Source organism: Oryx dammah, unplaced genomic scaffold (assembly GCF_014754425.2).
Source record: "Oryx dammah isolate SB20612 unplaced genomic scaffold, SCBI_Odam_1.1 HiC_scaffold_18, whole genome shotgun sequence".
Taxonomy (NCBI): Eukaryota; Metazoa; Chordata; class Mammalia; order Artiodactyla; family Bovidae; genus Oryx; species Oryx dammah.
Window position 1 is genome coordinate 102653547 of NW_024070202.1, and position 144179 is coordinate 102797725.

The following is a 144179-nucleotide window of genomic DNA, read 5'->3' on the forward strand; positions in this document are numbered from 1 at the left end:
AGGACAGCCTTCGGGGCTGCAGTGGGGACAAAACGAAGGAGAAATCGGCGGCCCCTTTCCAAGAGTCCGACGTGCAGTAGAGGAAAGCGCGCGCACAACCCTACCCATCCTGTCTCCCGCCTGTAGGTCTTGCCTCCGGAACAGGTGACTGGGAAAGGAACAGACAGGATGCTCTGCGCCCGGGAAGCCCGCAAATCGCGCACGTAGTAGGCCTGCAGGAGGGGCCTACAGAATCGAATTGAAGCAGAACGCCGAAGAATTGATGCTTTTGAACTGTGATGTTGGAGAAGACTCTTGAAAGTCCCTTCGACTGCAAGGAGATCCAACCAGTCCGTTCTAAAGGAGATCAGTCCTGAATATTCATTGGAAGGACTGGTGCTGAAGCTGAAACTCCAATACTTTGGCCACCTGATGCGAAGAGCTGACTCATTTGAAAAGACCCTCATGCTGGGAGGGCTTCCCTGGTGGCTCAGAGGTTAAAGCGTCTGCCCGCAATCTGGGAGACCCCGGTTCGATCCCTGGGTTGGGAATATCCCCTGGAGAAGGAAATGGCAACCCACTCCAGTATTCTTGCCTGGAGAATCCCATGGGGGAAGGAGCCTGGTAGGCTACAGTCCAGGGACTCGCGAAGAGTCGGACACGACTGAGCGACTTCACTTTCATGCTGGGAAAGATTGAAGGCAGGAGGAGAAGGGGACGACAGAGGATGAGATGGTTGGATAGCATCACTGATTCAATGGACATGAGTTATGGTAAACTCTGGGAGTTGGTGATGGACAGGGCAATTCGTGGGGTCACAAAGAGTCGCACACGACTGAGCGACTGAACTGAACTGACTGGAGAGAGAATCACGCACGCCCAGGTTCTCTTAGAGAAAGCAGTGGTCTTGGGAAGGGAAGAGAATGCCAGAGGATTGTTCGGACTGGTTGCGAGGATCAGGATAGCGAGGATATGAGTTAACATTTGTCTGGTACCTGCTGTGCGCGCGGAGTGTCTAACTCCGAGGACGCCCCATGCACTAAAGGTCTTGGAACGCGGAATTGACAGTTTTGGATCTTGGCGTCCTGTTGGAATGCTTGCACCAGTCAGATTGTGAAAGGTGTGAGTTGGGGACACTGTTGTACTGCCCCCAGGAAACTACAGTGGACTGTGGAGGATGTGAATCACCTGCAAAGTTGCAGGTTGCTCTCCAGTCCGCTTTCCCTGCTAGGCCAGCCTTGCAGCTCCAGCCCAGCTAGGCTTCCTGTCTGCGGTGGGAGTATTGGAGAATCAGCAATAGCCCTTGCTCAGAGTAAGGCTGAGGTACCTAGGCTTCCCTGGTCACTCAGAGGATAAAGCGTCTGCCTGCAAAGCAGGAGACCCGGGTTCAATCCCTGGGTCGGGAAGATCCCCTGGAGAAGGAAATGGCAACCCACTCCAGTATTCTTGCCTGGAGAATCCCATGGACAGAGGAGCCTGGCGGGCTACAGTCCACAGGGTCGCAAAGAGTCGGACACGACTGAGTGACTTCACACACACACACCTACCTATAAGTACCTACCTGTTAGTTTCAAGGAAGATATTTGAGTGCTTCGGCAGCACATATACTAAAAAGTGGTAGGAAGATAATTGAGAATAAAGGTTAAAGATAACTTTTGTTGATATTCCTATTTGGTTTTGTGCTTTTTAATCCCTCCTTATCATCAGTTCAGTTCAGTCGCTCAGTCGTGTCCGACTCTTTGCGATCCCATGAATCGCAGCACGCCAGGCCTCCCTGTCCATCACCAACTGCCGGAGTTCACTCAGACTCACATCCATCAAGTCGGTGATGCCATCCAGCCGTCTCATCCTCGGTCGTCCCCTTCTCCTCCTGCCCCCAATCCCTCCCAGCATCAGAGTCTTTTCCAATGAGTCAACTCTTCGCATGAGGTGGCCAAAGTACTGGAGTTTCAGCTTTAGCATCATTCCTTCCAAAGAAATCCCAGGGTTGATCTCCTTGCAGTCCAAGGGACTCTCAAGAGTCTTCTCCAACACCACAGTTCAAAAGCATCAATTCTTCGGCGATCAGACTTCTTCACAGTCCAACTCTCACATCCATACATGACCACAGGAAAAACCATAGCCTTGACTAGACGGACCTTAGTCGGCAGAGTAATGTCTCTGCTTTTGAATATACTATCTAGGTTGGTCATAACTTTTCTTCCAAGGAGTAAGCGTCTTTTAATTTCATGGCTACAGTCACCATCTGCAGTGATTTTGGAGCCCCAAAAAATAAAAAGTCTGACACTGTTTCCACTGTTTCCCCATCTATTTCCCACGAAGTGATGGGACCGGATGCCATGATCTTCGTTTTCTGAATGTTGAGCTTTAAGCCAACTTTTTCACTCTCCTCTTTCACTTTCATCAAGAGGCTTTTTAGCTCCTCTTCACTTTCTGCCATAAGGGTAGTGTCATCTGCATATCTGAGGTTATTGATATTGCTCCTGGCAATCTTGATTCCAGCTTGTATTTCTTCCAATCCAGCGTTTCTCATGATGTACTCTGCATATAAGTTAAAGAAGCAGGGTGACAATATACAGCCTTGACATACTCCTTTTCCTATTTGGAACCAGTCTGTTGTTCCATGTCCAGTTCTAACTGTTGCTTCCTGACCTGCATACAGATTTCTCAAGAGGCAAGTTGGGTGGTCTGGTATTCCCGTCTCTTTCAGAATTTTCCACAGTTTATTGTGATCCACATAAACAGTCCTTTTTCTTAGCACTTGATCACCTCCCTTCATAGATAAAGTGAAAGTGAAGTCGCTCAGTCATGTCTGACTCTTTGCGACCCCATAGATTGTAGCCTACCAGGCTCCTCTGTCCATGGGATTCTCCAGGCAAGAATAGGAGTGGATTGCCATTTCCTTCTGCAGGGGATCTTCCCAACCCAGGGCTCGAACCCAAGTCTCCCACATTGTAGACAGACGCTTTACCGTCTGAGCCACAACATCACCACTCTCCATAGATAAGGAGCTTTGCAAACCTTGCTTCCAGCTCATAATCTGCAGGTTAGTACTCAGATGGAGACACTGCCTATCCATGCATGTCTGGTCCTTGGATATCAGCCCTAGATCTTCATTTTCTGATTTCACCTCATTTGACCACAGACCTCTGCCTTGGGTGATTCTTAAATTGTCTTGTCCTGTTAATGTTATCTTTTATGAATTTATGCTTCATGTCTCCAGCCAAATTAATAGAAAGCTCAAAGATGATGTCATCCTGTTTAGCACTGCCCATAGCACCAGTCAGCCCTTGTTATCCATTGTTGATTTGAATCAGAGAATCCACCTGCCCGGTAAAGAGGTTCAACCTTTCAGATCTGGCCCTAGCCTCCAGGAGGCTTCCACCTACCCTAGAAGACAGGGTGTGAGAGAAAGGAGGTGCCCTCACAAATTGTAAGTCAGTTCAAGAAAAAGGAAATATTTGCCCAGCCATTAAGAAAGGATCAGCATCAATTGGCGATAGACATTGCAACTTCAATAGGAATGAGGCAAGGCCATCAGCTCTCTAAGGAAAATGAGATTCCTAGTGTCCCATAGTTTCCCAGCTCTGAAGGCATAAAACTCAATGTTCAGGGACTTCCCTGATGATTCAGGGGTTAAGAAACCACCTTCCAGGACTTCCCTGCTGGTCCAGTGGTTGAGAATCCACCTGCCAATGCTGGCAACACGGGTTCGATCCCTGGTCAGGGAAGATCCCACATGCCAAGGAGCAACTAAGCCCATTTGCCATGGCTACCAAGCTAGATAGAGCTTGTGAGCCACAACTTCTGAAGCCCTCAAGCCCTAGAGCCCGTGCTATCCAACAAGAGAAGCCACGGCACTGAGAAGCCCTTGCACCACAACTAAAGAGTAGCCCCTGCTTGCCCCAACTAGAGAAAACCGGAGCAGCAAGGAAGACTCAGTATAGCCAAATATTTTTAAAAATTTTTAAAAAGAATCCACCTTCAGTGCAGGGGATGTGGGTTCAATCCCTGGTTGGGGAATAAGACATCACATGCAATGGCTCAGCTAACCCTGCAAGACACAACTAGAGAGCCCACGTGTCAAAACTAAGACCCAACATGGAAGCCACCTAAGCACTCATCAACAGGTGAATGGTAAAGTAATCACACACACACACACGACTATTATTTAGCCATGAAAAAAAAGGAAATCCTGTTATTTGCAACAACATTGATAGATCTTACAGGCATTAGAGTGGTGATGTTGTGGCTCAGACAGTAAAGCATCTGTCTACAACGTGGGAGACCCGGGTTCGAGCCCTGGGTTGGGAAGATCCCCTGCAGAAGGAAATGGCAACCCACTCCAGTATTCTTTCCTGAAGAATCCCATGGACAGAGGAGCCTGGTAGGCTACAATCTATGGGGTCGCAAAGAGTCGGACATGACTGAGCGACTTCACTTTCACTTTCTACAGGCATTATGCTAAGTGCAATGAAGAAAGACAAATACTGTATGATCTCATTTATTTATGGAATCTAAAAACATGGAGCTCATAGAAACAGAGTAGAGTGGTCATTACCAAGGACCGAGGGAAATGAGGAGATGTTGGTCAGAGAGTACAGACTTTCAATTAAAAGATGAATAGTTCCAGGGATCTAATGTTTGGCAAAGTTATTGTAATCAATAATAGTTTAAAGTTGTGAGCACAGAGCTTTAATAGCCTTAACATAACAACCAAATAGTAATTATGTGAGGTGAAAGTTGTGTTAAGCTTATTGTAGTAAACATTTCACTATATAACTGAGTATCAAATTGTCACTTTGTGCACCTTCAACTTATACCTTGTTATATGTCAATTACACCTCAATAAAGTCGGAAGGGGTAAGAACCATTGAGCTAGAAGTTTGAGTCCAACTTTCTACTAAAAATAAGACAGAAACTTAGTAGAGAAGCTGGGATAGACTAAGGACTCAAACACCTGGCTAAAAGGTCTAGACTTAACTTTGTAAGCAAGTGGGGTATCATTAATGATTTTTTTGAGATAGTATTACAACTAAACACAAGAAGGATTACTCAACAATATATAAGATGATTTGGAGAGAGAAAAGACTGCAAGAGGAGAGACTGATTAGAAAAAGATCTTAACAGTGCATGAATGAAGTATAAAAGATCACAGGCTTTTCACCATCAAATAGACCTTTTTAAAAAATTGATTATGTCCATTCGTGCCAGAGTGTGGGGAAACAGGCACTCTCAGGTTCTAGTGGTGGAGGTGTAAATTGGCATATCCATTTTGGAGGATGATTAAACCTTATCTATCAAAATTTAAAATCAGTTCACCCTCTGGTACAGAAAATTCCATATATAAAGTGAAGTGAAGTCGCTCAGTTGTGTCTGACTCTTTGTGACCCCATAGGCTATAGCCTACCAGGCTCCTCTGTCCATGGAATTTTCCAGGCAAGAGTACTGGAGTGGGTTGCCATTTTCTTCTCCAGGGGATCTTCCTGACCTAGGGATCAAACCCAGGTCTCCTGCGTTGCAGGCAGACACTTTACCATCTGAGCCACCTGGGAATATACATGCTTTGGTTTCTGCTTCTTTTTCTTCCTTTCTTTTTCTTCATTGCTTTTCCTTTTTTAAATCAAGCTTAATTCAGACAGGTAAATTCAATCAAATAATTCAATCAGATAAAATTCACTTCTTTAGAGTATGCCTACAGCTCAGTGAATTTTGACGAACAAGTAACTGCCACCGCATTTAAGACACAGAGCATTTCTACTGCCCTACAAAGTTCCCTTGTGCCAGCCCACAGTCTATCCCGTGCCCCTCTCCCAGTCCCTAACAACCACCAATCTGATTTCTGTTTCTATAGCTTTGCCTCTCCCAGAATTCCATATATAAATGGAATAATACGATATGTAGCCTTTTGTGACTGGTTTCTTTTGCTTACTTTGAGATTCATTCAAGTTGTTGTGTATATCAGCAATTTGTCCCTTTCTGTTGCTAACTAGTATTCCGTTGAATGGCCATACCACAATTTGTTAATCCACTCACCAACTGATGGACATTTGGCTTGTTTTCAGTTTTATTTTGTTTTGGCTGTTATGAATACAGTTGCTATAAACATTTGCTTCCAAGTCTTTGTGTGACAATGTCTTCATTTCTCTTAGGTAAAAACCTTGGATTTGAGTTGGTAGGTCATGTGGCTAATAATATATTTAACTTTACACAAAACTGTCTTCCAAAGTGGATATGATATTTTACATTCTCACCAGTCAAGTAGGATAGTTTCAGTTGTTCCATGTCTACGTTGGCACTTGCTTTTATCAGTCATTTTAATTTGTACCATTCTAGAAGGCATGTGGGGCTTCCCAGGTGGCTCAGTGCTAAAGAATCCACCTGCCAGTGCAGGAGATGTGGGTTCGATCCCTGGGTCAGAAAGATCCCTGGAGTAGGAAATGGCAACCCACTCCAGTATTCTTGCCTGGAAAATTCCATGGATAGAGGGAATTGGTGGGCTATGGTCTACGGGGTCGCAAAAGAGTCAGACACAGCTGATCAACTGAGCACGCACACAGTAGGCATGTAGTGATATTTTGTTATGGTCTTTAATTTGCATTTTCCTGATGAGTGATGTTATTTAACACCTTTCGTGTGTTCATTTTCCATTAATATTTCTTTTTTGATGAAGTGCCTGTGTGAATCTTTTACTCATTCTATAACTGCACTGTTTTCTTATTATCAAGTTGTAAGTATCTTTATTTATCCTGGATACAAATTCTTTTTCAGACAACTATTTTGGCAAATATTTTGAGTCCATAACTTGTCTTTCTGTTCTCTTAACAATATCTTTTGAAAAGCAGACATTTTTAACTTTGATGAGGTCCAATTTGTAAATATTTTTGCTTTTGCTTTCTATGTCCTAAGAAAATTTTTGTCTAACCCAAGGTCACAAATATTTTCTCCTATGTTTTGTTTTAGAAATATACTGTTTAGCTTTTATGTTTAGCTCTTTCAATTCATCTGAGTCAACTTCTATATATTTTGCTAGACAGAAGTTGCCATTAACCCTTCACATACAATGTCCAGTTATTTTATAGCACCATTTATTTATACTTTAAAATTTTTTATTTTATTAATATAATAATATTAATTATAGTGTTAATTAATGTTTCTTTTTACTGCCCTGAGTCTTCACTGCCGCATGCTGGTTTTCTCCAGTTGCGGTGATGGAGGGCCACTCTCTGGTTGTGATGTATGGGCATCTCGTTGCAGTTGGTTTTTGTTGCAGAGCATGGGCTCGAGAGCACATGGGTTTCAGTAGCTGTGGTACATGGTGTTAGTTGCCCTGTGGCATGTGGAAATGTCCCAGAGCAAGGATGGAACCCACGTCCCCTGCATTGGCAGGTAGATTCTTAACCACTAGACCACAAGGGAAGTCCAATTTTATACCTTTTCAAAATCTATTACAATGTATATTTGGGTCTTTCCTTGGACCTTCTATTCTGTTCCATGTGAGATTTATATACCTCATAAGGGAGGAGAGAAAGCAAGACAGTATAGTGTAATCCCATTAATGGAAAACAGTGTGTTGATTGGAAATTATTTTTTTCCCCAGTTTTCCCACTGGGAAAAGAAATAATATTTGGAAAGGGATTGAGGAGTAAATATTTGAAGAGGAATGTTCACTTTTGCTGAGAGGAGCATTCATTTGTTACTGTATATGTTAATACATCTTATTACAGTATAATACTATTATATCATTTGCATTCTTAACACAAGCATAATGCTTTTGTATTTTAACTAAAATCTCTGTGTGTTTGAGTGGAAATTAGAAAACAGATGAGACACACACATCTCGGGGAGATAGTAAAGGATAGGGAAGCCTGGCATGCTGCAGTTCATGGGGTCGCAAAGAGTTGAACACGATTTAGTGACTGACCACCACCACCACCACTCTGGATGTTAAATCAGCTGATGAAATATGAGGAAAGAAAAGAATAAAAGATGATTCAGAGGTTTTGAGGTCATATGTGCAAGGGTAAGCCAAAGGAAGCTAGTGGAAAGACTGGGGTGGGGGAAGAAGGAGGTTGGGAGCTAAATTCGAGGAGCTGGGTTAGCACCCAGTGCTAACGGGGAATGATGTCAGCACAAGCAGTGGGTGGTGAAGGTGAGCCTCGGGTTTAGGGGATTAGGCCAGTAGGGTTAAAAGTACACATATGGAAATCATTTGCACAGAAGTATTAGCTAAAGATGTGAAAATAAATGACTATGCCTGAGAAGAGGGGAAAGCAGAGAAGAGGGCTGAAGATCTTCAGAAAGACCTTCATTTTGGAAAAACTAAAAAGGAGGTTACGATAAAAGCAGAGAAAGACTCTAGCAAAAGGTGAGAATGAAGGAAATGTGACATCACCAAGGGCTTGGAGGACTGTTTCAGAAGGGCATGGTCAATGTCAGGCATGATAAGAATTGAGATCTTTTTGGACTTGATCAGTCAGTTCAGTCGCTCAGTCGTGTCCGACTCTTTGCGACCCCATGAATCGCAGCACACCAGGCCTCCCTGTCCTCACTAACTCCCAGAGTTCACTCAGACTCACATCCATCGAGTCAGTGATGCCATCCAGCCATCTCATCTTCTGTCATCCCCTTCTTCTCCTGCCCCCAATCCCTCCCAGCATCAGAGTTTTTTCCAATGAGTCAACTCTTCGTATGAGGTGGCCAAAGTACTGGAGTTTCAGCTCTAGCATTATTCCTTCCAAAGAAATCCCAGGGCTGATCTCCTTCAGAATGGACTGATTGGATCTCCTTGCAGTCCAAGACACTCTCAAGAATCTTCTCCAACACCGCAGTTCAAAAGTATCAATGATGTGGTCATTAAAATGAGACTGATGAAATGGGGATGGAGGAGGGTAATAACAAGGGTAACTAAAAGAATGGACTGATTGGAAAACACTGGAGGCTACAGAGAATGGTATCAGCAGGGTTGAAATATGTTTTAGGTTAGATAAGCCTGAACATCTCTATAGATAGAAGAGAAGGTATCGAAAACAGCGAGAAAATAAAATGCAAGGGAAAATACTTTGAATGACATTATAATTATGGATATATGTTTTTATGGTGCTGTGTTGTGCTTAGTTGCTCAGTCGTGTCCGACTCTTTGCGACTCCATGGACTGTAGCCTGGCAGGCTCCTCGGTTCATGAGATCCTCCAGGTAAGAATACTGGAGTGGGTAGCCATGCCCTCCTCCAGGGGATCTTCCCAACGCAGGGATCAAACCCAGGTCTCCTGCAATACAGGTGGATTCTTTACCAGCTGAGCTACCGGGGAAGCTCATATGTTTTCATACTTTTGTCCAAATCCGTAGAATGTATAACACTACTCATTTTAAAGTGAACCCTAAGATGAACTAGGGGCCTTGGTTGATTATGATGTGTCAATACAGTTCATTCTTGATTTTTAAAAAAATGTACCATCTGGTTGATAATGGCTATGTGTTCCAGTGGAGGGGGTATATGAGGAATTTCTGTGCCTTCTTGACATTTTTGTTGTGAACCTAAAACTGCTTTTTTAAAAAGTCTCAAAATAACACTCAGAGTAGACATTTTTGGCAAAACTTTTGTTTCACTTTTACTTATGTATACACATTATATATGTGTGTGTGTGTGTGTGTGTGTGTGTTGGATTGTGATGTAAAATTGATCTCTTAGGTCAAAAATTTTTCAGGCCACTGTAGTTAAATTATACTGGCAAATAAAAGCACAAATTAACCTCAAAAAATACAAGGGAAGGATAATTGATATAAATTCTCAAAATTCAGAGGCGATGGAATTAAGAGAAACATGTAATTCTTTTGAAAAATAGAGCCAAAAATAGCACCCACTCCAGTATTCTGGCCTGGGAAATTCCATGGACAGAGGAGCCTGGAGTGCTACAGTCCATGGGGTCGCAAAAGAGTCAGACATGACTTAGTGACTAAACAACACAGATTTTTCAGTTTCTGTTATGTGAATACTGTAAGAAGCTAAATAATTAAAAGCATTATTTGTGATTTAAAAAAAAATGAAAGGAAGAGCCAGCAACCCCTGTCCAGTATCAGGAGAGTGGCTTGATATAATTACATTACAGGAACAAGAGGCAATGTTATCCTTCTCCTACAAGAACTGTGAGGAAACTAAAGGCGTGTTTGGGTTATGATGTTAAATGGAGAAAAACTAAATATAAAGTGGTTTATGAGATGATGTAAAACAATGAGTATGACTGGAAAGGAATGGTGTAATACTTAAAATTGTCGTATTAAGATGAAATTAAGAGTATTCTACGATCTGAGCCACCAGGGAAGTCCATTCTCTCTTTAGATGTTGTCATATTTGTGTTTTCAATAAAGAGGTGTTGAAAAGTGTCTTCCTCCAAGAGAGGAGAGGAAAGGACAGATAAAGATGAGTTCAGATGAAGGGTTTGGTGGTCTTTAACATGATTTCTCCCTTTCCAGCACTCTAAGTCTCAGTGTTACATGGCAGGTTTGGGACTATAAATTTGGGGTTTTTTTTGGAAAACCCAAATAACAGTTAAGACTCCACACTTGCACGGCAGGGGGTGAGAATTCGATCTCTGGTGGGGGTGGGGATGGGGCCACTAAGAAACCACATGCCTGAGCAGTGTAGCCAAAAAGTTTTTTTGAAAAAAAAGGAGAGAGGGTATTGCAGAGAAAGCAAGGGTAGGAAGACAAGGCAAAGAAAGGTAAGGTAGAAATTCTCAAGACAAGAAGGTAGAAATGAGTGGAATGTGGGCACAGGATGGGACACTTGCTAACTGGAGGAAGAGCTATTTAGAGGAATTTGGGGAGAAAAACAAATAGGTATGGTCAGACTGTAGCCAGCAAAGTTTAGACCTGCCATGGTCTAAACCAAACAACTACCTAAATTGACCTCAGTCTCTAGGAAAGACCTCCTGCCCATCAAAAGCGAAGCCAGTGGAGAAAGAGATCCTCCAAGTGCCAGTGACCAAGAGTACAAGGTTTAAAACCAGGATCCTGGTCTCAGATGGATTGAGCCAGGGACTTCTGTCTCTCTCGCACCGTTTGTTGGCCATAATGACAGCAAGAATGTTCCTGAAGCGAGCGTCCCAGCCTCACCTCCCTGTCTGTTGCAGTCTCCCATACCTCCTTCCCCAGTCCCCTCCCCACAGCACACAAATGGCCACAGATCAACCAGCTCAGTCCTCTGCCCACACCCTCCTCGGTCGTTTCCCGCTATAGCCCCAAACCCACAGGCAGCTCCCCTAAGATGTGCCAAAAAAAAAAAAACCCATAGGAGAACCGTGGCAGCAGTTGGTGAAAGCTGTTTTTAGAATCACCCTCTTTCTCTGGCATTCTACTAACTCCAACTCACATATGACTGGGTTCTAGAACTCATCGACTCTGGCTCCACTTCAGAGAAGGAGAATGATGACCACTCAGTTCCCTTCCTTGTTCTTCCATCTGGGCCTGAGTGAGAATCAATGACCTGAGTAAGGAAAGCCCAACCCACTCTGTCGACCTGTCTGAATCTCCCTGCTTTTCTAAAAAAACTCTTTGCTCATGCACATCCCTAGATGGATACCCTTCCTAGGAGAGATCTCTGCTCTTGAGCTGTATCCTTCACTTCTCCACTCATTGGTCCTTAATCTCCCCGACCCGGATCTGTTGCCCTCCTTCTATGTTCCCACAGCCCCTGGGATGCCTCGGTCAGGGCACTGACCACGTGGAGTAAATCTACACGTGTCTGCTAGTTCTTCGAGGACAGAGACCATCTCGTTTCCACCTCTTTCATTCCTGGATGCCTAGCATAGTGCTTGGCAGGTTGTAGGGCTCAGCTAGTACTTGGATGTACAAGAACTAAGCTCCAAGCTCACCCTTCCCTGCCCCCCGTGAACAATTAACCTAATAAATTAATTAGGAGAGCATGAGTTTGTCCATGGTCCCTGGGTACCAGAGCCAGAAAAATGTACCAGGACATCTTCTTATCCAACTTTACACAGACAAAGTAATTTCCCAGACTTCAAAGTATATTAAGAAATGCTGGGGACTTCCCTGGTGGTACAGTGGATGGAAACCCACCTGCCAATGAGGGGACACAGGTTTGATCCCTGGTCTGGGAAGATTCCACATGCCTCAGAGCAACTAAGCCCATGCAGCACAACTACTGAGCCCAAACTCTAGAGCAGACGAGCCACAGCTATGGAGTCTGCATGCTGCAACTACTGAAGCCCATAGGCCTAGAGCCTGTGCTTCACAACAAGAGAATCCATTGCTATAAGAAGCCCGTGCATTGCAACAAAGGGTAGTCCCCACTCGCTGCAACTAGAGGAAGCCCGTGCACAGCAATGAAGACCCAGCACAACCAAAAATAAATAAAATTTAAAAAAGGAAAGAAATGCTGGCTTCCTCTTCTCTACGCTATGAACCATCAACCAGTGATTGCTTAAAAAACAGAAAAGATCACTTCAGACATGACATTAGCTTGGCCTTGTGTAGAGTCTGGTAAGCTATAGTCATTGGCATCAGCAAAAGCTTATTAAATTTAGTGAATGACTTTAAAAGCTCTTCACAGAAAAAGAGAAAGAACACAATCTCTGCCCTTTAGGCGATGACAATCTCCAAACAATGAAATATGCTTACAAAATTTGAATTTCATAGGCTCTGGTGAAAATTGTGAGAAGCTGGATGATAAAATTATCCGCCCACAAACAGCTGTGTGTGGAACTCCTCCACCATTTAAAAGAGCAAATTAAGAAATTCCTAGGCCAGTGCTGTCAAGAAGAACTTTATGCGATGATGGAACTGTTCTATAAATCTGTTCTGTCCAGTAAAGTAGCTGCTATGAGCATCCAAAGTGTGACGAAGGAGCTGAATTTTTAATGTTATTTCAGTTTAATGAATTTAAAGTTGAATATCTATGTGGCCACCATATTGGATGGAACAGCTCCATCATGAAAACAAAGTACAATGACTGCTGTGTGATAAGTTGAGTATAGAAACTGCCAACTTATAACTCACTATTCAGATTCGCTAATAAGTCCTAGACTTGGTCCATGATGGGCTTTCCTGGTGACTCAGATGGTAGAGAATCTGCCTGCAATGCCAGAGACCTGGGTTCGATCCCTGAGTTGGGAAGACCGCTTGGAGGAGGGCATGGAAACCCACTCCAGTATTCTTGCCTGGAGAATCCCCATGGGCAGAGGAGCCTGATTGACTACAGTCCATGGGATCACAAAGAGTTGGACATGACTAAGCACAGCACAGCACATGATATACACTATTTTTTGTCTTCCCTGGTATCTCAGTTGGTAAAAAATTCACCTGCACTGCAGAAGACCCTGGTTCGATTCGTGGGTTGGGAAAATCTGCTGGAGAAGGGATAAGCCACACACTCCAGTATTCTTGGGTTTCCGTGGTGGCTCAGCTGGTAAAGAATCCATCTGCAATGTGGGAGACCTGGGTTCAATCCCTGGGTTGGGATGATTCCCTGGAGAAGGGAACAGCTACCCACTCTAGTATTCTGGCCTGGAGAATTCATCCATGGGTTCACAAAAAGTCAAACACAACTGAGTGACTTTCATTTTCACTGGTCCGTGATGGGTATTTGACATTTATGGCAAACACCACTTTCTGTACCTTAGTTTCTTCATCTGAAAAATGGGAATAATCATAAAAGTAAAGTGAAGAGGAACTAAAAAGCCTCTTGATGAAAGTGAAAGAGGAGAGTGAAAAAGTTGGCTTAAAGCTCAACATTCAGAAAACAAAGATATTGGCATCTGGTCCCATCACTTCATGGGAAATAGATGGGGAAACAGTGGAAACAGTGTCAGACTTTATTTTGGGGGGCTCCAAAATTACTGCAGATGGTAATTGCAGCCATGAAATTAAAAAACACTTACTCTTTGGAAGGAAAGTTATGACCAACCTAGATAGCATATTAAAAAGCAGAGACATTACTTTGCCAACAAAGGTCCGCCTAGTCAAGGCTATGGTTTTTCCAGTGGTCATGTATGGATATGAGTTGGACTGTGAAGAAAGCTGAGTGCCGAAGAATTGATGCTTTTGAACTGTGGTGTTGAAGAAGACTCTTGAGAGTCCCTTGGACAGCAAGGAGATCCAACCAGTCCATCCTTAAGGAGATCAGTCCTGGGTGTTCATTGGAAGGACTGATGCTAAAGCTGAAACTCCAGTACTTTGGCCACTTCATGCAACGAGTTGACTCATTGGGAAAGACCCTGATGCTGGGAGGGATTGGGGGCAAGAGGAAAAGGGGTGGACAGAGGATGAGATGGCTGGATGGCATCACCGACTCGATGGACGTGGGTTTGAGTGAACTTCGGGAGTTGATGATGGACAGGGAGGCCTGGCGTGCTGCCATTCATGGGGTTGCAAAGAGTCGGACACGACTGAGGGACTGAACTGAGCTGAACTACCTCATACCACCTTCACCACCTCTCTAACCTTCTAAGAATCAATTTGAAATTCTATGTTTGGGTGTGAGGGGCTGTGTGCCTGAGACTCAGCCAGAAAGGAACTCAGCCGCCGTCACCTGTGACCACAGAAGATGCTGGCATGAGTCCCATGGATAGAATGGCTTAGCCATCAGGTGAATAAAAAAATAAAAGACACCTGCAGATGAAGCATCTGTAGTGAACAAAAACACTCCATAAATAAAAAACCAAAACTTCGAAATCTCCCCATCACTCTTCAAATAAAACCAGTTGCTTGGCCTGACCAGCAAATGTTCACAGACTCCTTCAGGGATGAGCAGTGTCTGGGACTATTCTTCCGGGCACCGCCCCAGGGCCCCTTCACAAGCTTTCCCACTAGCCCCGGCCCTTCACCCACCCTTTCTCTGATGGGCTTCTGCTCACTCCAGCCTTCCCTGACTACCCTGTCCCCATCTAAGTAAGCCATTCCTGTTAGTCTCTTCTACCTTTTTTAGCATTTACTATTTGAAACCACATATTAATTTTGTGTTTGATTTTATGTCTGTGTTTGCCATTAAATCATAATCTTCCTGAGGACAGAGGGCATTGCTCCTTGTCTAGAGAGGGGAGTTTTACACAATGGCTATTTGCTCAAACTCTGAGGCCAGAGTTACCTATATTTGTGTCAGAGCCCCACCACTTAGTAACTATATGATGCATTAGCCCCTCTGTGCCTCAGTGTTCTCATCTATAAAATGGAAGAATAGTAATAGTCATTATCTCGTGGGGTTGTGTAAGAACTGAGTTGGTGTATCTAAAGCACTTAGAAAAGAGCCTAGTCTAGCATATAAACAAGCTCTACATTAATATCAACTGTTATTATCCTTTGACACTGTTTGGGCAATGCCTGACACATAGTATGTTCCCAGTAAACATTTACTGATTGAATTTCCGTACTATGAATGTTCTGAGTTTTTTCCTAACTACTCTTGCCATCTTGAAAGCAATGACAATAATCCCTAAAAATATTCTAAATAATTATGACATTGACCAGTTAATTTGTGGTTAATCCGATGTTGACCTTTTTTTTAACTGAAGTATAGTTGATGCACACATCTTAACTTGTTTTTATTTTTATTTTTTCAAACTTTAAACTCTTTATTTTGCATAGTTTCAGGTGAACAACAAAGGGACTCATGTATATGTATGGAACTCAGGCAAATATACACATGTAGCCATTCTTCCCCAAACACCCCTGCCATCCAGGCTGGCACATAACATTGAGTAGAGCTCCATATGCTATACAGTAGGTCTTTGTTGGTTATCTATTTTGAATATAACAGTGTGTACATGACCTTCCCAAACCCCCTAAGTATCCCTTCTCCCCCAGCAACCATAAGTTTGTTTTCTAAGTCTGTGAGTCTCTTTAGCTCGTTTTAAGGATATAGATGCCAAGTATCTACCTGGTTTTAGCTTCAGAGAGTCTTTTAAATATTATACAATGCCTGTGCAGTGTTTATAATCTTCTGATGTTCATTACTCATTCTGTTGTTGACATGAAGTAATGTATTCAGAGTTTTCTTTGCGATCTGCTCATCTTATACTTGGAGATAAGTTCTATTTAGTCATAGTGTAGTTCACAACACAGATTTTATTTTTTCATTTATTTTTTAATTGGTGGAAAATTGCTTTATGATTTTGTATTGGTTTCTGCTATACAATAATACAAATCAGTCATAAATAAATAAATATATATATGTATATATATCACTTCCCTCCTGAATCTCTGTCTCTTCCTCGCATCCCACCCCTGTAGGTCATCACAGAGTGCCAGGCTGGGCTCCCTGAAACACAGATTTTAGATGAAGACAGATCTGACTTTGAATACTGTTTTGTCATCTAATAACCACATGACTTTGAGCATGACTTTTCTGAGCCTTGGTTTCTCTGCCTAAAAATGAAAATGTTACTACCTACTTCATAGTGTTGGATGAAAAATATAGAGTTGGGTAAGTAACTCGGTATTGTTACCGGCATCTAATAATATATAGTAATTATTGTTGCTCAATTCTTTGCTAGAATTTCATTGAAGAACGTTGTAACCATGTTCAAAAGTGAAATTGGCTTCTAATAGAATTTTTAATGAATTTTCCTTATCATTTTTAAGAATAGCACCTATTTAACTCACAGAATTAATTTGGGATTATGGTATATTTCTCACTTTTCAAAAAAGAACTTTAATTTTTTGTTACACATTGCAGAAAAGGCAGAATATACCAAAAAGCAAAGTTATGCCCTGTAATCTCACCACTCCAAAAGAAGCACTGTTAACATTAGACCGAAGATTCTTCCAGACACTACAAATGCATATGTGTGCACACGTACATGTGCATGTGCGCACACGCACACACACACAATACTAATATAAAATTGGGTCACGCTGTAGATAAAATTGTGTTTCATTCAACACTATATTATGAATATCTTCCCATCTTAGTAAATACTTGCAGACGTCATTTTTAATGGTGGCACTGTATTCCCAGATATGAACCTAAGTTGTTCAGGAGTTCCCTAATGTTGAACATGTAGGTGGTTTCCAATATTTTACCATTCTAGGCAATGCTGCATCAGACACTGTGTTCGATGTTTTATTGGCCCGTGTCCATCCTTCCGTCTCCACCATGCTATTTGCTTCAGGAAGCTGACCTTTGCCAGACTGCATTGCTGACTTTCCTTTTTCTCTGGCCTCCTGTGGGTTCAATCAATGGGAGCAAGAAATTAGACAACAGAGAAAAGGGAGTCAAGGGTATTTATCCCCCAGGTCCTCCCTAAAGGGCTACTAGTTGTTGGTGTCCATGAGTGAAAGAACTTGACAGTACCCGGTGGGAGGTTCTCTCCTATGGCTACTCTCCCTGGGCTCCTATAACAGGCCCTCACGTTGCTCCTTCATGCTCAGGCTGGTACCCTCATCGCCGCTAGCCCATGTACTCCACCAACCCTGGTAGGTTTCCCTTCATCTGACCCATGTCTTTGTAAATAGTCCTTCATTAAATTTGCCCCACTTAATCCAGTTTAAGTGTGCCATGTCTTTCTCACCACTACCTAACAAACACAAACAGCTTTGTAAGTAAATCCCTCTACATGTTTTTTATTATTATCACATGATAAGTTTCTGATTATTTGATCAATGACATGTGTATTTTTAAGACCTTTTATGAGCTTGCCAACTTGTCTTCCAGTGGACCCTTTCCCCGCAAGGCCTAAGAGTGACAGCCTTCAAGCCCCTTGTCCAACTGGGTATTATAATTTCTTTATCTTTTGTTGCATTCATAAACATTTCTATAATCTGGAGGTCATCTTATCTTTGAAAGTTTTGGGGTTAGAGATTACCTATTAATCATTGCAGTCTGTTTGTTTTGGCTGTTCTTACATAACTTTCTGTGTTTTCCTCCGCTACACCTCTTATAAATTGACATGCTAGCCCACAATCGGCCTTTAAGAATTTGTTAAAATTTATGTGATTTCATCTTATCCATCTGTATGGGGGCCATTCCTTCCCTCATGCTCTTTCAAAAGTGACTTCGTTTTTGTGTCTCGTCTCTCTTTGCAGAATCTTGTCACTCTTTGGATTTCAGTGAAGTTGATTGACTTGTGACCACAGCCCTCTTCTGAGCTCAAGAAAGGTTATGGTGATTCCCTGGTGGTCCACTGGTTAAGACTCAGCGCTTTCACTGTCAGAGGCCCAGGTTCGATCCCTGGTTGGGGAAACAAGATCCTGCAAGCTGCGTGGAACAGCCAAAAAAGAAATGAAAACTTTTAAAGAGATAATGATTTTGTAGGTGATCTGGCTTTTTCTTGTGACTTTCTACATCATGAGGTGAAGTGCAATTCCCCATTCAATTTTTAGCTAAATTTAGTTAAATCTTAAGGATCCTTTAATAAAAATAAAACATCAAACTATTCAGTACCCAATTCAGTGTGCGTCTAATGCCTAAGGACTCAATATCTTGTCTCATATATTACCTGGAAAACTACTTTATAAATGTTGAAGAGTAGTATGGAATGTTTAATAATGAAAAATGTTCCCCAGCCTCTGTGTGCACTAGGAGCAAATACTATTTAATTTGTGTCTGCAGAACTGCTGATTGGAACACAAAGAGGAAGAGAAATGGACACTGGAAACTACTGGGAAATGTTATTTTATTTCGAAAGATTCTATTGCGTCCCCTCTGACAAGCAAGACTTGACAAGTTCGTTTGTTTTTGCTTACCTGCATATTTGCACCAGTGAAATCCTTTGCAAAGCCTAAAACCATACCTGTCTCCACTGTTGGCAGGGGTACAACCCACAGACCTGCACAATTTTCAGAAGCAATCACTTTGTTTTGGCTGCAACAAGTTAGTTGCTACATCCCAGAACTTTGTTGGGTCATGAGGGATCTTTCATTGCAGTGCAAGGATTCTCTAGTTGTGGCGTGTGGGCTCAATTGCTCCATCACATGTGGGATCTTAGTTCCCCAGTCAGGGATCAGACCCAAGTACCCTGCTTTACAAGGTGGCTTCTCAACCACTAGACCACCGGGGAAGTCCTTTGATCACCTTTTGTGTTGAGGACATAGTGGAAGAGATGTAGAGAAAGATTTTCCTGGGACCTGAAAAGATGTAAATTGTCAGCAGAGAGGAGCTTCTAAAGTCGAGGCCCAGTGCAGAGACGCCCTTGCCCAGTTCTAAGGGCAGTACTGATCTAACTCATCTCTGTTTGGATAATTAAATAAGGTAGCCTATTTAAAGGACTTAGGGAACTTCGCAGGCAGTCCAGTGGTTAAGACTCCACACTTCCAACACACGAGCATGTGAGCACGCTAAGTCACTTCAGTTGTATCTGATTCTCTGCGGCCCCATGGACTGCAGCCTGCCAGACTCCTCTGTCCAGGCAAGAATACTGAAGTGGGTTGCCATGCCCTCCTCCAGGGGATCTTGGTCAAGGGTTCAGTCCCTGGTCAGGGAACTAAGATCCCACAGGCTGTGCGGCCAAAAAATAAATCAATTAAAATTTTCTTAATTAATTAATTTATTTATTTTTAATTTTTACTTTACAATTCTGTATTGGTTTTGGCATAGATTGACATAGATTGGCATAAAAAGGACTTAGGACTTTCCTGTCACACAGGAAAGGTACAATGAAGGGAAGCTGTCATAATTATCACTATTTCTCATCACTGATGAGACCTATTAGCTCAGCATATCTTAAAGATCCTGATTTCAGTCCCTGTGGCCTTTTATTTGGATTTCAAGTCCCAAAATAATTGTATTGTGATATTTCTTTCAGTGTCATCTACCCCTTCTTGGTTGCTTAAAGCATTCTTTATAAGTTCAGCAAGTTAAAATATTTATTCAGGTTTCTTATTTTAAATGATAGTACTTGACAGGACCCCAGGTGTACTTTTGAACTTCAAGTACAACTTATTTCTGTTTCCAGTCCTAGGAAATACTCTTCTATTACAATGTTGTTTATGCAGCTAGACTAGCACTTTCTCAGAAATTCTTTTTAACCTTCAATTGTATTTCTGTGTCCTGTTGCCTAATTTTGCTAGTCATACTGTAACTCTTATTCAATCCCTCTGTGTCTTGAATTTAATTTTTAATTAATCTTTAGCATTGCACAAAACAATTCAGTATTATCTTAATTTTTATAGCACTTACAAATACATTAAAATATTTTTCATCCTAATCTGTTTTTCCTCTAGCATTTTCATGAGATCCCAAGTAGATCTAACATTCTGCTTACAATTTAATACTTCCACAGTTAGTTTGGGTATTGTTCTTTTTGTAAGATAACTTTTCCCCCTCAGGCTATTTTCTCCTTTCCCTCATTCTTTGAGTGTTTTTCTACTGCTTTTTGATGTTGAGGGTTTTGTTTCAAATGCTTTCACTGGTTTATTAGGAGATCTTGTCAGTTTTAGCAAATACTACAAAAAAAGTGTGCTTGCATTTTATCGGTAGGGCATCCACTGTATCTCAGAAACAAGCTAAAAAAATGTAAATTCACATTTAGGGCATCAACCATGTTAGAAACCTTCAGTTCACATGATCAACTTTGAGATTAAAAAAATAGTAACAAATGTAGAATCTTTACTGTATTGTTCTTCTTAATATTGACATAATTAATTCTATCAACATCTTTATAAAATATTTTAACTAAATGAATATGAACCAAGAAGCCCAGTTTATCAGTCAGCATCATTTTAATGAGGCAAATATTAAGGAAAATGTTTTCAGCTCTTTTCCTTTTAAGAATAGACTTAGTTCCAGAGAACTGGCTCTAGGGACTTCCGTGGTGGCTCAGACGGTAAAGCATCTGTCTACAATGTGGGAGACCCGGGTTCAAGCCCTGGGTTGGGAAGATCCCCTGCAGAAGGAAATGGCAATCCACTCCAGTACTATTGCCTGGAAAATCCCATGGACAGAGGAGCCTGGTAGGCTACAGTCTATGGGATCGCAAAGAGTCGGTCACGACTGAGCGACTTCACGACGACTTCACGACTTGCACAAGAGCCTTTCCTTACTGAGATGTTTCACCAGTAATTGGTCAAATATCAGACTGATCTTATTGAACTGTGGAAGGGTAATCACTGGAATAAATCTGTGTCCTGTTTGTGAACATCCTAGTTCATTATGCTCAGTAGACTGTGACCACCGGCATTGTTCTGGGTTTGGTTTCTTTTTTTCCAATTTCATGTCATTAAAAAAAAAAAAAAAAACCTTTTGTGTTTATCAAAGTAATCATTGTAATTATTTTTTAAAAATCATATAGACAATAAAGTAATTGAATCAATAATGAATAGTCCTCCAAAACAGAAAGCAAGAGACCCAGAAGGGTTCATTGGTGAATTATACCAAACATTTAAGAAAAAAATTACGCCAATTCTGTACAGGCTCTTTCAGAGAATAGAAGCAGAGGAAATAATTAGTAACTTATTCTATGAAGCCAACATTAGCCTAATACCAAAACCAGATAAAGATACTATAAGAAAGCTTCCCGAATAGCTCATTAGGTAAAGAATCTGCCTGCAATGCAAGAGACACAGGAGACTCAATCTCGATCCCTGGGTCGGGAAGATTCCCTGGAGAAGGAAATGGCACCCACTCCAGTATTCTTCCCTGGAGAATCCCATGGACAGAGGAGCCTGGCGGGCTACAGTCCAGTGGGTCGCAGAGTCGAACGTGACTGAGCAACTAAGCACAGACAGATCAATATCTCTTGAGAACGCAGATGCAAAAGTCCTCAACAAAATATTAACAAATTGAATCCAAAAAGTCCAAAAAAAATTATACACCATGCCCAAGTGCGATTTATCACAGATACACAAGATGACTGGTTCAACATTTGAAAATCAATTACTATAATCTATCACATTGACAGACTAAAAAAGAAAAATCACATGATTATATTGATAGATGCAGAAGAAACATTTGGCAAGATCCAACTCTCAGTAAACTGGAGTAGAAGGGAACTTTCTCAAGCTGATAAAGACTGTCTATAAAAAATCTACAGCTAACATCATACTAAATGGTGAGAAATTCAAAGTTTTAAGACAAGAATGTCCCTTTTCAACACTTCAATATAGAACTGAAGTCCTTGCTAATGTGGTAAGGCAAGAAAAGGGTGGTATAGTCACTTTGGAAGATGGTTTGGTGGTTTCTCATAAAACTAAATATTCTTTTATCATATGATCTAGCAATTATACTTCTTGGTATTTACCCAATGATGTTGAAAAAGTATGTCCACACAAAAACCTCAACATGGACATATTTAGCAGTTTTAGTCATAATTACAAAATTGGAAGCAACCAAGATGTCCTTCAGTAGGTGGATGGATAAACTGTGGTACATTCAGACGATGGAATATTATACAGCACTATAAAGAAACGAGCCCCTAGAGACATGGAGGAACCTAAATGCATATTACTAAGTGAAAGAAACCAATCTCAAAAAACTATGTACTGTACAATTCCAACTATATAACATCCAGGAGAAAGTAAAACCATGGAAACAATCAAAAGATCAGTGTTTGCCAAGTTGGGGAAGGGAGATGATAGGCAAAGTGCAGAGACTTTTTAAGGCAGTAAAAATATTCTGTATGACCCCTGGTGGCTCAGACGGTGAAGAACTCGGCTGCAATGCAGGGGCCGCAGGAGAGGCAGGTTCAATCCCTGGATCAGGAAGATCCCCTGGAGAAGAAAATGGCAACCCACTCCAGTATTCTTGCCTGGGAAATTCCACGGATGGAGCAGCCTGGCAGGCTACAGTCCATGGGGTTACAGAGTCCTACACACTGAAGAGACTGAACACACACACTTTATTAATATAATGATGGATATATGTTATTATACTTTTATCTAAACCTATAGAATATACAACACTAAGAGTGAACCCTAAGGTAAACAATGGACCTTAGATGATAATGATGTGTAAATTTTGTTGTTGTTCAGTCTCAAAGTTGTGTTCAACTCTTTGCGACCCCAAGGACTGTAGACTGACAGGCTCCTCTGTCCATGTGGTTTTCCAGGCAGGAATACTGGAATGGGTTCCATTTCCTTCTCCAGAAAGTAGATACATTCTTGCTAAAAAAATATACTATTCTGGTAAGTGATGTTCATAATGGGAGAGGCTATGCATGTATGGGAGCAGAGGGTATATGAGAAATCTCTACCTTCCTCTCATAAATGTAAAACTACTCTAAAAAAAATCGTGTACTAAAACATAATAATAAATGCCCAACCATAGAACTATGATTAAATAAATGATATCTTAAAATATAATGCAGCTATCAAATATGAGTGCTTTCAATTGTGTGGGGGAATGCTGACAAAATAATATCAATCCAGAAGTGCATAATATGAAGTTGCACTTTTAAAAAAATTTTTATTTTTACTTTATTTTACTTTACAATACTGTATTGGTTTTGCCATACATTGACATGAATCCACCACGGGTGTACATGAGTTCCCAATCCTGAACCCCCCTCCCACCTCCCACCCCATATCATCTCTCTGGATCATCCCCGTGCACCAGCCCCAAGCATCCTGTATCCTGCATCAAACATAGACTGGCGCTTCGTTTCTTACATGATAGTATACATGTTTCAATGCCATTCTCCCAAATCATCCCACCCTCTTCCTCTCCCTCAGAGTCCAAAAGTCCGCTCTACACATCTGTGTCTCTTTTGCTGTCTAGCATACAGGGTCATCATTACCATCTTTCTAAATTCCATATATATGTGTTAGTATACTGTATTGGTGTTTTTCTTTCTGGCTTATTTCACTCTGTATAACCGGCTCCAGTTTCATCCATCTCATTAGAACTGATTCAAATGTATTCTTTTTAATGGCTGAGTAATACTCCATTGTGTATATGTACCACAGCTTTCTTATCCATTCATCTGCTGATGGACATCTAGATTGTTTCCATGTCCTGGCTATTATAAACAGTGCTGCGATGAACATTGGGGTACATGTGTCTCTTTCTATTCTGGTTTCCTCAGTGTGTATGCCCAGCAGTGGGATTGCTGGGTCATAAGGCAGTTCTATTTGCAATTTTTTAAAGAATCTCCACACTGTTCTCCATAGTGGCTGTACTAGTTTACATTCCCACCAACAGTGCAAGAGGGTTCCCTTTTCTCCACACCCTCTCCAGCATTTATTGCTTGCAGACTTTTGGATCACAGCCATTTGACTGGTATGAAGTGGTACCTCATTGTGGTTTTGATTTGCATTTCTCTAATAATGAGTGATGTTGAGCATCTTTTCATGTGTTTGTTAGCCATCCATATGTCTTCTCTGGAGAAATGTCTATTTAGTTCTTTGGCCCATTTTATGATTGGGTCGTTTATTTTTCTGGAATTGAGCTGCATAAGTTGCTTGTATATTTTTGAGATTAGTTGTTTGTCAGTTGTTTCATTTGCTATTATTTTCTCCCATTTGGAAGGCTGTCTTTTCACCTTGCTTATATTTTCCTTTGCTGTGCAGAAGCTTTTAATTTTAATTAGATCCCATTACTTATGGTATACTCTCAGTGTTTAAGAATATATGCATAAGGGACTTCTCTGGTGGTCCAATGGTTAAGAATCCACCTTCCAAAGCAGGGGATGCAGGCTCAATCCCCGATCAAGGAACTGAGATCCCACATGCTGCAGGGCAACTAAGGCTGCAAGCTGCAACTACTGAGCCCACGTGCCACAACTAGACAGACGCCCCTGCTACACCACAAAGCGCCCCTGTCCCACAGCTAAGACCTGAGGCAGTCACACAAAGAGCCCCCATCCCACAGCTAAGACCTGAGGCAGTCAAACAAACACACACTTTAAAAAATGTTTATGAAAAAAGATTGAAAAAGTATCCTAAATATTAACAGTGATTGTCTCTACATAGTTGTATTATGGGTGTGTATGACCTCTCTTACGACTTAATTCCTGTACTCTCCAAAACGTCTACAATGATATATTTTTCTCCCCCAAAAATCTTTTGGAAAAATATTCCTAAATAATAATACAGTAATTCAATGATACAGTAATCCATTATTTTCCAGTTAATAATGAATGTGAGGGGATGGATGTGCTAACCAGCTTTATCGTGGTAAACAGTTTGAAATATGGATCAGATCATCCTGTACATCTTAAACTGACACAATGTTATATGTTATATGTCAGTTACATCTCAATAAAGCTGGACAAAAATTTTAATAAAAATTATAATAACATTACACATCAATTTACAAAAGGTCAAAACAGTACCTAGAATATTTTTTTCAGAATATAGCAATAAAAGGAACTTACTACACACACATAATATGTAAATGAACTTTATTTATGAATGTTTAGATGTGTATACTTGAAAATTACCAAATAAGATAAAAAAATACATTAAAAGAATATATACCATTATCAAGTGGAGCTTACTCAAGAATTTAAAGATGCCTTAATATCATGAAAACCATTAATATAATAATATTAGATGATTTAAATGATTAAAATTACAGTTATATCAAAAGATAACAATTCCTACCAAAAGCTTTCAATAAACAAGAATAAAAGATGCTATTTCACTTATTATAATAAAGAATATTTATTTAAAGCCAACAATTAACTTCATATTTAATGAAGAAATATCCAAAATGTTATTACAATTTTATTTAACCAAAGATATAACAGAAATACATAAGAAAAGATAAATACAAACCATCTAATACTGATAGGATGAAGACAATTCATCTAAAGACAAATATTTTGAAATTCAATAGCACTCTAATGATAGAGAGTCCCGTACTGAGTAGCAATACTGACATATTTAGCCAGGACAGAATTTATACAATAAGGTATATTCAAAATCTAGACAAAAACATGATTAAATTATATAGAAAGAAATCAAGAAATATGTCAATAATGTAGACTTTATTCCTTGATGGAAGGAATTAGCATCATAAACATAGGCCATAAAGAGGTAATTTTAGACCTAGACAATTCAAATTGAAGTATCAAAAGGGTGTTTACTTTATATGACATTCCTTATGGGAAAAATATTTTTTAATATTAAAAATATGTGAGGAGAAAGAGAATCAATGAAGAGCAATATGATACCGACTCAATAGATGAAAATGAAGAGTTTAATTCATTATACGGCAAAAAATATTTAACTACCAAGTGTATAATTTTGCAAGAAGAATAAATAATGTCTTTGCTCAAAGCCAGGGAATAAAAATACAAAGCATTGCAATGTAATGTAGTAAGTGCTAGAGCTTTGAGAACATGAGGAGAACTGCCTGTCTTGGGGTCAGGAAAGGCTAACCTGGAATCTTAAAGAACCTAATTTTGCCAGGTTTTGAGGCAGGAGGAAGGAAAGAGCGTTACTTAGAAGAAGCATCACTTACAAACAGAATCACAAGATAAAATGGCACATTCCAAAAACTGCAAGTAGGTCAATTCACAAAATATTGACCTGCATTTTAAAAACTCAACTAAAAGCCAATATTTAAAAATTAGCAAACAGCTCATAAAAATTTCTGGATTTTTGGCTTTTTTTAAGAGACTGGACGATATGTCAAATTGGGTCCCGCATTCCCATGTGGAAGCAGGTGGCAGGTGCCCCTTTCAGATGGGGCAATATGCCACAGCACCTCCTCTCTCCTCTCATTCCTCTCACATCCATCTCACTTTGTCCATTTACCTTAACTTTCTAGTCCCTGTAGGGATTTGAGTTTTATGACTTCTGCTCTCCATGATGGGGACCAATGAAGGTATGGCAATTCCATTAGGTCTGCATTTCAAAAGGTTAACCAGACAGCAAAGGGAGAGAAGGGTAGTAAGGAGATCAATGACCTCAGCAAAGGCCTTCTATATGAAAAATTACAATGGCGCTACCATCCTTGAAGTGCACATTACAAGGGGGCTACCAAGGCCTACCACAAAATTCTAACAAGACATGACTTAAAAACCACAGTTATCCATCTATAAAATAAATACAAGAAGTGATGAGGGCTTAGATAAAGGCAGTGGGTTGGGGATGCAAAGAAAGGGGTAGAGAAGGGCAAAAATGTGAGAAATTTTTAAGGTGGAAAATTCTCCAACATGGGGTAATCAATCTGACACGGAATAAGGAGAAAAGAAAAGTAGAGGACACTTTGCATGGTTTTCACCTAAGTCATTTGGTGGGGACACTTCAAAATTAAGAACAAAATGAGGAACAAGTTTGAAGGAAAGTCAGTCATTCAATTTAGGGTATTTGGAGTTGAGGGAGCTTATAGACGTGCAGCTTCATCTGATAAGCCCTGATGGATTGTCAAAGAAAACTCTAACCTGATAACTCTCCAACAGCTGACTCATCAATTAAAAATAAGAGAGACAGGTATGAGTACATAAAATGTTTATACAGAATGACTACTAATGGAACAAAGATTAAAATGGAATATTATAGAATTGAATAAAATATTGCAACAAAGATTAGAGAGTCAATAACTTCATATATAAAGGCATAATTATAAGATACACAAAAATAAAATTTAAAAAAGATATACAAAAAGGATACAATAATGTAAAAATCTACCAAAGATGTAAAGAATATGCTTTTATACGCTACACTGTTTCCATTAAGGATTTCACATGGCTTATAAAAGAAATATAATAGTAAAATAATAAAATGTAAGTGGTAATAAAATATGAAGATTTTTCTTACAAAGTTATCACCAGGAGCAATCATAACAAAGAAAAAAGAAACAAGATATGCAAAATCTAAGAGTTTTCAGAAATACTGTTGTTGGCAATCAAAGTGACGCGATTAGCATTAAGTTGCATGGCTCTCATTGTCCATCAGAAGAAAACACAGCACTTTCTCACTTTAAAATTGACATATTTACTCATCTCCCTCAACGGAAAAGAAAAATTTTCATGATTAAAAATTTTCTAAATTAAGTAAGTTTAGCTGGATGAAAAGCTCACCAATTTGGCCTATTCCTCAAATGTTATGTTATTGCCAGACAGTTAAATTTAAAAAAAAAAAGAAAAAACTTTACACACCAATATTTGGGCTATTACTACAACAAACACAGGAAAGAAATTCACAAAGCTGATCTCTGTGGTACCCCTTGATGAAAACAAAGAACTAAACTGGGGTATAACTCGACAGAGCCAGCTGGGTAGGCAGGGGCAGAGACAAAGGAGGAAGCAGGAAGTCAGTACAGAATGGGCAAGGTATTTAGATTTCTGATGGTTCATCTTAATCACAGAAAGAATGGACACAACTCGGTGGAATATATGAGCTACACTTCCTTCACACTATAGGAATCTGAGCTTTGGTAAAAGTTTAATAAGAAATGGAGATAGACAGAGTGAGGTAAAAATCTCTGGTGAGCACCCAAAAGTTAAATTCTCTGCGGAGTTGGCTGAGGGTGGATCCGCAAGGGCTGGATATCATATCAAATACAGTCATCATCCTTTTATAAAAACTTTAAGGAGCCTAATTAAAGGCCAACTCACATCAGCACAGAGGAGGGCTCCAGCAATTCAAGGGCACGTACAAACTGTACAAAATAAAGACATATAGAAAGAAGACACACAGAAAAGTATTTACTGGCATACAGATATGGATAATATATTTTTTGACTCGTGCCCCCTGCAGTGGAAATGCAGAGTCCTAACCACTGGACTGCCAGGGAATTCCTGCATATATTTTTAAAGAAATGAAAATCAAGAGTATCGTTCAGCAACTATATAAGTGAAGCAAAAGCAAAGAATAACTTAAAAGTTAATATTATGTGTATTTTAAGAAAAGCTGTATTCAAAATTTGTTGGAAAGACTCAAAATATCTCAGAATAATGGAACTAGTGAAGCAAAGGATGATATATGAGTGTATCTGTGCATAAAAAATGATGATGCTTTATAAATGTGAACACATATGGAGAAATGCTTATGGACTATAAAAAAAAAAAAGCATATAAAGTGTGTGTACTCTCTGAACACCACAAGGTGAACTCTATACGAACGTATAGATAGGCACTTGGCTGGGTTCCAGAAGAGGTCAGCAGGAGTCTGTGTCTTTAAGAGCTCTACCCAGCCAGCCTGGGAAGGCTCTCCAGAACTGCAGGATTTGCCCAGGACTGACCTCATCTCCCTCCAGGTTTTACACTCTCTTAGCCTGTTTAACATCCAACCTCACCCCCAACCACTCAGCCCCAATTTCATCCTCCCAATCTGACATTTTCTCCTTTCCCATCTTCTTTCATTCTTACCACAACCTGTGAGGTAGGTATTATTATGGCTATTATTAACAAACAATTAAGTGAATGAACAGTTACAAATCGAATCTCAACAGAAGCTTTGTTTTTAGCCCTTCCGATTGGACAATCTTCTTATCTTGCTGACTCCCTTAAGGTTTGCCTGCACGTGGCTTCTTGGCTGAGGCAGCAGGGCCAGAGACCAGAGGTCGGGCCTCTGCAGCCCCAGCTACGTGTCCTCCTCGTTTCTCAAGGTCCTGGGAACGCTCAGCAGGACCAGCTGAATTATCTAAAAAGAAGAAAGAGACGAGGTTTCCTAAGATACTCCTTTATCACTCAAAATTTCATTTTATGTTGGGAGCATCAGCCCAAGCTAGTCAGATCTCTGGTAAAACTCCCAACGCTCTGGATTTAGAGTTCATGTCTTCCGGATTAAAAAAATTACATATGTACTTATATACTGGACAGCAAGCAGAAAGTCACAATTCATAGTTAGGAGAGACCCATTAAACAAGACCAGATGAAGACAGGGACAGGCCCTACTCATCAAATAGGTTGGGAGGTCTCTGCCACCATTTAGGGACCCACCAACATAGCCTCTGACACTGATACATACAGAGTCCTCCCTACCTTCAAGCCTCCACTCATCAGGTCAGTCTCTACTATTCCAACATGAGGAACTTCCATGTTAAAGCTCAGAGGCTCTGATTTTGGATATCTGGTTTTTCCGTCAGCAATTCTTCCAAGCCTACTACCCTCTGATTTTCAGCTATAAACAAATCTCATGGAATAAATACCCTCACACTATAATTAAAAGAAGACCAAACCACACTTTGTTGTTGTTTAGTCACTAAGTTGTGTCCGACTCTTTTTCAACTTCATGAACTGAAGCCCGCCAGGCTCCTCTGTCCATGGGATTTCCCAGGCAAGAACACTGGAGTGGGTTGCCATTTCCTTCTCCTGGGGATCTTCCCGACCCAGGGATTGAACCCAAATCTCCTGCATTGGTAGGTGGATTCTTTACCGCTGAGCCACCAGGGAAGTTCACACTTTATAGACCTTAAAAAAAAGGATAGACTATGCAGCAATATGGAATGATATTTATGATGCTGTATAACATGAGAACAAAAGGTACGAAACTGCTGCAGACTCTGACCACCACTGGACTGGTATTTTCTAGTAATAGGACTGAAGGGCCTGTAATTAAATGGTACCAATTATTGTGGATTAGGGTGAGTCATATGTGATTTTTATTTTTACTCTCTATTTTCCAAATTCTTCTGTAATGTGCTTAAAATTTCCTAAAAATTTAAGAAAAAAAAATTTATTTCAATTTAATAAAAGAAAGCCATCTCTACATTATCCTTATGTTTCCAGTATGGATAACTATATATGTTTCTAGCCCACCTTCCTCCTCTTTTTCCCTGGTGGTTTAGTCGCTAAGGCATGTCCGACTCTTGCGACCCCACTGACTGTAGCCTGCTAGGCTCCTCTGTCCATGAGATTCTCCAGGCAAGAATACTGGAGTGGGTTGCCATTTCCTTCTCCAGGGGAGATTCCCGACCCAGAAATCGAACCCAGGTATCCTGCATTGCAGGTAGATTCTTTACTGACTGAGCTACGAGGGAAGCCCTCTTTTTTCCCAAAAAAGAGGTTAAGGCTGTCCTTCCTACTTCCTGATCCTCAGCTAACCAAGAAGCTACACTGTCCAAACACTTGGGGGCAGTGCTGAAAATAAACTCGAACCCGACCCTCCCTCCTTTGGTTAGAAGCACAGTTCAATATCATAGAACACTGACTGATGAAGCCTCCCAAGGACCCAGCAGCCATCAACCTACAACGTGCTTTTTCCCCAGACTCACTTCCAGCTCAGTGGATAGCGTTTTGTTCATCTCTGATAGTCTCACCTTTATTTTCCAGCATCTTGTGCAGCTTCATGTGCTTGTAGGTGGAAATGATCTGAAAATTAACGACACTTGAGATCTCCAGTTCTTGGTCCTGCAGCAGCTCCAGGGATGTAGCATGAATGAGTTGATGGGACCGCTTGCATTTCTGCAGCCTGCACTCTCCCCTGACGAAGGACTTGCACACGTGCAACTTGGTGCATTTATCCTTGAGGTTGCAGTAACCATAGAGGGCTTCACCTTTGTTGTAGAGCAAACAGACCTGGTACAGAAATGAAGCAACACTTAGGATGTTTGTGTTCACTGTATCTCAAGACAGTAAAGGACAGTATCTCTAAATGGCACCCTCAGATCACTGATGGCTGTTAAAGTCCCCAAGGGTGAAAGGCAGATGGGTATATAATAGTTCCTCCACTCACATCTCTCCTGTGTGTACTCAGTGGCTCAGTCATGTCTGACTTTTTGCTACCCCATGGACTGTAGCCCACCAGGCTCCTCTGTCCAAGGAGTTTTTCAGGCTGGAGCATGTTGCCATTTCCTACTTCAAGGGATCTTCCCGACCCAGGGATTGAACCCACGTCTCTTGCACTGGCAGGCAGATTCTTTACCACTGAACCACCTGGGAAGGCCCACATCTCTCCTAGCTGCAACTAACATTCAGCTGCCCCTCTCTGACCTTGACTCACAGTTGGCCTGCCCTCCTCTCCCAAAGCCGGTAGCCAATGAGTGACTTCTATGCAGGTACAAAAGGCTGGACCCCTGCCTCAAAGCTAGAACCTCAAAGTTAGTAATATTTGCTCCCAAGCCTCTGTGTGAATCAAGTCAAGGCCATTCCATCTTCCTTGTAGCTCTCCCCTCCCACTATTTTACCTTACATATTTTTCCCAAGGATCCCTTCTTCAATACATCACACATACCTCAATCCCTATGTCAGCCTCTGCCTCCAGGGAAACCAATCTGGACAGGCAGCGTGATCAGATAATTTATTATCCAGACAAGGGCATTTTAAAAGGAGCACTATTAATATTTGCATTGGGACCAGACACTGTGTACCTCCTGACAAGATGCAATAGGGAATATGACCTTTTAGCAGGAAAGTATGACAAGGTGGGAAACCCCTCAGTCCCAGGCAAATGGGGACCATTAGTCACCCTAACAATATACCACATGTACAAAAAATTCTTGCTACATAATTCAAGCCTAAATCCAATCAAAGCTCCAGATCAATCAATTTACAGTAAATTCAGGAACATGTTAAATGATACTAGAGGAACACATTAGTCAAACCTAAAATGTGGGCAATTCTACTGGACACAAATGACCAGATGACCAGGGACTGATACCACAAATGACATCAAAGAACAAGGGGGTGGTTGTCCAAGGACAGAGAGGTGGACAATGGGTGAAACAGTGGAAGGGAATTGAGAGGTACAAGCTTCCCATCTTGAAGGAAGTCACATAAATATAACATACAGCATAAAAATATGGTCAATACTGTATGGAGTGATGCCATCCAACACATCATTGATTCACTGGACATGCATGAACTTGGGCAAACTTGGGCTCACAAAGAGTCAGATACAACTTGGCGACTGAACAACAACAACAAAAACTGTATGGAGACAGATGGTTATTAGACTTATTTGGTGATCATTTCATCATGTATTTAAACATTATGCATGTGAAACTAACATACTATTTACTGTACATCAATTATATCTCAATCAATAAATTTTTTAAATGGCTTCCTACCTGCAATTGTGATGCCAATTTTCTGAAATGAACACACAATTTTAGTGCAATTCCTACTTCCCCCAAAGAATTCCTACAAACCAGTTTTAGGAATTTAAATGACTGTAAAAACTTATCTGAAAAAAGAAACAAGTGAGAATCGATTAAAGGGAAAACATTTGGAAAAGAGTTAAGGGCATAGAGACTAACAATATCATATCTTAAAATATAACATACTTTCATTAAACAGTATAATACTGGTTCCAGAATGTACAGGAGATCAAAGAAAATAGACCCCAGATCTAGCCCCCATATCAGAAAATCTATTCCTTCAAGATATGTTAAAGTTGAGCAATAGATCCATAAGGGCTTAATACTCTTTTGTGGAAGACTTACCAAACATTCTGATTTTGTGAGTTTTTTACATTTTTATTTGAATGCTTTTATTTTTTAAAAAAATGATTCTGGTTTCCTATTTCTTCTTGAATCAATATTGACATGCAATATTTTTCTAGAGATTTGCCCATTTCATGAAAGTTTTCAAATATATCAGCAAAGTATATTTTCATATTTCCAACGTGTGTGTTTTCCAACACCACCAAGCAATTCTCAGCGGACACTGACCAGGTATCCCACAAATTTAACTCAAGTCTGACATGATCTCCAGGAGACAGACTTGGAGTGGCATCAGATCACACAGGTTAAGGGCTAGGGCTTGGTCCCACAAGCCCAGGACTTCCCTGGTAGCTCAGTTGGTAAAAAAAAAAAATCTGCCTGCAGTGCAGGAGACCCGGGTTCGATCCCTGGATCGGAAAGATCCCCTGGAGAAGGAATAGCAAGCCACTCCAGTATTGTTGCCTGAAATATCCCATGGACAGAGGAGCCTAGCAGGCTACAGTCCATTGGATCACAAGGACACGACTTAGCAACTAAACCACCACTCACAAGCCTGCCTTCACTTCAGATACAAATCATAAGTCCAGGTTGACACCTGTGCTTCTGATCTTTCAGCTACAGATTAGAAGTTCCCACAACCCCTTCCCTGTGTTCAATTAATTTGCTAGAAAGGCTCACATAACTCAAAGACACATTTTACTTGCTAAATTTCCAGTTTATTATCCCTGCGGACTGCAGCCTACCAGGCTCCTCTGTCCATGGGATTTCCCAAGCAAAAATACTGGAGTGAATCACCGTTCCCTTCTCCAGGGGATCTTCCTGACCCAAGGATCGAACTGGCGTCTCCTAGACCTCCTCCTGCACTGGCAGGCCAGTTCTTTACCACTAGCACCACTGGGGAAGCATCAACGGATATAGCTCAGGAACAGCTGGATGGGAGAGACACAAAGGGCATGGGGGAAGGGTACAGTTTCCAGACTCTCTATGGCAACCACTCTCCCAGGACCTCCACGTGCTCACCAGCCTGAAAGCTCTCTAAAGCCCATCCTTTTGGGGTTTTACGGAGGCTTCCTTGATTAAACCACTGGCCACTGGTAACTGAACTCAACCTCAAGGCCCACTACCCTCCCAGGACTGGGGGTGGGACTGAAAGCTCCAACCTTCTAATCATGTAATTGGTTCTTAGGGAAACCAGTCCCCATGTCACCTAGGAACTTTTCAAAAGTCATCACATGAACATAACAAAAGTAATGTTTTATTGCTCTCAACATTCAGGAAATTTCAAGAGTTTTAGGAACTCTGTGCCAGAGACAGAGATGAAGAGCAAATATATATTTCTTATTATAAATCATAATATCACAATATTTGGGCTTCCCAGGTGGCACTAGTGGTAAAGAACCTGCCTGCCGATACAGGGAAGTAAGAGATGCAGGCTCCATCCCTGGGTCAGGAAGATACCCTGGAAGAGGGCATGGCAACACACTCCAGTACTCCTGCCTGGAGAATCCCACGGACAGAGGAGCCTAGTGGTCCATAGTCCATAGGGTCGTACAGAGTCAGACACGACTGAAGCAACTTAGCATGTCCATACACACTGCAATATGTGGCCCCGCTTTTTTTGGGGGGGGCACCACATGGCATGCAGGATCTTAGTTCCCCATTCAGGGATGGAACTTGCGCCCCTTGCAATGGAAGTGCAGGGTCCTAACCACTGAACCACAGGGGAAGTCCCAGCCCTTATTGATGTTTTACATATACTGGACCTGCACTGTGTACTGAATCTTTGGCAGAGAGGTAAAAAAGGGATCATCAGGTATTTTCACACATGAGACTCGAGGTACCATTTCTGCCTCACTCACCTGCTTGTCCATGGTCCCTGCTGTCTAAGGGGCCGTGTTTTGCGCCACATGACTGTGCTGTGTGCTAAGTCTCCTCAGTCGTGTCCAACTCTTTGCGACCCCATGGACTGTAGCCCACCAGGCTCCTCTGTCCATGAGATTCTCCAGGCAAGGATACTGGAGCGGGTTGCCATGCCCTCCTCCAGAGGATCTTCCCTACCCAGGGATCGAACCCGTGTCTCATTATGTCTCCTGCATTGGCAGGCGGGTTCTTTACCACTAGCGCCACCTGGGAAGCCCCCATGACACACACCACCAGCTTCAGATGATCAGCCTGAAGGCAGGCTCCTGTCATAAATGCAGCCAACCCCTCAGCTGCTCACAGAACACTGACATAGAGTAATACGACAAAATGAGGCTGGACCCAGGACACTCAGGGAGAAGCCATAAAGAAAAAAATTCAGTACGTTTAACAATATAAAAACGCTAAGTTTCTATTAGTCAAAAAAAAAATCCATAAACACTAAAGGTAAGTAGAACTGGCACTGTCCCATAGGTGCCGCATCCGCCTCTCCCTTCCTGCCAAGCACCTGCTCCAGCTGCTGCTGGGACTGCAGCAGGCAACATGGCTGGAATGAATCTGGCTCGTGACATACCAAACCTGGCTTCAGAACCTGAAATCAGAAAGCCCATGGACACCAAGCAGAAGCCTGTCAGCTCCTAAGGCTGACGCCAGACTTCTGAGTATAGACTGCTGCCTGGAGGGCAGCCTCTACCAACTACCAATTTCTGAGCTCTACCCATTTTTGAGCTACCAAAGATTGTAGCTCAAACCTCCTGCCTTCTGAATTTCTTCCCTGTAGACCCTGAAATTCCTCTGAGTTAAAGGGGGATCACAATCATGAGCTACTCTGTCTTCCTAACATCCTCCCTTCTTCCCATCCCCTTTCTGGCAAGGTGTGTGTGTGTGTGATAAGTCGTTTCAGTCACGTCTGACTCTTTGCAACCCTATGGACTATAGCCCATCGGGCTCCTCTGTCCATGGGATTCTCCAGGCAAGGGTACTGGAATGGGTTGCCATGCCCTCCTCCAGGGGGTCTTCCTGACCCAGGGATGGACCCTGTGTCTCCTTATGTCTCCTGAAGTGGCAAGCAGGTTCTTTACCACTAGTGTCACCAACATAGAAACTGTCTATGACAGAATCATTGTGCTAGATTAGAAAACTCTACTTTTAATTGGACACCTCTTGTAATATCTTCTTTAGTGATTCCAACTCTTTTGTTTGAAAAATTCTTTGTGTATAGCTAAACAGATACAAGTGTGCTAATTTTGCCATTATAGCAGTTATAATGAGTACTTTTTAAGCATTTGAAACTACATTATGGAGTTGTGAAGCAATTAAAGTTAATATCTAAAGCCCCCCAAAATAAATGGGGGTGAATACTTGTAACAAATGTGACCCAAAAAGCGATTTGTAGTTAAAGATATCTTATGAATTAACAGAAAAGGACAAATGCCTAGATAGAAAAACCAGCAAAAGTATAAACAGGTAATTTACAAAACCGAGGCTTCATAATCAGACAAAACTAAACTCAAATCTGCCATTTACTGTGACCTTGGACAAGTTATTTAATCAGACCTCAGTTGCCTCACCTATAAAATGGGGACAGGCATACTTCACTCATTAGTTACTAATAGCTTAAGATAATTGAACTATCAATACTTAGCATTCAGTAAGAACTAAAAAAAAAAAAAAATTCCATAAACCATTATTATTATTTCTGTCCCACACAGGTCCATCACTCCTTGTATGTCAAAGTGTATCAAAGCCCAATAAAACCAGAGTCCAGGAAGGTCACCACTGTACCACACCTGTCCCCTCCCCTCAGGCTGTCCTGGGTAAGCAAACATTTGATGTTCTTCCCCGACTTTTTTGCTTGGTGACTCACCTCTGGTAGAAGGCAGGGGTCATTCTGTAAAAGCAGGACCCGAAGCTGGGCCTCATTGAGACCAAACAGTCCCTGTTTTTTCAGAACCTGGATGTTGACAGGCGTGTGGATATCATGAGAAAGGGTGCAGGTGGACCTAGAACCACAAAGGTCTGGATCAGAGGCCCAGATGAGCATGGAGCCAGATCGCCAAATCCCTATCTTAGGGTGGCTTTCAACTCCAGTCTGGCGTGTATCCTGCGTGTTAGTCGCTCAGTCGTCTCCGACTCTGCGACGCTATGGACTGTAGCCCGTTGCCACTGCCTTCTCCAGGGGTCTTCCTGACCCTGGGATCGAATCCCTGTCTCCCGCATTGCAGGCAAATTCTGCATAGCAGGCAGATTCTTTACGGTCCAAGCCACCACGGAAACCCTGGACCCCCTTACGGTCTAGTAAGCTCTGATAATAAGAAAGCTGGGATAAAGTAACTCCCCTCCCAAAGCCATTTCACGCTGAACAAAGATACTTTACGGCCAAGGGGACCCTCTCCCCCAGTCACCTGCTTTGACGGAGGGTCCCAGCCGGTGGGGTCGGCAGACGTCTGCACTGGCCTTCTCCACCCCAAACGGCTGCCCAGCCCACCATCCCCCAACCTTAAAAAGAATGCATGCCTCCTCCCCCACCCACTTCGGGGCGCTCGAGTCTTCCCAGGAAGACTGGAGTCAGGAGGCAGAATCGAACGACCTTACACAAATCACCCCACCCTCCGTTTCCTGGCGGGGGTCGACCTAGATTGCGCGTTCTAAACCCACAGAGCACAGACCCTCTTCTGCTAAAACTGTGTTTAAGTGGGAAGAGCCGACCTCTTCGACAAAGGATCCGTGAATTCCACGGGGTCCGTAAATGGCTGCAAAAGGGCCCCTGGAGGAAAGGAACTCAAAAGCCCTGATTTATCCCGGCCCTGTTGTGGAGGACCGGGGGCGGGGAGGGAGAAGAAGCTGCAAATTTGGGGCGGGGGGAGGCGGAGAGAGGTGGTTGAGAAACCCAAATTGAGACGATCTTCCGTCTCGTTCCGCAGCTGGGAGCGCGGGGGAGGCCTCCAACCGAAGGACGTGGAGGGGCCCCTTCCCCGGGCTTCCCTTCTGCCCTTCCAGAAGGGGTCGTCCGGCCCGGATCGACGACCCCCGTTCTCGTTTCCTTCTGGGTCCCGCTCCCGGCTGGACGGGTCAGGCCCGCGGCCCCCGCGCGGAGTCCTTCGCGTCCCGCCCGCCGCCCCGCCCCGCCGCGCCCGGCCCGCAGCCTCACCAGCAGTCGCGGTTCGGGCACTTGCCCTGCATGTGGCGGCGGCAGAGGTGCAGCTGGTCGCAGCCCTGGCACTCGCCGCGCTGGTAACGGGCGCAGAGGCGCGCGGAGGACACGGCCACCACCCGCCAGGCCGCCGGGCCGCCGCCGCCGCCGCCGCCCGCGCCGGCCGCCACCTCGGCCTCGGCGTCCCACGGGCCCTCCCGCACCTCCACCTCCTGCAGCAGGAAGCGGTCGGGCCCGGCCTGGCGCAGCACATCCCGCAGCCGGGCCTCGGAGAGCTCCACGTGGCCGCGCAGGTCCTGCAGGAACATGCGGCCGCCGTGGGCGCACAGCACTTTGGTGAGGAAGGAGCACACGGTGGGCTCCGCCATGGTCGCGGCCCGGCTCCCTTTGCGGAAATCCGAGGCGGGCAGACTCCTCCCAGTCACGTCCACGACTTCAAACCCGGTTCCCGGGAAGGGCCTGGGAAAGGGCGGGCGAGGGGAGGCCGTGCGAGAGAACAGCCCTGGGGCCCTGGGCCATCAGGGGCTCAGATCAGGCGAGCACAATCCTGATCCGGCGCCTGCTCTGCGTCAGGCACCCTTCAAGGTTAAGTCCTCACCTCGAGGGACTTGTATAGTCGGAGGGAATTGGGAGATACTAATAAGGGCTGCCTGGTGGGCTGCAGTCCATGGGGTCGCTAAGAGTCACACATGACTGAGCGACTTCACTTTCTCTTTTCACCTTCATGCATTGGAGAAGGAAATGGCAACCCACTCCAGTGTTCTTGCCTGGAGAATCCCAGGGACGGGGGAGCCTGGTGGGCTGTCGTCTCTGGGGTCGCACAGAGTCGGACACGACTGAAGCGACTTAGCAGCAGCAGCAGTAAGGGCTGCAAAGAAAATGGAACAGGTAATGTGGTAGAAGGTGAATAGCTGGGCAGCCTTAGGGAGGCAATCTCAGAACTTAGCCACTAGCCACAGGTGGCTTTTGGATGCTTGAAATGTGACCAGTTTGAAGTGGGATGTGTGAAATATACGTACACTGGATTTGGAAGCTTTAGAATGCAGAAACTGTAAAATTTTATATTAACGATGTTAAATTGATAATATTTAAATAAAATGTTATAATTTCATCTGTTTCTTTCACTTCTAAGGCAGCTATGAGAAAATGTAAAATTACACACGAGGCTCACTTAATGTTTCTGTTAGACAGCACTGGTTTAGACCTGTAGGTTTGTTAAATGTTGGTGGCTTAGTCCTCTCTGTCTCTTTGTAACCCCATGGACTGTAGCCTGCCAGGAATACAGTCTGTTCATGGAATTCTCCAGGCAAGAATGCTGGAGTGGGTTGCCATTCCCTTCTCTAGGGGATCTTCCCACCCAGGGATTGAACTCAGGTCTCCTGCATTATAGGCAGATTCTATACCGTCTGAGCCACCAGGGAAGGTTTGTTAAAGAGCTTTTTGCCCAAGGCCATGCTGATTTAATGAGCATTTTTTGAACCAACTCTTAATGCAGCCATGGAGTACTGAGATGGATAAAACATGATTGAGGAACTCACCTGACTGAGTTGCTGTCTTGCAAGGTGGTTGTGAAGATTAAATAAGTTAATGGGACGTGAAGAAGCTAAAGAGAAAGTCCACTGGCCAGAAGCTCAAAGATCTTTTCTGCCATGTTAAGAAAGTTGGACTTTCAGAAGACTTTGGGAAGCAACTGAAGGAATCTCAGCTGGAGAGTGATCCCTCTGGCTAGAATGCTCCCCGGCATCATTGCCTCACACTCTAGAAGTCTTTTGGTCATTCAAAACTGAGCTTAAATGTCTTCTCTTTGGTAAGGCCTTCCTAACCTCCCACTCTAAATTAGCACCCTGGTCTCTGGATGGAACTTATCACTCATGTTTTTCTTCTTATTTATTTATATATTTGTAGAATTCAAGCTTATGAGAGCAGGAATTTTGTGTTCCTTGCTGTATCCCCAGCACTTAAAAACAGTGCCTGGCTAGGGGCTTCCCTCGCGGCTCAGTGGTAAAGAATCCACCTGCCAGTGCTGGGGACACGGGTTCTCTCCCTGGTCCAGGAAGATCCCATGTGCCAAGAAGCAACTAAGCCATGCGCCACAACTATTGAGCCCACATGTGGCAACTACTGAATCCCATACACCTAGAGCCTGTGCTCCAAAACAAGAGAAACCACTCCAATGAGAAGTCTGCACACTGCAACTGAAGGCCTTCACGCAGCAATGAAGACCCAGCACAGCCAAAAATAAATAAAAAAATAAACCCTAAAAGAAAGAAACAACAGTGCTTGGCTATATTGTAGGATAAGTGTTTATTATGATTATTTAATATTCTATTATAAAATTATATATAATATTACATATAAATGTTATTTAAGACTTATTTTTGGCTGTGCTGGGTCTCCATTGCTACTCGAAGGTTTTTTCTAGTTGTAGCTAGCAGGGGCTCCTCTACGTTGCAGTGCACAGACTTCTCACTGCAGCGGCTTCTCTTGTTGTGGAGCACAGGCGTCAATAATTGCAGCACACAGGCTCAGTAGTTGTGGCACACGGGCTTAGCTGCTTCTTGGCATGTGGAATCTTCCTGGATCAGGGATCCAACCATTGTCCCTTGCACTGGCAGGCAGTTTTTTAACCTCTATACCACCAGGGAAGTCCCAGGATAGGTGTTTTTTATTATGTTGGTTTTTTTTTTTAATTAGTAGTAGACAATTTTTCAAGCAGGAAATTAGAAGATAGTGAAATAAGCACCCATATGTATCAATTTCCTTGGGTTATAAAGTCTTAACACTTTGTCCTATTTTATGTGCCTGTTTTGGCTGAGAATTTATAAGTTTCAATTTGTAGATATTTCTAGATACTTCAATCCTAAATACTTCATTAGGCATGACTTTTTAAAATGGTAGATTTCCCTACGTAATCTTTATTTTCATAATTAACAAAAGTATCTGTCATTTTCCTGAACACTTCTAATGTGGGACAGATGTTTTGGAAAGATCTCTGGCTGTAATAAAGAATGGATTTCTAGAAAACCAAGACAGAATTAAGAAAAAACAGAGGAGAAACAGCTGAAGGATTATTATCTTAATTTTTATTGTGTTGAGTTTGCAGTAGATGGTCCATGGGAAGATGCTCGGTGGGCTGTTGAATTTACAGGTCAAGAGCTTAAAAAAGATTGAAGAGAATATTGATTTGAGTGTCATCAGAGTATAAGGAAATTGGAGCTTTGACAGTTGATAAGCTCACTAAGCACAAATAAAGAAAAGCAGAGCTGGGAGGATCGAACCTTGGGGAGTAGCAACATCAAACATTTCTGAAAAATGTGAGCGCCTGCTATGACAAATAAACAAATAGAACATATAACTAAACAGAAAAACTCAAAACATTTGCTTGGTTTGATGTCACTTCTATATATTTGAGTGTGGGCGCTTTGACAGTGATGGGTTGGCTATATATTATTTCCATTGAGGTCCAAATCAAATGGCAGTTTTACCTTCACTTTAATCATATCTATGGACAGGAGTTTGGGTAAACTCCAGGAGTTGGTGATGGACAGGGAGGCCTGGCGTGCTGCAGTTCATGGGGTCGCAAAGGGTCAGACACGACTGAGTGACTGAACTGCACTGAACTGAATGCTGCCATATTACCCAGGTGGCTCAGTGGTAAAGAATCAGCCTGCCAGTCTAGAAGACACGGGTTCAATCCCTGAGTTGGGAAGATCCCCTGGAGGAGGAAGTTGCAACCTACTCCAGTATTCTAGACTGGAGAAATGCCATGGACAGAGAAGCCTGGCAGGCTACAGTCCATGGGGTCACAAAGAGTCCTGCACAGCTGAGCAGCGCATGCTGCCATACAGATGGTTTCTGTCTCCATCCAAAGCTTTGTGATTAAAAACAAATGGGTGGGACTTCCTGGCAGTTAAGAAGTGCTAGTGCCAAGTCACTTCAGTCGTGTCCGACTCTCTGCAACCCCTCGGACTGCAGCCCACCAGGCTCCTCGGTCCATGGGATTCTCCAGGCAAGAATACTGGAGTGGGTTGCCATTTCCTTCTCCAGGGGATCTTCCCAAACCAGGGATCAAACCCGTGTCTCTTTTGTCTCCTGCATTGGCCGGCACGTTCTTTACCACTAGCGCCACCTGGGAAACCCTAGAAGCTGCCTGCCAATGCAGGGCACATGGGTTCGTGCCCTGGTCCAGTAAGATTACACGTGCCCTGGGGCAACTAAGCCCATGCGCCTAGAGCCCATGCTCCAAAACAAGAGAAGGCAACATGATGAGATGCCCACGCTTTCTGCAACTAGAGAAGGCACACATGCAGTAACAAAGACCCAGTGCCACCAAAAATGAATAAAAATACTCCTTCCTAAAAAAAAAAAAAAAAGAAAGAGTGGAGAAGGACTTTTGAAGGCGTTACTAATTGGACAACTCTGCTGATCATTTACATTTTTAGCTGCCTCCCACTGGCCCTGTTCCCACTCCTAAGGGGTGTCAGCAGTTTCCACTGTCTCCCTCTCCCCTAAACAGAAGATGTACCAACCCACTGCGGGCTTCTCCATCACCACCCCCCAGTCTTCCCCTGGTGGTATGCTAAAGGCTCCTTGGTCACTGAGTCCAGGAATGATGAAGCTGGAAGGGGCAACTCACATCCTTTAGCCACCCTTCTCCCCCACTGAAAAAACAAGTGTCTGCAGGTGACTATCTTTTAGGAGATACCTGGAAATAGAGCAAATACAAGCAGTGGAGCCGAAGTTAATATTTATTTTCTTGTATTAGAATCTCAAATGGAGCTGGGAGGAGAACAAGAAGAAATACAACTCAGCTACTGAATTATAAGAAGTTGAACTTTATTCAACAAAATTTATCCAGTGTATCAAGCACTCAGCTGGGTATGCAGTGTGGCACAGTGAACAGGACAGGTTGACTCGGCTCTCATGGAGCTTACACTCTAATGCTAAAAGCGGACAACTTTAAGTCAGACAGGTGCTAAAAATGATCAAAGCAAGATGTAAAGTGTTTTTAAAAACAGGGATTTGGGAGGCAAGCATCCAATTTAATCTATAGGAGGACTCCTTATGGAGGCTAGTAATCTAAAGATGCTAGATATTAACTGAGTGAGTCTTACTGTGGTCTTTTGGAAATTGATGGCTTGTTGGTTCTGTAATAATTGCAGGCTTTTACTGGCATTGAGTGGATGCGGCTAGGGATGAGATGTCCCTATGGTGTATGGGTCAGTCCCATACACAGAAGACTTATTCGGTACTCTATACGACTTTCTAAGGTCCTACTAGACACATATAGGATCCATAGCTCGCCTGAAAGGATATAATTCTTTTTTTCCTCTTAGACAATCTGTCATTTGTCTTGTCCTGCTAAACTTATTTCAATTAAGATAATTTCGTTCTTCCCCTAACTACATACAGAAAAGGTATATGGTCTCTTATGACTTACCCTAATACTGGTTTTCATTCTGGTGTCACCTATACTTCTAATCTTTCCAGTACTTCTTTATAGGAAGTAGCCTCCGATCGACTCTTAAATCCAAACCTATTCATTATCAGTAGAAATAAATATCTATTTCATGATGTCGTATAGCGTGGTCATGCAGGAGCATTTACATATTGATATTCATTTTATCATTATTACAAATTTCTTGCCTTCTATTTCTCCATTATAATAGTTAGGGTAATAAATTGATTATTTAAGAAAATTCATGTAGATTGTAGTATTTGAATCATCTCAGGACAGCAAAGGGGATGTTATCATACAAATTATTTGCTCTGAAAATGGTGAATACATCTGATAAGGTTTGTGGTTGCCATCATAATGCGAGTCGGGGAGAGGGCGCTACTGGCATTTAGTATGTGAGAGCCAAGTATGCTGACCATCTTGCAGTGCACTGGACAGCTGCTCACAGTAAGGAATTACTCTGCACCCTATACGAATGTAGAATGTCTCACTAGACATTCGTGTATGAACTACAGCTCGCCTGCAAGAATATAGTACTTCCTTATTTTCTCCATTTCGACAATCTGTAGATTTCCTCTTTTTTTTTTTTTTTTTAGATTTTTAAACTTTTTTTAGTCTGGCCACGTGGCATATGGGATCTTGGTTCCCTGACCAGGGTTTGAACCTGTGCCCCCTGCAGTGGAAGCTTGAAGCCTTAACCTTTGGACTGCCAGGGAAGTAAGTCCCTGGTGAGCCCTTTTAAGCCAGAGTTGTAGAGATCTTTGCACCGATCTAAAAACCTAATATAAAATCAACTCTAATGCTAATTAATTTTTATAACATATCTGCTGGAAGTAATTATAACATGAAATGTTGGCGACTGGTATGGAATGTTGAAAATTGGAAGGAAAACCCTCATTCATAATAAGAAAGGAACTCTTGGTCCAGGCACCTCAGCTGCTCTAAAAACTGATTGTGCTACAATTCCACACAATCTGTTATATTTAGAAAAAGAAGCCCCTCGCAGGTGCGAGGCTTGTTTGCGGCACTGTTCCCTTCGTCCTGATTCTGTCTCCCTAGGAAACTAACCTCACCTCCTCAGGGGGCCTATGCTTCGGTAGAATGGCCCTAATTGCTTGGTGAGCTTCAACTAACATAGCGAATAACTACAACAGCACTCGGATTTATCAGTCGTGATTGTGTGAATCTGGTTACTGCAACTCGGTCCACCCAAAATACCAGCACTTCATGTATGTCTGACCTGAAAAAAGCCTTCTCTGTAATCATATTAGTTAGAATATAAATATCTACTTTGCCCAAATGGGCAGTTAATTCCAGTTGGTTGCTGCGCTCTGAGCCATACTTAGCAGCTCTTTTTATTGCATTTCAGAAAGCGTCAACTTGGATGAAGTACCCTAAATAAACGTAGAGATAAAGAAATGCATGCCCTCAAATCAGTCTTACCACAGAGATAAGGTACAGTACTGCAGTTATATCTTGCCAGCATTTAAATTGCCCTTACATTTCCGCCCCCCGCAACTATATTCCTATGTATTTTCCCCCAGCTTTCCACAATTTTCCAAGGCTGTACTGTCTTATGTCCTTATTTCAATAGGAATTTTTAGATTTCACTTAAATTTCCCAAATAAATTTTCTTTCAATTTAACCAAAACAAAACAAAATCATGCAATCAACTAAGAGTGGTTGGGGGAAAGAAGGTTGCTGCATTAACAAAAGTTTTAGAAGTGAGTCTTTACCAGTTACATCTAAGGTAATGAGTGATTCCCAGACTTATGACACATTTCAATCCTCTTCTTGGCGGTCAACCCCAAAAAAGTGATTTAGTTGGGGTGGTATGTAATCTGGACACTAAAAAAAAAATCTTAAATTGTTTTTAAGGCTGCATGTACTGCGCAACATGCCAGATCTTTTTTTTTTTTTTTAACATGCCAGATCTTAGTTCAGGGGTCGAGCCCGTGCCCCTACGTTGGGAGTGCAGAGCCTTAACCACTGGATGGATCACTAGGGAAATCCCCTGGACAGTGGGGTTGTTTAGCGCTTCCTAGATGATTCAAATGTGCAGCAAAGTTTGGGAACCACTAATCCAAGGCATTTATAGGAAAGAAAACGTAAGTTTAACTATTATCTTTGTGGAAGATCGGGTTCTTTAAGTGAACAGAATGGTTATGACATCCTTTATGAGGCTGTAGCCATCATTTCTAACTAATCACGCAGTGTTTGTCTGGTTTCTCTGATTTCTCTAGTTCGGTATATTCAATCACATATTCTGGGTAAATCTGATCTTTCTGAAAGATGACAAAAACAGAGGGATTCAATCTTGTATCCACACAGCTGTCATACCACGGAGGGGGACTCTGGTAACTCATATGGCCTTCAATGAAATTTCCAACCAGGACTCGGGCTACAAACATAACGATGTTTTTGGAATCAAACGGGCAATTTTTATGGGAACTAATGGCATCTCTTGTGAAGTAGTTTCCTAGAAATAATCAGAAGAAAAAGGTTAAGAATTATTATAAAAGAAGGTATGTAGTTATAAGATTATTTACACATGATCAGATGATAGGCATTGACCAAGTATATGTCAGCAATACCTTATTGATACTAATAACTTTCCTTTGTACTTAGGAAAATGTTTATTATGCAAGTACACTTGAATACAGTGTATAACCAGACAGAATTAACAGAAACATTTGCAACTGTGTGGAATTCACAGGTACAATGTTGAACCACTGGGTAGAATGACCAACTGTTGATATCACAGTTGTCCAGTTCATGCAAGCAAGTTGCGTTGTAACTAATAAACCAAAGATACTCCAACAAAGGCCATTTTATATTGTGTACATTTTAAGGAAGAAACATCATTTACTACTGTGGGAAGGTCCTGGGGAAAGGAAAAGGGAGAGATGAGAGATGTGACATGAGCCAACAAGTTGACCCTGGCAGAGCTGGTCAGACACTCAATCTACCGTCCTCAACTACAAGACAACCTCTGATAATCACTGATATCTCCACACTCACCAGAGCAACAACCATTTCCTGACGAATTCAAATTTCCTATTTTTATTCTTAATATTGCCAAGGGAACGAAATAACCTCTTGACAAGGGTGAAAGAGGAGAACGGAAAAGCTGGCTTAAAACTCAACATTCAAAAAACTAAGATCATGGCATCTGGTTCCATCACTTCATGGGAAATAGATGGGGGAAAAGAAACAGTAACAGATTTTATTTTCTTGGGCTCCAAAATCACTGTGGATGGTGACTGCAGCCATTAAATTAAAAGATGCTTGCTCCTTGGAAGAAAAGCTATAACAAACCTAGAAAGCGCACTAAAAAGCAAAGATAGCACTTTGCTGACAAAGGTCCATATAATCAAAACTATGGTTTTTCCAGTAGTCATGGCAACCCACTCCAGTACTCTTGCCTGGAAAATCCCATGGACGAAGGAGCCTGGTAGGCTGCAGTCCATGGGGTCGCTAAGAGTCGGGCACGACTGAGCGACTTCACTTTCAGTTTTCACTTTCATGCATTGGAGAAGGAAATGGCAACCCACTCCAGTGTTCTTGCCTGGAGAATCCCAGGGACGGCGGAGCCTGGTGGGCTGCCGTCTATGGGGTAGCACAGAGTCGGACACGACTGAAGCGACTTAGCAGCAGCAGCAGCATGTATAGATGTGAGAGTTGGACCACAAAAAAGACTGAGCATTGAAGAATTGATGTTTTCCAACTGTGGTGCTGTAGAAAACTCTTGAGAGTCCCTTGGACTGCAAGGAGATCAAACCAACCAATTCTAAAGGAAATTAACCCTGAATATTCGTTGAAAGGACTGATGCTGAAGCTGAAGCTGAAGCTCTAATACTTTGGCCACCTGATGCAAAGATCTGAGTCATTGGAAAAGGCCCTGATGCTGGGAAAGCCTGAGGGTGGAAGAAGGGGGCAACAGAGGATGAGATGGTTGGATGACATCACTGACTCAATAGACATGAGTGTGAGCAGATTTCAGAAGATAGTGGAGGACAGAGGAGCCAGACGTGCTTCGGTCCATGGGGTTGCAAAGAATCGGACATGACTTAACAACTGAACAACAGAAAATGTCTTTCTGCCCATTGAAGGAAAAGAGTCTATATTGCAAAATCTGAGATTCTGTGAAAAATTAATTGATATTGATAAACTATTACTTGTTGCCTTAAGGTGAGTGATTCTTTGGTTTTTGTTTGGTTGGGTTTCTGGATTTTGAGTTGCATGAAGGAATTTAAGAACAAAAAGAAAGCCAAAAAGATTTGGTGTGACCAGCATGACCTGTGATGGGAAAAGACCTCATCTCCTTCTTTGATTAGAATCCATCAATGGCAAGAGAAGGGATGGACATAGGTCAGCAAGAGCCATGGCCAGAACTGAGTAGCAATGGTAGACAAAGTCATCAACAAGAGAGAAGACTTTGCAAGATCTACGAGGTGCTTTGGTCTCCGCACCCCACCCTTCCCATAAAGCACAGAAGACAGGAAGGAAGCAGGGCTAAAGTGCAGGAACCAAGTTCCACAGTGACTTCCCACTCTAATTTGGAAATTTCAGATTAACATGAGCTTATTTTTTCTCCAGGAATGCAAAAGCCTGCAGGTACTGGTTAATACAAAATAATATATCTCATAATAGGAAAGTGTACAGTAGAGCCAAGTGTTGGCTCTACTTGTTCAGCTTCTCTATTCCATACAAACCTTTTCCATATTTGGTGTCAAGACTTCCATGTAAGACCCAGTCAAAATTATTCTTACAGATAGATACCACGTCGCTGCGTCTTGTTGCACAAAATAGGATTTGCTCTTCTCTCTTCATCTCCATTTTCTTGCTAATACGGAAAACGTGAGACTTAACATGGAGAACATTCCTCACCCACTCCAGTTAATAACATAAATCCCAACTAAAGTCTAATTATTGTAAAATTGTATTCCACCAGCTTTCAGAATGGAGCTACTAACATTAAGGCAACAGCTATAAAAAAAATAAATATATGAAAACTTTTAAATGATAGATGCATGAAAGCATTTAACTGTAAAGCTAAAACTGAAACAGAGAAGTCTGAGCTTACACTATGAAAACACAACTAGAGATTGAAGAAACTGTTGACCACTAAAATTAAAAAGTGAATATAAATCTTCAAAGATAGGTCTTCACTAATCCTTTCAAACTTTATGTCAAGAGAAGCCCGATAAGGTGGCCACCCACCTTTTAAAAGCCTTCAAGAGCTGTGAGTTCTGGACCTTCTTTATCTTTTCAATCTTGAAATTTCTCATGGAAGCTTTAAAATGATCACTTACTTTAGCATATTCTGGAGTATTGTTAGGGATTTCAAGCAACTGAAAGAAATTTAAAAATATGTAAATGTGAAGCAGGAAACACTTAAGGCATGATGGGGCTTCCCTTGTGGCTCAGCTGGCAAAGAATCCGCCTGCAATGCAGGAGACCTGGGTTCCATCCCTGGGTTGGGAAGAGCCCCTGAGGAAGGGAACGGCTCCCTACTCCAGTATTTTGACCTGGAGAATTCCATGCACCATGGGGTCGCAAAGAGTCGGACATGACTGAGCGACTTTCACTTTCACTCCATGTCCCTATGTGGGCTTCCCAGGTGGCGCTAGTGGTAAAGAACCTGCCTGCCAATGCAGGAGATCCAAGAGACTGGGAGTTCGATCCCTGGGTCAGAAAGAGCCCCTGGAGGAAGGCATGGCAACCCACTCTAGTATTCTTGCCCAGAGAATCCCGTGGACAGAGGAGACTGGAGGGCTATAGTCCATAGGGTTGCAAAGAATCGGACACGACTGAAGAGACTTGGCACAGTACATGTCCATATGTGTGGCCATCTGTGCCGTGGGGTACCCTTGCCAGGCCTCTGACAGCAGGTAGGATAAGCTAGCTTAGGGTTTCCACATCTGATAGTTCATTCCAGTGATGAACTAGATGGCCCGGAGCCCATCTGTTCAAGGCTAACAGAGCATTAGCCTGAAGGCAAACGAAGCACACGCTCCTCCCCGCCCTACACCCCCAGGTGTGTGATTCAGTCCAGTAACCTGGTGAGTTCTTTGCTTAAAGCCAGTGCAGGGGCAGAGGCAATGGAGGTACCCAAGGAGCCCAAGCAGAGTAGCCTGCACCCAAAGCTAGCCTCTGATGTGGTTAAATGATCCAGGAAGAATCTTGCCCCTGGACTTCCCTGGTGATCCTGTGGTTAACAATCCGCCTGCCAACGCAGGGGACATGGGTTCAATCCTTGGCCCAGGAAGATTCCACATGCTGCAGGGCAACTAAGCCTGGCACCACAACTACTGAACTCGTGTGCTTCAACTACTGAAGCCTGCATGCCCTGGAGCCCATGTTCTGCAACAAGAGAAGGCCACTGCAATGAGAAGCTTGGGTACCACAACTAGAGATTGGCCCCGGCTTGCCACAACTAGAGAAAACTAACAACAAAGACCCAGCATACCCAAAAATAAATAACTAAATAAAACTTTTTAAAAAAGAGTCGCCCCAACCAGGTAAGCTGAGGCCCATTTTCAGTCCCATAGAAACCTGCTTTTTAACTCCAATTAATGAACAAGTTGCTCTTACTGTCGGTTCCAGTTTGCTCACCTGTAAGGTAGAGAAGCAAATATCTATTTTACAAGTTTGTCACGAGCATCTGTCCCAAGGAGATCGATCGTGTGTGCCAGAACTCTGGAAACAATGAGGTGCCCTTTTCCTTTGGAAAGTGGCACGTGACAGTCACCATTTGGATGTTAGCCTTTGAATCTCGTCTCAAGAGTTTTGCAGAAGTGATTCATTCATTCCCTCACTCATTCATTCATTCAACTACACATATTTGTAGCAAAGCACTTTGTTCCATCTTTAAATAGTTCACCCACTACAAAGTAAAAAGCAAGTACCTCAAAGCCATTCGAGACTGAGACGCTCGCCGCATCTGGTTGGGGAAGATATATATTGACGAAAGGTTCTGATGAGGTCTGCCCCTGCTGAGGGCTAGAAACAAGAGAGAGAAAGAAATTCATCTCCCTCTCTGTTTGATACACCCAAGTGATTTTCTCTGCTTAACTCCAACTAAGCTGAAGTTCCTCTGGAAATTTTCTAAGTCCTAATGTGTTAGCATTAAGTAAGGCTAGGGGACTTCCCTGGTGGTCCAATGGTTAGGAATCCATGCTTCCAATACAAGGGGGACATGAGTTTGATCCCTGGTGGTAGAACTAAGATCCCATATGCCTTGTGTTGTGTTAGTCACTCAGTCATGTCCGACTCTTTTCGACCCAATGGACTGTAGCCTACCAGGCTCCTCGGTCCATAGGATTCTCCAGGCATAGCCAAAAACTAATATTAAAAAAAGTAAGTTTGTCTTACACTTCTCTTCCAAATGATAAATATTTAAATACTTTAGTGGTATAGGGAAAAGAATCCTGCCTTTCCTGTATGAACTGTATTTCAGGAAGAGTAACCATACATCTGAGGGTTCTCCACTCTCAAATAGAGAACCCCTAACATGTACATACGGGTTTATCACATAATTTTCTTTCAGTTCAGTTTAGTCGCTCAGTTGTGTCCGACTCTTTGCAACCCCATGAATCGCAGCACGCCAGGCCTCCCTGTCCATCACCATCTCCCGGAGTTCACTCAGACTCATGTCCATCGAGTCGGTGATGCCATCCAGCCATCTCATCCTCGGTCGTCCCCTTCTTCTGCTCCCAATCCCTCCCAGCATCAGAGTGTTTTCCAATGAGTCAACTCTTTGCATGAGGTGGCCAAAGTACTGGAGCTTCAGCTTTAGCATCATTCATTCCAAAGAAATCCCAGGCCTGATCTCCAGCAGAATGGACTGGTTGGATCTCCTTGCAGTCCAAGGGACTCTCAGGAGTCTTCTCCAACACCACAGTTCACAAGTATCAATTCTTCGGTGCTCAGCCTTCTTCACAGTCCAACTCTCACATCCATACATGACCACAGGAAAAACCATAGCCTTGACTAGACGGACCTTAGTCGGCAAAGTAATGTCTCTGCTTTTGAATATACTATCTAGGTTGGTCATAACTTTTCTTCCAAGGAGTAAGCGTCTTTTAATTTCATGGCTGCAGTCACCATCTGCAGTGATTTTGGAGCCCCCCAAAATAAAGTCTGACACTGTTTCTACTGTTTCTCCATCTATTTCCCATGAAGGGATGGGACCAGATTCCATGATCTTCGTTTTCTGAATGTTGAGCTTTAAGCCAACTTTTTCTCTCTCCTCTTTCACTTTCGCCAAGAGGCTTTTTAGCTCCTCTTCACTTTCTGCCATAAGGGTAGTGTCATCTGCATATCTGAGGTTATTGATATTTCTCCTGGCAATCTTGATTCCAGGTTGTGTTTCTTCCAGTCCAGCGTTTCTCATGATGTACTCTGCGTATAAGTTAAGTAAGCAGGGTGACAATATACAGCCTTGACGTACTCCTTTTCCTATTTGGAACCAGTTTGTTGTTCCATGTCCAGTTCTAACTGTTGCTTCCTGACCTGCATACAGATTTCTCAAGAGGCAGGTCAGGTGGTCTGGTATTCCCATCTCTTTCAGAATTTTCCACAGTTTATTGTGATCCACGCAGTCAAAGGCTTTGGCATAGTCAATAAAGCAGAAATAGATGTTTTTCTGGAACTCTCTTGCTTTTTCCATGATCCAGCAGATGTTGGCAATTTGATCTCTGGTTCCTCTGCCTGTTCTAAAACCAGCCTGAACATCAGGGAGTTCACGGTTCACGTACTGCTGGAGCCTGGTTTGGAGAATTTTGAGCATTACTTTACTAGCATGTGAGATGAGTGCAATTGTGCGGTAGTTTGAGCATTCTTTGGCATTGCCTTTCTTTAGAATTGGAATGAAAACTGACCTTCTCCAGTCCTGTGGCCACTGCTGAGTTTTCCAAATTTGCTGGCATATTGAGTGCAGCACTTTCATAGCATCATCTTCCAGGATTTGAAACAGCTCAATTGGAATTCCATCACCTCCACTAGCTTTGTTCGTAGTGATGCTTTCTAAGGCCCACTTGACTTCACATTCCAAGATGTCTGGCTCTAGATTAGTAATCACATCATCATGATTATCTAAGGTCATGAAGATCTTTTTTGTACAGTTCCTCCGTGTATTCTTGCCACCTCTTCTTAATATATTCTGCTTCTGTTAGGTCCATACCATTTCTGTACTTTATCAAGCCCATCCTTGCATGAAATGTTCCCTTGGTATCTCTAATTTTCTTGAAGAGATCTCTAGTCTTTCCCATTCTGCTGTTTTCCTCTATTTCTTTGCATTGATCACTGAAGAAGGCTTTCTTATCTCTTCTTGCTATTCTCTGGAACTCTGCATTCAGATGCTTATATCTTTCCTTTTCTCCTTTGCTTTTCACCTCTCTTCTCTTCACAGCTATTTGTAAGGCCTCCCCAGACAGCCATTTTGCTTTTTTGCATTTCTTTTCCATGGGGATGGTCTTGATCCCTGTCTCCTGTACAATGTCACGAACCTCTGTCCATAGTTCATCAGGCACTCTATCTATCTGATCTAGTCCCTTAAATCTATTTCTCACTTCCACTGTATAATCATAAGGGATTTGATTTAGGTCATACCTGAATGGTCTAGCGGTTTTCCCTACTTTCTTCAATTTAAGCCTGAATTTGGTAATAAGAAGTTCATGATCTGAGCCACAGTCAGCTCCTGGTCTTGTTTTTGTTGACTGTATAGAACTTCTCCATCTTTGGCTGCAAAGAATATAATCAATCTGATTTTGGTGTTGACAATCTGGTGATGTCCATGTGTAATGTTCTCTTGTGTTGTTGGAAGAGGGTGTTTGCTATGACCAGTGCATTTTCTTGGCAAAACTCTGTTAGTATGGCAAAACCAATACAGAATTGTAAAGTAAAATAAAAAATAAATTAAAAAAAATAAAAATAAAAATAAAAAATGGTCCATATTTAAAAAAAAAAAAAAAACTCTATTAGTCTTTGCCCTGCTTCATTCCACATTCCAAGGCCAAATTTTTCTGTTACTCCAGGTGTTTCTTGACTTCCTACTTTTGCATTCCAGTCCCCTATAATGAAAAGGACATCTTTTTTGGGTGTTAGTTCTAAAAGGTCTTGTAGGTCTTCATAAAACCGTTCAACTTCAGTTTCTTCAGCATTACTGGTTGGGGCATAGACTTGGATTACCGTGATATTGAATGGTTTGCCTCGGTAATGAACAGAGATCATTCTGTTGTTTTTGAGATTGCATCCAAGTACTGCATTTCGGACTCTTTTGTTGACAATGATGGCTACTCCATTTCTTCTGAGGGATTCCTACCCACAGTAGTAGATATAATGGTCATCTGAGTTAAATTCACCCATTCCAGTCCATTTTAGTTCGCTGATTCCTAGAATGTCAGCGTTCACCCTTGCCATCTCTTGTTTCACCACTTCCAATTTGCCTTGATTCATGGACCTGACATTCCAGGTTCCTATGCAATATTGCTCTTTACAGCATCGGATCTTGCTTCTATCACCAGTCATATCCACAACTGGGTATTGTTTTTGCTTTGGCTCCATCCCTTCATTCTTTCTGGAGTTATTTCTCCACTGATCTCCAGTAGCATATTGGGCACCTAACGCCCTGGGGAGTTCCTCTTTCGGTATCCTATCATTTTGCCTTTTCATACTGTCCATGGGGTTCTCAAGGCAAGAATACTGAAGTGGCTTGCCATTCCCTTCTCCAGTGGACCACATTCTGTCAGACCTCTCCACCATGACCCGCCCATCTTGGGCTGCCCTGCAGGCATGGCTTGGTTTCATTGAGTTAGACAAGGCTGTGGTCCTAATGTGATTAGATTGACTAATTTTCTGTGAGTATAGTTTCAGTGTGTCTGCCCTCTGATGCCCTCTTGCAACACCTACTATCTTACTAGGGTTTCTCTTACCTTGGGCACCATTATGAGAACATTACATTTTTTAAAACGCTTTAAGGAAAAAACTCTTTAAAAACCTCCTTTCATAAAATGAAAATTCTTTTGGAAAGAAAGAAGCTGGCCCCAGTTTATATGTTAAGCTCTGATTTTCATACTGTACTGGTATAGTGCAAAACAGATTCAAGTAATATGTTTGTTGTAAGGCGCTCATAAAAAATGCTATCATTCACTTCTCTTCAGATTGTTCAGAGTAGCACTCACAGCCTTTATTCTATCCTAAAGCCATGTGTCTCTTCTGGGTTTGTGATAGCAGGATTTAAGCTCAGTTCAGTTCAGTCAATCAGTCATGTCTGATTCTTTGTGACCCCACGGACTGCAGCACGCCAGGCTGCCCTGTCCATCACCAATTCCTCCTCTGTCGTCCCCTTCTCCTCCTGCCTTCAATCTTTCCCAGCATCTCGGTCTTTTCCAATGAGTCAGTTCTTCACGTCAGGTGGCAAAAGTATTGGATTCAAGCTACTTCTTTCCCCAAACACCCACAGTTTTCTCAGTTCATTTTATATATATTTATTTGGCTGCATCAAATAGTCACAGCATGCAGGATCTTTAGCTGTGGCATGTGAGATCTAGTCCCCAGACCAGGGATCAAACTGAGGTCCCTGTGGTGGGAGCATGAAGTCCTAGCCTCTGGACCACCAGAGAAGTCCCAGCCTCTGGACCACCAGAGAAGTCCCAGCAATGTAGTTTTGACTGGGTTTCATGAGCAGACAGAGCTGTCACACTGAATCCCTTAGCAACATTTCCTTTAAAAATCCATTTTCATCAACTTTATCTTTCCTCAAAGGCTTTACCAGGCAGCTGCTACATCCCTTTTTTCTCTCCATTTCTCCCTTAAATTCCCACCCCCTGTAAATCCATTCCACAAACTAAAGATACTCAGAGGAACCCAGAACAGAACAAAAACCCAGTAACTGTGCATCTGATTCTTTCCTAGGCACAGCCAGCCATTCTCAGCTGAAGAAACTGAGCCCAGAGTAAGAGGTCTGCTCAAAGTCCCCCGTGAATCTGAGGAAAAGACAAACTTCCTACTCTAGAATGCTTTTAGTCACACTGTACTACTTAGTCAGCACCTTACTCATAGTTAAAGCAAAAGGAAACTGCAGTGTTATGTGAGCATGAACATTTCAGAAAACAGGGTCCAGATTCCTGAGTGACTCGAACATCGCAATGTGTGCCAGCAAGCACAGACACTCACTCTTGTCTACGCTTCTCCTGCTCCACATCCCAGTAAGACACAAACGTCGGCCTTCTAATGACATCCTTTTGGGTCTTGGAAGCTATATTTGTCTGAATCATCCCTTTAGACAGAAAAACAAAGAGAAAACACAAATCATGAATTGGTCCTAGGAAATGATTTATCTTTATTTTTCAGAGACTACTAACATGGCTAATATCCATTATTCAACTATACATGCATGAATCGAGAAAATCCTTTTAGATGGAAACTGCTCATGATAAAAATGAATATCCTTCACTGGCCTTAGGATAAGACCTGGAAAACAAAGAGGTAAATGGGCAAACTGCAATTAATCAAATCTTTCAATCAAAGTCAGGTGGGAAAGGTAACTAGGTCAGCCAGATTACATGACCCATGACCACTGTCCTCAACCAGGCATCAGTGATTATGGGTTGGAACATGGTAGGTATATTTTGAAAGTATTTTCCTACCTCAAATGTGAAATGTTAGTTTTAATTCACGCATGTTGTACACCTGGGTCTACGCTGCAGCATGAGTTCTTTAAAAAGTAAATCATCATACATTGTGAGTAAAAGCATAAAATGGCACAACCACTTTGGAAAAGAATTTGGAAGCTTCTTACCAAGTTAAACATACACTACCTATACAATCCAACAAATCCACTCCTTAGTATTTATCCAAGAGAAATCTACATCCACACAAAGATTTGCATTTCAATGTGCCTAGTAGCATTATTATAGTAAGCAAAATGTGAAAACAATCCAAATATCCATCAACAGGTGAATGGTTAAACAAACCATTGTATGTCCATGCAATGGAATATTACTCAGCAATGAAAAAGGACTGCTTTTCATGCAATAATAGAGATGAGTGAAAACCAGTATTCTGAGAGGAGTCAGCCATCTGAAGAATACACATCACAGAGTTCTATTACATGAAGTTCTAGAATAGACTAAACTAAATTATAGTGACAGAAAGTAAATGGACTGCAGAGGGGAGACTGACCACAAAGGAGCATGAGAAAACTTTCTGGATTGATGGGAATGTTCTAGATCTTGATTAGGATAGCCCTGTATGCATTTGTCAATACTCATCCAACTAGACACTTAAAATGATATACCTGATGGTAGCAATTATGCCTCACCATAGGTTTACATCCACATCAACGAAACGAACAACAAGGAAAAGAGCAATCAGATCCTGCCACAACTCCGCTCAAAACCTTCTGGACATTTCCAGCTTGTAAAATATTTAAGTTTCAATGTCTACTCTCAGCTCTTACACACCTCCTTGCCACATGCCTGGGCTGCCAACTCCCTTCCAAAGTGTCCTCCTCAGATAAAAGCAGGCACTCTCCCAAGAGCCCTCCATTCTCTGGCAGATTCATCACATTGCTTCATCTTTCCTGTAGCTGTTATTATTTTCTGAAGGTGCCTGGTTTGCCAGCATTCAGATTAGTGCCTGGCAAAACAGCTCAAATACTAGTTCAATGAACAAGAGCATATTAGAAATAGAAAGGAAATAGTCTGGAACACTGAAAACTTCTCTAGACTGGCTTCTATGAACCAAGGGAACAAATATATGGGATTAAAATTTCTTCAGATTCAGGAACAAGATATATTGGTTTTCATCTCTCCACCACCTTTTTAAACAGTCAGAACAATAGAATACCACTGCCAAAAAAATGTTTTAATATAAGTCCCTTTTTAATTTGATGACCCAACAGAAGAAATTTTTATTTTCGTCCATTGCTTTCTAGTCTTGGTCCATATGCACACATTGTTGCACTTACCACACACATTAAATTTGTTAAAAATTCATTCCTGAAAAAATATTCATTTGTTTTAATTACAGAAACATAAACTTGGGGTTTGGCCTTCTTCATTTAACAATATCAAATTTTGCTTTTACAGCACAGTTTTCGCAATCATAATTTTTAACAACTACCTAATACTCCACTGAAATGTAATACTTTTATGTGTTCAGTCACAATCCTACTGGTACACAGGCTATTCCTATTCTTTAGTACTATAAGGAGGCTTTAATAAAGACCTTTATTTCTATAGCTTATTTTTTTCCTTGTGAATTATTTCTTAGAAAGATTCCTGAGAATCATAAAGTAAGCAAATTTTAATATCTCTTGATATGTACTGCCAGGATGCTTTCCACAGTAGTTAGTATAATGCTCCCTCAAAGCTATGTGACTTGGGGTCTTCCCTGATGGTCCAGTGGTTAAGACTCTGCACTTCCAATGTGTGGGGCACAAGTTCAATCCCTAACTGGGAAGCTAAGCTCCCACATCCCACATGGCACAGCAAAAAAAAAAGAAAAAGAATGAAAACACAGTAATTGGTACAGGGCCCAAATCTCAGGTACCACCTGGGAATGTCAAGGAGCTGAAAAAGTCTCTTTCATCTCTTTCAAAGCATCTATGAGGATAGTCCTGAAAGGGCACGCATCTGACCATATACGGGGCTGGCGAGGGGGTGGGGGGTGGGGGTGGGGGCGGGGGCGGGGGCGGGATTTGGGGGCAGGGAGACACAGAGGCAGCCGATGGGACACTACATTCAGAGGGAGAACAGTTTCTGCCCTGGTTTCTTACTAAACACAACAGGCAGACAGGCAGAAGGTAACCAAATCTTTCTAGGGGGGCTCCAATAAGCATGGCAGAAAGCAAAGTCTTTAGAAAAGGTGATGGATAAAAGCATTGACCCAGATGATGACGCCTAAAAGGAACAGCATAGCTCCAAAATTCTGAAGGACCCACGTCCCAAGGTCTCTCCTGCAGTCGCTAACACCTGAAATCTGTCTCAGCGAAGCAACCCACCTGGAATAAGAAATTTAGAATGGCAGAACCAGAAGTGTCCACAGAGACCAGGTAATCCAATCGCCCCCATTTTACAGGGTGCCAGGTGCTGTTCCCAGCTACTCTGTGTCACAGTCAAGGCTTAGAGCACAGCCCTTCTGACTGCCATCGGCTCCCACCCACTGGTCCTGCCGTGCTAGAAAGAACCCAGTCCTGAGTGCAGCATGCCCGCAGCTCTATTCCCACTCCCCCGTGGATGCCACAGGCCAGATTGAAAAGACAGGCACCACTGCCAAATGCAGACACTTACCTTGAAAACTCAGCTCGTAGTTTTGTGAACCCGCCTGAAACGGCACAACTCCCCTCCGACAGGATAGAAAAAGAGACTCCAGGTATGAAGAGTCAATGTTTGAAATTTGCTCATTGTCTTTCTATTAAAAATAAAAATAAAAAGGTAAAAACTTCAGGATAGGCTTTTAAGAAATTTCTATCATGATACCTTATGTAACTTTATTTCAGCCGTGGGATTTGAACAGGAATGCATCCTGCTACCCAAACCAGATTGTCAAGGATTCCTGGGTGGGGGCAAGTCAACACCCATCTTTAGTCTCCACTGTACAGGGTTGATGCTACTGAAACTGACGATACCCTAGGTGGAGGCCTGAAAAAGAGAGCTGTTTTGCAATAGTCCTTTTACATATTCCATAAAATATGATCCAAGCGTACAGAGCAACTTGTACCCAATACAAGATGTCTAACCGAATCCAAAACGTTGTCATGAAGTAGACCATCACAGCTATCGTCTCATCACACAATAAGGAAGAACAGTCTAAAGCTGGAAAGAAGGCATATAAAACTCCAACAGGTGTCTTGTTATTTAGTTGCTAAGTCATGACTCTTTGCCACTCTTTGGCTATGGACTGTAGCCCACCAGTCTCCTCTCTGTCCATGGATTTCCCAGGCAAGAATACTGGAGTGGGTTGCCATTTCCTTCTCCATCCTATAGGTGTAGCACTGTCCAAATGAGAGTGACAGGGCAAGGAACACCCCCAAAATGTAAAGATATAATCTCCAGCCATCTCCAGGACCTTCCTCTAGCCCTGCCCTCACTGAACTCCAGTTCTGAATGAGTGAGTAAGAGCCTTCGTTACATATTCTCCAAGACTTGAATTTATACCTGTTTTAGTGACCAGGTCTTGTTACTTTTGCCTTGGGCCTACATGACAGCCTTGATTTTGGCTTTCTAGAGCTATGGCTCGCCCTCACTTTGCGCAATTCCTTCAAGTCGTGCACTCCTGCCCCTCAAGGCACACTACTAAGCTTGACTGTGTGCTGCGTGCTAAGTCGCTTCAGTTGTATCTGACTCTTTGTGACCCTATGGACTGTAGCCCGCCAGGCTCCTACTAGAGCAGGTACCATTTCCTTCTCCAGGGGATCTTCCCAACCCAGGGATTGAACCTGCATCTCTGGCATCTCCTGCACTGGCAGACAGGTTCTCTACCACTGAACTATCTGGGAAGCCCCAGGAATCTTGTAATAGAGTGTGTTTCTTTGATTGCTTAGGCAGCTTGGGAGCCCAGAACGAAATGGATGGCCCAGCAACTTATGCTGAGATATCCTCACCCCTTTTTTGTCTTTGGCTCCATTTCCATCTCTTGCTTTTCTTTTCTCTTTCTCATCACTCCAATTTCATTGCCCACTTTAGCTACCTCCCTCTCTGTTTAATCATCTGAATCTAAAGGGAGAAGGCACACTAGACAGAACCTCTGCCTGTCTAAATTTCTCTCCCGTATTACTATGTCCCTGTGGGTAAGTCTGAACCTTCTAGTTCATCTGAATCCAGACTTTGACTAAATCCTAGCAAGCATATATATCAGTCTTTTGATTTCTCACTCTTGCCTACTTTTCTGGCTGAAAGGGGTAGTCTCTGCCCATTTATGTACTAGTACATAGAAAGCTATCTCAAGGTTCTGCCACAGTCCCCAATAATGAGGAAAGAGGGATATTTGGCTGGCTCATATATCAAGGAGTTTCTTAAAAATAGTTATAATTTGTTATAATGCAATCGGAATACATGCTTGCTGAGTATAATATAAAAAAACACCACTTTCTCTACCACATCCATGCTCCATGGGTAATCACATAGATGTCAGACACTGTACTACTAGATTCTTCTGAAGTTGTCAAGTTTATACAAGAATATCCACAAGAAGGAATGGTACTCACCTTCTCCCCATATGGAACCCATTCGTCAGCTCCATTCCTCCAGTACCAAATCCATTTTGTGGTAAAGAGAGAACTGGCCGGCTTTGTGACGGATGAAGGTGTGGAGATACGTCGGACGGGATTAAAATCACAAATCATCTTCTGGAAACTGACGTTATAATTGCCAACAGAAACGCTGAGAGGGAAAAGCTTAGCATTAATAAAATGCTTCACTGAAGGAAAATGCTTCTGTTTTCTCTACTCTGATCTTCTTAATAAGAGGGCAGAATTAAAAACTGAGAGTTGAAAGTGGTCTCTGAATTCCCTTTACACAGCTTGCGGTCTTACACGCAAAAGAAAAAAACGAAATACAGAGAGGTAACGTAACCTGCCACGTACCTAATGCTACCACAGAACGTGTTCTTCCCTCAAAAGATATCCCCAAAAGAAATCAATTGATTGGCTCAATGTCAGAAACTCTGAAACTCACAGTAGGTCAGTTTTTTCAATTATTACACATTATTTAAATAGTTGGGCTTCCCTGGTGGCGAAGACGGTAAAGAACTGCTTTCAATGCAGGAGACTGGGATTCAATCCCTGGGTCAGGAAGATCCCCAGGTGAAGGGAATGGCTACCCACTCCAGTATGCTTGCCCGGAGAATTCCATTATCAAAGCATAGTTCGAAACCTTTTCAAGGAGTCAGCAAGGTCAAAGTTACTTTCATAATAATATTAGGACGTTACCCACCTTTTTCACTTTCATACCCTCACAAGTACACAGTGGAGTTTTTCAAGGCTACACAATGTTTGATTTTACAATAAAGAGATTTGCAAAAATATAAAACAATGTCATTCTTCCCAGTGAATTTGGTTTGCTTTAGTTTTGGAAAATTTATTTTTATAGTTATACTTACATACATTTATGTATGCATGTAACTATATATAATTATCTAAAAATGTTATGTTAACACGAATGAGTTTATTATCATTGCTTTTAATGAATCAATAAACAATTTTTCTCAGTTGTGACTTTTAACATGGTAAATATCAATAGCTATAAATCCACATAAACCGAAATCTCTGGGATCCTCAGTACATTTTAAGAATATTAAGGGCTCCGGAAACCAAAAAGTTTGAGAGTTACTGCTCTACAAAATACCTCCTAGATCAGCGATGTTCAACCAGGAGTGATATTAGACCCAGGAAACATTGACAATGTCAAAAGATATTTTTGTTTCTCATAACTGCATGTAGTGGGTAGACACCAAGGATGATGCTAAAATACTCCAGCAAACCAAATAATTATTTGGACCCCAACAGTGCTAAGGTTGAAAAATCCTGCTTCAGATTTACCTGGTAGAAGACACACACCTAGAAAAAAACAGCTGATGCCACCCTCTAGTGGCAAAATGCAGCAACACACTCTCCACCAGAGATTCAATAATTTGAACACGGTGACAAGTCCTTATTTTCCCTCCTAAAGTATTTCCTTATAAAGTAGGATGCAGCTTATAAATATGGCCATGGGTAGTATCACCCACAGCAGCCCTAACAGCAACATAAATATAAAGTAGCCTTTTAGAAACCTCCAGAATGGAGAAAATAGCAAATATAGAGGCAGGTATAAAAATGCTGAAGTATGTAACAAAATTCTGCCTTAGAACTATATGAAATGACTCAAATCATTTTCTCAAACAATGAGATTAAGCCAAAGGCTCTTCTGAGCTCATAGGTTTGCAAACCAACCTATGCATTTTGTTGTTCAGACAAATATTAACTGAACAAATATTTGTGTCCCTATTTATTTCACCTGAGTTAGCAAATATTCCCATAGTCCCTCATATTAGCCAGGCTCTGGGTGACTTCAAACCTGCCCACCTATTCCTTTATCTTTATTAAATCAGAAGTCATTTGCCATTTTAATCTCAAGAGTTAACCTGAATGGGATTCTGAAGTAAAACTGCTTTTTCTTCTTCCCATAAGCACAGCACTAGGCTCTCCTTTGATGATGTTGCAGATTTCACAAGCTAGACCTGCCACCAACTTACCTGCAGTTTTTGGGGTTACAAAAGGCCTTCTCAATAATCTCCATGAATGGAAGGTCCACCCAGCTGTTTCCAAGAAACATCTGCCACCGGTAGGGCAGGTGAAAATGAACTTTGTTGCAGCTCTCTACAAAGACAGAAAAGAGGTCTAAGCAATTCGACCAAGTTCACTGCTGACTCTCCCCATCAAGGCCTGCCTTTCTCACCCTACCAGTCCTGTAGGCACACTTTCCATCTACACCTGTGCTCATGCCAGCCCCTACCTGCATCGTCTCAAGCCCCTATTTCCACATTCATTTACTACCCATGTAGACTCATCAGAAAACAAAATTCTCCATTCCCCCAAAAGCCATGTTCAGTTCAGGTCAGTCCCTCAGTCGTGTCCAAGTCTTTGCGACCACATGGACTGCAGCATGCCAGGCTTCCCTGTCCATCACCAACTCCCGGAGCTTGCTCAAACTCAAGTCCATTGAGTTGGTGATGCCACCCAACCATCTCATCCTCTGTTGTCCCCTTCTCCTCTCACCTTCAAAAAAAAGAACCATATTACCCACATGGAAATCTGAGGTCATTAGAAATTTACAATTATCCTTTCTTCTGCTGCTGCTGCTAAGTCGCTTCAGTCGTGACGTCCCAGGGATTCTCCAGGCAAGAACACTGGAGTGGGTTGCCATTTTCTTCTCCAGTTATCCTTTCTGCACCTCCCTCTACATGCATTTATTGAGACAAAATGCTCTTTATTGGAGGCAACTGCCTGTGTGTTTTCTAGGAAGCCCTGGCCTGGAATTCATCTCTTCCAGAATTCCCCCACTGATCTTGTACTCTTCTGACCTGACTTGTGTTTTATGTTTCCTCAACCAGTGCTCTAGACACAGTTTGTGCTTTATTAGTTCTCTAATTTGTGGATGTTCTGTTTGTTTTGGGCCACACTGCACAGCTTGTGGGATCTTAGTGCTTTGACCAAGGATTGAACCCAAGCCCTTGGGAGTGAGAGTGCACAGACTGGACTAACCACTGGACTACCAGGGAATTCCCAAATTTGTGGATGTTTTGATGCCCAGCTTTAAACTCAGGCTTCCCTTATGGCTCAGCTGGGAAAGAATCTGCCCGCAATGCGGGAGGCCTAGGTTCGATCCCTGGGTTGGGAAGATCCCCTGGAGAAGAGAAAGGCTACTCACTCCAGTATTCTGGCCTGGAGAATTCCATGGACTATACAGTCCATGGTTGCAGAGTCAGACACGACTGAGCTACTTTCACTTAATGATAAACTTACTGAAGAAAGGCCTGTGTCATTGTTTAGCTTATGTCTCCTTGCTTCACTGGCAGAGGAGTAGGCAAGCAAAGGATGCCCTTTCAATGACTGCTTGCTGAATAATGAATTAATGTTAGAAGCTCATAATACAGGCGAACAGAAAACAGTTCTATTTTTCACAATTTGCATTGTTTAAATCATTTTGAAATGTCACCACCAGGAATTTAACTGATTGAAAAATATAACCTTCCTCACACCCATTAGAATGGCTGATATAAAGAAGCAAACAAAAACAAATTTACAAGTGTTGGCAAGGATATGGAGAAACTGGAGCCCTTATGCATTGCTGATAAAAATGTAAAGTGATACAGGCTGCTATAGAAATCCATGTGGCAGTTTCTTAAAACCTTAAACACAGACTTACCACATAATCCAGCAATTCCACTTCTGGGTATATACCCAAAAGAACTGAAAGCAAGAACTGATATTTGTACACCTGTGTTCCTAGCAGCATTATCCACAACAGCTAAAAGGTAGAAGCAACTCAAGTGCCCATCAGTGGATGAGTAATAAACAAAATGGGATAGAACACAATCGAATAGTGTTCAACCTTCATAAGGGAGAAAACTCTCACAAAGGCTATAATATGGGTGAACCTTGAGGACACTGTACTAAGTGAAATAAGCCAGTGTCAGAAAAGACAAATATTGTGTGAGATCACTCATATGAGGGACATAGAAGAGTCATATTCGTAGACAGAAAGCAAAATGGCAGCTGTCAGGGGCTTCCCTGCCAGAAGGGGGAAATGAGGAGTTGTTGTTTAATAGGTACAGAGTTGCTGTTTTAAAGGAGATCAGTCCTGAATATCTATTGGAAGGACTGATGTTGAAGCTGAAACTCCAAAACTTTGGCCACCTGATGCGGAGAAGTGACTCATTGGAAAAGACCCTGATGCTGGGAAAGATTGAGGGAGGGAGGAGAAGGGGACGACAGAGGATGAGATGGTTGGATGGCATCACCGATGCAATGGACATGAGTTTGAATAAGTTCCTGGAGTTGGTGATGACAGGGATGCCTGGCGTGCTGCAGTTCATGGGGTCACAAAGAGTTGGACATGACTGAGTGACTGAACTGAACCGAACTGAACTGATGCTGGGAAAGACTGAAGGCGGGAGGAGAAGGGGACGACAGAGGATGAGACGGTGGGATGGCATCACCGATGCAATGGACATGAGTTTGAGTAAGCTCTGAGAGTTGTTGAAGGACAGGGAAGCCTGGCATGCTGCAGTCCATGGGGTCACAGAGGGTTGGACAAGACTGAGCGACTGAACTGAGGTAGAGCTTCAGTTTCAAAAGATGAAAAGAGTTCTGGAGATTGGTTGCACAGCAACAGTACTGAGCAATACATTTAAAAAGGTTAAGATGGTAAAACCTATGTGATGTGTTTTATCTTAGTTAAAAATATTTTGTTGAAGTTAAAGATTTTTGATTTAGAGAACACAGGGCAGAACCTCCTCCTCAGACACAAGGCGAATGACTCTAAGACCACTAAGTGATCAAACAAATGAATCAGACATGCTGCGTAGGCCTGGGGCAGAGACAGGAAAGGAACAGCGTGGTGCAAGAGTGACAGGGAAGTGCTGTGTCCCAAGCAGTCCCGTGGGAAACAGTTCTACAGGAAGCTTGGGGAGAGCGAACAGTAAACAGATACCAGGGAAGCCTGGCTGCTGCAGGCTCTGGGGTCACATAGAGTTGGACACGTCTTAATGACTGAACAACAACTGCTACTTCTGTTTGGTTTTAGTATGTAAAAAGAGGGGTCCCTGATTAAGCGTAAGAGTTCAACTAAAACTGAATTGTAAAAGGAGAAAGTATAATATCATACAGTGGTGAAGTAGTTTGGGGTGAAAACCCAAGTTCTATTTGTGCATCTGTAAAATGAATTAACAACAGAACCTAAAGTTGACTTGAAGGTTAAAGAAGATGCATGTAAGATTCTCAGCACTGCACTCGACACACTGCACTCAATAAATGCTAGCCATACTACTATTAATGTTTCTGCTTCTAGAAAGTCCTTAAGGTAGTTACTCACTAAGTTGACAACTCTTATACAGATGGTCAAGACAAATTTCGTCTGAGCTGTGTTCATTCATCCTGGACGATATGGTACTGGCAACCTCAGGTACAGAATCTACAAGACAGAAGAGGATGCATGTAAGCAAATTGTTCACATTTAAACCAAAAAAACAAGATACTTGGTCTAACAGTGGGAAAGAGTATCTGAAATGGGGGCCAGGTTCAAGAAAATTCTTAAGATTCATGTACTGCTCATGAGAGCCCAGACATGAAAACAAACTTCAAAGTCAGGGTTACTTCATGTCATGCTGCTTTCTTAAACCATGGCTGAACTACTCCTGTTCTCAATAAATGGAACAACTTACTCTGCACAGTTCTAGGGTTGGTCCATCTGTCTTCCTATGTCCTCATCAGTACCACTCCTTAACCCAAACTCTTTGCCCTTTAGTACTGCTAAGGAACATCCAAAGAGAAACCACCAGCCGTGGCCACTCTACACAAACACGAGACATGGGGCCCCTCTTTCCCTCAGTGATCACACGGAACCCAGCCTGGAGCCCACCTTGTCATCTCACTGGCATGGGTAACAGGGATTTGAGCTGCGTTCTGACCATGGGTCCCATAGGCTGCAGCTCTGTTGCTTAAGGAAGGTGTAGAAGAGGGGACCTTGGTAAAAATGATGTTTATGAATCCTTGTACCAAGGTGAGACGTGCTAAATTATAAATCAGTAAAAAAATGTATGCAACATAAAAAATTGCTTATGCAGTATCACCTAAGCTATAAACAAACTAGGTATAGAAAAACATTAAAGAATATAAATGAAAAGTTCATTGTACATTTCTTTGTGTAACTGCAGTGTCTTCACTTACATTAATATCAATTATTAATAATATTATAACATCCTTGTATAAAATATTATGTTTATACAAAAGAAAAAGAAGGGACCTTGGGGAGAGCAAGTGCTGCCTTGCACGGGGGCAGAGGGCTCCCCACGTGTGGGCAGGACCTGCTTGTTAACCCCCGAATTCCAGAGCATAACACATCTTTCTTTCCTCTGACTGCCGCCATGAAGCCAAACCCAGTGGCCCCAGTTTTACCTACATTGATAGTTTTATCCATCACTTTATCTATCCATCTACTGGCACTGTGGACAGATTGACTAGCCCAGAAGATCTCTTCTGTGCGATTACCGTTAACAAAGGCCGCGGCTCCATCCCCAGTCATCTTGCCAGCAGTGGGCAGATGACTCTGAGGTGTTCTGGTGTCTGGATTCCTAGGTAACGATTTTTCTCTCTGTCTACTGCTTGGAGTTTGGTAATTTGCCAGTCTTGTGGAGGTGGTATCTACAGCCATGCCATCAGCCTTATTATCAAAAAGCGGGAAATGCTGGCCGTCTTGATTCCCACTCCTGCACTCCGCGTTCACATGGTCCGAGGAAAGGACAGCAGTGCTCTTTCTGGTGATGATGGTTTCAGGTGTTTGCGGAGAACCAGGAGGAGAGAAGGAGGAGGCTGGACTGGAGGAAAGCCAACTCTTTTTACCGGTGTCCTGGTCATTCTGCCAGGACGCAGGGCCCTTCCATTTGCAGGCTGGTGTCAAATCACTATGATTCCCACAGAAAAGATCCTTTGCACTGCCGTTCTCTGCAAGCTTCTGGCTTCCTCCCCCTTGATGGTTTCCTCCAAGAACAACAGCTGCAGACCGGACGGAGGCAGGCGGGGGACACTCCTGACTTCCCAGATGCGAGAATTTGTGGGCAAGATCCTCGACAGGCCCATCACTCGGGATAGAGCCGCGGTGGCCGGCAGGCTCTGGGCTGGGTGAGCAGGACCTCTGGGCAGGAGTTGAAGCTGCTGGAAGAAATTCCTTGCTGCCCCGGTCTCTGCTCCTACTCCTCCCTCTGTATGCTGGGTCTCTACGATGGGGAGGAGGAGCTGGGAAAGAAAAACCAAACAACAAAAGTTAGCTTTAACGTCATTAACTCTGTACCCGCCTCCCGTTCGGCCTCAGAGGGGCCGGGTGAAGTGAGAGTGGGGTAAAGCAGAAACAGTATCAGCAGGAGAGAAGAAAAGGAAGGACTTTGTCAGCGGGCAAAAGAAGTTTAGACGTTTTCGTGGCTAAGTATATTTGGAGGTCTAAAACTCTTTTCAGGAATTCCCCGTGACCACTTTTAGGGATCTTACTCTTTCCACCTCGGACCCCTAAACTTTCACACTGGAAAAGCGGTGAATTAACCTAGCACTGTCATTCGGCAATCCTGCAGTCAAACGCTGCCACTGCTTGCAACAGCCGAGACCTGAGCCGTGCTGTGCTTAGTCGCTCAGTCGTGTCCAACTCTTTGTAACCCCATGGACTGTAGCCCACCAGGCTGCTCTCCGTGGGGATTCTCCAGGCAAGGATACCGGAGTGGGTTGCCATTTCCTCCTCCAGGGGATCTTCCCGACCCAGAAATCGGACCAGGGTCTCCTGCATTGCAGGCGGATTCTTTACCTTCTGAGCTACCAGGGAAGCCCAGCCACGACATGGAGGCGACCTAAATGTCCATTGACAGAGGAATGGATAAAGAAGATGTGGTACATATATACAATGGAAAATGCCATTTGCAGCAATACAGATGGACCTAGAGTGTCATACTACTTCACACTAGAGTGAAGCAAGTCAAACAGAGGAGAACTATCCTGGGACATGCCTTATATGGGTAATCTTAAAAGAAATGATACAAATGAACTTATTCACAAAACAGAAAAGGACTCATAGACTCAGAGAAGGAACTTATGATTACCAGCAGCGGAAGGATGGAGGGAAGGGATGGTTAGGGAATTTGAGATCAGCATATACACACTGCTATATTTAAAGTGGATAACCAACAAGGACCTACTGTGTAGCACAGGGAGCTCTGCTCAGTGTTCATGGCAGCCTAGATGGGAGGGGAGTTTGGGGGAGAATGGATACATGTATATATAAGGCTGAGTCCCTCTGCTGTGCATCTGAAACTATCGCAACATTGTTAATTGACTATTCTCCAAAATCAAATAGAAAGTTTAAAAAAATTAATTTGCGTGAAAATCTTGACAAGGTGGAAGAATCCACCCCCTTCCTGCCAGCCCAGCAGAAAACACCACCTTTGGCCTAGGATAAAGGTTGAGCCAACAACTCTGGCTCTTCTCAGCTTCTCTCATGGGACTTAGATGCACCTCCTAAATGCCCACTGTCTTAGGTGGGGCTGTCCACAGTCCTCAAGTTCAAGTCCACATTCACCGCTAGGGTGAATGGAGAGACAGACTAGTGCCCATCAGAGACGAGCGCCCCCCAATCACTAAGAGTTCACCCATATTGTGACACAAGCATACCTAAGCTGAGAAGTCACAATACTTGAAACAACAACAAACAAAGAAAATAAGGAAAGGTCTGATTTCACTAAAGCTTGGAATTATCCAGAGTTGTTCATCTGGCCCCCAAATGCCCAAACTTAAGTCAGAGATATCCAAAATTAAAAAAAAAAAAAAAAAATTGACCTCTTTCTAGAAACATGTTCAGTCACAGCCCCGGGAAGTAGAGAGAAGGGAGGGAGTGAGCGTGTGTGTGTTTGTGTGTGCAAAAAGTGTGGTGTGCTTGTATGTGATGTTTATATGTGGGGTTCATATATGTTTATATGAAGTGTGTGTATGTGTGTGTGTGATATGCATACGTGGTGGACATGTGAGGGGTGTGTGTGTGTACGTGAGGTTTGCACATATGGTGTGAGACACATGTCCCTTAGTGAGAGGTGCATATATGTTGGCAACGTGCCCGAGTGTGAAGTGTGTCTGTGTGGTGTGGATGCATGGAAGAGCATGAAATCCAACTGCAAAATCACACATATACTATGATCATAATTATGTAAAAATTCTGTATGCATATCGACAAGGTCTGAAAAGGAAACCAGTTTTTGGTGCGTATAAGTAGAGATTCCCTCTGCTTGTGATTTCTGTATACTTCCGTTTATCCTGTTAAGAAGGCCACCAAGCTTACCTTTCCACGCGGAGGGCTTCTTCTGGCGGTGCCTGCTATTGCAGATGTCCTGGATGTTCTGGACCACGCTTGGGCTCAGCCCGTGCTCCCTCATAACGGCTAGCACCTTTCTGTCCATCAGGTTATGGGACCGGAAGCAGTTGGCATAACCACAGTTCCCTCGGGTAAAATGTTCACAGACGTGGAGTCTTTCACACGGGGGCTGCTGGTTACAAATCTGCCTTCCACCCTCGCCCTTATAATTCTTGCATATCTACAGAAGAAAGAAACAAGAGCCAGAAAGATAACATGTTTCTCTACATGCCACACGTTAAGGAAAGTTTGTGTAAATATAATGATCTACATGGGAATAGAATCTAAAAAAGAGTGGATCTATGTATCAGTTCAGTTCAGTTGCTCAGTCATGTCCAACTATTTGCGACCCCAGGGACTGCAGCATGCCAGGCCTCCCTGTCCATCACCAACTCCCAGAGTTTACTCAAACTCATGTCCATTGACTCAGTGATGCCATCCAGCCATCTCATCCTCTGTCGTCCCCTTCTCCTCCCACCTTCAATCTTTCCCAGCATCAGGGTCTTTTCAAATGAGTCAGTTCTTCACATCAGGTGGCCAAAATATTGGAGTTTCAGCTTCCACATCAGTCCTCCGATGAATATTCAGGACTGATTTCCTTTAGGATGGACAGGTTGGGTCTATGTATAGGTATAACTGATTCACTCCTGAAACTAACACAACTATACACCAATAAATATTGATTAAATAAATAAAAAATAAAAATGCATTTTTTTTACTTCCTGTTAAGAAAAAATGCATATTTTCTTATTTCCTGAAAGAAAAAGAAAAAACAAAAGCACAGATATAAACTTCCCTGATGACTCAGCAGGTAAATAATCTTCCTGTAACGCAGGAGCTACAGGAGACGCAGGTTCAATCCCTGCGTTAGGAAGATCCCTTGGCGAAGGAAATGGCAACCCTCTCTAGTAGTCTTGTCTGGGAAATCCCGTGGACAGAGGAGCCTGGTGGGCTACAGTCCATGGGGTCGCAAAGAGTCAGACACGACTGAGCACATGAGCAGAAGCAGAGATATATCTAAGGAAAAAAAATGTATGTGTATAACTCTGTAATCTCTATTGAGTTATATTCAATCAGTGACTTATTTGGGGTAGAAGAGGCCTACAAACTAACTTAAAGACACTTGACTTTTATTAACCTCTTTTGGAAGAATCAATATAAGACGGCCAGCTATAGATAGAACAAAACAGGACCCCTACATATAAAGGAATCCCAAAGAGGAAGGCCCACCTTTGGATATCAACACATCTTCAATTAAAAGACCATCTTCATTTAGAAGAACACTGCAGGGGGCACGGGTTATCCTGTGTGCCACGTAGTACAGTCAAAAAGAAAAGAAAGGATGTGAGGTCTTATCTTCAGCTGCTGGGAGCTGGGCAGAATGTGGCAGTTTCTCAAAAGACCAAGTGATAGTTGAACATTTTTATATGTAAATAGTATATCTACATATCTAGCTCTACAGAGATGTAATTCTTACTGAAAGGAGAGCAGGAGAAGTATCATCAGTGAGGCCAGACCCTGTGATACAGGACTAGAGGATGCTGGTTGAAGTCTGCAGCTAGAAGCAGCTATACGTGACTTCACATCTGAGTTACTTACTTACTCCCAGCCTCTTGCTCTTGCTGTAAAAGACAAAAATATTTGCTCCCCTCACCTAACCATGTTGTGGAGCAGGTTAAATAATAAAATACGTAATGTCTTGAGCACAATACAAAATGTGATGCAAATGTTTGAATTGTTACACAAAGAGGCTTAAACACAAAAGCATTTGTAAGTTGTTTCAACAGACTCTGAGCAAACCAGATCAACATGGGCCACTGTGGTTTATCCAGGTGGGAAAGACATGGATTCAACCATGATTGAGCCATACAAACAACTTCTAAACCTGATGCAAATACATATCATTGTGATAGAGTCTAGGAGCCAGAATTGAGACTCTTGGCCAACAGTTCTCAAAGTGTGGTCCCTGGACCAACAGCATCAGCTCCAACTGAAAACTAACTAGAAATACAAACCCTTGGGCCCTTCCCCGTATCTACAGTCAGAATGGACAGAGGAGCCCAGCAATCTGGGTTTGACAAACACTCCTGGTGATTCTGACCCACACTAAAGCTTGAGAGCCAGAATTCTCGAGGCTCAAGTCAAACAAGGATTATTAGCAACTTCACAAATGATACTTTGGTTAACATTCCTAGTACTATTCTGATGTTTAAGGAAGACTGCTCCTGCCAGAACAAATGAGACTCATTTCTCCTTTTTAATAAATGCACTTAAATTATCCATGTTTATATACCAGGAAGTTCAGGTTTATGCGTTTATGTTCTCACAGGTTAAGCAAAGTGGAAAAGTGTGAACGTGTTCGGTATTTGAGGGCAGGTGTGTCCCTTGCCCACCAGTGGCTTCAGGATTTAACTCAGTGCTACCCTTGCACTCCTGAGTGTTAGCTGAATGATTGCAAAGCAAACAGTAAAGTGAGACCCCGAAGGATGAAATGCCTTGTCCAAGATCACACAGGTAGTTGGTGGCAAAGGCAGAACTTAGAGACATGGAGGAACCATCCTTGATCAACTGTCCTTGGAACTAGCTGAACTCTGGCTGACCACTCCCCTCCCCTGCTAAAACCCTGAAAATACTCTGCCCTACTCCCCCAAGTTAAAACACTCCTATAGAGACAACTCTTGCCCAGAATAGTCAAACAGAGACTTATGTCACCGATGCTCTAGTTGATTCCCCATCACAGGAACCAGCTTCTCAGACTTCTGGTCCCAGGAAGCAGTGCAGTCTGCTAGTCTGTGATCCTACCCCAACAGGTGGTAAAAGGCAATTAAGTTATCGGCTAAAAATAAACTTCAAGCACAAACTGTTCCACCCTACGCTCTAATCACGGGCACTGAATTCTTAAAATCCATGGGTACGGTAAGGGAGCCTCAGGTGATACTTCAGACTCTGTGTGATTAAGGTCAGCGTTCTCCTACGAGGAGCCTCCCAGCACTTTTGTCAATGGGCTTTTTCTGGGCTAAGTCAGCAACAGCACCATCCAGTAGGTTCTTTCCTAGAGTAAGGAGGAGCCGCCACTCCTCTTATTCTCCAGGGATGCGATATAGCAAGTCCTTGGTGATTTTGGAAAACAGAAGCAGAGAGCTGACCTGGTGGGTGACGTTTCCAACCCTTCAAGTTTAACACTAGGTTGGACTCCGGGCAACACTCTCTCAGGAGTCATGACAAGCATTCAACTGTCGTCATTCTTTCACATGAAAGGGAAAGGAGAGGGTGCCTCTGTTAGTCAATGGGACCTTTAACGAGTTAGGGTGTAAGGCATTTTCCCCATACTGGTAGCCAGGAAGGACTGGGCTGGCTGGCACATAGGCCAAGGGCCATAGAGATCCTAAGATAAGACCTCTGAACCTTGGGTCCCTGGAAACAGAGAGAAAAAGAGAGAGAGAAACTCAAGTACGTAAATGAAAGAATGCCTGGGGAAGTGAGTTATATATAGTTAAATATCCCTCCCCCACCCTTCCTCTCCGAAGACATTTTTACAGAGTGTCTTGCATTCCTATCTTGCCTGAGCTCAGTAATCAACACAAAATCACCCCACGTGTCCTAAGTTTTCCTAAGTCCTCAGGGAAACACACTGAGCTTAGAGTCAAAAGATGTTTAACCCTCCAGATGTCCCTAATAGCTATCTTGTCATACATAAAAGCACGACCGAATTCCAACCTTGTTATCTTATCTCCATCCCTTCCACCCTCTCAATTTGAGGCTTCCATTATGTTTCTGCGCCTCTCTTCCAATGTGAGGCTAACTTCTTTACACAAGGATTTTTCTCAGATCATTCTCAGGTACCATTCTTTAAGCAGCATCATCTGATTTTCAAGTCAATATTCCTAGGTGGATGAGACTGTTAATTATTTTATTCTTATCCTTCTTCTAATGATAGAAGCTTCCAAGTTTTAGCTGGACACATAGTTACCCAGCCAGAAAACTACATTTCCCAGCCTGCCTTCTCCTTAAGTGCAGTCATGTGATAAGTTCTGGCGAGTGAGATGGAGCATACAATGAACGAGATATAATATCCAAGTCACATCCTTTTAAAAAGGAAGCAGCTTGTTTTTTACTTACTCCTTGTCTACGTTCCTGTTGGCTAGAAAAATGATGACACTGAGAAGAGCCTCCTTGTACCATGGGGAAGAAGCCACATGTTAAAAGAGAACAGATATATCTACTGGTCCAGTAATAAAACAGATCTATTATATATAAGATAACAAGGCTAATCTACTGGCCTGAGTCCCTACATGACATCATGGAATTCAGCTGCCTGACCATCAGACTACCTGCCTGCCTACCTCTAGGCAAGACCAAAAGTCAGCAAACTATTAGCATAAATGATCAAATAGTAAATATTTCAGGCTTGGCAGGCCATCAATCTCTGTTGCAAATACTCAACTCACTCTTGTATGAGAAAGCGGTCATAGACAATATATAAATGAATGAGTGTGACTATGTTCCAATTAAACTGCAAAAACAGGCAGCAGGTGGGATATGGTCCATGGAGTATAGTTTAGTGACCTCAGATCTACACTACCAAGAGATGGAGAAACAAAGTAATATTTTACTTGAATCACTGTATTTTGAGATCTCTTTGCTACAACTTAGCCTCAAGCAATGTACCCTGTCATCTTCAGAAATCTTGCTTCAAAGCCCACCTCTTGCAGGAAGTCACTCGGATGTAAGGCATCAATTAGTCTTATTGCTAGTTCTTCAGATCACACTTGCTCACATAGGGTCCCCTAGCAGCCCAGGGGAGGAGGCATTCCAGACTCAAATACTTATTAAACTTCAAATAAGAAGGAAACTGTTGGAATCTCCAGGTCACTTAGCAACAGCCACCTGCTGACTGCCGCCTGCAGAGCCCTGGTGCCAGGTTTTCTCTGCCCCCATTCCAACACACACTGGACACCACACTGCCAAAGGCATTCTCCTTGCTTTCCAAAGTGAGGAATCAGAACTTACCTCGGGCATAAAAAAAGGGTCACTCTGGAGAAGGAGCACAGCCAATTCCTCTTGGTTCAGTCCAGAGAGCCCATGGTTTGTCAGGACCCTGAAGTTATCTTCTGAGAGAACCTCGTGAGAATATTTGCATAAATTCCTGGAAGAAAATAACAATGGTCAGCATTTCCACTTCACAGAAAATAAAGAAAAAGCAATCATCCAGGAAACCTTTCAAGTGAAAATCAATGCCCACATCCTTGGGTAACTAACACAAGGTTGGTCCAGCTTCAAGAACACACTTTAAAAATATAAATTGATGAAACACGTAGATAGGAAAAGAGAATATGAGGATCTCTTCATAAATTATACACATATATTCTTTTTTTAAACTTTTTATTTTGTATTGGAGTATAGCTGATTGACAACATACACATTATGCTTTAATTTATTGCAATCCTTCTTTAAACGTCTCCTCTCAGTCAGTTCAGTTCAGTTCAGTTCAGTCCCTCAGTCGTGTCCGACTCTTTGCAACACCATGAATCGCAGCACGCCAGGCCTCCCTGTCCATCACCAACTCCCAGAGTTCACTCAGACTCACGTCCATGGAGTCAGTGATGCCATCTCCTCTACTATATGTTAATTATGTAAGATGAGGAAAAAAATAGCAAAGAAACTGAAGTCAATTTAGTGGAAATGACTGCTCATTGAGAGGCAAATAATAATTAGGGTAACACATCCTAATGACAATAAAATCAATGGGATAAAAGAATTTCATTGATCAAACTAAACTAGATGAAATTGTCCCTTGCTTTATCACTTCTGTAAATGTATACCTATGTGATTTGTGACTACAAAGGAATGGAACAAGCTTGTAATCACATATTTCAAACAACTTTACCAAGAAAGTGATAAAAATCCCCTTCACTTTAAGACTGATGATTTAGGTCTGACAGAATTTTCTGTGATGATGGACTTGTTCTATAATCTGAGCTTTCTGAGATGTAAGCCAGAAATGACTGATGCACACTTGAAATATGGGTAGTAAGACTTAGGAAACTAAATTCTCCATTTTATTTCAATTAATCTAAATTTGAATAGCCTGATATGACTAGTGGCCACAAGACTGCATGGCAGAGATTTAAACATTTGCTCTTAAAAGTGTGGTGGGAGCAGTAGCTTTACCATTATCACAAATTTAGAAGATCCTAGGCTCCACCCCAGCTCGAGTGAATCAAAATCTGCCTTTCAACAAGATCCCCAAATTATAATCACACTCATGTCGCACAAGCACTGAGTTATTAGACCAAGCATGGAGACGCTGACAGCACTGATGTTTTCATAAGACAAACATAACTTGACAATTAGCAATGTTCACCTAACAAATGTCTTCTACTTCTTAACTTATATATGTACATTCCCTATAATATCACCAAAATCCTCAGATTTATGGTTTTAATAGTTGCTAATGTGATGGGGTCTTAATATTTTCCAGTTTGTACAATCATTATCAAATTGTCAGGTGGTTAGGTATGGCCAGATTTTCACTATACAACCTTTATAAACCTTTCCTCTTTCACATTATTTTCCTGAGATTTATTTGAGAGTATTGCCTAAGTGGTTGGTGTTTCATTTTGATCTCCTGCTCTGCAGAAAACATAGTAGTAAATCTAGGGAGTGTGTCTCTTTCCCTCCAAGCACATTAACATAGAGTTTTATCACTTTTGCTACTTAACCAAGAAACAGATTCATGCTTTTAATTTGCACTTTAATTATTAGCAAGACTGAAATATTCCAAATGTAGGTTTGATGCTTGTATTTCCTCTTATACTATTTGTTCATATCTTTTAACTCTTTATCTATAGATTTATAATTGTTCTTTATATTTTTAATACTAATCTTTACCAGCCTTGTTTATTTCACATAGTTTTACACTTTTCCCTTTTTATCAAGAACTTATTAAGCTTTCTATTGCTCAATTTTTATATAATCAGATCCTTCTAATTCACTACTTGTAATTTAGCCCACTGTTTTAATACTTGAGAAATTAATTCCTCCACCACAGCTGGATAACTATATCATTTTGTTTCACTTTTAAAAAAGATATTTTCAACTTTAAAATATCTGGAGCTTATTTTGAAAACCAGCATCAGAGGAGGGCAGAAGTGCTTTATATCTTTTCTTAGTAATGTCTGTTGAATAGGATTCCTTTCTTACTATTTTGTTGTCCAGAACTATTGTTTGTTAACTTTTTAGCAAATTTAGAATGCAAGGAATCCTTATTATGTTTTTATCAATCTACTATTCTGTTTTGCATCTGATACCATACAATATAAATGTCCTTTGTACCACATTTTAAATATTAACAGAATAATTTATCCTATTATTGGTTCATTTCTTTTCAAAAATTTCCTTAATGTGCTTAACTATTATTTTCTCTATAGAAATTGTATTATTGTTTTGTCAATTTCCACAAAATATCATATGGAAGCTAATTTGTGTTAACTCCATACATTAGATTAGATATTATGTCATCTTACTATTTTAAATCTTCTGATTCTAGGACAGAAAATATCTCTTCCTTTATTCAAGTCTTATGCTATTTTTCTTACTGAGAATTAAACTCTTTCTTTTCATAGTTCTCTTTCATTTCCCAAATATTAAACATAAATCAGTTGTCACTATTGTTTTTCGTTGTCACTGTAAACAGAAATGCAACTGACTGCAAAATTATCTTATTGAAATTGACAGTGATTTTTGTAATGTAAACACCTACATAAAAGTTATTCTCTAAGAACTGGTCTTTGAAAGTCACTATTCAAATGCCACTGTCTGTGTGTAAGGCATTTCTGAAACACTCTGGCATTGCTTTTGGATCTAGCTGTAGGAACCCCAAAAGAAAAGTCAGAATCAACAACCATGGCAGCTGCCGCCCAAGCCCTTAAAACCCAGCCAGCCTCCCACACTCCCTGCTTCTTGCAAAAGTCAAGGGCAGGTGGTCAGGCTCTGTTGACAGCCTGTATCCCAGCCATTTTCGAGGGCGTGCACTCTCCTGGTTTTCTTCACCAGGAGTCCTGGCTTTTAGTGTGTTTCTGGCACTCCCTGATAAAGCTGACATCAGCTCTCTGCTTGCTCTTGGGGTTTGTGGTTTCAGATAACTGCTCCCCCACAGCCCCCACTCCCCAGAGCCCTCAGCCTCAGCAGAACTACACCTTATCTCTTTCCCAACCATCATGGGAGGGGGGCATCTATGAAGAGATTCTACAGCAGGAAGGGGCCCAGCCTCCACCCCAAAGCAGGAAACCCCTCCAGTTCAGCTTTTACCAGACATGTGTGAGCCTCCCTACCTCTCTAGACTTCTCACTCCCCTGGGCATTGCCGCTAATGACCCTCTCAATCCGGAGCAGAAAATGAGCTCACTGAAACACCCCACCGCTAGGCAGCTTCTACCCTCTGGCTCAGAGATATCGGACAGCGGGTAGGTGGGAGGAATTAAGAACCTTTCTTTCCTTTGAGCTTCAGTCCAGATGTTGTGGTCACAGTGGCAAGACGATCGTACCTCGCCTATGGCCAGATTACAGTCATACTCGAAGACCCAGGCCCTCTCCAGATTCCAGCAACACACAGCCTCGGTCTTACCTGTCTTGCACCTGCTCTGCCCTTGCCAAGGGGCAGTGGGGCACTTCCAAGGTCCTGGAAGTCAGTATTTCCTCTAAATAATTAAAGGCAGCCAGGCAAGCCTATGGAGAAGCCCTCTGCCTGGAGCCCCAAGAGTCTGGGCTTTCCCAGCCCACCTAAGACACGCATGCCCATAGGAGGAGCTCAGCCAGCACAAATGGTGCTGGCTGGGTCCTTGATGCTGCCTGTCTGAGGGCCCAGATCACTCTTCATTTCTCATCTCCATCCTCAGACAAACTATTCATCCCTCTAGATTCTATAATCCTCACCTTGAACCCAGCTTCAGTCAGCAGCATGTCATATCTAGCCTTGGGTTCTGACCTGCAGCTCCATCCCTGGGAGGCCCTGCTCTGTTTTCCCACATTTCCTAGACTTTTCCAAGCTTCTTAGAGGATTTATCTCCACCCTAATTTCAAAAAAGTGGGGCAGTTCTCACTCACTTATCTGGGGAGTAAGTAAGACCAAGGACTTCCCAGGTGGCACTGGGAAGTGGTAAAGAACCTGCTTGCCAATCCCGGAGATAAAAGAGACTCAGGTTTGATGGCTGGGTTGGGAAGATCCCCAACATTCCCCAGCATTCTTGCCTGGAGAATCCCATGGACAGAGGAGTCTGTGGGCTAGAGTCCACAGAATCAGACACAAATGAAGTGACTTAGCCCATACGCATGCAAGTAAGACCAGAAGTACGGATGCTAACTCTCATCACAGATTTTCTAAGTGGCAGGTACTGGATCTGTTATTTATAACCTATGAGGAAATATTTCACTTTTTATTTTGGGAAACAGGCTAGGTAACACGAGAAATAAAAGGTGACTCAAATAAGAGGAAAAGTTCATCACTGAACTCAGAACTCAAGAAAATTAAAAACATAATCTGGAAAAATAAAAACAAACATAACTGAAAATTTTCCAAACCAAAAAGAAAAAAAAGAAAGCCATGCTAGATTATCCCAGTTACTGTTCCCTTGTTGCTGTTATTGTATAGTAGCTAAGTCATGTCCAGTTCTTTGCAACCCCATGGACTGTAGCCCACCAGGCTCCTCTGTCCACGGGAGGCAAGAATACTGGAGAAGATTGCCATTTCTTTCTCCAGGAAATCTTCTCCAGGGATCGAACCTGGGTCTCTTGCATTGCAAGCAGATTCTTTACCATCTGAGCTACCAAGGAAGAATTTGGTGTAGGAGGGACACAGTAAATGATAGAAACTGTTTCTTGGGACTTCCCTGGCAGTGCAGTGGTTAAGACTCCATGCTTCCACTGCAGGGGGCACAGCTTCAATTGCTGGTTGGAAAACTAAGATCCTGCATGCATCTTAGCGAGGCCAAAGGAAAAAATGAAACATTTTGGGCTTCCCAGGTGGTGCCATTTGGTAAAGAATCTTCCTGCCCATGCAGGAGACTCAACAGGCGAGGGTTCGCTCCCTGGGTCAGGAATATCCCCTGGAATAGGAAATGGCAACGCACGCCAGTATTCCTGCCTGAGAAATCCCAGGGACAAAGGAGCCTGGTGGGCTACAGCCCATGGGGTTGCAGAGTCAGACACAACTGAGCACGCTCACTTATGCTAGTCTATTTTCTATGGCAGTTCCCAGATCCATAAAGGCTATGTCTAGTACTTCATCAAGCAAATACGAACATCTAATAAATTATTTTTTAAAAAAAGAAAAGAAACTGTTTCTCATGATTGGCATTGAGGAGACAAGTTCAGCAGCTGACTGATTCAATCTTCAGCCAAACCTGTCATGGTCAGGGCTTGATGGAGGTCATGTTTAGGTTTAAGATGCAGAAGCTTCCTTCTCACTTTCTTCTGATCACTCTTCTCAGTTCCAGGTCTCTAATACTGGCTACGAGGCTTTAGCCAGGAAACAGTGTGAAAATCTCCCAAGGCCTCTTGAGGTTCTCAAAACCAGTGGTTCTCAAAGTGAAGTCCTCCGATCAGCATCACCTAGGAGGCTGTCAGAAACGCAAATTCTCAGGCCCTGTCCCAGACCTACAGAGTGAGTCTCAACTTTCTAGCTCACATCAGAATCGTTGAGAAGGTTTGTTAGAACACAGATTGCTAGACACCACCCCCAGAGTTCCTGGTCAGGAGGTCTGGGATGAGGGCTGAGTGTACACTTCTTACAAGCTCCTAGGTGATGCTAATGCTGCTGACCAAAGGGCACACCTAGATAAGCATGTTCAGGGTGACCTCCTCCAACAAAAGGTTCACTCACAGCCATGGGACTCCCCACCTCCCAACACAGAAAAGAGCTCACCCATAAGCCCTTATGAGCTGCCCAGGGGGAGACAAGGGTTTGCAGAAGGCTGCCTGCCCTTGGAGCAGATAAACTTCAAACAGCATGAGTTGGGATAGGAAATGATAACTTTTCTAAAAATTAGAGCGAAGATGGCCTTGGGAGAGGCAAGAAGGTCTCTCAGGAATCTCAAGCCAAAAGCCTAAAAACAAATGATCTTTTCATTCTTTTCTTCCAGCCGTGGAATGAAAGGTTATTTTAACCCTGGCAGAAAGTGCTCCCCCAACCACAGATGAGGTCTAGCCTGCAGAGAGGTTCTCATCCCTGGCTACACATAATAACCAACTGGGCAGTACTGAGAAATACCTAAGCCTGGCCACACCCTCAGAGGCGGTTATTTAATTTGACAGGAGGTGGGACCCCAGATGATTTCAGTGCGCAGTCAGGGCTGGGAGTTGCTGGTTGGGCCTGTTGGATGAAATTCTAAGCTAGGTTCCTGAACTAGATATGCACACGCGTGAGCTCTGGCACTTCGCAAGTCAATAAACATAGGGTCAACCCTAAACTAGACCAACGAGAAAACGATAACCTTAGAGAGAGTCTTGGTTTTACTTTATTTTTATTTTTAAAAATAATTTTATTTCTTGCTCACTTTTTTTTTTTGGCCTGTGCTAGGTCTTCATTACTGCAAGCGCTTTTCTCTAGTTGTGGTATGCAGAAGCCACTCTCTAGTTGTAGGGGATTCTTAATGTGGTGGCTTCTCTTGTTGTGAAGCACAGACAGAGGAGAGCCCAGACTTCAGTAATTGCAGCTCATGGGCTCTAGAGCACAGGCTCAATAGCTGAGGCACATGAGCTTAGCTGCTCCGAGGCATGCGGGATCTGCCCAGACCAGGGACCAAACCCTTATCGCCTGCTCTTTACTACTGAGCCACCGGGGGAGCCCCAGTTTGTGTTTTTAATTGGAATACAATTGCTTTACAATGTTGTGTTAGTTTCTGCTGTACAGCCGCGTGAATGAGCCATATGCATATCCTTCTGGAGCAGCCCTCCCATGCCACTCCTGTAAGTCATCACAGAGCCCTGAGCTGAGCTCCCTGTTACGCAGCAGCTTCCCACTAGCTATCGAATTTGCCCGTGGTCGTGCATAGATGTCAGTACTTCTCTCAATCCATCCCACTCTCTCCTTCCCCCACTGTCTCCACACGTCCATTCTCTAGAGAGTCTTGTTTTTCAACAATTGTTTGTATCAAAACATCTCTTCCTTTCACCTGCTCTACTCCCCAGCACCTCATGGGGGGAGGGTGGACAGAATCAAAGAGCCAGTCAGTTTGTGTAGGACACAGGAAATAGCTCACCACGATGCCAGCCAAGCGAGAAAGAAACCAAGACCTGTGAAAGATAAAAATCTAGAGAACATTAGTCTACAGAGTAAAATGGCGTCAGTCAAACCAACCCTGAAAAGTATCCAAGTCATGAGACTCCTATTCTCTATATGACTGCACCTCTGATGTTTGAGATTCGATTGCCAGTTACTAGAGGCAGGAATGATTCACCAAATCTGGAACTCCTAGTCGGATGGGGGAAAACCAGAGTAGACCAGCAGAGAACACAGAAGCAGTCTAAGGAACAGTGTGCGGGAAGGGAAAGGGTGGAGCCGAAGAAACGGGTCTGCTTTAACCACAACGGTGTTACCCGGAGTATACCCGCTGCAAAGAAGAGGCGCCCCGACTGCTGACTGTGGTGAGCCGCAGGTGCAGACGGCCAAGGTTCCCAGAATGGGAGAGGCGCGGGGCGGAGGAACTGACTGTAATCTCTGCTTGTGGCGTGGGGCGGAGGAACTGACTGTAATCTCTGGTTGTACCAAAAGTAAGGCAAACTGTACAGGTGCCACACGCTGTAGACAAGCTCCCTAGGTTGACCTATTTCTCTGGTCCTGGGGTTCTCAAACTCTGCTCCCCATTAGAACCACCCGTGGCCTTTTTTTTTTTTTAATAATTGTATTTATTTATTTTGGCTGTGCTGGGTCTTGGTTGCTGTGCAGGCTTTTCTCTAGCTGCGGAGAACAGGGCCTGTTCTCTAGCTGTGGTGCGAGAGCTTCTCATTACCGTTGTTGCTTTTGTGGTAAAGCACAGGCTCTAGGGTGCAGGCTCATAGTTGCAGTGCATAAGCTTAGTTGCTCCAAGGCATGTGGGATCTTCCCGGACTGGGAATCGAACACCCATCCCCTGCATTGGCAAGGCAGTTTCTTTACCACTGAGCCACCAGGGAAGCCCCACCCATGGCCTTTAAAAAAAAACCGATGCCCAAGTCATACCCTATACCAATTAAATCAGAACGTCCAGGGATAGGATCTGGGCACCAGTATCTTTAAAAGATTCCTCAAGTGATTCCAATGTGCAGCGAAAGTTTGGCATCATTGCCCTAAGTTCACATCAGGACTGAGAAAAAGTAGAGCAAGTGAAGACAGTGAGGAGCAGGAGATACTATGTAGCATGTGGGATCTTAGTTACCTAACCCGGGATCAAACCCCTCCCCCCTTGCAGAGGAAGCCCGGAGTCCTAAACACTGGACCACTAGGTAAGTCCTTGGTCTGAAACATATTAAAATTTTTTCTCAGTGAGGAAGCATTCAAAGATCATGAATGAGGTCTCCACTTTCTTCTCCCAAACTGAGTCCAACTTTTGTGCCCCACTTTGGTTAAATTGATTTCTCACTGGACTTGAGATCTAAAGTTCTTCTTTTATTCCTTTTGTAAAACCATCTTGGGACCTTGCCAATTCTAAAGTAGTCTGTAGGTAAAGATCATTGATTCTTTGTCACCCCATGGACTGTAGCTTGCCAGGCTCTTCTGTCCATGGGATTCCCCAGGCAAAAATACTGGAGTAGATAGCCATTCCCTTCCTCAGGAGATCTTCCCAACCCAGGGATAGAACCCAGGACTCCCGAATTGCAGGTGGATTCTTTACCATCTGAGCTACCAGAGAAGCCCAAAGGTCACAGATACTAGTTTGAAAATAAATGTGGTCAGGAGCAGTAATCAAATTAGAACCTTTTTACGTAAACAAATCTATACTTACCTTAAATGTTTAATTCTGTCACCTCTACATTAAGTAAAAAGCAGAAAATATTTTGTTATCAGATTTTTTTTTAATCCCTTATTTAAAATGTCAGGAAAACTCCACGGGAAGAGCACAATTAGTAACAAAGGGAACTTCCAGGGAGATTCCTCCTGGGTATATACTCTCACAAAAGACACGTAACATGCAGAAGTAAATGGCAAACTTTCAAGACATTGTGCTAAGTGAAAGAAGCCAGATACAACAGGAAAAATATTGTATGATTCCATTTACAGGAAATTTCCAAAACAGCCAAATCCATGCAAACAGAATGTGGATTAGAGGTTACCAGAGGCTGTGGAGAGGAAAGAATGAGGTGTGCCCATGGATGGGTGTGGGGTTTCTTTTTGGGATTATGAAAATGTTCTGGAACCAGAAAGTGGAGATGGTTGCACAACATCGTGAATGTACTTATTGCCATTGAACTGTACAGTTTACAATAAAAAATAAAATACAATAAAAGCAATTACAGGAAAAATATATTGCTAAGAGGACAGAAAAAGAACAATGCAAATAAGAAACAACTGCTAAGAATCAGACCCCATGTAAGACAAACTTAAAAAAACAAGCATTAGACCATAGCAATATTTTTCTTGGATCTGTCTCTTGGAAGCAAAGGGAATAAATGCAAAAAGAAACAAATGGGACCTAATTACACTGAAAAGATTTTGCACAGCAAAGGAAGCCATCGACAAAATGAAAAGACAACCTACTGAACAGGAGAGAATATTTGCAAACACTATGACCAATAAGGGATGAATAGCCAATGTATATAATATCCAACATATGTAAACAGCTCATACAACTCAACATCAAAACAAAATCAAACAATTTAAAAATGGGCACAACTGAATAGACATTTTTCCAAAGAGGAAATACAAATAGGCAACAAACACATGAAAAAATTCTCAGCATCACTAATTATCAGGGAAATGCAAGTCACAATCACAATGAGATAGCACTTCACACCTGTCAGAATGGTTATCATCAAAAAGAACACAAATAACAAATGTTGGCAAGGATGTGGAGAAAATGGAACCCTCACACACTGTTGGTGGGAATGCACATTGGTGCAACCATTGTGGAGAAGAGTATGGAGGTCTCTCAGAAAACTAAAAATAAAAACTACCACGTGATCCATTAATTCCACTACTGGGTATATGTCTGAAAAAAGCAAAAACACCAATTTAAAAGGATACATACCCAATATTCACAGAAGCACTATTTACAATTGCCAAGTTATGGACGAAACCAAAGTGTCCATCAACAGACAGATAGATAAAGAAGATGTAGTATACTTTGGAATACCACAGTGGAATACTGCTGCTGCTGCGACCCCAGAGACAGCAGCCCACGAGGCTCCCCTGACCCTGGGATTCTCCAGGCAAGAACACTGGAGTGGGTTCCCATTTCCTTCTCCAATGCATGAAAGTGAAAAGTGAAAGTGAAGTCGCTCAGTCGTGTCCAACTCTTAGCGACCCCATGGACTGCAGCCCACCAGGCTCTGCTGTCCATGGGATTTTCCAGGCAAGAGCACTGGAGTGGGCTGCCATTGCCTTCTCCGACAATGGAGCACTACTCAGCCATAAAAAAGAACAAAATTTTGCCATTTGCAGAAACACAGAAGGACTTGGAGGTCTTTACACTAAGTGAAATAAGTCAGACAGAGAAAGAAAAGTACTGTATGATATCACATATATATGAATCTAAAAAAATACAACAGTGAATATAACAAAAAGAAGCAGATTCACAGATACAGAGAGAACAAATTAGTGGTTTCCAGCGGGGGTAAGAGGAGGAGAAATGTAGCAGTTGGAGATACAAACTATTAGGTGTGAGATAGGCTCAAGGATATGTTGTACAAAATGGGGAACAGGGTCAATATTTTGTAATAACTATAAATGGAAAGAAACTTTAAAAAATTGCATAGAACTTTTAAAAAAGAAATTTTAAAACAAGCAGTATGACTTAAAAGTGCTAGAGACTAACAATTTATAAACTAACAGTATATAAACAATAAATTTATATAAACAATAAATAAACTAACAATATATAAAATATGAAAGTATTGAAACCATAACGAGGTACAACTTCACATTCCTTGCACTGGCACAATTTGATGGCATCAATTGGCAAGGATGTGAAACAAAGGAATGCTCATATTTTCCTGGTGGGACTAAAACTTGGTGTGTACACTTGGAGATTTGGTATCGGCCCCTAAAACTTAAGCGTGGGAATTCTGCTACTAGATACCTAGGTAACTCTTCCATGTATACACAAAGAAAGATATTCCAAATTATTAGTTTATAATAACAAAAAACTGAAAACAACCTATATTTTAATAACAAGAAAACTGATACAAAAATCATGTACATTTGTACAAAAGAAAGCAATTGTTTATAAAAGAAAGAACCTGAGCAGTCCTTCTCTTAAAATGATGGGGTTTGGAGGCCCGTGTTGCTGTTGTTTAGTTGCTAAGTCGTGTCTGACTCTTTTGTGAACCCATAGACTGTAGCCCGCCAGGTTCCTTGGTCCACAGGATTTCCCAGGTAACAACAATACTGGAGTGGATTGCCATTTCCTTCTCCAGGGAATCTTTCCAATCCAGAACTCAAGTACCTAGACACTTAGAAGTAATTAATCAAGCTAAGAAATGGTTCAGTAAAATATGTTCTCTCTTCCTATCTTGACAAACGCACTTTCATAATGACCTGGAAGGCCAAGTTCAAATTTAGAACGCTCAGACTCCTTTGAGTTCTGTGATAGAATATATTAACAGTAGAATGAAGAAAGTCAGCCCTGGCTCCCACCTCCAGCCCATCACTTCTCTTCTCCCCATCAGGCTCTGTCCCACATTGCTAGTGCCATCAGACAGAGGCGATGAGCATGCCAGCCTGTACATCCAAATTCCTTCTGCATGTCGGGAGACACAGGGAAGAGGCCCACTCAGGCCCTGGAAATGGGCTTGGGAATTCTAGGGTTCTGGGAATCCACAGCATAATCTAGAATGACGAGGGGGAGGGAGAGGGCCCCGCAGGGAGGCCACAGGGTCCAGATGAGCACGATTCCTTAACTCCACAGACTCCTCAAAAGGTGAGTAGGTATACACTTGGGCTAGAACTAGGACCATACAGCAGAGGGCACAGGGGAGAAATTTATCTTGCCCAGGCCACAAGGTGGTATAGAAACAGGGCTTTGTTAGCAGGAGTGAGTCTCAAACATTAAGTTGTGCAAACAAGATGAAATAAAGCAAATATTTGCATACCCAATCACTGATGTAATCTACAGCCTTGAAAACAGGCAAAACAATCCTAAATATTGCTTAGAAATAAATACATGTGTAGAAAGATAATAAACATGTGGGGGAAAATAAATATCAAATGCAGAACCATGTTGTGGGATTGTAAACTGGTATGGCCATTATGGAAAACAGAATGGAGTTCCTCAAAAAATTAAAAATAGAACAACATATGATCCAGTGATCTCACTGCTGGGTGTATATCCAAAGGAAATGAAATCAGTATCTTGAAGAAATATCTGCACTCCCAAGCTGATCGCTGCATTATTCACAATAGCCAAGACACGGAGACAATCTGAGTGTGCATCCGCAGATACATGGATAAAGAAAATGTGGTTTAGATGCACAAAATGAAAAGTTATTCATTCATAAACACAAGCAAACTGCCATTTGTGACATGTGTGAAACTAAAAGACCTTATGCTAGATGAAATAAGCCAGACACAGAAAGACAAAAACGGCATGATCTCACCTACACACGGAATCTAAGGAAGTCACACACATCAAATATGAGAGTAAAATGGTAGGTGCCAGGGATTTGAGTGGAGGAGGGACATTGGTCAGAGAGTACAAACTCTCACCTATAAGATGAAGAAGTTCTGGATCTCTAAGGTACAGCTTGGTGACCGTAGTTGATAATAAATATCGTACACTTGAGACTTGCTAAGAGAGTTGTTATTAAATGTTCTCATCATTTAAAAATATGGGGGTAAATAGGACTTCCCTGGTGGCCTCAGTGGCTAAGACTTCCCACTCCCGACTTGCAGGGCCCTGGTTTAATCCCTGGTCAAGGAACTAGAGCCCTCATGCCACAACTCAGAGTCCGCATGTCACAATAAAGATCTAAGATCCACGTGCTGCAACGAAGACCCCAGGGCAGCCAAATGAATAAATAAACTTTTTTAAAATGGGGGGTAAATAGATGAGGTGATAAATAGATTAATCAGCTTGATAGAGGGAATCACTACACAATGTATGCTGCTGCTGCTAAGTCGCTTCAGTCGTGTCCAACTCTGTGCGATCCCATAGATGGAAGCCAACCAGGCTCCCCCATCCCTGGGACTCTCCAGGCAAGAGTACTGGAGTGGGTTGCCATTTCCTTGACAAAATACTACATTGTATATCCTAAATATGCACAAACTTAAAGCTGTTATGTTTACCACTAGTTATCACCTATAAAATGAGGGAGATAATGAAAGATGATGCCATCCAACCATCTCATGGCATCACCGACTCGATGGATGTGAGTTTGAGCAAGCTCCGATTGGTGATGGACAGAGAAGCCTGGTGTGCTGAAGTCCATGCGGTCGCCAAGAGTCGGACACGACTGAGTGACTGGACTGAACTGATCAAGGTGAGAATTCTGGGCTTTTAACTGGTAATATTTTATTTCTGAAGCTGATTTGTGGATACACAGATTTTCACTCTATGTATATAGTGTCATAAGCAAATAACACATATTAAAAACTTTCATAAGAAAATAATTTTAAAATTATAACAATGAGATACAATTGTATACCCTTCAGATTAGCACAAAGTCTGGGCAGCAGTTTAGTCCCTGGTCAGGGAACTAAGATCTCACATGCTGCGAGGTACAGTCAAAAAGTTAAAAAGAAAAGAAAAAAAGAGAGATTTCCCTGGCAGTCCAGCAGTTAAGACTCTGCGCTTCCACTGCAGGGGTTGCAGGTTCAATGCCTGGTCAGGGAACTAAGATCTCACATGCTGCGAGGTGCAGTCAAAAAGTTAAAAGGAAAAGAAAAAGTCTGATAATAACAAGGGCTAATTGTCTATAAAATCAGGAAGGTGAGACTACCAAACATGAAAATGTCAATTGGCCCCATGGTTCAGATGGTAAAGAATCTACCTGCAATGCAGAAGACCCAGGTTCAATCCCTGGGTCAGAAAGATTCCCCTGAAGATGGGAATAGCAACCTACTCCAGTATTTTTGCCTGGGAAATTTCAAGGACTGGGGAGCCTGGTGGGCTACATACAGTCCATGGGGTCACAAAGAGTCAGACATGACCCAACAATTAACACTTTCAAGGTAAAAATATTTTTATTACATTGATTTGTCAGAATCTACAAAGGGTGAAGCAAACACTGAACCCAGAAATTCCATTTCCTAATGGGTTTCTGTGGTGACTCAGACGGTAAAGAATCCCCCAGACATGAGGGAGACCTGGGTTCAATCCCTGGGTTAGGAAGATTCCCTGGAGGAGGGCATGGCTACCCACTCCAGTATCCTTGCCTGGAGAACCCCATGGACAGAGGAGGCTGGTGGGCTACAGTCCATGGGGTCGCAGAGTCAGGCACGACTGAGCAACTAAGTACAGCATAGCACAATGGTATACCTTGGAGAAGCTTTTGCCATGAGCACCAAGAGACAAGTATCCTCTTGGCAGCATGCTTCTTTGTAGCAAAAAATTAGAAATATTCTAAAAGTCCATTATTGCGGGAATAGGTACAAATCATATGATGAAATGCTATATAGCTGTTAAGATGAATAAACTAGATCCGTATAACAGCATGAATCGATTTTCAAAACACGACACTGAGTAAAAATTCTAAAACATGTAAAGCAACACTACATTTTGTATATGAATAAAAACATAGATGAGAGGAAATTTTAAAATCATGGATATACACCAAAATCATGACTGAGGTTGTTTCTGGGGAAAGAGGTAAATGAGATGAAGAGAAAACAAACAATAACCTTAGAGATGTTATGATTTTCATTTTATTTTAAAATAAAAGAAGCAAAAATGAAAAATGTAAATATTTATTCTGACGTGAATTATAAGCTTATTATACTATATATTGTTTTATATAGTGTAGCTTTTGGAATATACTCAAATATAGACTTTGATGCTTGTTATACTATTCTTTGCAATTGTTTAAATTTATGAAATAATTGATTCATTCTCTTCCTATCTACCCACCCCCACCCAAAGTTTCAATTACGCAAACAGGAAAGTCACACAAACAGGAAGAGCCCAGAGGATACACCCACAGCAGCAGAAACCGCAAAGCTAGTTGAAAGCACTCAGTCTGCTTTAAACAGTTAAACAGAATATATGCTTACAAAAAACGTCTTGAACCTGAATTAATGAAAGATCACACTTTCTACAGCTACTTGACAATGCCAGTAGCTAAGTTAAGTCCTACAGGGGTCTGCCCTGGTGGTCCAAAGGCTAAGACTCTGTGCTCTCAGTACAGGGGGCCTGGGTTTGATCCTTGGTCAGGGAACTAAGATCCTGAAATCCGCAACTAAGACCAACTGCAGTCAAGTAAATAAATATTTTTTTAAAAAGAAGAAGTTATGTAGATCTGGGTTCAACACTAACTTTGTCAGCTATCTGTTATGTGACCTTTGGTAAAATTTTAAACAGCTCTAGGCCTGAGTTTCCTTACATTAAACCGAAACTGAAACTGAAGCAAACCCTGTCAACTAAAATGTCTAGCTAAAAGCAACTTAAAAGATCAGAACTGCAGAATTTATAGGAGAAATCCAATCTATAAATAACAGTAAAACAGAGGAAAATTTATAAGGCCAGCAAAAGGCAAACAGTCCTCATGCAAACAGAGAACAGTTACTGAACTAAATGTTAATCTCAACATGGGCATCGATTGGTCAACAGAGCCCATCACCCTGTAATCCACAAAAAAAGCCCTTAGACTCCCATGCGTCAAACCCATCTTTTAGAAGATAAGGTTTTATAAGTTGCTAAGAAAGGGAGAATATTTTAAAACATACTTGAGGCAAAAATATATTTTCTAGGCTTTGAGGCAAAAGGAAAAGAATTCTCCCAATGGTCCTTATTATGAGGACATGATTTACATTAATGGATTAAAACTTTTTAATCCTCAAACTCAAAAGTGATATATAAACAATTTAAAAATATGACTAGACCAATACACTTAAGAAATAAGACTTTATCATTCAACTAAAAAAAAGAAAAAAGACTTTCATGAATTCTCCAGAAAATCCACTCAAACTTGCATAAACTAAATTATTCCTACAGACCATATTATTCATATAGAACATATTATTCCCCTTTTAAAATATAGAAAAGTGCAGGTCAACTACCCAATTTATGAACATAAAACAGTTTTAATGTTTCAAACAACAAAGAATAATAATTATAAAGAAACAAACTAAAGTTTCTAAATGTACTGTGTGTGATAAAACTAAGTTTCTAAGTATATTAGATATATTGCAACATATTAAAACAATTATGGATTATGTCTGCACAGGTTTTATTCCCTGTAAATGCAAGTCCAAATATATGGCAGTCAGAGAAATTTGAAAACCAACTGGATATTATATGATATTAAAATTATAATTGTAAAAAAAGTGATCATTGCACTGCAGTTATATTAATAGAGCCCTTCATCTTTGGAGATACTAGAATATTTACAAGGCAACTAAACTCTGGCATTTGGCTTAAAATAACACATTGGTGCTGGGAATGGGGATGGGAAGGGGAGAATAAATGAGCCAAGACTGGCCTTACTTTGAAAACTGTTGAAACTATGGGTACATAGGGGTTCATCATTCTCTCTTCTCTACTTTAGCGTATGTTGAAAATACTCATAGTAAAAAAAAAAAAAATGTCAAGACAAGAAGCCTATGTGTTTAAAACTAACAGCCAGCACTAACTGGTGAAGAATTTTTCACAACAAAACAGAAAAGACCACAAAGCCTTTCATCCCTGTTGTTATTTGGTAGAGCACTAGAATGTTCCTTCCTGTTTCTTAATCTCTACCCTCTTTTCCTCCTTCCTGGTTTCATCTGTTGCTGACTTAGATGACTTCTTCCAAACTGATACCTTCCTAAAACTCAGAAACAGACTTTCAAACTGTTGCCTCACAACACAATAAATATTTCTTTTTAATAACAAAGGAGCATATTTTGAAAATTTTGCTAGAAACAAATTAAAAAAAAACTCATCTAATCTCATCCATTTACAACCTCTGTCTTGTATGTTTTATCACACAAATATTGGGAGTGAGAAATCTAAAGTTCTTGGTGAATATGTGCAGGCTGAAAAGTTTGAAGACCACCCACCATTTTGGACACTAAGACACCACTGAAAGTTTTTAAGGAGGGAGGAAGTGTGACAAATGCTACACGAAGGAAAACAATTTAGCAGAAGTACATACAGATAGGAAAGATGGGGAGAAAGACTGTGGTCAGAGAAAATCATTCACTAATTCAGCAAGACATTCATTTAGAAGTGAGATTGAAAAGTAGGAAATAGATAGGGAAGGCTTAGGAGTGCTCAATGAAAGAACTTACTGATTAATGGTTAAGGAAACGTGAAGGAGGAAGAAGAGGTTGAGGGGAGTGTCAGAAACCCTGCCCTGGGGGAAAGAAAATGGGTTTGACTCAGATTGGCATGATATTTAGACACAGATACTTCTCAGACACCTGGAGATGAAGAACCTAGAGTCTACTAAAGGCCTGTGGAAGTACACAAGGGAGCCGTCTTTGTAAATGTGACAACTGAACTCAACGGTGTCAGCGCTTTGGGGAGAGAAGTGGAAGACAGGCCCATCAAAAAGGTTAACCCAAACATTGGGGCACACCTATATTCAGGAGACAAAACAAGTGGAAACACAGAAGCGGCTGCCTGGGAGACACTGCAGCACCGTCTCAAAGTGGTCCCAAGAGTGGTTTGGTCAAATGGTGGTTGGCCACATGTTCAGGCCACCTTGGCGACCACGAGGAAGGATCTCTGAGCGGACCCCATCGTTGGTAACGTTGAATAGGACCATTCTGGTCCGGTGGAGCGGTCTAGAGTCAGGTATCAAAAAAGGGATAATAAGAGAGGGTAGAAAGGCGGCTAGGAATGAGGGCCAAAGCAGAGCCCCGCAGGCGCCGCGATGGAGACAGATCCCGGGGGCCAGGCGCGCCTGGGGGTCTGGGAAGATCACACAAAAAGCCCCAGCGGGTAAGGTAGCCGAGAGGGAGAGACTCAAGTTTCCAGAGAGTGGAGGCATTTTCGGTGGTTCCCAAACCTGCCTCCAAACCCTCTAGAACCTGGCATGCCCAAAAGAAATTTATTCTTACGAGAAAAGCGAAAGTGTTAGTTGCTCGGTCGTGTCCGACTCTTTGCAACTCCATAGCCCCCCAGGCTCCTGTGGCGAGAGTACTGGAGTGGGTTGCCATGCCCTCCTCCAAGGGATCTTCCCGACCCAGGGATCGAACCCGGGTTTTCCTCATTGCAGACAGACCCTTATGGAAGTGGGGAGTTCATCGTAGTCTTCACCGGGGCAATAGCGCCCTAGCCATACTGCGGGAAAGGTCCGACGACGCTGGAGGGGAGGAAACTTCCAAGAGACAAAGCGCGGGCCCCGCGAGAAGCAAGGCAGAGGCATAGGGCGCGCGGTCCCAGCGAGGGCGCGCCCCTCCCAGAGCAGGGACCCGGAGGAGCCGCCCTTCCCGCTCACGGCACTCACCGCTCCGACTGCGAATAGTGGCACCGGCCCAGCAGGTTGAGCTTGCAGAGGTGCAGGTTCCCGCAGGGTTTGTTGCAGTACTTGCGACGGCAGACCCGGGCTCGAGTGGTGGCTACCACGGACCGGGTGACCCCTTCCTTGCCGCCCATCTCCAACACCACGAAGCGGTCGGGCCCGGCCTCCTCGAGCACCTCGCAGAGCTGCGCCTCGGAGAGCTGCATCTCGCGGAGCAGCGCTTCCAGGGCCATGCGCCCCCCGTGGGCGCACAAGATCTTGGTGATGAAGCTGCACACCCCGGGGTCCGCCATGGCGCGCTGTACTGGCCTGAGCTCCGCGCGGGACTCGGCTGCTGGGAGAATCGAAACTTACTAGAGTCCCTGGGGCGGGGGGCGGGCGCCGCGCGGGTTGGGCGCGCCCGGGGCCAGCGAGCGAGCGTGCGCTGTCCGCCGCCCGTTAGCCGAGCCTGTCGGTTTCGGTTTCCGAAAAGCTCAGGTCGAGAGGCCAGATCTCACCGACCCCGGTCCCTGCGTCAGATCAAAAGCCGATCGCGACGGCCACCTCGTGCAAAGAGAGAGAACAAGTGCGGGCTTGTCTGCGGGCGACCGTGGAGACCACCGGACGGCTGCCCCTCGTCTCCAGTCTCCTGGAGGGTCAGGTTCCCCAGCTGGGCGCCGAGAGGCTTCTTCGGAAAGAAGAGAAACTAAAGGGGAAGAAAAAAAAAATGACCTCTCGGCTCCGGCAGAGCTTTTATAAGCCAGACGAAGCGGCGAATGACGCGAGTCTTGGGAGCCCTCTTGAGGAGCCCTCTGTTCTCTACCCCACCCATCCCCGGAAAGAACGGACCCAAGAGAGCGCCTGCTCTGAGCCCCGCGCCCTGCCTCCGATATTAGTTGTTGTTCAGTCGCTCAGGCCGACTCTTTGTGACCGCGTGGACTGCAGCCCGCCAGGCTTCCCTGTCCTTCACCATCTCCTGGAGTTTGCCCAAACTCATGTCCATCGAGTCGGTGATGCCATCCAACCATCTCGTCCTCTGTCGCCCCTTTCTCCTCCTGCCCTCAGTCGTTCTCAGCATCAGGGTCTTTCCCAATGACTGAGCTCTTCACATCAGGTGGCCAGAGTATTGGAGCTTCAGCTTCAGCACCAGTAATCTTCACAGCTCCACGAGTTAGATAGTATTATCCTCACTCTCCTCCAGGAAGTAATCTGAGCAAACAGCCAACAGCTGGAGCCAGAATACTACCCAGGGTTTCCCAAATTTGGCCCCCAGACTCCAGATTGAGGTCTGCCTGGCCGGGACCATTGGGTAGTGTCTCTCTCAGCACCCGACCTTCTCCAAGAACAATCATTATTGCTTTCCCACTTTTTCACCTTTTTTTGAGCTCCTTGAAGAACCACTTCTTGACACATTCTTGCCTGTCTATAACCATTAACAGAGGGGCCCCAGGCACAGCTTAATTTCCGATAGCAACTAGTCACAGTTGGGCATGCTTAGACAGATCCCAGGACTTAAGCTAGATTTCCTCTCTTTGAATATTTGGACAGGATCTTTTCCCCTTCGGTGGGGACTCCCTTAAGGCCGCAGAGTTGGTATAAAACAAAAAAGTGAAAGTGAAAGTTGCTCAGTCTGTCTGACTCTTGGGGACTCCATGGACTGTAGTCCACCAGGCTTGTCTGTCCATGTAATTCTCCAGGCCAGAATTCTGGAGTGGGTAGCTGTTCCCTTTTGCAGGAGATCTTCCCAACACAGGGATCTAACCCAGGTCTCCCACATTTGCAGGCAGAGTCTTCACCAACTGAGGTACCTTATAAGATTAAAGTGAAAATGTTTGAGCTACAGAGGAAGCAGAAATAAATTTATCTGAATTTCTCTTAGTCTGAGTAAAGCAAAGGCTTCCATAAAATGCAGCTACCTTTCACCCCATTCCAAGGGAGTTTCCTGCTAACTCAATTGCCCTGCAGACAGAATGTCCATTGCAGTTAGCATCAAAAAACCAGATAGAACCTTCCATACCCCTCTGCAGCAGCTGCTGCTGCTGCTGTGTTGCTTTAGTCCTGTCCGACTTTTTGTGACCCCCATAGACGGCAGCCCTCTGTCCCTGGGATTTTCCAGGCAAGAACACTGGAGTGGGTTGCCATTTACTTCTCCAATGCATGGAAGTGAGACCTGAAAGTGAAGTTGCTCAGTCGTGTCCAACTCTTAGCGACCCCATGGACTGCAGGCTACCAGGCTCCTCCATCCATGGGATTTTCCAGGCAAGAGTACTGGAGTCAGGTACCATTGCCTTACCCCTCTACTGAAGTCCTAAAAAAGAAACTCTTTTGTTAATTGAGATATATAAAGTGATTTCAGGCAATTCCAGGAGGTTTCTATTACTGGAAGCTTCCCCCCACCAATGCTAAATAAATCTTTCTCTTTTTATTTTTTTCCTTTCTCTTTTTAATCTGTCTACTGCCAGTTAATTTGCAAAACCCAATGGTTGAAGAAAGTGGAGAAAACCACTAGACCATTCAGGTATGACCTAAATCAAATCCCTTATGACTATACAGTGGAAGTGAGAAATAGATTTAAGGGACTAGATCTGATAGAGTGCCTAAAGAACTATGGATGGAGGTCCATGACATTGTACAGGAGATAGGAATCAAGACCATCCCCTTGAAAAAGAAATGCAAAAAAGCAAAATGGCTGTCTGAGGAGGCCTTACAAACAGCTATGAAAAGAAGAGAAGTGAAAAGCAAAGGAGAAAAGGAAAGATATACCCATTTGAATGCAGAGTTCCAAAGAATAGCAAGGAGAGATAAGAAAACCTTCCTCAGCGATCAATGCAAAGAAATAGAGAAAAACAATAGAATGGGAAAGACTAGAGATCTCCTCAAGAAAACTAGAGATACCAAGAGAACATTTCATGCAAAGATGGGCTCAATAAAGGACAGAACAGAAGCAGAAGATAATAAGAAGAGGTGGCAAGAATACACAGAAGAACTGTACAAAAAAGATCTTCATGACCTAGATAATCATGATGGTGTGATCACTCACCTAGAGCCAGACATCCTGGAATGTGAAGTCAAGTGGGCCTTAGGAAGCATCACTATGAACAAAGCTAGTGGAGGTGATGGAATTCCAGCTGAGCTATTTCAAATCCTGAAAATGATGCTGTGAAAGTGCTGCACTCAATATGCCAGCAAATTTGGAAAACTCAGCAGTGGCCACAGGACTGGAGAAGGTCAGTTTTCATTTCAATCCCAAAGAAAGGCAATGCCACAGAATGATCAAACTACCGCACAATTGCACTCATCTCACATGCTAGTAAAGTAATGCTCAAAATTCTCCAAGCCAGGCTTCAGCAATATGTGAACTGTGAACTTCCAGATGTTCAAGTTGGTTTTAGAAAAGGTAGAGGAACCAGAGATCAAATTGCCAACATCCACTGGATCATGGAAAAACCAAGAGAGTTCCAGAAAAACATCTATTTCTGCTTTATTGACTATGCCAAAGCCATGGACTGTGTGGATCACAATAAACTGTGGAAAATTCTGAAAGAGATGGGAATACCAGACCACCTGACCTGCCTCTTGAGAAACCTATATGCAGGTCAGGAAGCAACAGTTAGAACTGGACATGGAGCAACAAACTGGTTCCAAATAGGAAAAGGAGTACCTCAAGGCTGTATCTTATCAGCCTGCTTATTTAGCTTCTGTGCAGAGTACATCATGAGAAATGCTGGGCTAGATGAAGCACAAGCTGGAATCAAGATTGGAGGGAGAAATATCAATAACCTCAGATGTGCAGATGACACCACACTTATGGCAGAAAGTGAAGAGGAGCTAAAAAGCCTCTTGATGAAAGTGAAAGAGGAGAATCAAAAATTTGGCTTAAATCTCAACATTCAGAAAACTAAGATCGTGGCATCCAGTCCCATCACTTCGTGGCAGATAGATGGGGAAACAGTGGAAACAGTGTCAGACTTTATTTTTTTGGGCTCCAAAATCACTGCAGATGGTGATTGCAGCCATGAAATTAAAAGACAATTACTCCATGGAAGGAAAGTTATGACCAACCTAGATAGCATATTAAAAAGCAGAGACATTACTTTGCCAACAAAGGTTCGTCTAGTCAAGGCTATGGTTTTTCCTGTGGTCATGTATGGATGTGAGTGTTGGACTATAAAGAAAGCTGAGAGCCAAAGAATTGATGCTTTTGAACTGTGGTGTTGGAGAAGACTCTTGAGAGTCCTTTGGACTGCAGGGAGATCCAACCAATCCATCCTAAAGGAGATCAGTCCTGGGTGTTCATTGGAAAGACTGATGTTGAGGCTGAAGCTCCAATACTTTGGCCACCTGATGCAAAGAGCTGACTCATTGGAAAAGACTCTGATGCTGGAAAAGATTGAGGGCAGAAGGGGAAGGGGACGACAGAAGATGAGATGGTTGGATGGCATCATCGACTCTATGGACATGGGTTTGGGAGTTGGTGATGGACAGGGAGGCCTGGCGTGCTGTGGTTCATGGGGTCGCAAAGAGTCGGACACGACTGAGCGACTGAACTGAATGACTGGATTCACACTGGAACAGGAAAAAGGTTTTCCTCCCAACGCCCCTGAGTGGAATGTCATTGATCAGACAAGTCATAAACCTTTTTTTTAAATGACAGAATTCAGTAGTCAAACTAAAAATTCTTCAAAATGATGAATGGGCACTCGCAGGTCGGTAACTCATGACTGATGAACAGTGTCTTAGAAATACGGTACTTCGGTATGAAAACCAGCCAAAATCTGTGTTCCTTCAAGCTGTTACTTTTAGTTGCCTTTGATTCACTTGGCCTGATTTGCGGTCTGACAGGTGCCCACAGACTGGGTTTTCTTTTCTCTTTTTTAACGTTTGTATTGGAGTATAGTTGGTTTACAACTAGTTTCAGGTGTACACCTAAGTAAATCAGTTATACATATATCCACTCTTTTTTAGATTCTTTTCCATATAGGCCATTACAGAGTATTAAGTAGAGTTACCTATGCTATACAGTAGTTCCTATTAGTCATCTATGTTGTATACCGTAGTGTGTATATGTCAATCCCAATCTTCCAATTTATCCCTCCCCCTTTACCCCCTGGTAACTATAAGTTTGTTTTCTACATCAGTAACTCTATTTCTGTTTTGTAGATAAGTTCACCTGTACCTTTTTTTTTTTTAGATTCCATGTATAATCATATGGACAGAGCTTTCTATATGAAATTAGTTAAATTCACCATAGTATCTTCCCGGTGGCTCTTACTTTACTTAGTCATTCTGAATGTTTCAAAGAAGAATCAATTCTAACTCCATGTTGGAACTGATTCTTTGACTTGCTTTTCATTGCTGTTGTTATTATAATCATACGTAATGGCCTGCCTCAATGGCCCCTGACCCTCTGCCTGACTGTTAAACTAAAGTGTCTTTGTTCAGTTGATAGAGAGATAATCTGACCCTGCCCACCTGTAAAAAGGAGATTAACACATCCCTTCCAAAGGCTGGCCATTCCGTCCCCAGAGATGTTTTTCAAGACTAATGGTTTTTTTTACTTTACTTCCTCACCACCTCTCCTCTGTTCTGCCTCTTGACTTCAGTTCCTCAATGCTTCTCTCTCTAGTTCTATAAAAGAAGTTGGCATCAAGACCCCGAGAAGAAGATTATTTTGAGACATTAGTCTGCCATCTTCTCAGTCAGTTGGCTTTCAGAATATAGTCATATTCCTTGCCTCAACACCCATCTCTTAGATTCATTGGCCTGTTATGCAAGGAGCAGAGTGAGCTTGGACTCAGTAACATGAACACATAGAAGTTTAAGAAATCATCCCTGCAGTCAAGGACCTTATGTTTGGGAAGAGATGAACAAACATTAAAACAAAAGAGAATCCATGGTTAAATGCTGGGACAGATATATAGGAGACTGGAGAAGAATAGAGTTTGGTGAGAGTGGTTGGGAATAGAGATGTAAAATTCCACTCAGTTTGAAGATCTGAGAGACAAATGTAAGGGGCTGTGGAGAGGAAAAAAGCAGAGATTTAGGAAATTTGTGTTGTCGCAGGTTGGGTTCTCTAGGAAGCAGACACGGTTACGGAGTTACGAATACAGAAGGTTGCTGGGAGGGTAACACCAAAGAAAGTCAAGGGAAGAAGCCAAGATCGGTCTGTGGGAGCTATCAGGCTTTGCTGTAGACTTCACCAAGTCTCTGCCAGTGCAGCTTGAGCAGGAGACTAGGCTCAGGCAGATAGCCTAGGCCCTCATACCGCTGTCCGAGATGGCCATTGGCAGGCGCCACTGGAGAAGTACGGGAGTTCCGCCCAGTCACTGAGGTGAAGCCTGAGAGAGTGGAAGCTGGGTGCCCTCAGCTAAACACGCTCCTTGCAGCCAGGGGGCAAGTCCTGGCTTGAAGGGGATCTGAGTGGTGCCATGCCCACCCGCCGCACCATGTGGGTCTTCTTTCTCCACCTGTGCTCAGGAACAGCTTCTTCAGGGCTCACTGGGCCACTCTTCCTGGAAAGAAACTTAGAGGCGGGCAGTTAATGAAGTGAAGGGCTTCCCTGGTGGCTCAGATAGTAAAGAATCTGCCTGCAGTGCAGGAGACCTGGGTTTGATCCCTGAGTTGGGAAGCTCCCCTGGAAAAGGACTTGGGCCCACTCCAGTGTTCTTGCCTGGAGAATTCAAGGACGGAGCAGCCTGGTGGGCTACAGTCCATAGGGATGCAAAGAGTCAGACAGGATTGAAGTGGCTGAGCACACACAATAGCTTCTGCCTCTGCAGCTGGCTGTAGAAACTGCAACTGGTCCTCATCATTTCCCTCCACCACTATCCATTTCTTTTTCTTTTTACTTATTTTATTGAATATAGTTGATTTATAATGTTGTGTTACTTTTAGGTGTACTGCAAAGTGACTTGGTTATACATATGTATATATCTATATTCTTTTTTGATTCTTATTTATTACAAGATATTAAATATAGTTTCCTGTGCTGTGCAGTAAATCCTTGTTGTTTATTTTATATATAGTAGTGTATATCTGTTAATCTCATACTCTCCATTTATCCCTCCCTCCCTTCCCTATGGGTAACCGTAAGTTTATTTTCTATGTGAGTCTGTTTCTGTTTTGTAAGTAAGATCATTTGTATTCTTTTTTAGATTCCACATGTAAGTGATATTATACAATATTTGTCTTTCTCTGACTTACTTAGTATGATCATGTCTAGGTCCATTCATGTTGCTGCAAATGGATTTATTTCATTTTTTTACGGTTAGTATTCCATTGTATGTATGACATCTACTTTATCCATTCATTTGTTGATGGACACTTAGGTTGCTTCCATGTCTTAGCTATTGTAAATAGTGCTGCTAAGAACACTGGGATACATGTATCTTTTCAAATTAGAACTTTCATCTATGCCCAGGAGTGGAATAGTTTGACCATATGGTCGTTCTATTTTTAGTTTTCTAAGAAACCTCCATTACTGTTTTCCGCAGTAGCTGCAACCAATTTATTCAGTACATTCCCATCAACAGTGTAGGAGGGTTCCCTTTTCTCCACACCCTGCCCAGCATTTGTAGACTTTTTGATGACTATCCATTTCCAATTCCCCTCACCCTAGGTGAGTCGCAGTAGTCCACCAGGGTGGGTATCCCAGACCTTCGTTTCTAAGAGGTCCAAACACCTTCACAGACCACTGTTGCTGCTCTTTTCTTGTCCATTCTCAGTCACAGTTGGGCAAAAAGTACCAGCTGACACCCAAATAAGTCTCTGGAGTGCACACATATTCCTCCCTCCCCCTTCTAACAGCAGCCCTACTTCCTCCTGCTGACTGTGTCAAGGTACCACTGATAAGACAGTCGTTTCTTATCTTACTTCTGGTCTCTGACCATCAGGAGGTCAAAGTGTCTGGGGGCAGCCATAATGTGCAATCCGGTGGGACATTTGCTGTATCCTCAGGCAAGAATGTGCCCTTTTTGGGACCAAGACCTCTAATTTTGCAGAGCCCAGATGTGTGAGGAACAGTGGAAGACCAGTGGGTTTGTAGGGGACCCACACTTCACACCCCCAAAATATCTCCTTCATATGAGGATCATTTCCAGCTGAATATAATTAAGATCCAAAAGACTCAGGAAGAAACTCTGACCTTCCCACAACTGCCTAAAAAAATTTCAGTTGAGGGTATGTTCTGGAATAGGGCTATCACCAGAGGTACCTGTAAAGAATACAGGCTGTGGCTGGTGGGGGAACTCTAAACAGGGCCTAGAGATCAGAGTCCATTCTGTGACCCCTTGTCTCTGTGTGACCCAGCAAACATTTATTTACCAAATATTTGTTTTTCCATCTCTATGTGAATTGCCTTCCTCCCCTTTGAAGTTCCAAACCACCACCCTCAATATCCTCTTTTATCTTAAGATAAAGATGGTATTTAAGGTGAGGGATTCAGCTATTTGGAGGAGTTACTTAGTTTTCTCAAGTCTCTTTCAAGGTGTCTTCCACATATGCATGTGTGCCAAGTCACTCAGTCGTGTCCCACTCTGTGTGACCCCATGGACTGCAGCCCGGCAGGCTCCTCTGTCCGTGGGATTCTCCAGGCAAGAATACTGGAAGTGGGTTGCTGTACCCTCCTCCAAGGGATCTTCCCAATCCAGGGATCGAACCCAAGTCTCTTATGTCTCTTGCATTGGCAGGCATGTCCTTTACCAGTAGCACTACCTGAGAAGCCTGAATCCAACATATCCATGCTATTAAACTTTGCTTAATTTTCTTGGGGGCTTCCATGATGGTCGAGTGGTTAAGACTTTGCCTTCCAGCGCGGGGGATGTGGGTTCAATCCCTGGTCCAGAAGCTAAGATCCCATATCTCTTGTAGCCAACAAATTAAAATGTAAAGAGAGAAGCTATGTTATAACAAATTCAACAAAGACTTAAAACAAGCAAAAGTTCAGTCAGTTCAGTTCAGTCCATTGGTTATGTTCCACTCTTTGCAGCCCCATGGACTGCAGCACACCAGGCCTTAATGTCCATCACCAACTCCCGGAGTTTACTCAAACTCATGTCCATTTAGTGGGTGATGTCATCCAATCATCTCATCCTCTGTTGTCCCCTTATCCTCCTGCCCTCAATCTTTCCCAGCATCAGGGTCTTTTCAAATGAGTCAGCTCTTCACATTAGGTGGCCAAAGTATTGGAGTTTCAGCTTCAGCATCAGTCCTACCAATGAACATTCAGGACTGATCTCTTTTAGGATGGACTGGTTGGATCTCCTTGCAGTCCAAGGGACTCTCAAGAGTCTTCTCCAACACAACAGTTCAAAAGCATCAATTCTTTGGTGCTCAGCTTTCTTTATAGTCCAACTCTCACATCCATACATGACTACTGGAAAAACCATAGCTTTGACTAGATAGACCTTTGTTGACAAAGTAATGTCTCTGCTTTTTAATATGCTGTCTAGGTTGGTCATAACTTTTCTTCCATGGAGCAAGCACCTTTTAATTTCATGGCTGCAGTGATTTTGGAGCCCCCCAAAAATAAAGCCTGCCACTGTTTCCACTGTTTCCCCATCTGTTTGCCACGAAGTGATGGGACCAGATGCCATGATCTTCGTTTTCTGAATGTTGAGCCTAAGGCAACTTTTTCACTCGCCTCCTTCACTTTCATCAAGAGGCTCTTTAGTTCTTCACTTTCTGCCATAAGGGTAGTGTCATCTGCATATCTGAAGTTATTGATATTTCTCCCTGCAATCTTGATTCCAGCTTGTGCTTCATCTAGCCCAGCATTTCTCATGATGTACTCTGCACAGAAGTTAAATAAGCAGGCTGACAATATACAGCCTTGACGTACTCCTTTTCCTATTTGGAACCAATCTGTTGTTCCATGTCCAGTTCTAACTGTTGCTTCTTGACCTGCATACAGATTTCTCAAGAGGCAGGTCAGGTGGCCTGGTATTCCCATCTCTTTCAGAATTTTCCACAGTTTATTGTGATCCACACAGTCAAAGGCTTTGGCATAGTCAATAAAGCAGAAATAGATGTGTTTCTGGAACTCTCTTGGTTTTTCCATGATCCAGCAGATGTTGGCAATTTGGTCTCTGGTTCCTTTGTCTTTTCTAAAACCAGCTTGAACATGTGGAAGTTCATGGTTCACGTATTGCTGAAGCCTGGCTTGGAGAATTTTGAGCATTACTTTACTAGCCTGTGAGATGAGTGAAATTGTGTGATAGTTTGAACATTCTTTGGCATTAACTTTCTTTGGGATTGAAATGAAAACTGCCCTTTTCCAGTCCTGTGGCCACTGCTGAGTTTTCCAAATTTGTTGGCATATTGAGTGCAGCACTTTCACAGCATCATTTTTAGGATTTGAAATAGCTCAGCTGGAATTCCATCACCTCCACTAGCTTTGTTCATAGTGATGCTTTCTAAGGCCCACTTGACTTCACATTCCAGGATGTCTAGCTCTAGGTGAGTGATCACACCATCATGATTATCTGGGTCATGAAGATCCCTTTTGTACAGTTCCTCTGTGTATTCTTGCCACCTCTTCTTAATATCTTCTGTTTCTGTTAGTTCCATACCATTTCTGTCCTTTATTGAGCCCATCTTTGCATGAAATGTTTCCTGATATCTCTAATTTTCTTGAAGAGATCTCTAGTCTTTCCCATTCTATTGTTTTCCTCTATTTGTTTGCATTGATGACTGAGGAAGGCTTTCTTATCTCTCCTTGCTATTCTTTGGAACTCTGCATTCAAATGGGTATATCTTTCCTTTTCTCCTTTGCTTTTCACTTCTCTTCTTTTCACAGCTTTTTGTAAGGCCTCCTCAGACAGCTGTTTTGCTTTTTTGCATTTCTTTTTCTTGGAGATGGTCTTGTTCCCTGTCTCTTATACAATGTCATGAACCTCTGTGCATAGTTCTTCAGGCATTCTATCAGATCTAGTCCCTTAAATCTGTTTCTCACTTCCACTATATAATGTAAGGGATTTGATTTAGGTCATACCTGAATGGTCTAGTGGTTTTCCCTACTTTCTTCAATTTAAGTCTGAATTTGGCAATAAGGAGTTCACAATCTGAGCCATAGTCAGCTCCCAGTCTTGTTTTTGCTGGCTGTATAGAGTTTCTCCATCTTTGGCTGCGAAGAATATAATCAATCTGATTTTGGTGTTGACCATCAGATGATGTCCATGTGTAGAGTCTTTTTTGTGCTGTTGGAAGAGGGTGTTTGCTATGACCAGTACATTCTCTTGGTAAAACTCTATTAGCCTTTGCCCTGCTTCATTCTGTACTCCAAGGCCAAATTTGCCTGTTACTCCAAGTTTTATATATATATATATATATATAAATCTTTGCTTAATTTTCTCATGAATTTGTCTCATGTCAGTTTAATTATTAGACCAACCAGAAGAACCTAGAAGGGGAGAAGAAAGTTGCTTCCTCCCCAGTGGGTCACTGGGATGATATTAACTGGGGTCACTCACACTTCCACCCATTGTGAAAGATACAAGTATTCTTTCTACGGTGGACACAGCACCGTGCTATGTTATCTGATCAAAGGGGTATGCTCTGATGTCCTGGAGGAAGTGTCATCATGATATGGTGCAGAGCTCTGTGGGGCTCCTGAGCACAAGGTCTTTAAGCCCCCATTTCTTTGATTGTAGGAAACAGCCTTCAGTCAGCCTCCATGACCTTCCCTGAGCTCCAATGGGCAGATTCAAGCCATTGTTAATTAGGGAAGGAAGGGAAAGGGAGACCAGGGAGAAGCAGTCAAGAGGAGCCTTGGAGCAAAGTCCTATTTCCCCATCAAAGGATACACACAACAATATCTTTAAGCTATTTTGCAAATACTGAAACCCCCTCCAGGTGGGAGAAGTTAATGATTCATGATGGTATGCTGCCCACTAGCAGATAGACTCAGACTAGTCAGACCTGAAGGTTGACTATGTGGACTCACTCCTACTTACCTTACCACCAACTTATCAGAAGAAAGTCTACCAGCTGATCATACCCTCTGTGAACAATGGCTAGAAAACTTGTCACTATCTTCCCCAAGTTGGGACACTTGTTCTTGAGGGCATTAATTCCTCTTTGCCTGGCAAAGCAATAAAGCTATCCTTTTCTGCATCACCCAAAACTCTCTCTCCGAGGTGTGATTCAGCACCAGTGTGCCAAGCACCTAAGCTTTTGCAATTAATCACTGCAGTGTATCACCTGCACGATGGAGCTTCTGCGGCGTCTCCAACTGGCTATTCCAATATTTCATGTATATCCAGCTGCTTTGAGGTTACACAGTGACGTGGCCCGCAGATCCCATGTTCATGGGCCCCTCCTTCTACTTCCTGTGATGGAAAGAGTTTTCTGGTCAGATACTGTGTTATGTGGGATTACATGTCTGTGGATTAAGCACCCAGAGAATGGCACTACTGAGGTCCTGCAGGCAGGAAAGGCAACCCCCATACCTGGAATCAGTGTCTGTTCCTGAGAGAGCAAACCTCTGGCCCTTCCAGGAAAAAGGAGGTCACAGTGCAGTCAACTGGCCATCAAGTAACCTGTTGGTTTCCTTAAGGAGTAGAATTTAGCCTCAGCCTATCAGATTAGACATCTAGAAGTGGCAGTAATTATATTTGGTACACGTCATTCAGCAGGGGTGGGAGAGTGGCTCTGACAAAGCCTGGCTGCGTCAGCTGGCCAAGTTATTTTGTCTACTTGGCATATCTTTGGGAATAGGTATTTACAAATGGGCTTAACACGGGATACGAACAACTTCCCATGTTGCGTCCACTCCCTTACATCCATCCACAAGTCTCTACACCAGCTCTTCTTGTCTCTCGATTTTATAATCTTTTTCTCTCAAGTCCTCCACCCATGAGCCAGGCCACACATCACTGTCCATGAGTCCACACTTGTTCAAACCATAGGCCATTGTCCTTACACACAACTCAGATGACCAGGTGCACATCTCAGGGTTCCTCCTATTGGAGAGATTTTCTGTCACCACCATCTTTCAAGGGCCCCCCTGAGTGTGACTGTAACGTAGCTGCCTTCCATGTTCAGCGTGTACCCACATGCTGAGGTGACTCATGCACACTCCCAGCTTGGAATTTTTCTTCTTTCTTTATTGGTTATGTGGGAGCCCCCTCATATGTCCATAGGTAAAAGCTGGTGTATCTGGGGTGGGGGGTTGCTGGCGCAAGTGTAATGAGTGGTATAGAGATCTGGGCTACTTGTTCATACAGCTTCCTTGGAGGTGGAAGTGTTAGTCGCTAGTCGCTCCGTCGTGTCCGACTCTTCATGACCCCCTGGACTATTACCTGACAGGCTCCTCTGGCCATAGGATTTTCCAGTCAAGAATACTGGAGTGGGCTGCCATTCCCCGCTCCAGGGGATCTTCCTGACCCAGGGATCGAACCCAGGTCTCCTGCATTGTGGGCAGATTCTTTACCAGCTGAGCCACCTGGGACAGCTTCCTTGTACCCCCTTAAATCCTATATCCTGAGAGAGTGCTCCTTTGTCATTAAAGTCTGTGTACAGCTTACTTGATGGAGGCAATTTCTCAGATTGGTCAGGTTAGAAATCAAAATACATCACTCATTTTAGAGGATTGATAAGGAGAGGAGAGGGGAGGAGAGGAATTATTTGGGTAGCCAGGGAGATTTTTTTTTTGACTGAACTCAGTCCTCATTGCTTCTCACAGGCTTTCTCTAGCTGCAGTGAGTGGGGATACTCTCTAGTTGTGGTGTGTGGGTTGCTTATCGTAGGGGATTCTCTCATTGCAGAGCACAGGCTGTAGGTGTGCAGACTCAGAAGCTGTGGTGTATAGGCTGGATTAGTTGCCCCAAGACACGTGGAATCTTCCTGGACCAGGGATCAAACCTGTGTCCCCTGCATTGGCAGGCAGGTTCCTAACCACTGGACCACCAGGGAAATCCCTACAGAGACTTTTTGTTTGCTTGCCTATTTATTGCTGTTATTTTACTGGCAGACCTGAGGCGAGTGTGAAAATTTCAAAGAAATACATCTGGGGAGGGAGCAAAGCTACAGTTGCTCTGACATGTTAGCAAGAAATCAGGCTACGTGATTCAGTTGAACCACCAATCAGGGAGGGAAGCAAAGCATACTCAAGGCAGCGTTGAGTCAGCTATGCCAAGTCATAGAAATGTAAAGTACATAAGCCTTGGAGGGTTGAGCCACATGCCGTAGACTTTGAACAGGTGCTCTCCAGGAGCTACGGGAGTCAGAGGAGGCGTTAGTCAGCCAGACAGCGGAGGGCAGAGGCGGGGAGCAGGCAGAAGGGATTTCCCTAGGTTGAAACTGCAGCAGCAAGTCTCCCTCCGAGGAAAAGACCTGGGAAGGGATGGAGCTGGCATAAACAGGTGGAGGGGCTGACTTCAGAGTGAGAAGGGTCATTTCTCTCTCTGAGAATGAATTTCTAGGCTTTGCTCTGGTGGTAAAATCAGGAACTTCAGGCTGCAAATCTTGTTGTTAACACTGGTTTGAAAGCACAGGAAACAGGCGTTTAGACAAGGGCCTGATGTGACAGCCAGAGAGACCCCAGGGAGTCTCACCTCCTGATATTTGCACCCTCCCACACTCTATAGTACTCATCTGCATAATTCATCAGTGGGCTAAGACAGTAATGACAGTGTGAGCTTCAAAGCTAGGTCATAAAAACCATTGTGACTTCCTGACTCACTCTTATCACTTGCTATGGGGAAGCCAGGTGATATGTCATGAGGAGCCTCAAGCAGCCCTGTGGAGAGGGCCATACAACAGGGAACAAAGGCCTCCTGTCCACAGCCAGCACTAACTTGCCAGGCACATGGATAAGCCCCATAGAATGGGACCCTTCAGCTACAGCCAATCTGTCCAATAACTAGAGCCCCTAACTAACAGCTTGGTTTGAACCTGAGGAAACACTGAGCCAGAACCACTCAGCTAAGTTACTCAGCAGTACGGGAGCTACTCAGTAACTATGGGAGATAAGAATATTGATTGCTTTAAGCTATTAAGTTTTGGGGGAAATTGTTATGCAGCCATGGATAATTAACATAATATACCCAAACACACAAAGTAACAAAGGTCCCAAACAGAAAGCAATGTGAACTGTGGAAGGCACCTGGGGCGATCATCAGATCCAGAGGAGGAATCAAAGAACAGATTCGTGAAGAGCAGATGACAGGGAGTGAGGATAACAACAGGTTATCAGCTTGTGTGTGGCTGGGAAGAGACAACTGGGAACTCGTGGTTTGTAAGAACACTCTATGGAAGGTCAAGGCAGGACTGGGCAAGGCAGAGTGACAGTCCAACAGGCTGTGTGTGGGTGACCTTTCACAGCCTGGGCCTCTTCCTTGAGTACTAATCCACTTGGGATAAAATAGTACTGGAGAGGTACCCTGAACCCTATGGTATTGGGTGGGATGTTGATAAGACTACCAGGCCCTAAGCATCTGCTGTGTTAAGTGCCTTAATGAATATGACATAGTCGTACAGTGGAATATTATTCAGCCATCAAAAGGAATGGTCTATAGTACGCCCTGTAACATGATTGAGGCTGGAAAACATTTCTCTAAGTGACAGAAGCCAAAGATTAAGGGTCACACACTGTATGATTCCATTCATATGAAATGTCCACAGAGTCGGAAAATAGATTAATGGTTGCCAGGGACATAAGATAAGAGTGAATGTAGAGTGACCATTAATGGGTACAGGGGCATTTCTCTCAGAGGTAATGAAAATATTCTAAATCAGATAATAGTGATGTACATTCTTGCAAACATACCAAAACACCATTAAATTGTACACTTAAAAATAGTGAATTTTATGGCATGAAAATTATATTCCAATAAAAAAATAATATGAAGATGGAGGCATATATAATAGCACTGACCATGAACTGGGCATGGAACAAAAGACGTTCCAAATTGGGAAGGAAGTACATCAAGGCTGTATATTGTCACCCTGCTTATTTAACTTATATGCAGAGTACATCATTTATGCCAGGCTGGATGAAGCACAAAGTGGAATCAAGATTGCCAGGAGAAATATTAATAACCTCAGATATGCAGATGACACCACCCTTATGGCAGAAAGTGAAGAACTAAAGAGCCTCATGATAAAAGTGAAAGAGGAGAGGTGAAAAAGTTGGCTTAAAGCTCAACATTCAGAAAACAAAGATCATGGCATCTGGTCTCATCACTTCATGGCAAATAGATGGGGAAACAGTAGAAACAGTGTCAGACTTTATTTTTCTGGGCTCCAAAATCACTGCAGATGGTGACTGCAGCCATGAAATTAAAAGACAATTACTCCATGGAAGGAAAGTTATGACCAACCTAGATAGCATATTCAAAAGCAGAGACATTACTTTGCCAACAAAGGTCTGTCTAGTCAAAGCTATGGTTTTTCCAGTGGTCAGGTATGGATGTGAGAGTTGGACTGTGAAGAAAGCTGAGCGCCGAAGAATTGATGCTTTTGAACTGTGGTGTTTGAGAAGACCTTTGAGAGTCCCTTGGACTGCAAGGAGATCCAACCAGTCCATCCTAAAGGAGACCAGTCCTGAATATTCATTGGAAGGACTGATGTTGAAGCTGAAACTCCAATACTTTGGCCACCTGATGTGAAGAACTGACTCATTTGAAAAGACCCTGATGCTGGGAAAGATTGAAGGTGGGAGAAGGGGACGACAGAGGGTGAGGTAGTTGGATGGCATCACCGACTCGATGGACATGAGTTTGAGCAAGCTCTATGAGTTGGTGATGGACAGGGAGGCCTGCTGCAGTCCATGGGGTTGAAAGAGTCGGACACGACTGAGCAACTGAACTGAACTGTGTGCCCAGCACTATTCTAAATGCTTTCTGTGTGTAGTTTAACTTTCACAACCAATGGACCTAAGAGGTAAGAACTATTAATATTATTATGACTTTCGATTCACGAGTGAGAAAACTGAAGCCCAGAGAGGTTAAGTGATTTGCCCAGGTCACACAGCTAAAGTAAGTGCTGGAGCCAAGAACTGAATCCAGGCAATCTACCTCCTGACTGACTTCACCATTACGTCGCCTTTCTCAGGTGAATTTTAAGCAAATCTTCAAGGCAGGTTTTAGTGTAGTGTCTCTATTTACAGAGGATAAAGTTCAGAGAAGTTAAGTGAACCGCTCAAGGCCCCACAGGTAGGAAGCAGGGAAGGCAATATTCAAATTTATGACTTCAGAGCACAAGAGCCTATGTCACGCTAACTTCTTGCTGGGATCTGCCTTCAGCACTAGGCGCTAAGTCGCGTTAGTCATGTCTGACTCTTTGTGACCCCCTGGATTGTAGCCTGCCCCCCTCCTATGCCCATGGGATTCTCCAGGCAAGAATACTGGAGTGGGTTGCCATTTCCTTCTCCAGAGGATCTTCCTGACCCAGGGATCGAACCCACGTCTCCTGTGTCTCCTGCATCGGTAGGTGGATTCTTTACTACTAGCGCCACCTGGGAAGGCCAGCCCTCAGCACTAGGGAGTGAACTAAAATGGACATCTGGGGAGGATCCCACACCTCAGCAGCTGGCCAACACAAGAAGTGCCTTCTCTAAGGCTCATGGAACTGCAATACCTGGTATTTTTCCTTTGTACATGTGATGATGTCTATACTGCTTTCTGATTTTCCAATTATCTCTTCACCAAATAACAATTACATTAGCAATCAGAAGCTGAAAATCAGCTTGCTCAGTATCCTCATATAGACTTAGTTTTAACTAGTATAAATGCAAGTTACTTTTTATATTGAAATAAATATTGATTCCTATGTCTTTAATTCATTTCAGTTAAAACTTTGGCCATACAGAAAATTTGGGGGAGTTTTCAAATGTCTTTCTTTATTTTTGGATTATGGAAAATTTCTGTATAAAAATAGAATAGTATAATAAACACTCATCTCCCAGCTTCAACAATCATCACCTATAGATTTTAAAAAATATTTATTTATTTGTTTGGCTGTGCTGGGTCTTAGTTGAGGCATTTTGGATCCAGTTCCCTGACCAGGGGTCAAATCTGGGTCCCCTGCATTAGGAGTGGGGAGTTTTAGCCACCGGACCACCAGGGAAGTCCCACCTATAGATTTCTTATAACTAGTTCTCCAGTTTATTAGTAGCTCAGCCATGATTACTTTATCCTTTAGTACTAGTTAAATAAATCATTTTTTAAAAGGCAAAATGTTAATAAGTGTTAATAAGTGGTAATACATTTATAGATAATTTATACTTCCTTCATTTTAATTCTTAGCATCTTCCAAAATTTCCATAGTGAATATGTAGTACTTTTGTGATAAGGAAAAATGTTACTTTTTACAAGTCCTCAGAAATTGCTGCTCTGTTGCAACTGCAGTAAAGTTGCAAATTCCAACTTTGCCTCTTACTCATGCAACCAGTTTTCAGCACAACACCCTAGACTCTTAGAGCTATATCTGGGAATAACAGATTCTTCTCAACTACACTCAACTGCCATATTCTGACCTTCATAATTACAGGCAGAAGAAAGAACACTGTACTCAGTCATGTCCAACCTTTTGTGACCCCAGGCAGCCTGCAGAAGGTGGGCCCCAGGTAGCCCACTAGCCTCCATCCACAGGATTTTTCAGGCCAGAACACTGGAGTGGGTAGCCATGTCCTTCTCCAGGGGATCTTCCCAACCCAGGGATCAACCCAGGTCTCCTGCACTGCAGGCAGGTTCTTTACCAACTGAGCCACCAGGGAAGCCCTTATAATTACAGCTACAGTTCAGACAGCCCCTAAAGGAATTTACAGGTTGAAAGCAGTATCACAAACTGCTGGGGATCCTTTCAATGGATTTAGCAAAATCAACAGAGTTGTTTACAGTGTAATCAGCAACACTGTCCTTAGACCTTGGTGAGCAGAGCCCCTGCCCTGGGTTCCGTGCCCTGACTGCACCCTGCCCTAGGTGTGAAGAGGCCATGCTTGAAGCTGAGGGGTTCCTGCAGCCCTCTCATCATGCTATGGTGTCCAATCATCTGTCCATAACACCCCAAGCCTGTTTCCACACCTGAGCAAGTCTCCTCCCTTTAGCTCTGTTGGGATGATTGCTCATAGAGAATGGGTGATTACACTTGCACTGCTGGGCAGGGTGTCCACCCACGTGCACAGAGCCCCTTGTGGTGCAGGATGGAGCTTGGGCTGAGAAGAGAAGGACTGAGTGATGACTGGAGCTAGCTCTCTCCATGCTGTCACCTCCCTCTACAGGATTCCAGGAAGTCTGAGAATTCTACATTGGAACATGACCCTGTTCATCATGGTGTATCTGTCAAGGTAGGAGGATAAAACATTTTAACAGTTTGCTAGGATGATTTAAAATTTTTCAGTATTTAGACATATGGACCTCTGTATGGCTTCATTTTTATGAAATGTCCAGAACAGGCAAATCCATAGAGAGAGATGGGTTAGTGGTTGCCAAAGGCTGGGGGAAGAAGGGAAAACTATGCATATGCCTGTTGATGTGTCTTTATCCATGTCTGTGTGTATGTGCCGTGCTTAGTCTGGAGAAGAAAATGGCAGCCCACTCCAGTATTCTTGCCTGGAGAACCCCAGGGACGGAAGAGCCTGATGGGCTGCCGTCTATGGGGTTGCACAGAGTCAGACACAACTGAAGCAACTTAGCATGCATGCATGCATTGGAGAAGGAAATGGCAACCCACTCGAGTATTCTTGCCTCGAGAAACCCAGGGACAGAGGAGCCAGGTGGGCTGCCATCTGTGGGGTCGCACAGAGTCAGACACAACTGACTTGACTTAGCAGCAGCAGCCGTGCTTAGTCACTCAGTCGTTTCTGACTCTTTGCGATACCATGGACTATAGTCCGCCAGGTTCCTCTGTCCATGGAGATTCTCCAGGCAACTATACTGGAGTGGTTTGCCAAGCCCTCCTCCAAGGGATCTTCCCAAACCAGGGATCGAATCCAGGTCTCCCACCTTGCAGGCGGATTCTTTACCATCTGAGCTACCAGGGAAGCCCATGAATACTGGAATGGGTAGCCTATCCCTTCTCCAGGGGAATCTTCCTGACCAAGGAATTGAACCGGGGTCTCCTGCATTGCAGGTGGATTCTTAACCAGGTGAGTTACCAGGGAAGCCCCGTTTGTGTGTATACAAAGCTGTATATATCAAGGAATGTAGACAAGTAGACACTCATTTACTCTCCAAGTGCTTGGGGATGGGATGGGGGGCAAGAACTAGAGCACAAGGAGGATGAAGAAGAATCTAGGAAATCATACCTTCCTTCTGTGAGCTTATGGTACACCTGAGTCTTTATATAGGCTAGTTATTCAGGGGGGTATGTAATGTAATTCAACTATAACACAACAGTCTATACACTTGGGAGAATTACTTCACTTCTCCAGATGTTAGTTCCTTAGTCTGTTAATTCTGAGCGTTGGACTAGATGTCCTTTAAAGGTCCCTTCCAGCTCTAATATTCCATGACTTAGTGATTTTAGATTACCGTTGCAGCTGTGTTTACTGGATTTGTTCCCAGTGAATTTGAGGTTCTTGCTTCATCATCAAAGAATTTGGAGACGAAGTGATAGGTAAGAAGTGGATATATTTAGAGAGAAACACACTCCACAGACAGAGTATGGGCACCTCAGAAGGTGTAAGAGAGCTTCGATATATGGCATGGTTAGTTTTTATGAGTTGGATAATTTTATAGGTTAATGAGTGGGAGGTTTATTTCAATTATTTTGGGGGAGGGACAGGGACTTCCTGGAACTGGGCTACCACCCACTTTTTGGTCAGAACTGTCATGGCACTAGTGGGTGTGTCATTTAGCTTATGTTAATATTAGAGTAGGACACAACTTAGCAACTAAACAGCAACAACAGCGTATTACAGGGAGGAAATTATGAGGCTCAAAGGTCTACTGGAAGTCGACTGTTCCATCATCTTGGATCCAGTTGGTTCTAACCAGACTTTGTCATGTCCTGTGGCTATATCATTCTCTTAAAGGCTGTGCCCTGCCCCCTTCTCTCCTGTTTCAGGTTCAGGAGTAAGATAAATCAAGTCACCCAAACAACACATATTATAGTTGCTTCCTGTGTGTGGGTGTCATAAGACAAAGCAACAAGGCCAAGCAAGAATCATGGGATTGAGAAGTCATAAAACATGTCATGAGCCAATTGTGTAAGAAGTTCAAATCACTCAGCTTATTGCACTCAATATACTCAAATTAGTCACACCCAATAGTAAGAAAATACAGGGTTTGAGGAACCACTCTGAAGAGGGATCAGGGACAGGAGGCATTCTCCATGCAGATGGCAAGCACAGGTTCTGCATGTAGGCATGGCAACCAGTGTGGCACTGGCTTTTCTGAGCAGTTACCTTCTACTCCGGCAGCTTCTGACACGGGCAGTCTCCACTTTAGTATGTGTGCTCCACTGAGACCCTTCTCCAGCAAATGTGTTCAGTCAGTTCAGTCGCTCAGTCGTGTCTGACTCTTTGTGGCCCCATGGACTATAGCACACCAGGCTTCCCCGTCCATGACCAATTTCCAGAGCCTTCTCAAACTCATGTCCATTGAGTCAGTGATGTCATCCAACCATCTCATCCTCTGCTTCCCCCTTCTCCTCCTGCCTTCAGTATTTCCCAGCATCAGGGTCTTTTCAAATGAGTCAGTTCTTCACATCAGGTGGCCAAAGTATTGGAGCTTCAGCTTCAGCATCAGTGCTTCCAGTGAATATTCAGGGTTGGATTTCCTTTAGGATGGACTGGTTAGATCTCCTTGCAGTCCAAGGGACTCTCAAGAGTCTTCTCCAACATCACAGTTCAAAAGCATCAGTTCTTTGGCGCTCAGCTTTCCTTATGTATTCAGACCCTATCTTTTGTAAGGTATAGCCCCTAGGGTGCAACAGCTACAAATCCCAGCTACAAGGAGCCTTACCTCTGGACAAAACAATGTTATCTTCTATTTCAGTAAACAGAGTGCTGTCTGCCATCAAACCAACAGTCACTGCAGCTGTCCTGACAGTGCCTCTTAAGTGGAATTCAGAGTGGAGAAAAAGAGGACACTGGCCCTAGATAGTTAAGATGCATATCAAAGGAATAATTTCAATGAGCCCAGTCACTTCCATTTTCCCATACATAAAAAACACTGAAGTCTTTGAGATTTTTTTTTAAATTTAACAGTAATCTTTTGAAGTTTGACTACATTTTGTTCTTCAACAAAAACCCCTATATACTCTGGTTTCTCGTTTATGTCTTTGGAACAGTTCCTCAGAGCCATCTGAGAGGCTAATTCCCAGGTTATAGTCCTTTAAAAGTTTCCCTGAATAAACATAACTCTCAACTTTTAAGTTGTGCACTTTTTAAAGTCAACATACAAGCATGTGTGTGTTATGTGTGTGTTTTAGTTGCTCAGTCATGTCTGACTCTAGAGAAGGCAATGGCACCCCACTCCAGTACTCTTGCCTGGAAAATCCCATGTATATCGGAGCCTGGTAGGCTGCAGTCCATGGGGTTGCTAAGAGTCGGACACAGCTGAGCGATTTCACTTTCACTTTTCACTTTCATGCATTGGAGAAGGAAACGGCAACCCACTCCAGTATTCTTGCTTGGAGAATCCCAGGGACAGGGGAGCCTGGTTGGCTTCTGTCTATGGGGTCGCACAGAGTCGGACACAACTGAAGCAACTTAGCAGCAGCAGCAGCATGCAACCTTTGCAACCTCACAGATTATAGCCTGCCAGGCTCCTCTGTCCATGCAATTTCCCAGGCAAGAATACAGGAGTGGGTTGCCATTTCCTTCTCCAACATACAAGCATAGACTCCCCCAAAATCAGGATTGCTAAGACAAAGATCATTGCTCACCACCCATTTCCACAAGGGTTCATTTGTAAATTCACCACATTTGCTGACTGACAGTAGGACTCTTGGAGGAATTTAAGGCAAAAACAGGATGAGGCATCTGTGCTTTGGATGCACATGAATACAGACAGGTCCCAGGCTTTGGGTAGCTCAAACAGTAAAGAATCTGCCTGCAATGTGGGAGACCTGGGTTTCATCCCTGGGTCAGGAAGATCCCTGGAGATAGGCATGGCAACCCACTCCACTATTCTTGCCTGGAGAATCCCACGGACAGAGGAGCCTGTTGGGCTACAGTCCATAGGGTTGCAAAGAGTCAGACAGGACCGAGTGACTAACACTTTCACTTTCATAGGTAGTCAAAAGTATATCTCAGGAAGAATTTTAATGACTCTAGATTCTTCCATCCTCCATACATAGAAAAGCTAAAAAGATTAACTGGAGACATCTGTTCTTTATGATTAGCAGTAACCTTACCAAGATACATGCTTGACTGCAGGTATCCGCCAGCCAAAAGTCATGTATGAACTGACTTTTCCCTTCTACTGAGTAGTTGCTTCGGAGTGCCTAAGTGGCTGTCTCTTGGGCTTTAGTCCTTAGAAAGAGCCTTACTAAAACTTAAAACTCACAGCTCTTATGTTACACATCTTTAAACCTTTTCTCCACACCTTTAAAAACAATTCCCTGGAATTCCCTGCTGGACCAGTGATTAGAATTCCTAGCTTCAGGAGGGTCCCGGCTCCATCCTTGGTTGGGTAACTAAGATCCCACAAGCTCCGTGACACAGCCAAACAACAACAAAACTTACACACACACACACACACAGCCAAAACAAATTTAATTATTTCACTCCAGTTATCTTAATTTACATATTCAAAATATTACATCTGACCTTTAGAAACAATCAAGATGGGTGCTGCATCGGCCACTGTGACTTTATCTTGTTTCCCTATTTCTAACGAACGAGAGGTTCTATTCTAAATTCGAAGTAGGAATTATAATGTCACATCACAATGGAGATGTATCTATGGAAATAAGAAATCGTATTCAGGGGAACTCCGGCCTCCAAACATCAGCATCCTCGCTCCGGCAGAAATTTGATTCAAAGCCGCACAGCAAGGGAGACCCGCGATCACGTGCCAGTCAGCGCCCAAGGCTGCTCTGGAGCCCAACGCGGTCCAAATCGGAAGTGGTTCCTTGAAAATGACTTTCCCGGGAACCTGTTTTTGAAAAACCGTGTCATTTAAATTCGCTTTTTCCTAATGTAAACTCACAGAAATACAGACAAACTCTCGCTCTCGGTACAGGGAAAGACACTTTCATCCGGAGAGAAAACTTTTCACGCCCGGCAGCAGCGATAAGCCTACGGGAACCAAGATGCGCAGGGCACCAGTTCTCCGGCGAGCGCTACTCCGGGACGGACCAGTCCCCGGCGGGGTTGCCGTGGAGACCAAGCGAGCTTTGTGGATGCTGAGGCGCGCTGAAGCCAGGCCTTCTGCTGTCTGTCTGCAGAGGGGGTTCACAGGACCGGCACCAAGATGGTTAGTGGCGTGGAATAGTGAGGAATAAGTTTGAGTAGGTCCTGGGACTGGAGATTAGAGATTCCTAGCACACTTCTGGTTTAAGTCTAGGAGTGTTAGAGGAGGCAGATGTCTGTGCTCGCTCCTGTGTTCCCACCGGGGACAGGGCTGCAACTGTAGACACATTGTTGCTTTCTTCCCTCCTGTTTCTCCGTTTTCCCACTCTTGAGCTGCGCGTGAGATGGGAAGTGGACCAAGGGAAGGCTTAGATGACAACAGCTCCGCGAAAGCATCTCTTACCTCATTCTCGTTGGAGGAGATGAAGGAGTAGGGGATAGCGGTTTCGTTCAGCTCAAGCACCGGGTGATGGACCTTTTAGTAAAATACGTGTTACGGAAAGAGTTTAAATAGGCTTACAAGGAGTTCGTTGTTCAGAACTTGACTTATGAATCCGGGAGCCGTCACTCTCAGTTTTAAAATTGACCACGGGATTGGGATCATACAGCTATCTTTGTTGTTTCTTTCACAGATGCTTTCAAGGGCCAAACCTGCTGTAGGCGGGGACCCACCGCACACTGACAAAAGGAAGAAGAAAGGTAGGAAGATTCCAAAGCTAGAGGAGCTACTTTCACAAAGAGATTTCACTGGAGCTATTACCCTGTTGGAGGTAATGTCCAAAGAAAGTTGCTTCTTAGGACGTAAAAGATCAGAATATAGAGGAATGCATGGGTGAATGCTGGTTGCTATGCATGGAACAGGTGGGTGCATTTTGGGACTTTCTGTAAAACTAGTCAGGCACAGATTCCAGGTTAACTATAAACCTGACTAAAGATGAACTAAAAAGATAGACTTCTTTCTCTCTCTCTTTTTTTACATGATAGACTTGTTTCTTGAGGGACACTTTTAATTATGTCTAGTTCCACTGATGGCAAATCCAGCCTAAAAATGTAGAGGGACATTTAATGCAGTGTCAGTTCACACATTGCCTATTCCACCCCCTGACCAGTTTATGATTTATTCCTATTAATATGTTACAACATTTTGATCAAATTTAAATAATTCTGCCATGTTTCATGCTTATTGTCTGAAATACTGTATCTTCAGAAGATATTTCAAATCGCTATGGCAGCAGTCCTCAACTTTTAATACTCATTAGAGTCACTTGTGGTACTTGTTTAAATGTGCATTTCTGGACTCCTACCCTGTGTGTGTGTGTGAGTCGCTCAGTCGTGCCTGACTCTTTTCGACCCCATGAACTATAGCCCGCCTGGCTCCTCTGTCCATGGGATTTCCAGACAAGAATTCTGGAGTGGGATGCTATTACCTTCTCCACGGGATCCTCACAACCCAGAGATTGAACCCAGGTCTCCCAAGTTGCAGGCAGGTTCTTTACCATCTAAGCCACCAGGGAAACTCAGGAACCCAATACTTTGGGCAAATGGCCTAAGTGCTGATGTAGATGGTCCAAGGATACTGCACTTTGGGATTCGGTTTTGTGGGAAGCATGTACTGTAGGAGAATGAAGGGGTGCACCAAAGAACGAAGAAGGGAGGAGTTTTGACGGCACAGCCTGGTTGTGTTGTGCCATAATCATTTCTCTAAACCACTACAACAGCCGTATTACTCTATCAACAATAAGTGTTTTAATCAGCTTTATATATCTTTCTTAGTCTTGCATGTAAAGTCCTGTGTTTCTTGCTAGTGCGCTGGTGTTGAGCCCATTGCTTAAACTTTTCTGGTGTCAGATTTCTTATCTTTAAATCAGGGGAGCTGCCTTGGAAGGACCCTCTAGCTCTTTAAATCAGTGGACCAAGTGGTAGATACATGTGTGATTTTTGTTAGTCTCTTTTTCTCTTCTTTCTTTTCTTTAAGGAAGTGACCGCACTTTCCTTATTGTGTGATCCCATGCTGCCTTTAAGTTGTCCAGGGAGGCTCAGCTCTATGCTTTCATTCTTAGGTAGCCAAAGTGCCATTGATGGATGGAATGGGAACTGCCCTGGTCTGGGACGAGGAAGGGCCTGTGAGCTCTGCTGTGGCTCCAGGGAATTCCAGGGGCAAATTCAGGGAGACCTCAAATAAGAGTTTCTTCAGACTTAAGGCACTGCTCTCAAATTCACAGTATTTGGTGAGAGGTTGTTATTGTTTAGTCACTTCAATCGTGTCCGACTCTTTGTGGCCCCATGAAGTGTAGCCCACCAGGCTTCTCAGTCCATTGGGTTTTCCAGGCAAGTATACTGGAGTGGGTTGCCATTTCCTTCTCTAGGTGAGAGGAGAATTTCTAATATTATAGAGTTAGCTACAAGAGTAAGTTTTAATTTAGACAGAGTATCAATAGATATCTTCATCTTGTACTGGTCAAGGCACCTGAACTTTTGTAACAATGATTGTTTTTTTTTAATTTTATCTTGTTTTTATTAGAGTGTAGTTTCCTTACAATGTTGTTAGCTTCTACTGTACAGTAAAGTGAATCAGTGATACGCATACATATTTCCACTGTTTTTTAGATTTCCTTCCTATTTAGGAAGGAAATTTCCTTCCTACAAATCAACAATGATCTGTTTAGTTTTTACTTTTTCACCTATGTTTTTGACTTATCACCACATAAAGTGGAAAAAAAAAATCTCCTTTTACAAAAAAAAAAGCTCATGGTAATTCAGACTTCTCCTTCAGGATCTCACACCTTTCCTCCAAAACAGGACTTTTCTTTCATTGGATGATGAATTCATGAATATTTTTTCACAATGGACATAAATGATTAGGTGGTCTTCTAAAATCTTTAATTCTTATAGGCCCTGGCAAGACTGTTCAAAGGTAACAGAGGGATTTAATGCCTTGTCTTCAGTGAAAAGTTATAACCTATGAATAAATATATGTGTGTGCTCATGGGACAGGTTTGAAGTGTGAAGTTAAATGCAGCAGAACATGGGATAGGGGGTGAAAACATGGTCTTTGGAGTCAGTTGGCTATGTGGTCCCTTCCACCACACTTACTGGCTGTGTGTGGCCTTCAGGTCAATGCTTAATTTCTCTAACCTTCAGTTATTTGGCATTAAATATTTCACAGAGTTCTTATGATCCTTATATATCACTCGGAATTTTTATGAGGATAACTCTTAGATACTTCCTGGAATAAGGTGTCAGTAAACACAAAAACAGTTGTGAAATATTTGAGGAAAAGGTGGTTAATTGTGCTGAGTCCTGTAGGTATCAGTTTGATTAAACTGAAATTATCTTGCTTCCATAATTTGCAATTTCCTATTGTTCATTAATAACATAGTTTTTTAAACAAGGGCTTACCATTCAAAGTATTCATGATTTTTTTTTTTTCACGAAATTTTAACATGAAGTTCAAACGTCATGCTGGGGAACAAGAAGAGGATACTAATTTGTGGATTGGATACTGTGCTTTTCACCTGGGTGACTACAAGAGAGCTTTGGAGGTTAGTTTAAAGTTGTTTTTTTTAGATAACTGTAGGGTTTTAAAATGTTACTCAGTTTTGTATTATAATAATACATGCTTATGGTAAAATTCAAACAATATAGAGGGGAACAAAAGGAAAAATGAAAAAAGTCACCCTGTCTGCCTTCCTCCATCCTATTTCTTTGTTAACAGGAGTAAACATTGGATCTTTTTTGATGTATTGCTTCAGAAATCTTCTATATATATTCAAGTATATGTAGCAATGTTGTTTACTTTTTCCTTTTAGATATATACTAATGAGATTGTTCAATATATTAATATTAGTCTTTCTAAAGGAAATCTTCAGGAGAAGAAAAATAAGCCCTTTTGATTAAAAGTTTTATGATTCTTTTCTCAAAAAAAGTTCATGGTTATTTTGAAAGGTTAATTTTAGACATACGAAATATTATTTTATCTTTATATTTTAAAATAGTTTAATACATTATTTACTTTTTATATTTTTTAAAAGTGTAGTTTTGAAAGTTGTTTTCCTTGGTCATTGTAAACCCTACAATGGGTTTACAACCCTACATTGTAAACCTGACAGTCTATAGAATTATGGCTGTACATAAAATTGTAGATGCCTTATGTCAATGATTTTTAACTCATAAATGAAATTATTTTGACCTTTCTTACATATTCTCACTCTCAAAATGTAATTTAAAAATATTAAAAACCTCCACTGCTAAAATGAAAAATATCCAAGATCACACAATGAGAAACTGATATGAACAAAAGCAACAAAATCAGTGAAGCAAAAGTGAAGATGTGAAGAGGGCAGAATAGAAGCTGGTAGTATTTGTGAAAGATTTAGGAGAAGAGAGAGTAGTTCAACTGGAGTAAAAAAGAAAATAGGCATGTGGTAAAGACTGATAGTAAAAGAGTATGTGGAAAATGTAGTTGATAAAGTGAATTTCAGAAACTGTCCTTAACAGGGAAGGAAAAACCCTCAAAGACCAAATTTTTAAAATGTAAAGCCAAGTAAACAAAGCCAGAAAACAATTAGAATGAAATCAAATTTGTAGGTATCGGATTTTAAGTTAGCTGAAACTATGCATTTTTAATATCTTTTAAAATGTCTTTTTAAGTTAGCAAAAACAAAATATTTTAGTTGTTTTTCATTTCTGCTGTTTGTTAGCCCATATCAGTATTAAAAGGGAAAGAAAAAAAAAACAAGTGTAGGGTTCTATGGGCAGCAGTCCCACATGGGTAGGCTTGAGCCCTAACTACAGTATTTAATATTACAGGTATAGAATATAAGGAGCACATGTGTGTACGTGATAAGTCGCTTCAGTCGTGTCCGACTCTTTGCGACTCTGTGGACTGTAGCCCTCCAGGCTCCTCTGTTCATGGGATTCTCCAGGCAAGAATATTGGAGTGGGTTGCCATGCCCTTCTCCAGGGGATCTTCCCAACCCAGGGACTGAAATTACATCTGCATCGGCAGGCAGATTCTTTACCACTAGCGCCACTTGGGAAGCCCTAAGGAGCATATAGAATTCTCCTAAATGTGAAGTTGCCCAATCAAGAACTCCTATTCCATTATATATAAAGGAATGGCCCATTGATTGCTTTACTGCTATAAGGGATCACTGCTTATTGTATATTTCAGGAATATGAAAATGCAACAAAAGAAGAAAATTGCAATCCTGAAGTCTGGGTGAACCTAGCCTGTACCTACTTTTTTCTTGGAATGTATAAACAAGCTGAAGCAGCTGGATTTAAAGGTAAATGAGCGCTTTTAATATCTGAAATTCATCACTAATACTAAGAGTCATTTTGGAGATTTTTAAACTTAATACCTTTCTCAAGGAAAAATCAAGTGACATTAGAAAGCTAAAAAAAAAAAAAAAAAAAACAAGAAAGAAAAGCTCTACTCTTCAAAGCATATTGGATCTTAGCAACTTTATCTTTAAAGACAGAGTTAATCTCTGTGTGCCTTACCCTTACCCTCCCCACTTCACTTCTCCAGAATCTATAGCCAAAAATTAGAAGGATGAGAGAAGAAAAAGACAAGGTGCCTTTCTTAGGTCCTCCTGTGGTGGGACATTCATGCTGTTGGTAGGAGTTGGGTATAGTTGGTCAAGCTCCCATGAATGTGGATTTTATAGCTTCTTGCCCTACTTCTAAATGAGAAGCCTAGTAATTTCAGCCTGAAGAATCCAGATTTCTTCCCTTTTGTTTGACTCATGAGGTCCGTCAACTTAGGAGAAGTGAATTCAAATTTGCAAATAAGTGTAGGGCAAAATGGAAATATGGGAGGAAAGATTAAGAATAATTAGAGTATGAATCAAATTAAAATCAAAGAAAAATAGAGAAAGTGGGCAAAAGAATGTTTGTTAGGAAATATGTGAGCGACGAGTGTATTCCAGGGTAGAATTCTTAGAGAATTAACTGGCACATACATATTTAGATAGAATTTCAGTTCAAGGTCATGGAAAATCTCTTGATTTGTACCCAAGTTGTTTCAATTTACTGATGTAGTTTTTCCCAATTCAGTTATAATGGTCTTTGTTTGAGGTATTTATCTCATGCTTCTAGACTTTGTGTGTAAAACAGTTAGATGCATGTAAGGTGATCAAGGTACCTATCTCTCTTTCCATATATATTTTTTCTTTTTTAACATTGAAGTATGACTTTTTGTTGTAAAGAGATAGATTAATAACATTGAGTATCCAGAATTAGGAAGATTCTCCAAGAGAACAAAGGGGATCTGGAATTTAAAAGATGTTAACCTTTTTGCTTGGCTACCTCTCTTAGATGGCAGATTATCATGCCAGAAGATCTGTGGAGAATGGGCTAGTATTTAGGAAAATGCATGCGAGTGTTCTCAGTTGAGTCTGACTCTTTGTGACCCCATGGACTGTAGCCCACTGGGCTCCTCTGTCTATGGGATTTTCTGGGCAAAGATATTGGAATGGGTTGCCATTCCCTTCTGCAGGGGATCTTTGTGACCCAGGGATCAAACCTGCGTCTCCTGCAATGACAGGCAGATTCTTTACCACTGAGGCACCTGAGAAGCCCATTTAGGAAAACATGGCAGTGTAACTATGAAAAGAAGAGTTCAGAAGGAATTGACAACACTGGATTCCTATATGGACTGATAGGACCACAACATTTGCTTCCCGTGTTTGGTTCTGCGTGTGAACTACACAGGATGGGCTGCTGCGGGCATTGTGAAGAGTGCAGGCTGTGCTTTACCACGACAGAGTCAGGAAGAACCAGTGTGGGCATGAGCAGAACCCCAGAGTGTTTTCCTTCTGGTTCTTGATGATGTTCCTTCTACTGCAGTAGGACTAGACTAAAATAATATATATTATACAGAGACATAGCAGGATCCCATGGGTAAGGATTTGGGAATATCCTTATCTGAGTCTCATGTCACTCCTACAAGGGACTAAGGGCCATACACAATTGAGATTTTTAATAAGCACCTTGGATTTTCTTCCTCAGCTCCAAAAAGCCGACTTCAAAACCGCCTCCTCTTCCACTTGGCTCACAAGGTATTTCTGTGCTTATTTCACACTTTTTTTTTTTTTAATGTAAAATTTTGTTTTCCTTTTTTAATTGACATAAATTAAAACTTTTGTTTTTAAAATATTTTTCTCTTTCTTTCTTGTTACCAGCATGGGTGAAAGAGAATTAAGTTGAAATTCTTATTAATGATATGTTTAGAGCAAGTAGAATACAGGTATTAATTTTATAGGATTTTTCTCCCCCATTAATGTTTTTTACCCTGGTAATTTATTTAGAGATATTAGGTTTTATTTCTTCTTAAGCAGTAGTCTTTTATGATTAGTTTGTTTCCACCATCTTATTATCTCTTAGGAAACAGAAGCAAAGATGCCTCTCCTGACTCCTGAAAATAAATACATACTTTTCTGAATTGCCTGCCTTATGGCAATAATTTTGATCATCATCATAAAATTATTTCTTAATACTTTTTCATATTATCAAATCACACATTGTAGTAATCAAAATATAAATTTGCAATAAAAAGATATTGTTGTTGTTGTTCTGTCGCTAAGTCATGTCTGACTCTTTGTGACTCTGTGGACTGCAGTATCAGGCTTCCCTTTTCTTCACTATCTCCCAGAGTTTGTTCAAACGTCTACCACATTTAAAGTTAACTATATTTCAACCTTTGGGCATATCTCTTTAGGGGTAATCATTTTTTATATGCATATTTGTATTTTTGTTCATTTTGCAGAATGAGATTTATGTTAAATATATACTCTGTATTCTACAACTTCCCTTTAAATTATGAGTGTATCCCTGAGTCACTAGTCTTCAAACCCATCCTTTTAAAATAACAATCCTAAATAAATAAATAAATAAATAACAATCCATCATATGCATGTGCCAGAATTCATTCAGCATTTCCTAGTTATTTGGCTTCAAGATTGGTTTTGATTTTAATTATAAAAATGTAATTCTAACATCCTAGAAATAGACTTATTGAGTTATTGAGTATGAACAATAAAAATTTAAAGCTGTTAATTGATAGTGCTAAATTTTTACAGGAAGTTTATCCATAGAGGTAGTATTTGAAAATAATTATTCTTGGTGTATTTAAAAATTTCATGCTGTAATTATCTCTGTTTAGTTCTTTCAATTTTTGCTTTACATGTTTTGCAGACTCTCATTAAGTGCATACAGATATAGAATTGTTATGTTCATCTAGTGAATGGAAACATTTATCATTATCATTATGAAATGTCTCTCTTTATCTCTAAAACTCTCTTCATGTAAACACTACTTTGTCACGTTTGTGTAGCTCTATCAGCTCTCTTTTTGTTAGTGGTTGCCTATTACTTCTTTTTATATCCGTTCATTCTCTACTTTTCTATGTCCTATTTTAAATGTCTCTCTTATAAACAACATATAAAAAAGATAGAAACAGAAAATAAAAAGGGAGAGAGAAGATATAAAGAAAGAAATAGAAAAGAAACAGAAAGTAAGAAGGGGGGGTCAAGTAATTAATGAGTTGTAACTAAAGGCTACGACTCTGTCTCTAGAGACTATTTTATCCTTTGTCTGAAGGAGAGATAAAGAAGACTGGGAGCTGAAGAGAAATAGGGAGAACAGAGGCAAGTGGCTGAAGGATGGGTGGAGTTAAATTTGTGTTACATAAGTGTTGATTCCTCTAACCATACTCTAACATGAATTTTTATGTCTTTTTTTCTCTCTTACAATTTTAGTTTAATGATGAGAAGAAACTGATGAATTTCCATCAGAATCTTCAGGACATCACAGAAGATCAGCTCAGTTTGGCCTCAATCCACTACATGCGATCTCACTACCAAGAAGCTATTGATATTTACAAGCGAATACTGCTAGATAACAGGTGTGTTGTCCTGTCACTCCTCCTTGAACTCTCATTTTGTTACTTTCTTCTATACCCAGTTTGGCTGAGGACCTAGTGTCCTTTGGTTCTAACATTACCATGTGTTCAAGTCTGTTTAGCTAATAATCTGGTGAGATTAAGAACTCCTTATAGTCTATACTCCTTATTGCCTAGATTGTCTTTCCCCCTCTTAATTGCCCTCCCATTAAGTTTCAGTACCACAGGTATATTGTATATCTGGTTATGTACTGTATGTATATCTGTATACAGATATATGTATATGTACTGTATGTATATCTGTATGTATGTATATATATAAAATAAATATTATTTTTCATCTCTCCATAAGAACCAGTTTTCACCCCTTTCAGGCTGATATCACACCTGTTGAAAATGCATGGTCTAGATGTATCAATTTCAGTGTTGTAGTTACATTGGAGGTAATTTGCTGACAAAACTAGAAACAAACTATTCTAAAGAACTAGTATTCCAACTTTATCACTGACTACGTGGTCTCTCTTCTGCATCCCAAAATATCTCACCCATCTCCCTTCTCCTTCCTTTTGCATCACTGTCATAGTCTCCCACCTGTTCCCATTCTCAGTTATCAAATCTACTTGCCTTGTCTGTCCATCTTCTGTATGGTGTCAGCTTATTTGCATTTATACTTCATTACTGATTATATTAGTTTTGTTGTTTTTTTTTTTTTTAACATGAAGAGGTAGTAGTTGAACTTCTCCCTTTCTCCTCTAGTTGTCATCTTTTACTCTACTTATATCAAAACACTCAACTATTATAACACAAAAAGAAAAAGACTACACTGATCATATTGCCTTTTTCTTTAAAAAAAAGAAATGTCCTCTTTGCCTTACTGTCCAGTTGAGCCATTAAAAATGTCTGTAGTTTGACAATATTTTTGTGAAGTAGACTTAAATTGTTAATCCTTAATTTTTTCATCTAATAGGGAATACCTTGCCCTCAATGTTTATGTGGCCCTATGTTACTACAAGTTGGATTACTATGACGTGTCTCAAGAAGTTCTGGCTGTTTATCTTCAGCAAATTCCTGATAGTACCATCGCGCTCAATCTTAAGGCCTGTAATCATTTTCGCCTTTACAACGGCAAAGCCGCTGAGGTAGTGATGAAATTTGTTCTGAATTCACTTAATTCCAGTTTGAATTACCCTATACTTCCCAGGTTATTCATAAAACTATTATCTGTTACTCTTGATTAATATCCCTTTGTTGTTGCCAGTGTGATTCTATAAGAACCCAACTGTATAAATATTTATGTTTACCAGATATTCTAAAAAATAATGTTGACTTCTGAATTCTCTGTGTGCATCTGATACACTATAGATGATCTTTATCTGTGTCTTACATTACCTTAAATATGTTAAAAAACCAAATACTTCTGCTTCTTTGTCTGAAATATGTTTGTGGCTCAGAGTCATCAACACGTAATCAGAAACCTAGAGTGCTCATCACTCTCTTCTCCTTCATCTGCACTCTAATTTTCTACCCGTTCCTGTCATTTCGGTTCCAGATACCTCCCTTCTCTGTGCCTCCTGCTTTGCCACTGCTCTAGTTCAGGCACTCCTTACCTCTTGTTTCAACTCCCTAAATAATTTCCTTGCCTCTCGTCTTTGTTCTCTTCAGTCCAGTCATTGAGTTTGTTTCACACACCCATATCCTCCTACTGCCGTGTCTTTGTACACTCCATTCTGTTTCCTGGAGTGCCTTTCTCTGCTTAGTGATACTGCAGTATCTCCTTTAAGGTTACCCCAAGAAGCAATAAGTGGGAGGCATTTTATAAGTAGTTAGAAAGTGGTTAACTTATAGGCACTGTGCAGAATACTTTGTATCCATTATTTAGTTTTCCTGACAATCCTGTGGATAAATTCTGTTAAACAGCTCTCTCTTTCCTTTTTTTGATTTGTTTCCTTGTTGTTATAGCTCTCGTTTTCTTTGAAACTCAGAGTATACAGGAGTCCATACATTATGATCTCATTTTATTAAACTACACACAAACACATGCATATACATATATATACATATAAACATAGATATAAATAGATCTATAAATAGATAGATAGCATGTTCTATAATGTATCTATACAGATTTGGGTATATATATTTGAATATACTTTATGTATAGATATGTTTAGGTTAACCCTATGAGGGGGTCCATGAGTACAAATTACTTCCTTGGCCATTGCTTTAGTTGATGTCAGAAGCCACCAAAATTTAAATGCAAAATTTCTTTATGTGCCAACACCCTGCCCAAAAGGTAGTGTAAGTGGCATCATACCAGCCTAGAGTAGGGGAAGGAATGATTGTGCTCAGTCGTGTCTGACTCTTTGGTGACCCCATGGACCGTAGCCCCCCAGACTCCTCTATTGATGGGATTTTCCAGGCAAGAGTATTGGAGTGAGTTGCCATTTCCTCCTCCAGGGGGGTCTTCCCAACCCAGGGATCAAATCTGCATCTGCTGCACCTCCTTCATTAGCAGGCGGATTCTTTACCACTGTACCACCTGGGAAGTCCAGAATAGGGGGAGGAAGGAAGAAATTGAAACTAGAAAATTAACTACTGTATCAAGGCAAAATTTATTGTGTAATAGCAGGAAGCACTATTGATATACTTTACACTAACAGCAGATTGAGTTGGTGAGTGAAACAGCATTTATCAGCTGGTGGATAGAGAACACATATCCTTAACATTTGCTCAGGTTTACTTTTCATGGCTTGTGTTGATAAAGGTGCTCACTTGAGGCAAATGAAATGCCTACAATTAAATTGCTGAGTATGCAATGGAACAGTTGTTTTATGTATGAAATAAAATACATTCTTGGATATCCTCATTTCAGCTAAAGTCCCTGCCTAATTGGCTAGTTCCCAGAATCAGCAGTTTAATGGTAAACTGGATTTGCAATTTGATCTTTAATTAGAGTTTTGGTTAAAATAAATAAAAGAAGTATATTTTTGTCTTTCTATATTGAGTCAGTCTTGGGGGCTTTGCCAATTTTGGCATAAGGTCCAACCTGTTAAATGCTTATATTTTGTCTGCACATGTTCTTTCCATAGTCTGGAATGGGTGACATGGCTAACCAATATGTTCTAGATCTAATGCTATCCAACTCAGAACAGCAGATTGTACTTCTTGTTCACTAAAAGCATGCTTTTCCATTTGAAACTGTGCCCGTGCAGATTACATATTGATTGTATAATATTCTCCAGCAGTAGATAACTGTGACAAATGTACCCTTAGGAGCTTTCTTTCTTTCTTTCTTTCTTTTTTGACAGCAATAGGATATAGTTTGTTTTTACTTACAATAGTTTTATTAAACCTTCTAAAAGCAACCATTCCTCTAGTATCTTTTATAATGGGCTCTATGTTATAATTCATTCTCTCCACAAACACCAAAGCATTCTGCTCTTCTATAGTAAGCATGAAATATTATGTAATGATTCATTCAATTCTTAAAGTCCTTTGAACAACTCGCCCAAAGTTATACAACTAACAAGTGAGAAATTCAGATCTCTAAGGCCCATAGATGGCTGGTTCATGTTGATGTTTGACAGAAAACAACAAAATTCTGTAAAGCAATTATCCTTCAACTAAAAAATAAATTTAAAAAAAGAAACAAAACAAAAAATAAAACCCATAGAGTTAAGCACTAAAATTTAATGCAAATTTAGGTGTGCATTCTTCTTCTATGCTCTTAACTTATATATATATATATAACTTATATATATGTATACACACATACACATGTAATAATACAGCTACCAAATAACAAGCATGATTTTATATATATATATATATAATCAAACAATATGGTTATTATATCTTACCAACAAATAATTGGTAATAATATGGCTATTATATATGATTCTATATCTATATATAAAATCACGCTTATTGTTTGGTAGTTGCCTAATTACCTTTTTTTTATTTTGAACAAGTTTTATTATTCACAGAGAGGAAGGAGCTCTGTCCTTGGCTGCAACTTTCCTCATGACTACCAGGACATTACTCAGCTCCTCTTCCTTCTTCTTGGCGTGGATGTGTGTCCCCACCCTTTTCTTGATGAACTTGAGGCCCTGCTTTCAGAGACCTTGAGCAGCTTCATGGCTTGCCACTCCTAAGGGGTGAAGCTGCAGACCTATCAGATCATGAGGCTTGTTCTCGGAGGGGTGCCCACAGTAACAGTGGCTATAGCTCTGTTGGCTCACATTCTTAGTCATTTTGTAGGCCTTGCTGATGCCCACGGTCATGGGGTAGCATAGAGCCGTGGCACTGAGCTGCATGGGGGCCCTTAGGGTCCAGATGGTGGTGGGTCCTACTGGAGCAAGGCCTCATGAACCTGCTTTAATTATCTTTAATCTAGATAAGCTTATTGAGGGTTGAGCCTTGTGACATTTATATCCCAGGACCTGGCACAATGTATATACAAAGTTGATGCCAATGAAGTAATGGTTGAATGAGAAATTTAAAATATGACTAACAGATTAAGGGCGAGTCATGTTTAAAAAGAGGAGGTTCAAAACAGGTCAATAAAGATGAAGATTAAGAAAAAGCCATTGGATTTCATAATTGGTATTTCCTATGCTGATTAGGGTATCATTATTATTGAGTGTTGAAGCTAGATGTCAAGGAGATAAGCAGTGGATGAGTAACCTCTTGGACTGAGAAATGTCCTAAGGGATATGGCAGAAGAAAGACAAGTAGATGATGAAGAAATAGAAGCAGTGAGTATAGGGTGCTTGTGAAAGGAAGGAATAGTTTCAGAGGATAAAGAAATTTTATCCAAATTCCAATCTTAGGTTACTAGCTATGTAGTATGCAAAATAACAGTACTGAATTACTGTAGGTTTTTGTGATGTATAGAAAGTCCTTAACTTTATATACATAGTAGATAGTGAGCTGAGCAATTATCAAAGATTTTATAGGCTGAGACATAGTCAGACTTATCTTTTTCTTTATGTTTAGTGCTTTTTGTATTTTGTTTAAAAAAGTATTTCCTAGCCCAAATTTTGTTCTCTTATATTCTAAAAGCTTATTGTTTTGCCTTTTACAAATCCAAATTATCTTAATTATATCTAAAAGGTTTTGTTTCTCAATTAATGACAAAGATTGACAAGTTAGATTGAAAAGACAAAACCCTAATACATGTTTTAAATATTGTTGTTGTTGTTGTTGAGTCATTAAGTCCTGTCTGACTCTGTGGGGGACTCCATGAACTGCAGTACTCCAGGCTTCTCTGTTTATCACAAACTCCTGGAGCTTGCTCCAACTCATGTCCATGAGTCAGTGATGCCATCCAACCATCTCATCTCTGTTGCCCTTTCTCTTGTTCTCAGACTTTTCCAGCATCAGGGTCTTTTCTAAAGAGTCAGCTCTTCACATTGGGTGGCCAAAGAATTGGAGCTTCAGCATTAGTCCTTCAATGAATATTCATGGTTGATTTCCTTTAGGATTAACTGGTTTGATCTCCTTGCTGTCCAAGGGACTCTCAAGAGTCATCTCCTGCTGCACAGTTCAAAAGCATCAATTTTTCGATCCTCAGCCTTCTTTATGGTCCAACTCTCACATCTGTTTATGACTATTGGAAAAACCATAGCTTTGACTATGCGAACCTTTGTTGGCAAAGTGATATTTCTGCTTTTTAGTATTCTGTCTAGGTTTGTCATAGCTTTTCTTCCAAGGAACAAGCATCTTTTAATTTGGTGGCTGCAGTCACTGTCCACAGTGATTTTGGAGCCCAAGAAAATAAAATCTGTCACTGTTTCCACTTTTCCCCATCTATCTGCCATGAAATGATGGGACCAGATGCCATATCTTCATTTTTTGAATGCTGAATTTTAAGCCAGCTTTTTCACCTTCCTCTTTCACCTTCATCAAGAGGCTCTGTAGTTCCCCTTTGCTTTCTGCTATTAAAGTGGTATCATCTGCATATCTGAAATTATTGCTACTTCTCCTGGCAGTCTTGATTCCAGCTTATGCTTCATCCAGCCCAGCATTTCACATGATGTACTCTGCATATAAGTTAAATAAGCAGATGACAATATACAGCATTGATGTACTCCTTTCCCAATTTTGAACTAGTCCATTGTTCCATGTCCAGTTGTAACTGTTGCTTCTTGTCCTGCATACAAGTTTCTTGGGAGGCAGGTTAAGGCGGTCTGGTATTCCCATCTCTTTAAGAATTTTCTACAGTTTGTTGTGATACATACAGCCAAAGGCTTTAGCAGTGAAGCAGAAATAGATGTTTTTTTGGAATTCCCTTGCTTTTTTCTATGATCCAGCATATGTTGGCAATTTGATCTCTGGTTCCTCTGCCTTTTCTAAATCCAGCTTGAACATATGGAGGTTCTTAGTTCATCTGCTGCTGAAGCCTAGCTTGAAGGATTGTGAGCATAGTCTTGCTAGCATGTGAAATGAGTGCAATGGTATGGTAATTTGAACATTCTTTGGGATTGGAATGAAAACTGATCTTTTCCAGTCCTGTGGCCACTACTGAGTTTTCCAAATTTGCTACCACATTGAGTGCAGCACTTTAACAGCATCTTCTTTTAGAATTTGAAATAGCTCAGCTGGAGTTCCATCACCTCCACTAGCTTTGTTTCTAATAATGCTTCCTTAAGTCCACTTAACTTCACACTCCAGGATGTCTGGCTCTAGGTGAATGACTACACCACTGTGGTGATCTGGGTCATTAAGACCTTTCTCGTTCAGTTCTTCTCTATGTTCTTGCCACGTCTTATTAATCTCTTCTACTTCTGTGATTCCTTGCCATTTCTGTCCTTTATTGTGCCCACCTTTGCGTGAAATGTTCCCCTGTTATCTCGTTTGTTTGAAGAGATCTCTAGTCTTTTTCATTCTGTTGTTTTCCTCTTTCTTTGCATTATTCACTAAAGAAGGCTTTCTTATCTCTTCTTGCAATTTTCTGGAGGTCTGCGTTCAGTTGGGTATATCTTTCCCTTTCTCCTTTGCCTTTTGCTTGTCTTCTTTTCTTAGGTATTTGTAAAGTCTCCTCAGACAACCACTTTGCCTTCTCGCATTTCTTTTTCTTTGGGATGGTTTTGGTCACCACCTCCTGTACAATTATAAACCTCTGTCCATTGTTCTTCAGACACTGTCTACCAGACCTAATCCCTTGAACCTAGTTGTCATCTCCACTGTATAATCATAAGGGATTTTCATTTTAAATATAGGACACAGAAAATTTGAATGTGAAAGCATGTATATCATGAGGAATATTTCTTACATGACTTCTATCATGTTTTTGTACTTTTAGACAAGTCATTTTAACTCTAAAATGAGATGATCTACTATAATAGAAGGTGACCTACTATAATATAATAGAAGACAGCTGGGCGTGTCTTCTATTTATACCTCTATGTTTTATAAACAGCTTTGTTGAGGTATAACTAACATACCATGTAGTCACTCTTTTGAAATACACAATTCTGTAGGTTTTAGTGTATTCACCACTGTGTTTAATCTTCACCACAGTCAATTTTATTCATTTATTTATTTATTTTTAAACACTTTCTCCCCCCCCCCCTACTTTTGACTACACCATGCAGCTTGTAGGATCTAACTTCCCTAACCAGGGATTGATTCCACACCCTTGGCAGTGAAAGTGCTGAGTCCCAACCACTGGACTGCCAGGGAATTCCCACCACAGTCAATTCTAAAACACTTCCATTACTTCATAAAGAAACTCTATAATCTATAGCTATCAACCACCATCCCGCCAACCCCAAACAGCTACTAATCCACTTTCTGTTTCTATAGATTTGTGTGTTTTGGATATTTCCTCTAAAAAGGAGTCATATATTAATAATATATAACCTTTTATGATTGGCCTGTTTTACTTTAGCTTAATGTCTATGAAGTGCATCATGTTATAGCATGTTTCAGTTCTTCATTCATTTTTATCACCAAATAATATTCTATTGTATGGATATACCACATTGTGTCTTTCCAATTGTCAGAGATGGATATTTGGATTGTTTCCACATTCTTCCTATTATGATAATGCTACTGTAAACATGTATATACATGTTTTGGGGCATGTTTTGAATATGTTTCATTTCTCTTGGGCATATACCTAGAAATGGAATTCCTGGGTCATATGGTAGCTATATTTAATTGAGGGACTTTCAGACTATTTTCCAAAGTGGCTGCACCAGTTTCCATTCTGACTAGCAATGTGTGTAAGAGTTTGGAGTTTCAATTTTTCTACATCCTTACCAACAGTTGTTATTATCTGTCTTTTTTCTTCTAGCCATCCCAGTGGATGTGGATTGGAATCTCACTGTAATTTTGATTTGTATTTTTCCTGATAACTAGAATGATGTTGAGCATCTTTTCATGTGCAGTGAGTGCTGCTTTAAATTTTGTGCCCTGTGCATCTCACTTGCGTCACCTTTTGTCCTGGCTGGCCGTGTCTGAGATCAAAACTAGCCTCATAATACTAAAAGATTTTGTCTTTTCACTTTCATTCACTTTTGAGTGTACAGTGAAGTTTTCCAGAGACAGCATGATTTCAAAATAGATTGATTGCAAGCACAGATATGCCAATCAAGCTGTCATCTGTTAAGGCAGACATTGAAGAGACTTGCAAAAATAGATAACAGTACCATTCTTCTCACTAAAGTTTTGTATTGGTAAATACAGTTTTTTTTAAAATGAAAAAATATGTTATTTGTGTTACTGTGTAGTTAATTAGTACTTTTGATTAACTGAATACTTGAAATTTCTCTTTTAATTTCTAATACAATATATATGAATGGCTGTAACCCATTTAACAAAAACTCTTTGTGATCCTTCGTAATTTTTAAGGTTTAAAAAAGATCTTGAGATCAAAAAGCTTGAAAACTGCTGAACTAGCCTAATATTACCCAAGACTTTGGAATTCCTGCTGTAGACGAGAGGAGATTAGTAAAAGGTTGCTAAATAGGTGTGCATTCCCATATGACATCAGGTAGAACAAGTTTGTAGTGCTTAGTGAGAATAGTCAAGAATTTAATTATTTTATCCAGAAAATCTTAGGTATCCACTGATGGAGGTAGAAAAAGAAGGTGAGAATTAGTCAAAATTATAGATTGGCAAGAGGGAATAGCAGAAAGCTGAGGAAGTGGATAAATAAGCCTCAGACATTACTAAAGACTCTGTAGAAATGGCTGACCATTTGTTCTAGGAGAAGTTAAAGAAGCAGGATAAAACAAAAGAGATCTGATAGTTCTAATAAATAGTAACATAGAGGGGAGAAGGTACATTGATTGCATCATGTAAATAAAGGCCAATTCAGCAGGAAGAAAGTATAGGAAAATTCAGGACACAGGTGGAATGGTCAGATTGAAGAATCAACCTTAGTGGACTTCCCTGGAGTTACAGTGGTTGAAAGTCCAACTGCTAATGTAGGAGATACAAGTTCAATCCCTGGTCCAGAAAGATTCTGCCTGCCGTTGAGCAACTAAAGCCTGTGCGCCATACCTACTGAGCCTGAGCTCTAGAGCCCTTGACCACAACTACTGAACTACTGAGCCCGAGCGTTGCAGCTACTGAGGCCCAACTACCTCACCCCCATGCTCTGCAACATGAGAAGCCTACCCACTTCAGTGAAGAGTAGCCCCCTCTCACCACAACTACAGAAAGCCCACGTGCAGCAGTAAAGACCCAGTGCAGTCAAAAATAATAAGTAATAAATAAACAAGTTAATTAATATAAAATGTTAAATAAAGAAAAATAACCAACCTTAGTTGTTAAAAGTTTATCACCTGAAAGGAAAGACTAACTCTAGGAGTCCTTAGACTTGGGTTCACCAGTTTCAGACTTGCTGCTTAGAGGTTCAGTCATTTAATGTTTATAAGCCTCAAGGTTCTCATCTGTAAAATGAGGAGAATAATAATTACATTGATTATTTCTCAGAGCCCTGCAGAACAAAGGAAGCAGCACGTTAAATTCTTTGTAAGCTATAAAACTTTGTAATTCTTACAGGTAATGTAAGAACTATATACTTGTCATTTTCATAAGCCTTTCCTTTTTTTAATTTCAGGCAGAACTCAAAAGCTTGATGGACAACGCTTCTTCTTCCTTTGAATTTGCTAAAGAGCTCATCAGGCACAATCTGGTGAATAAGAGTTTCCAGTCTTGATGATTTGAGGCCTACCCTATTTTGGGTGCATTACAGTGGTTGGGAAGATGAATGAAGGAAAATATCTCAACAAGTATTTCTCTACTCCAAGTGAATTCTTTCTTCTTGTGGAGGAGAGAGAATGAGTTTAAGATACCAGGTTCTTTCCTTACTGGGAAGGCAGTAACACATACTTAACATTTAGAAAGAAGTGTGAGGCAGTGAGATCCAAGTGTTCATTTTGTTGGCAAAGACAAAGGAACATATCCTTTACTTTCTGATGAAAGTGAAAATCCTTTACTTTCTGATGAAAGTAAAACTTGAGCTAGTCTTTGAAGAATGACTTGCATTTAAAGGTTTCATTAGTGGCAAGGACATGGATGAATGAATGAGGAAGACGTATGTGAGCAGACTGAATTTACTGGAACAGAAAATTTGCACTGGGATAGTTGCTAAAAAAAAAAAAAAGGTTCAGATAAGTTTCAAGTTTGATTCAATTGACTCAGCAGTAAAGTGGGTGCAGAGCAGCTGTATTCAACTCAGACACCTGGGGTCACTGAGCAAATTACTCAGTATTGTTGAGTTTCAGATTGCTTGTGTGAATATGGCAATAATAATAACTACACCTTTTCCTTCTGATTTCTCTGCACCTTCGTTAGCACTACGTCTCCCGGTACCAATGCTGAAAACCATAGCTGGTTTAGACTTTCTCTTCCCCTTTATTTCTGATACTCAGTCACTTAATCCTATTAATTCTTCGTTGGCAGTGTTTTCTATTTTTTCCATTCCTCCTCTAACTCAGGCCTCCATCACAGAGTTTTCTGAGGTTATTTTGCATTATGAGCTCCTCCCTCTAAGCTTTTCACTTCTAATTTAGTCTATAAATTAAAGCCAGATTCATTTTTGTGGAGAATATGATATGTTAGAGAGAGTAGTCTGGAAATTAAACTTGGAAAGAGATTAAGACTGGAAGATTAAGAGATTAACATTTAGGCGTTTTCATAAGAGTAGGGATAGCTGAAGAAAAGGTTAAAAAAAGAGAAATATTGTTCCAAGAGAGTGTTTGTATTTAAGGGGCTGAAAGAGGAGAATAAGGAAATAACTCAAAAAAGGGCAGGCAAGAGAAAACACCTACATAATGTACAACCCCTTCTGCAACACAGGTTTGAAATGCATGGGTCCACTCATACACAGATTTTTCTCAGTCATAAATACTATACTATCTGAGGTGGGTTGAATCCTCGTATATGGAGGAACCCTGCATGTGGGTGGCTGACTGTAAATTACATTTGCATTTTCAATTGTGTGGAGAGTCAGCGCCCTTAAACAATCCCCCTTACCATTGTTCAATAGTCAACAGTCATTTTATAAAACTTTTCTAATTTTTATATAATTTTTAAAGGTTATACTCCATTTATAGTTATTACAAAATATCAGCTATGTGCTCTGTGTTATACAAATACATCTTTATATCCTGTCTTATACCCAATAGTCTGTACTTCCCCCACCCCCCACATACTGCCCTCCCCACTGGTAACCACTAGTTTGTTCTCTATATCTGTGAGTCTGTCTGCTTCTTTTCTGCTCTATTCACTGGTGTGTTGCATTTTTTTTTAGATTCCACATATAAGTGATATCAAACATTATTTGTCTCTCTGTCTGACTTATTTCACTTAGCATAATGCCCTCCAGGTCCATCCATGTTGCAAATGCAAAATTTTCGTTATTTTTTATGGCTGAGCAATATTCCATTGTATATACAGACCACATCTTCTTTGTCCATTCATCTCATCTGTTGATGGACACATAGGTTGCTTCTGACTGTTATGTCATTGTGCTGTGCTGTGCTTAGTCGTTCAGTCATGTCTGACTCTTGGCAACCCCATGGACTGTAGCAACCCCATGCTCCTCTGTCTATGAGGATTCTCCAGGAAAGACTACTGGAGTGGGTCACCATGCCTTCCTCCAGGGGACCTTCCCAACCCAGGGACTGAACCCAGTCTCCTGCACAGTAGTGGGTTCTTTACTGTCTCAGCCACGAGAGAAGCCACCGCAGAAGTTGTAATGTCATTACAACGACACGTTTTAATCACCCAGGAGATTCTTTAAAATATTAATGTGTGAGATTTTTATTGAATGGTTGGGCTGAGGTTCAACTATCAATACTTCTCTTAAAAGTTTTCCAAGTGGATATAATATACAGCCAGAGTAAAGAACCTTTATATATACATATAACTGGAAGGTGCATATTAGCTAGTGATGGGAGTTATACTTGGAGGGTGGGATTAAAAAGAAAAGTGAGAAAATGGTAATTTTCCTTTTGCCTGTTGTAATGCTGCTGCTACTACTGCTAAGTCACTTCAGTCGTGTCCGACTCTGTGCGACCCCATAGACAGCAGCCCACCAGGCTCCCCCGTCCCTGGGATTCTCCAGGCAAGAACACTGGAGTGGGTTGCCATATGTAAGTTTTTTCTAGTAAATACAGATTAATTTTATAGTTTAAGACAAAGCCTGAGAAACATATTAAGCAGTACAAATTGTTACTGACATCAGCTTTTGCAGTCAGACCTGATGTCAAAATCAAGTACACTATATACTAGCTTTGTAACTGTGGGTAAGCCACTAAACACTGATGAGTCTCTATGTTCTCTTATGTAGAATAGAGGAAATCACAGCACCTACCTTATTTCCTTGTGAAGATGACATGAGGTAATATATGTAAGGTACCTCAGGCAGTATACAGCATACAGTAAGCATTTAGTAAATAGTGCTTTTATTGTCATGCTATGGCCACCGGTGTCAAAACTGCAGATATGTCATGGAGCAAGAGGAGAGGAAAGTCTATTGAATTTGGTCAAAGGGGTTGATATTTGTGACTTGTAGAATGGGTTTCTTAGTGTGCAGAGAGCAGCAGCAAGTTTTCTGGGAGGTTAAGGAGAGGAAGAGAGGAAGTTGAAACAGCAAACCACTTACTTTTCAAGTGTGGCATTGAAAGCAGGAGAAAAAGTACAATGCTCTTCAGAGGGAACAGTGGCACCAAGTGAAGTGAAGATTTTTCAAGAGAGTAGGAACCTTTGTGCGTATTTAAAGTTGAGAAGTGGGACCAGGATTAATGAAGTAGAATATTACTGCAGAAACAAAATCCAAATGGAGTTAAAGTCATGACATCAAATAAGACAGTTGTAGGGATTAATCTTGGCAAGGGAAGGGAGCATCTTAGACAAGGAGAACCAAAACAAATGACCAGATGGATATTTTGATATAGAAAGAAGAGATTAAGGAGTTTATGCCTGATTGCCTTGATTTCTGTATATTTATTTGTGAAATAATTTACTATGTGTCAGATACTGTGCTAGGCTGTGGGTACAAAACAGCATGTGAAACCATCCTTTCATGGATGGTGTTTTTGTTTTAGCCATCCTCTGTAGCTTTTGTTATCATATGACAGCATACTTAAGCTTGCTCTTTGAAAGTCTCTTCCCATTTGAGTATAGACTATATACTATAGACAGAACTATATAGTATAGTATAACTATATTATAAGTCAGACAGGAGAAGGACTCTTTCCTGGCGTAGCCCTGGTATTACAATACCAGGAATATAGTAGGTGTTAATGAATATTTACTAATATTTTAATAAAACAAAATATAACCTACCATATGCCATGCATGTAGCCCACTTTAACTTATTTCATTCTTATGATAACTCTGAAAGGTGGACATTACTAATGTCATTTAGAGATGAGGAAATAATCTCAGAAGGATTTCATAAATTCCTTCATGGAGTTTTTAATGTAGAATATCTGTCTAGAAAAAAGTTTCATTAATTATTGGATACTTTAAGAGTTTCATATAGTTCTTATGAGGAGAAAGGGAAATATATGCAATAGGGCCATGCCTTTATTCTATTTCTTACATTTAGGATGACTTTTTTCTGGCCGTGAAGCACAGTGCCCCAAACAAGGATCAAATCCGTAGCCCCTACATTTGAAGCACAGAGTCTTAACCACTGGACTGCCAGGGGAGTCCCTAGGATGCCTTTTTTTTTTTTTTTAATGAGGTCAAGGTCATGTGTGTATTGAGAAAACTTCAAAAATATATTCATCCCTCCAAAGAGTAACTGTTGTGCCAGCTCCGTGTGTATTTCCACCAATAAACATACTCATGTTTGCTTCCATAATAATGGCTTTTCTGTCTTTAGGTAGTTTTCCGAGGAGGAGAAGGGGCTTTGCAGGTTTTGCCTCCCCTGGTTGATGTCATTCCTGAAGCTAGGCTAAACCTAGTGATTTACTATCTTCGTCAAGGTAAGAGAAATGTGTCTTGATCTTGCCTATGTAAGACATTTTAGAACATTTACTCTCCAACTGAACTACTTGCTTAACCTTTAAAATCACTTCATAATACTTCCAAAAATATATTTGCAGCAGGTTCACAGGACAGAGCAAATTTATTGATATTTATTTGTTGTGCCTTTTCTCTTTATCTCCTCTTTCCTCTTCTGTTGCTTCCAATCTCTTGCCCATTCTGGTTTTTTTCTTTTCCTCTTATTTTTCTGCCCTTTGTCCTCTATTCATTTTATTTCCGGTTTTCTGTTGTTTTTCCTTTCCCTCCCTCATTTCTTCTTTTCTGTGTGTTCCTCTGTGTGTAATGTCCATCCACAGTTCCATGTGTCTTTTCTTTCTCATCATTAACTTTTTATTTGCTCTAATTATGTCTTTCTGTTTCCTTGTGCCCCCAGCTTCTGTGAAATATTAAGATGCGAAATGAGCATGGTATTTGTTGCCCCTAAGTAAGGATAAATTGGAGGCACAGGCCCAAGCAGTGTATTGTCTCACAGTCGTGAGCACAGGGTGGGAGCTCCCACGCAGGGGTGCTGGCAGTCTGTCATGGGCCTCGGACTAAGTGTGGGCCGTTTAAGGTGCATGGTAGGAACCAACCAGACAACATCCTCATCGAGGGAAATGTGAAGTGTTTATTAACAGGAAACCATGAACTTGCCAATAGTTCTCTCTCATTTGTTATATCAGCACAAAGAAATAAGCTTTTCGACAAGAATTAAAGAAACACCTTATATATTTTATAAACTAATTTTTATTCTAAGAACTTTCAAACATAAACAAAAGTTAATAGTATGAACACCCAAATAATAACCCCAGATACAATAGTCTTGTAGATATTGCCAGTCTTTCTTCATTTATCCTCCCTCTTCCAGTTTTGTTGTGAAATATTTTAAAGCAAGTCCCAGCCTTTGTGTCATTTTACTCCTATGTACTTTATTTATATATATATATATATATACACACACACACACACACACATATATATATATTTTTAAATGGATGTTTTTCTTATATAATTACGATGCCATAAGCATATACTTCCCTGTTCCTTATTTTTAGCTTGAACCCTTAAGTGCTTCGTGGCTTAATACAGGTTTCCTACAGATATTTGGTTATCTACTACTAAGCATTGAACTTGATGGAGAGTTAAGAGACAGAAAAAGCAAATCATACTTCTCATCAGTATTTGAAGGACCTTATCATTTGGGGCGACTGTTTCAGAAAAGTTTGCTAGGATACAGACTAATATGGCTACTTATTTCTTATATTTCAGACGATGTACAGGAAGCTTATAACTTAATTAAGGATCTGGAACCTACTACTCCTCAGGTAATTGACAATGTGTCACATTTTTACTAACCAAGTTTCATTGAAGGTGGAATTTCTGTTGAAAGGTAGTTGGAAGGCATATTAGGGAAGATTCCTGCTTGTAGACTCTCAGGAAAGTTTGTGTATGTTGATCTGGGAATATTTGTGAGACTTTTGATATGAGAGTCAATATTCTGGGCTTTTTTGACATTTGTAAACTCCCATAAATATGATCATTTCCTCAAAAGGGTTGAGGTTTGAAAATGCTGAAATCTAGAATTCTAATGAAACTAGACATGGAAACATGTCACCAGTATGACTGTCTGTACTGTGCCTTTGTCCCCTGCTGCTTGCTCACTCTTTGAAGGCAGGCACTGTGTTAGTATTGTGTCTCCAGTGATATGAACGCTAAGCATGTACTAGGCGTCCCACTCATTGAGTGAAAGACTGAAAAATACTTCCAGATCTAAGTTGGTATATTTCTCAAGTGTATTAAAAGCTTCAGCATCTTTTGTTTTATTCTTTTTAAGAGCTGTCTTAAATAAAAATAGTACTCACATAAAAATCAGAATTCCCTGGTGATCCAGTCATTAGGACTCCATACTTCCACTGCAGGGGATACTGGTTTGATCTCTGTTCAGGGAACTAAGATCCTGTGCGGTACAAAAAAATGAGAAATTCATAAAGCTAAGGAGAGTATCTGTTAAAGAATAGAACCAAGTCTGAAGGGGATATAGATAAGGACTCAGGACTCCAAAATGAGAATACCTTACAAATGAGAGTCAGAGGATTATTGTTATTAATTAATTTATTTATTTTTGAGGAAAGGAATCACTAGCAAAGGAAGGTTATTATATCATTGGAAAGGGAAAATTACATGTGTGTGTGTGTGATATGGTCACAGAGAATGGCAGTGGCTGATAAAGTGTAAAAATTATTACATAAAATTTTATGGTTAATTTTTCCACTGAATTGAAATAAAAGCAAAACTCCTATGCATGTCCACTGAGTTTTTCTGCTTATGATTGAGAATTTATGAATATGATTAATTCTGTTATATGAATACTTTTCTGAGAGC

General features: G+C 41.8%; 3 protein-coding genes, 1 long non-coding RNA gene and 1 pseudogene across 5 annotated transcripts in view; 1 reads left to right on the forward strand and 4 right to left on the reverse strand.

The window, feature by feature from the left end:
• Positions 1-25250: 25250 nt before the first annotated feature.
• Positions 25251-38825, reverse strand: ZC3HAV1L (zinc finger CCCH-type containing, antiviral 1 like). Its single transcript, XM_040259982.1, has 4 exons — positions 38273-38825; positions 36989-37124; positions 31078-31336; positions 25251-29459 (listed from the first exon to the last, which is right to left on the reverse strand). The coding sequence occupies exons 1-4, from the start codon at positions 38641-38643 to the stop codon at positions 29323-29325; spliced, it is 903 nt and encodes a 300-aa protein (XP_040115916.1). The 5' UTR covers positions 38644-38825; the 3' UTR covers positions 25251-29322.
• Positions 25251-41899, reverse strand: LOC120877645. 2 transcript variants are annotated; one of them, XR_005724372.1, is made up of 2 exons: positions 41887-41899; positions 25251-29058 (listed from the first exon to the last, which is right to left on the reverse strand). It is a non-coding gene; the product is annotated as an uncharacterized LOC120877645 (long non-coding RNA). The 2 variants fall into 2 exon arrangements; XR_005724371.1 differs by having other exon boundaries at positions 41882-41894.
• A 1106-nt stretch (positions 41900-43005) lies between these two features.
• ZC3HAV1 (zinc finger CCCH-type containing, antiviral 1) lies at positions 43006-94883 on the reverse strand. The gene is made up of 13 exons (XM_040259970.1): positions 94162-94883; positions 75395-75530; positions 70313-70565; positions 67492-68235; positions 66317-66415; positions 62976-63099; positions 60949-61123; positions 59033-59153; positions 55914-56016; positions 50645-50738; positions 48957-49087; positions 48449-48579; positions 43006-46212 (listed from the first exon to the last, which is right to left on the reverse strand). Exons 1-13 carry the CDS (start codon positions 94467-94469, stop codon positions 45932-45934), a joined length of 2700 nt encoding a protein of 899 aa, XP_040115904.1. The 5' UTR covers positions 94470-94883; the 3' UTR covers positions 43006-45931.
• A 23525-nt stretch (positions 94884-118408) lies between these two features.
• The window catches only part of TTC26 (tetratricopeptide repeat domain 26), a 39459-nt gene continuing 13688 nt past the window's right edge, over positions 118409-144179 (forward strand). The window contains exons 1-10 of the mRNA XM_040259971.1: positions 118409-118520; positions 119029-119166; positions 121846-121938; positions 123570-123684; positions 125411-125460; positions 127159-127304; positions 128269-128440; positions 137377-137451; positions 141655-141757; positions 143067-143122. Coding sequence (XP_040115905.1) covers positions 118518-118520; positions 119029-119166; positions 121846-121938; positions 123570-123684; positions 125411-125460; positions 127159-127304; positions 128269-128440; positions 137377-137451; positions 141655-141757; positions 143067-143122 — 951 coding nt within the window. The 5' untranslated portion in view covers positions 118409-118517. The remainder of the gene's footprint in view (positions 118521-119028; positions 119167-121845; positions 121939-123569; positions 123685-125410; positions 125461-127158; positions 127305-128268; positions 128441-137376; positions 137452-141654; positions 141758-143066; positions 143123-144179) is intronic.
• On the reverse strand, positions 131282-131617 carry LOC120878242 (annotated as a pseudogene).

Coding starts and splice junctions, on each gene's coding strand:
- ZC3HAV1 (XM_040259970.1), bottom strand. CDS start 94,469: ATGGCGGACCCCGGGGTGTGCAGCTTCATCACCAAGATCTTGTGCGCC. Junction 75,531..94,161: donor CACTATTCGCAGTCGGAGCG/GTGAGTGCCGTG, acceptor ATTTTCTTCCAG/GAATTTATGCAAATATTCTC. Junction 48,580..48,956: donor CTCTTGAAGGCTTTTAAAAG/GTGGGTGGCCAC, acceptor TTTCCGTATTAG/CAAGAAAATGGAGATGAAGA.
- ZC3HAV1L (XM_040259982.1), bottom strand. CDS start 38,643: ATGGCGGAGCCCACCGTGTGCTCCTTCCTCACCAAAGTGCTGTGCGCC. Junction 31,337..36,988: donor ACCCCTGCCTTCTACCAGAG/GTGAGTCACCAA, acceptor TTTCTGTACCAG/GTCTGTTTGCTCTACAACAA. Junction 29,460..31,077: donor CAAGATGCTGGAAAATAAAG/GTGAGACTATCA, acceptor TCTTCTTTTTAG/ATAATTCAGCTGGTCCTGCT.